The following is a 140,369-nucleotide window of genomic DNA, read 5'->3' on the forward strand; positions in this document are numbered from 1 at the left end:
CTTCGCCTATACCAAAAATTGATTAGTGTTTTGGTTTAATAATAAAGAGCTATCATTGGGAGTGGACGTCATAAGTTGGAACTCTAAAAAAAAAAAAATATTGCTCCAGCAATAAACTCTAGCATCAACCTCTAGTAGCAATATTGTGGATCTAACAATTAATATTTTTTTTCTCCTAAAATCATGGGTGAGCTTTGGCCATAAAATCTCATGAAGCACCTCCAAAATTTGGGACTCTGACTTCTGAGCGTTTAGTATGTAATTGATGAGGTATAGCAATATTGTCTTTCCCAATTCTTATGTTTTTTTTTTTTTTTTTTTTTGTGAAAATATTTTCTTATACTTATTTTACATCTTTCGTTATACACAATATCTACAATTGATAATTTGATACGTTGATGTAGACATTTTAAAAGGCTTAATTAAAATATCCACACTTAAAACATGAAAATAGACGTAAAAAAGTAGATGAGGGATTATTATTGACTGTGTAATTAAAAAAAATTATTTTCAAAATCCTGTTTTAATAATATTTTAAGTACCACTTATTCATGAATATATGCTCAGCAAAGCACCCCATATTCCTCAAAGTTAGCACCTCATAGGCTCCTCAAGAATAACCTACAGAGTGAAGCTGTGTAACTCCCTAAAATGGCACAATGCAAAGATGCAACCAAAATATATAGCAAATATCGCTGGTAGGCTTTAAGGAAACTTAAATTTGAGTAACATCTATAAAATGGTATAATATAATCATAATAGATAAATTATTATGATTAAGAAAGTGTGTTATGCATAATATAATTTACTCTACAATTTCTTAAAAATCACCATAACTTTTGAATGGATCAAAATCTTCAAGTGGGTACTTAGATTCGTGGACAGGAGATTCACGTTGTAGCATCTGCATAACTAAAAAATTTTGTGGACTCAAAGCTGCGTTGGATAACGTTATTAAATTTTAGTAGGAGTAGGACCATTCAATTATTGTAAAACTTTTTCAATGCACATTTTTCTACTCCTTTATAAATCTATGAATTTTTACTAAAATTAGACTACTTCTAATATGAATAAACTAGAAATAGTACTTTGATATTATATGGACCTATTTACAAGGTTATAAAATCCAATCTTAAGTTTATATATTATATTTTTAGACAAGTATATACATAAAAATATAATATTATATATTTAAATCAAGTCTCATATTCAAGAGTTTGTTCATGAATACATTACAATGTTCAAACTTGATTCATTTAATAATTGAGCCTAAATTTAGGCTTGAGCTTGGTTTTCTTGCCAAATAAACAAACATAGACAAGTATTTTCTTAAGTCATGCTCAAACTATTTATAAACAGTTTGGTTCATTTACAATATATTTTGGTCCATGTTTTGATTTTAAATCCAAAAACTTGAGTGATCCTCTTTCTAATAGTAAGTTCAATTTTTTTTTGGGGTTGATTTGTCAAGATTTTATATAAGCATTTTAAAATTTTGGGATATCAACATTAGAAATTGAAAATATTGAATCACCAGAATTAACTTCTAAATTTTTAAAATTTTTTTCTTTTTATTATCTCATTACTTGTTCAACATTCTTCTAATTAGAAAATAAATTATTGCTGCCAAGTTATTAAAAAAAAAAAAAAAAGTCTTTGTGGTTGCTCTCCTTCCTAGCACCAATTGAGGATCTTGAGTCCTTGAGATTGGTGATTAGTGGCTGACAAGCGAGTGAATGGCAATAGCGGCGGCTAGTGGCTACGCACTTCAGTATCAAACTTTCAGAATATATTTTTTTAGAGTTACACATGGCCTGAAAGTGAAAGGGAGAGGTTACATACCAGTTGAAGCAAGTAATCTTGTCCAATATCCTAAGTGAAAGGGCAGCCTAAAAGTAACATATAGTAAATCTATATTAAGGCTACTCTTAAGGCAAGCAGAGCCAGAAAAACAGGTTTTTTAAGGGAACTAGTGATCTTTATTTAAAAAGTGCTCAGCATACATTAATTTTTTTTTTTTTAATTATGAAAAATTGAAAAAACTGTCAAAAAAAAGTTAGTTTTTTATTTTATAAAAAAATTTAGTTACTGAGCTGTGTCTGTTTCCGTGATTTACGAGCTTGATCCGCATAATTTGGATCTAATTATTTGTTCAGTTAAGAGTGGTAGAGTGAGCTGTTGATCAGTTGTAATGTTAAGCAAGATATTTTTCTCATTCATAGAAATTTTCTCACTCTTTCTCTCTTGTGTTCTTCATTGATCTTTCTTCTTCTTACTTTCTCTGTGGCAATCTTGCTTCTGTTTTGAGATTTCATAATATCAAGAATTTCTTCACCTTATAAACAAAATAAAAAGAATACGAACTAAGTTAAATGGCTCCAACATAAACTTATTGAGAGAGAGAGAGAGAGATTAAAAGAAAGTCGCGTATATAACTTATTATGTTTATTGTTTTTCGTTTTTCTTTTTTCGGTAATAGATTTTCTGAAAGAAAAAACAAACACAAATATAGCTTCAATGCAGAATAAATGACATTACGTTAAAAAATAGCAAAGAATCAATTGATTTTATTATCTGTATTCCCTTTAGCATTGCCATTGGCAAAAGGCATCTAGTAAAGGGTATCTAGACTACGCCTAATTTTTATCTCCAAAAAAATAAAAGACTACACCCAATTAGTAATTAGCCGAACCTAATAAAGTTAAGTCTAAACCAATTAGGACATTTGTTAATAGACCATTTAAGAGAGTATTATTACTCTATTTTCATGAGAAATATAAAAAAGTTGTCATAAAAATTATTTGCCCTTTTCTTTTCTCTTAAAAGACTTCTAAAAATATTTTCTTAAATGCTCCATCAGTTAATTTTTCTCGTTAATTTATTATTATGTACCATTGAACCTCTCATTTAAAAAAAAAAAAAAAAAAATTCCAATTAACTTAACTAGCGTTTGAGATTTTTTAACTAGTAATCTCTTATCATCAATGTAAAGCTGATTCCTGGTGCTTCTTTCGCAGTACAAACACCACACTAAAAAAAATGAACATTTAAGAAGTCAGTTTCCAATTGAAGGTCAGTCATTGGAAACCTTAACTCACTCTGCTATGGGCATTTATCACAATTGGCATATCTGACTCCCAACCATACTTTTTCACACAACCACCAACATCAATGCGTTTTCAGATGTACATGTTTATGTTTGAAGAACAAGTATATAAGAATAGACAAACACTAAAATAAAACAATCCAGACCTTAAAACCAGGTTAATGTTCAACTCCACATAATGAATATTATCTACTCAGAAAAGAGAAAAAAAAAAAAAAACTGATAACCATATAGAATCCCCAACGATAGATTAAAGATAAACATAACAATTTTTCCTTTCATATCATCATCTCCTCCTCTGCTCTGCTCTCAAAATTGACACTGTCATTCACTCAAAGCCTAGAAAAATGACGCGACCGCATAGCCAACAAGTAGGGATCCAGCTGAAATAGTGAGCACAGAAGAACCTGAGCCTGAGCTCGCTGCCGGAGCCGGAGATGGTGCTTTTTCACTCTCTACTGCAGTAGCTATAGGGGCAGCAGCTGATGTTGTAGAAGGTTTAGGTGTGAGGTCTGAAACTACACACAATAATAAACATTTGTCCAGCAATGTCAGGTGTTGATTGTCAAGCAATTGAAAGATTATTATAGACACATCAAAGACAATTTTTTTAATTTCAATTCTTATATATTTGGAGGAGAGAACAAACTATTGATCAGATTTGCAAAAGAATTTATTAAAGTACACAAATATTTCAAACAAAATGAAGATTCCCTAATAATGATAGTAAGTGTATCAACTAAGAACAACCCAATATCATAGCTAGAAAAGTAATGCCACTAAAAGATTATACATATTTATCAACATGCACAGTGAAAATTAGATAAAATTATTTAATTGATAGTGGTTCTAATAATTGCCAATTACCTGTGGGTCCAAAAGTATGGGGGTAGGCACAGGTAATTCTCTCTTATTATTTTTATTTTTGTAACTGAAGGTAATTCTCTCTTTTAGGACTTATTATGAGGAAGCACATAGATTATATTGGCTTTATAAAGTCTTCTTTTTTTCACCAAACCCCCAGGTGGGTTCTCATAAAATACTGACCCTTTGAAGTTTTGACTTACCCTTAAACCCCTATGAAATTCTTTTCTTTGTGATCTTGTGATGACAGGTGCCAAAACCAAATCCAGAATGCAACAAGTCTAAATTGAATAATATCCTCTATGTAATTGTTTATTTTACAAAAGAGAAAGTATTCACCTTTAATTTTTAAATTTTTTTTATTTAAAAAAACATCTATATATATATATATATATAGAAGAAAAAAAAATTCTGGAGTATAGTAACAAGATTCAAAACATACCAGGACCAGGAGCACCTGCAGGAGTCAAAGACACTGCAAAACAACAAAACCCCCCACAAAAATTAGATACTAAAATTTTCCAAGAAAAAAGGTGTCAAAATCCAGTTGGAAAAAACTTTCCCAAAAAATGAATTCCATTCAAAACAGAGAAAAAAGGGAGAGATGTAAAAGTGACTTACATCCACAGTTGGAAGCAGAGGGGGCAGAGACTTTGCAAGCAGCAGGAAGGGCAGTGGCCTTGGTGACATTCAAGACAACACCCAAAGAAGCACTGCTCTTGAAGGCCTCACAGAGACACTCAGCATCAGCTTTCAACACAGTTTTGAGACCAGCACAGCAAGTCCCCTCTGGCTTTGTCACTGTGCTTCCGTTTGTCACATAGGACAGACAGTCAGCCATGTTCAAAATCAGGCTTGAACAGTCCACTGATGGTGCTGGTGCGTGGTGCGAGGACCCAGCTTGTGCATATCCAACCACCCAGATGGCTAGTACACACAGAATCACTGAAAGGTTTAGCTTTGCTGCCATTGTAGTTACTTTTCTTTTTCCTTTTCACACACAACACAAGAACAGAGTACAGAGTGAGAGAGAAGTAGAGAGAAAGTGGGGTTCAGTGCTGTGTTGTGTTGTGTTGTGTGTGTGAGGTGTTGGAGAATGTGGGGTGACTTTAAATAAGGGGATTGGAGAGTCTTAGGGGAAAAGAAGTTGTAGTTAAAGGAGGTTTTCTGATTCTCTGAGGACTCTAGCTGTGTGTTTAACTGTGCCTATGAGAGAGAGAGAGCTTTTTTCAAAAAGGTAGAAAGGGAATTGCAATTTGGGAATATAATAAATTCAGTATATTACTCTTTTTTGCTTCAACATATACTACTATTTGTTTTCATTTTAAATTTTAGTTATCTTTTCAGAATTTAAGCAAAAAAAAAAAAGTTATCTTATAAGAAAAAAAAAGTGATAAGTTTTTTTTACTTTTTAGTCCAATACTCCAATATAAAACACTAAAAAAAAAAAGTACTCAGTATGATACAACTAAAAAAAACACTCAGAATAGTACATAATTTTAGAGAAATAGTTAATGGTACCTTTAATTTTACAATTTGTTAACTTGTTTTCTTAACCTGCATGGCTATGGGTGATAAAAATTTCCTACTCACTATTTGCTTATGCCCATTGCCCACTCACAATTACTCAAATAACTAAATTGTGAAATTTTTAAGTTTCTGTTGTTTCCTTGTAAAATATTAAACAAATTGTGAAATTTAAGCTCCAACTGTATCGCTATAAAATATTATTAGGTATTTGATATGACATAAAAAAATTTCCATGCACAAATTACAAAAACTGGTGGCTTAACCGTCGGAGTCACTGGTCCACCGTTGGTTCCAACAACAAAATCGCTGATATCAGCCACCTCATTATTGACTTAGCCACCGGATTGGAAGAAGCGATATTGTGTATTTTGTAAAAATTTTTATCAAAATTTTAAAAGTAAAACTTTTTATCACATTTTAAAAAATAATAATGATCAATAAAAAATGTATTTTATTTTAACTAAAATTTTCAATGAAACAAATACAATAAAATAATTAAAATATTTTTCATAAAACACAAATTACAGCAAAAGAAACGTAACTAATGAAATTGGTTGCGTTCACGGACGGCTCAAATTACAGCCCAAAAAGTAGAGGTAGAGCATAAAATGGTAAACAGATTTATTAGGATATTGACACGTGTACGATATAGTCGGTGTAATGACGACATGATGTACACGTGTTAATATTACATGCACCGAGATATATGATGACACATGCTATGCCACAATTAAAGTTATATAATTTGAACACTCAGCCAAAAAATAAAAAAAAAAGTTAAATTTGAGTTTGAAGTACACAATGCGCCAACCAGATTTGATTTTTTATTTTTGATTTTAAGTTGCCAATATTTTCAAAACCCACTTTATGTGGAAGGTTGCAATCAATGCATTTATTTGGTTAAAAGGGTGAAAAAGTAGAAAGATAAATTTTTTTTTTTTTTTTGTTGGAAGTAAAAAAAGTAAAGGAAAAGAAAAAGTGAATTCGTATAAATTTATTTCTATACCTTTACTAAAAAATGATGTTCAATTAAAAAAAATGACAAAAAAAAAAAAAAGCAATCATTAAATTATGTCCTTATTAAATAAAACAAAAAAGTAACACATTTATTTAGCAGAAAAATGGTATATGTGCAAATGGATGAAGGAAAAAAAGAAGTAAAAATAACAATTGGACCAAAAAAAAAAGAGAAAGTAAAGGCTATTGACATAGACGAAGCCCATGTGCACTTGCACATAGGCATTTTCATCCATTAAGTAGCTTTATTTTCTCTTTTCAGTTTTCTCCTCATTTTAGGAAGAAAACGTTTTGGTGGGGCCAGGGAGAAAACATCCGGACCCCACCATTTATTTTCATTTCTCTTCACCCAACCAAACACACTTCAAAAAGTTTTCCTTCCCATTTTCTCTCCAAAGTTTTCTATCCACCCTATTTTACCTCCAAACAAACACACCCTAAGGAAAGGGACTACTATACCTATTTGAATTCCCTATCCGATTATATATTTGGAGTACCAAAATATCTCATTTTATTTACACAAAAAAGTGGAAATTTTTATGTAAATGTGTTTCTCTTTTTCTATTAAAATATTTTTCAATTTTAATATATAAATTCTTATAATTTTTAAATTTAGATATTGTAGGGACACGATTCTCAAACGGTCCAACAAGGACGTTGGGTTCGCACGTGAAGGATCCCTCACAATAAGATTTGTAGAGAGTGGGCTTAAAAGGCTAGCGTCTGGTCACGGGGCATTGGTCCAAACCGGGCTTTAGGGAAACTCAGGTAAGAAAAGGCTTTAGCTTGGATATCCAAGCCCTACAGCTTTGTAACTTGAGGGATTGGACTCCTCGGATCATGTCCGAGGAGCACTAATGTCTTTCTCCGGTTACCCGGCGGTGGGTTTTTCGTGGTGGTGTACATATATTGTCCGAGCATTCTCATCCCTGGAGTTTTTCCCAGGAAGTGAGATGGGGATCCCCCCTTTTCTGATTAGTTTACTTTTTCTTTTATACTCGCTTACGTTCGATGTCCCTCGTCCACGTGTAGGGTCAATTTTTCCAGGACTGATATTTGTCCCGTCAGTCTAATCCCGCAATTGTTGGGGATGGTTGATAAAGCTGAAGAATACTGCTACGTTAGGTGCAGAGCCTTATCTAGGAAGGGTAATAAGGGTAACTTTCCCAAGATATTTTAGATCTCCTTATGGATTTTTCTTATAGCTCTTTTTTACCCCTCTTCTTAAGGGAGCTTTGGGTCTGCCGAGGACTGAACTGTCCTCGGCTGCATCTCTGGGCCACCTACAGCTTTATATTTTCGAGCTTGGGCCATAATGCTTGGGCCATAATCTTTTTCGACTTGGGCCTGTGGACTTCCCATGAGCAAGCGGGTTTGGCCCATAAATTACTGGGCCCCACAATAGCCCCTCAAAACCCTGCTGTCCAACATCTTGGTTGGAAAGGTGGGTTTTGGTAATACCGAGCCCTTATTATGGCTCATTTATTTCAGCCCTTGACCGACGCTGGCGGCTCTTCACCTCCCCAAGGAATGTGCCGATCTACAAGACGTTTCCCTCAATTTGCGCACGACGCGGTTATGCCGTTTGGTTATCCGAAGCATGCCTTTAATATCTTTCTTTTACGAGACCTCCCCAATTCAACGGTTTTGATGGTGCGGGGGAATGAAACTGGTGTATTGATGTTTGCAGATCTCCTTGGAGATCTGCATACATTAAGTAATCTCCTCTTCGTCCCCTATATAAAGAGAAGAAACGAGAGTTGTTTCTCCCACAGATGAATCCCTTTAATCCCCACAAAATTTGAAACCCTTAGATTCCTTCCGAAGTTTATTCCTGCTCTCCGGTTACATCTTAGCCTGAAATACACTCACCGTAGTGTTAAGCAATGAAGGAACCATTCCCTTCCCAGAAACACTATGTTCTAGCGAAGCTCAAAATGGCCCGGTCAGGGCAAAGATGGCGGAGACTCAAGATTCGTCCCGCCGTCCTTTTAGCCAAAATCCGAAGCAGGGACTCGTCACGTCACACTTTCGGCGTGACTGAGCCGAGGAAGCACATCATCATTACCACCCGCTCTTTCACGAGCATATCTAATATGGCGCCAGCGTGTTAGGAGTCAGGAATGGGGCAGGGACTAAGTGCCCCTGCTTCTTCCTCTCTTCGTTCACTGGCGCCCCCCTTTGCCTCTCTCTCTTCTTCTCCTCCTTCCTACTCATGTCCTCCATCTTCTTCATTCATCTCCTCCATCTTCTGCTCATGTCCTCCATCTTCTTTTTCCTTTGCGCTCCTTGATGACAAGAGCTTGCTGAAGTGCTTCCATGTGTTCCAATTCTTCTTCCTTCTCCTTCATCTTTTTCTAAAGAAGGTTCTTCTCCTGATATGAGCAGTACTGAGGCAGAGATTGGAGAGACTTTGAAGGCGAGTTTAAAAGACACCTGACTGTTTACTGATTTGTATTGCGGATGCTATTGTTGCTTTAGCAATTCATTTTTTGTATAGGCTTGTTTAAGCCCTTCTTTGTACGTTGTAATAATTTTTCATATTAATAAAAGTTATCGTTATTCTACTTCGCATGCTCTGTTTATATGTTTTAATAAATTTGCAAACACTGCTCGGCACAATAGTATAGCATTCGAATCAACGACAACTAAGGACAAAATACTTGTTAATAAAAAGATGTCACCATAACTTTAACAGAATTACTTGACATAGCAATGCCGACCAGGGAGGGATGACACTTACCTCAAAATTAGCCAAGATGAAGACTGAGTATTCGATACGGTGTAAGAAGTAACTACCCGAGGACATGTCATCCGCAAAACGAACAGTTTCCTTAGGCTATTGAATAGGGGGTCATTTTGCCATCTTAATATACTGGCCTTAACATTTTACAGTATTTGAGCCAAGGACTTTCCCGTCCGAGTAGTTGGCGTTCCCATAGGCTTGAGTCCGAGAACCATGCAAGGCCCAGGTTCTGTCCAAAACTTTTTCCAGTACTTGGTTTCCCCGTAGGCTTGGGTCCGAGGACCATGCAATGCCTTGGTTCTGTCCAAAACTTTTTAGAGTACTTGGTTTCCCCATAGGCTTGAGTCCGAGGACCATGCAATGCCTTGGTTCTGTCCAAAACTTTTTTAGAGTACTTGGTTTCCCCATAGGCTTGAGTCCGAGGACCATGCAATGCCTTGGTTCTGTCCAAAACATTTTAAGAGTACTTGGTTTCCCCATAGGCTTGAGTCCGAGGACCACGCAATGCCTTGGTTCTGTCCAAAACTTTTTAGAGTACTTGGTTTCCTCATAGGCTTGAGTCTGAGGACCATGCAATGCCTTGGTTCTGTCTAAAACCTTTAGAGTTCAATTTCTCCCTTTCTTCAGGTATATCACGAGGCGTCGAGCAGGAGGTTGCCCTCGACAGCGGCTATTCCTCGACGTGGGTCATAGTCCCTGGGCCCTTACGCAGAACGGGTCTGGGCCGCGAATTCACTAGGCCCACGAATTAAGAGGTATTTATGCAGTCTTTGGCCACGCGGTACTTTCTGATGTCCCAGTGTTCGAGGTGCGCCTTTACGAGGCTCCTTTAATCTTGTGGTTGCAGTTGACGTTGGAAGTTGGGCCAGAGCCATTTTGTCTGTAGCGTTCCTTAGGACGCTGCGTGAGTTGACTGCCACCACCTTGTCTTTTCAAATAAATAGGAGGGAGAGAGAGTTGCTTTATATACACTCAGCTCCTTCAGTTTCCTCCCAAATCACAACTCCTATATTCAGTGCTGTCTTCCCTTAACATAACATGTTTGAGGCGAAGGTTGGGAAGAAAGAACTCTCTCTGCCACAGAAGCGCCGTGTCCTCATGAGACTCAAAATAGTAAGGTATGGGCACAGGAAGCATAAGTTCAAGAGAATACTCCATTTCAATCGAGGGGAGAGGGTGTCTCTCCCTCTTTTAGTCAAAATCCGAAGCAGGTTCTGTTCATGCCAGAGTTTTGGTGTGTCAGAAGAAAGATTCTCCGCCGTCAGCGCCTCTGCCTTGTGGCGGGAAAATATTTAGAGAAAGCCCCTCAACTTCCAACTCCCTGCACCTTTCCTTCAGCGGTGTAAGGCTCAAGTTGGGTTTCTTTTGCTGCCTGAGTCATGGGTATGTAAAAGCATTGAGGAAGAACAAGGTCTTGGAGCAGTAGCCAACCTCTCCTCTGATCCACTTCCTCGGCTTTGTTTTATTTTCTTGTATCTTTCCTTTTGATTATGTGGTTAGCTTTAGTAGCCAACCTCTCGTCTGTACTGCTCCTCGGCTTTGTTTTATTCTCTGCATCTTCCTACTCAATTATGTAGTGAGCTCTGACATAAGCTGATTCCAGCTTTTCATTGTACGCTGTACTACTTCTTTGTTTTAGTAAAAATAGAAATTTATTTACATGTTTTGAGTACTGATCCTTTGGGCAACATTACTTTGTGAATGAGTGTGCTCCATGTGTGTGTTGCTTCAAGAATATTTAGGGCAAGATACCTTGAAACATAATCTAACTAATTCTAATTTACCAGTACTACCAGGCGTTATATCGATAATTCATAGTAAATCAAATTTAGGAAACTAACCGGGGTAACAGTTGAATATTCTGTGATAAACGCGCGAATACCGTCCAAGACTGATAATCCCTAAATAATCCATCCGAGCGGTCGACTGGGAAGTAGGGAACTTCGATTGTGCTTTTGTGTACTTGGTTTCCCCATAGGCTTGAGTCCGAGGACCATGCAAGTCCTAGGTTCTGTCCAAAACTTATGGTTTTTCTTTTACGTACTTGGTTTCCCCATAGGCTTGAGTCCGAGGACCATGCAAGGTCTTGGTTCTGTCCAAAACTTATGGTTTTTCTTTTTTGTACTTGGTTTCCCCATAGGCTTGAGTCCGAGGACCATGCAAGACCTTGGTTCTGTCCAAAACTTGTAAGATTTCTTTTTTGTACTTGGTTTCCCCATAGGCTTGGGTCCGAGGACCATACAAGGCCTTGGTTCTGTCCAAAACTTGTAAGATTTCTTTTTTGTACTTGGTTTCCCCATAGGCTTGGGTCCGAGGACCATACAAGGCCTTGGTTCTGTTCAAAACTTGTAAGATTTCTTTTTTGTACTTGGTTTCCCCATAGGCTTGGGTCCGAGGACCATACAAGGCCTTGGTTCTGTCCAAAACTTGTAAGATTTCTTTTTTGTACTTGGTTTCCCCATAGGCTTGGGTTCGAGGACCATACAAGGCCTTGGTTCTGTCCAAAACTTGTAAGATTTCTTTTTTGTACTTGGTTTCCCCATTGGCTTGGGTCCGAGGACCATACAAGGCCTTGGTTCTGTCCAAAACTTGTAAGATTTCTTTTTGAGTAATTTTTTCTCTATACTTATTTATTTTTCGAAGGTTAACCCCTAGGCCAGGGAGGGGAGAGTTGGCTTGAGGCCGGAAGCCCCTAGAGCTGCCCGCGCCGTTAGCAGTGCAAGGCGTAGCCCCTAGCAGAAGCTTATGTCAGAGCAACAATTGCCCGTCGTCGGAGATGGGAAAAACTCGCGAATCTCTGCTTGCTAGAGAGTTGACTCATGCGCCACCCGTGCCAACGCGCAAGCCTCCCCACAGACGGCGCCAATTGTAGGGACACGATTCTCAAACGGTCCAACAAGGACGTTGGGCTCGCACGTGAAGGATCCCTCACAATAAGATTTGTAGAGAGTGGGCTTAAAAGGCTAGCGTCTGGTCACGGGGCGTTGGTCCAAACCGGGCTTTAGGGAAACTCAGATAAGAAAAGGCTTTAGCTTGGATATCCAAGCCCTACAGCTTTGTAACTTGAGGGATTAGACTCCTCGGATCATGTCCAAGGAGCACTAATGTCTTTCTCCGATTACCCGGCGGTGGGTTTTTCGTGGTGGTGTACATATATTGTCTGGGCATTCTCATCCCTGGAGTTTTTCCCAGGAAGTGAGATGGGGATCCACCCTTTTCTGATTAGTTTACTTTTTCTTTTATACTCGCTTACGTTCGATGTCCCTCGTCCACGTGTAGGGTCAATTTTTCCAGGACTGATATTTGTCCCGTCAGTCTAATCCCGCAATTGTTGGGGATGGTTGATAAAGCTGAAGAATACTGCTACGTTAGGTGCAGAGCCTTATCTAGGAAGGGTAATAAGGGTAACTTTCCCAAGATATTTTAGATCTCCTCATGGATTTTTCTTATAGCTCTTTTTTACCCCTCTTCTTAAGGGAGCTTTGGGTCTGCCGAGGACTGAACTGTCCTCGGCTGCATCTCTGGGCCACCTACAGCTTTATATTTTCGAGCTTGGGCCATAATGCTTGGGCCATAATCTTTTTCGGCTTGGGCCTGTGGACTTCCCATGAGCAAGCGGGTTTGGCCCATAAATTACCGGGCCCCACAGATATATACTAGTATGTTAAAAAAAAAAAGAAAAAAAAAAGAGCATTTAGATAAAGGTTATCTCATATCTTTAATTTAACATTTAATAAAATCTTTCCCCAAATAAATAAATAATATAATCAACTTAATCTAACTGACTTAACTCGAGCCATAGTTAGACTAGTCTTTGAGCACACGTCCACGCGCATGTTTAGAGGATCTTCTATTGTTTGGGTGAGGGTTAATTTAGAGCATTTATTATAATTTGGGTTAATAACTTGGTACAGCCTCAAAGTCATTTGTCATTATAGTTGGATAGGTAGGAGGGAGACCTAAATTTAATATTATAAACATTAAGTTAGTATCTTTGTCTACATTGACATACAACTAACATGCCAAAAACTATGGGATTTTCTCAAAATAATAAGATTCCAAGCAATGAAGAATGTTTAAAGATACAAAACTTAATCTCACCACTGACTTCTTGCATAGCCCTATGCTCAACTGTTATATTGCATGCCAAGTTACGAATATGTGTAAGCCAGCAATTTCGTCCAAGCTCGTGATTAGGTGGTATTAGTGATCGGTTTGTTGATGTTGAATTAGAATGCACAACATCTTCTTCATTTAAATTTGTTGGGCTTCCCACTAAAATGATAAGAAGCTGTTAATGCTATTTAGAATGAGAACAATTTGGTAGTTTCTTCGAGGGAAACTAGGCCTCCAGAATTAGGGAAAGAGAATGGAAGAAAGGGAGGAAGAAGAACAAAGTTAGGAAAAGAAAGGGAAGTACAAGTTTATTCCTTAGATGCCTTATACAATCCACTCACTAATCTTATATGCAATTGGTTCCTCCAGACCTCTCACCAACTAACTAACTAACTCAGTAACTAATTCAGCAATTAATCTCAATAACTACACTAATTGACTCCAGCTCAACATAGCATAACTACCCTAACTGACTCCAACTCAGCATAGCTCAACATAACCACCAACTCAGCACAGCTCATAGCTCTAAAACTGCACCTCCTCAGCACTTGCCTCAACACTTACTCACCTATGCAACACTTGCACACCGCAACACCTTACACCCAACATAGCTCAGCACCTATCATAAAATGTGATCACCACCCAAAGTTTGTTGTCTTAGTCTTGAGTAATTGGCACGACGTCTTGCCAATCGAATATTTCTGCTTTCATTCTCTTCTCATTGTATTCTCAAGCAAGCATAATATTTTCATCGTTCTTGATGATGTTCTGTGTCATCGGTATTCACCATCGCTATATTTTGCAAACTCATTTCTACATAAAATTAAATTAAATTTATAGTGGTTGTTGCACATATATACACAACAATCAATAGATTTTTCCTTGTCACAAATAGGGTGTATTAAAACCACAATAAAGTGAACTAATTTTGAACAAATTAATCACATGTAAGAATTGTAATAATATGTGTAATTGTAATAAATTTTTAGTAAAATAGGAGATAAGTTTTTGAAATTTAGATATATACTAGTATGTAAAAAAAAGAACAATTAGATAAAGATTATCTCATATCTTTAATTTAACATTTAATAAACTTTTTCTCCAAATAAATAAATAATATAATCAACTTAATCTGACTGATTCAACTCGAGCCATGGTTAGATAAACAAGGGGAATAGGTTCTTATCACGTGGCTCACTAATTTTTTATTTAAACATATTTATTGATTTAAATCTAGTACTAAAATCACATTTTTTGTTCACTAATAACAACTCAAAATAATCTACCACATATTTTATTTTTGTATGGTGAATAATCTACCACTTATGATTTGTTGTGAAATTGTTATAAAAATATTGTGGACATAACATTTCTTTTATTAAAATAGTTTACTTTAGATGGAAATTTATTAACAGAATATCAAAGTAGCATATTTAGGGTAGTATACTCTATGTAATTACCTAATTTTTTTTATAAAAAATAAAATAAATATTACTCCATAAAAAATTCTAATACCCTAAATTTTAATAATTTTAAAATAAGATCTATAATATTTAAATTAATTATTGTCGTCATCTATCATAATTGTATGTTTTAATATGGTAAAACTTATATCCTTTTTATAGAGTGCTTACTTTAAGTGACTTACCATCTTTCGTGGGGAGAAGGAAGAAAGCTAGTTTTAACTTCATTAAGGAGAAGGTGTGGAGAAAGCTACAAGGTTGGGAGGAAAAACTGCTCTCTCAGGCTGGGAGAGAGATCTTGATTAAAGCAGTAGTGCAAGCAATTCCTACTTACACTATGAGCTGCTTCAAACTTCCCCTTGGCCTATGCAATGAGTTGGAGAGCTTTATTAGAAAGTTTTGGTGGGGTCAGAGGGGAGACAGACGCGAGATTCATTAGGTGAAATGTGGAAACCCTTACCCAATCTAAATCTGTAGGGGGTATGGGGTTTAAAGATTTGGCTCTGTTTAACGATGCTTTGTTGGCCAAACAAGCTTGGCGTCTTCTTCATAACAAAGATTCGCTTTTACATAGAGTCTTTAAAAGTAAATTCTTCCCTAATTGTTCTTTTATGGAAGCCCCAGATAATCCTAGTGGCTCACATGCTTGGCACAGTATTCTTAAGGGTAGGGAAGTTTTGTGGAGAGGAGCCCGTTGGAGAGTGGGTACGGGCGACACCATCAAAATTTGGGACTATCCTTGGCTGCCTAGCTTGGAGCATCCAAGAATTTTATCCCCAACAATTGATGGTTTACAGGAAGCTACAGTTGACTGTCTCATAAACCCAATTACAAGGAGCTGGGATAGGGAAGTTTTATATGGTTATTTCGCTCCTTTGGAAGCTGAATTAATTTTAAAAATACCCCTTAGCCCGACAAAGGTTGAAGATAAGCTCTTTTGGCCTCATGTACCTAATGGAGTCTATAGTGTGAAGTCTGGATACAGGTTTCTTGTTAAAGACAAATCCAGTCCACTTCCATCTCCCCCCTCCCAAAATGAAGCCACAAGTTTTTGGAGTCGTCTGTGGAAGCTCTCGGTGCCAAACAAAGTCAGAAATTTTCTGTGGAGGGCCTGCAGGGAAGCTCTACCAGTCAGAAAAAATTTGGTCCGCAGGAAGATCCTTGATGATGAAGTTTGCTGCCACTGTAACGTGAAGGCTGAGGATGGTTACCACGCTTTGTGGGACTGTTCTGCACTCTCAGCCATCTGGGAAACTGACTTAATTTGGCTGTTTTGCAGGTCTAAGAAATTCTCTAACTTTTTCGAGCTTTCCAGGTTCGTGTTGGAACAAGACAAGAATCCTGAGATGTTTGCGTCGATTACATGGACCATTTGGACTCGTCGGAACCAGCTTTGCACCAGCAACAGACCTTTCCCGTTAGCCCAGGTCGTCCCTTCAGCTAGGCAAATGCTCCACGAGTATACAGAGGCAAACCAAACAGCAACGCTGCAGTCTCTCCCTCCTCAACGTTCTCAGCCCAAATGGGAGCCTCCGCCTCCACCGCTCATCAAAATCAACTTTGACGGTGCGCTATTCAAAGATACAGAGGAAGCAGGATTGGGAGTTGCCATACGTGACTCTCATGGAAAAGTTCTCGCCTCCTTGGCAGAAAAGATCAAAATGCCATCATCATCCGACGAAGTAAAAGCTCTTGCAGCTGTTCCAGCTATCACCCTTGCTATGGACCTCAATCTACCCTCTTTTATTGTCGAGGGAGACTCCGAGGTGGTTATTTCAGCCTTAAGGAAAAAAGAGGACTCTTTTTCTTCTTTTGGCCATTTGATTTATTCCATTAAGCAATTTTTAGTTTACTGTAATTGCATTTCATTTTCTCATACCCGTAGATCAGGGAACTCAGTTGCTCATTCTTTAGCCAAATTCGCAAAAACTATTGATGGTGTGTTAGTGTGGATGGAGGATGTTCCACCACCCGTTTTAGATGTACTTTTAGCCGACTTTGGCTGATTTTTTTTCTAATAAGATGAAGATGAATTCTCAAAAAAAAAAAAAAAAAAAAAAGTGACTTAGCATATGTATTACATGTCCTAAATTTAATGTGCTTTTGCCTCGGTCTTCATGAATTTTTAAGATAGTTCTGATAAATTAGTTAGTGACCCATGCAATGTATGCAAAAGTTCAATTAAATATGATATTTTCTCTATTTTTTTATTTTCTAAATATCAAAGTTGATCGTTATGGTAGTTGTAAGGACACGGTTTATAGCCCAAGCCCAAGATGAATGGGATCTTGGCCAATGAGCCTAGTACAATAAATTTGTAGAGAGTGGGTTAAAGAACTAGACCCTAATGAGTTGGACAACGGCTAGTATTGAATTAAATGACAATCAAACGTAAATAAGAGGTTCTGATATCAATGAACTTTCAATCCGATGTGGTCACACTTTTATAAATTGATCACAATTGGATACAAGGGCAATTTAGATTGCTACAGTGTTCTTTCTCTCCTTTGCCGATCCCTTCTTCATGGAAGGTCTCTTACATTATATAGTTCCCTTCAGATCATCTTGATCCTACACTTGTTGGTAATCTGAACCCCTACTTGAGTATAAGTCCCATCAGACACCCTCTCTGGTTTTATGTGAGTTATGGTGGTTAAGGCAGTACTGTTCAAGGGTCTTCTCCACATAAATGCGGCAAAAAAAGTAGCTGCAGTGCATTCAATGCGGTGGTAGCAACTTTCTCTTAGATATTTTTGGATTCTCCTCCTTTTCGTTTGTTCATGATGCATGTCCCTATCAATGGAGTTTCTTGGAAGGTCACCTCGATTGTTGGAGTACATATTTGAATTGTACTTATTGTATCCGAGGAGTTATTCCTTCTTAGACCAACTTCCCATTTGTAACTTACTCACTAAACCTAGAGCCTGAATCATTCATTACCATTTGCTCATTCTCGGATTGCTCATGCTCTCGGCCTAGGCTCAAGGCCCAATATATGATTTGGACCCTTATCTCTACAGTAGTGATTAATAGGAATTTATTATGATTGTTTTTGTATATGAAATTATCTATTAAACATTTGAAAAAGATATGATGTGATAAAATTTTAATATAGGATAATCATTGTTCTCTATAAAAAAATAATAATATAGAATAATAGAATATAAATATTGGAGGTGAAGTTTATGGTGTGTCTTTGTGTTAAAATTTCAATATAAAATATTTGGCAATAAACTTAAAAGTTATTATAGTTTTTTAGTAAAGTTTACGGTGTTTCTTTGTGTTAGAATTTCATTTTCTATTCCTTGTGAGTGTGTGTGTGTGTTTTTTTAAGTGTGAACCATTTAGCATATTTGGAAATTGCTTCAAAATTAAAACGATCATAACCTCTGGTGCCCAAAAAGAAAAAGAAAATGGTCATACCGTCTATCTCAAAACAAATATGTCACACCTAAAAATATAGTGTATATAAGATAACAGAATGATCAATTGATCATCGTCACCTTCATGTAAGATAAAATATAAACTACATTACCCCCATACAAATTACAATATTTGTATTTTGACTTTTGATAACACCACTGACCAGTAATAATGGAATGTTGGAAAAAGCTTGGGTCCATTATGGACCAGTGCTCTACACACTAAACTCGTCAAAATCATAAGATCATTGTCTTGACAAGTTTAATGCATAGGAGTAATAATGACTCGAACTACCAAATCTAATATTACATAGACAATAATTTTTATAATATTTTTTTTAATTAATATTTTGCCTTCTTGGTTCCTATTTCGATTTATTAATATTTTTGTTAGCTCCTCTGCGTTTATTTTATTGACCCGGGATGGGATTGGAAAGTTAAAAAGAAAACCCGTTTTCACTTTTTTACTTGTTTACCTTTAGAGAGAGAGAGAGAGAGAGAGAATTGATAACGAAAACAAAATCGGATCGAGAGAAAGGTAAAATCAAATCAGTGCGAATTAGGGGATTCCGAAGGACGTAATGCTTTGCTAAAATTGCGTAGATGGCAACTGTTGAAGTTTGTGGAAACGTGTTTGACTGGTGGTCATGACTCGTATCCAATCATATTATTATCTCTCTCACCACTTTGAGAAGTGGCAAATGGAGCAAACCGGGTCCACACCATGTGGACACCAATGTCCCACACCTACTCGGTGCACTTATCATTTTCTCCAAAAAAAAAAAAAAAAAAAAAGGTAATACTAGTACTAGTATCAAAATTAGACCCACATTTTGTGGCGTGAACGGTAGGGTTATTGCCTTTATAAACACGACACGTTTATTTCATCACTTGCGTGTTTTTACCGTTCCACTAAAATAAGTTACGACAAAAAATTCTATAAAAAAAAAAAGTTACCACAAAAATTGTGGTGGTAGGATTTTTGTTTTTTTTGGTCCATAGATTTTGATTGTTCTTGATAGGTTTTAGGTGATTTTTATAGTCCCTCTTTGCCGTGTTTGAGGCTTTGAGCCAAGTTTGAGTACTCACGCCCTGGCTTATTAAAGTAAAAATAATTTTGGAGAGATAACCAATCGCACATTAGTTTTATAATTTGACAACTTGCACAATTGAGTTGTTGACAATTTCTCATATATGTGACTAACCACTTTACGTTATCAACTCACAATTCGTAAGTTGTGAATTAGATATGAAAATTATTGTGCCCATAAGCAAAAATTAATTGAACACTAAAAAAAACAAAACATATTTTATACACACCAAAAAAAACTCTTTATGATAGTATATTTTATGAGAGTATAGGGAGGAGAGAGAATACAAGATTTAGATGGTTCGGTCTAACGACCTATGTCCACAAAGAGAAAGGCTTGACAATTATATCTTTACTATAATCTCAATTTACAGTTACAATGAACTCTAAGTAGAGTTTATATAGGAAAAGAGAGCTTAGGTTAGGCATACAAGGGATGGAGCTAGGGCCCGGCCCTAACCTTAAGAAATAAAAGGGTATATTCTCAACAATTTTATAATTGGCCCCATGCTTTACAGTTTTACATTGATTTCATTGTAAAAGTATTTGCATAAGTAGTTGTTGTAAAATAGCATAATGCCAATATTTGCCCAATTAACCCCAAAATGCACCTGCAGCAATCTACGTATCTTTTTGCAAAAATACATTTGTACTACGATAATTATATAAATTTACATAGTTACTGTAGCTATGCAAATAAATATTTTAGTAATTTTTTAAATTGATGGCAATGGCTTTTGGTTAAGGAAGAGAGAGATGTAATTTAGGATAATAATAAAAAATTGATAAGAAAATAGTATTTGTTTTAATAAAATGTAGTTTAAAATAAATAATCTAATGTAGGGTTTTTAAAAAAGTAAATATATATATATATTAAAAAAAAATCTTATGCTAAAATAAACAAGAATTTTGTGTAAGATAATGTGAATACTCTAATGTAGTAAAAAACAATAGTGTTTTGTGTCTTTATCTTTGTAGTAAATGATTGCATTATTATGTATTAAAAAATAATGATTTTATGTTTTTATTTTTGTTAATGCTGTATAAATGCTTATTTAGAATCTTAGAATTTTTATTTATTTATTACTTATCCTCCTCCCCTAACTCATAAATTTTGACTCCATTCTTAAAGGATACATAAGCTTACAAAATAATTAGGCTTTGTAAAATTTTTGATGCTTGAATAAAAGATTTAGAGTTCAATCATTGCCTATACCAAAAACTAACTAGTGTCTTCTGATAATAAATAGTTACTATCAAGAACAGATTCTTAGGTTAAAACTCTATTAAAAAAATAAAAGAAAATTAATACCTCTCTGATATGTTTCATTTTCTATTCATTATTCTCTTGGCACTCTCTCTTTAGAGCTCCACAACAGTCAACAGTTGTTTGCACGATGGGTTTCGAAGATAAAAGGCTGGCTCTAACGAAAAGTAGTGATTTAGCCACTTGTCATGGCGCGTGGTGTAGAGAGAGAGAGAGAGAGAGAGTGATGAAAAGTGAATGATGATAAATCCAAAATGGCTGTATGAAAGAAGATGTGGAGTGAGGCTCGAACAACATTGTTCAATGTCCTTAACCCAGTTGTGCGAGTTGCATTTGTTGCTTCTCCAATTGTTGTTTTTGCCAGCTGTCATGCCCATGACCAAATGTTTCTTCATTCATGATCAAATTTTGTTTTGGCAGTAGCATCGGGTTAGCTCAATTAGTAAAGTATTTGATAGTTGAATAAGAGATTTGGAGTTCAATTTCCATTATACCAAAAACTGATTAGTGTCTTAGTCTGATGATAAAGAATTATTATCAAAAGCAGACACCATAAATTGAAACTCTTTCAAAAAAAAAATTTTGTTTTGGTTAAAACTTTTAAAGGGTTGATTTGTGAATTTTTATTTTTTGGGGTCAAAAGTTGTGAATTCGTGAAGGGTATTAACCGGGGAGAAGAGAAGTTGTTGTCTTGTTGAGATTGAGATTGAGAAAGATGGATATGCATCGTAAAATTAACGTGTTTTTGAGGTTGTAATACTATTAAGGGTATTGATTCATGAACTATTTTAAGAAACTTTGTTATGGGAAAAGAAAAATGCAATTAATAATATTGACGACTTTTTATATTTTTCATGAAAGTGGTGTCAAAACTTTCACAAAATAGTTTATTAACAATTGCCCTAAGGGTCTGATAAAAAAAAATTGCTCTAAGGGTACTCATTAACATGACTCTTAATAATAGGATTCTATTAACGGATTGCCTTAGGGTAATTGTTAATAAACTATTTTAGAAAAATTTTGACATCACTCTCATGAAGAACATAAAAAAGCTACCAAAAAAATTAATTGCTTTTTTCTTTTCCCATAATTTTTTTAAAAAAAATATTTCATAAACTAATGCTCGTAGGGTATCCAATAACATTTCTTTATTATTATCAAAATAGCTAATTTATTCTAAATAAAACTCTAATAAAAATTCACCAATATTTACACAATTTTTTTTTATATATATTTAATATGTGCATTGAGCTGACATTCTACTCATTTTAATTAAGGGATTTTGTTAACAAATGGCCTAAATGAGAGCAATTATTTAAAGAATACTTTTAGAAATATTTTATGAAAAATGAAAAAAGTAATTGAATTATAATTTTTTATATTTCTCATAGAAGTAATATCAAAATTTTTCTAAAATAATTCATTTACAAAAGTCATAAGAGAACCTACCAACCAAACCCTTAATTAAGAATTGGTGGGATCCATCATTCATATGAGAGAAAGGACTATACATTTTTGGTACTTCGAGAGTATACAATAATTTTCCCCCTACCATGCGCTCTTAATGTAATAGACTAATAGTCACTTTACAAATATTAAGATGGAATAGAATTTATATTTTGTTTAAAAGGAAAAAAAAAAAAGTGATGCACATAAAAGACATGAATTAATTACCTCTTATTATGTTGGCATTAATAGATCTCGAAATGAACATGGGATGAACCCGGTTTATCTGTCGCTTCTGGCCGTACACATTCACACTTATCAACAAACTTTATGCAAGAGTTACGGCCCATTTGAAAAAAAAAAAAAGTTGGAATTAACAAATTCTATATCTTGAGGTTCATCAAATCATATGATATGATTGATTCGGCCGTTACTTGTTCCTAGGGCCACGCTAAGAAAGAAGCCTATATCCATGTGATTGGGGATATGCTTGTACTAATTCTTGTTTGAGTAAACAGATCTTATTTCAACACCGAAAGAGTGTTTACTGTTTACACACTTCCTGACTTCCTGTCCCCTTTTTTCATGTGGTGGATCCCATCGCATGAGAGTCGACCTAACCAAGTAAATATTTTTAGTGTATTTATCTTTTTTTTTCTTTTTTATTTTCTAAGAACATTAGCATCCGAGATGCTAAAAAAGTTATATCTTATACCATAAAAATTTACTTTATTTATTTTATCATTTTATTTTACAACTTACCTAACATCTCATTTTCTATTTTTATATATAACCCAATAAATTAATATTAGCATGAGGCTTTAAAAAAACAAAAAAAAAAACCTATGTTTTTATTCTATATATATAATTTTTTTTGAAAATTTAATTTATAAGTGGATGAAGAAATTTGAAAATCAACAGGAGAGTGACCCTATATCTTAGGCAATACTTTAGTGGGAGTTAGAGTTGTATTTTTACCTGATTGTCCTTTAATTTTGTCTCTACTTAAACATAGAGATGTAGGGGCATTTTTGAACCAAAAAAAGAGGATCCCAAACAGGGGAAGTCCCTTAAATAATAGTATAGATAGACTAATAAAATAATTTAAACTACTTCTCTCTTTCTCTCTTCACCTACAACCACAAATAAAATCAACCACCACACCCAAACCACAAAAATAACCAAACACCACACACCCACGATCAAAACTAGCCACCTCCGCATAATACCCATATATAATATCCATACCAGCAATTGCTGCCACCCCCCCCCCCCCACCCCCACAACACAAAAACAATCACAACCAACATCAACCACTATCACCACATAATACCTATACCAGAAAATCAGATAAAAAAGAAAAGAGAATAGCAACTCACTGGGTAAACTACAAATTATGTTTGAATTTTACACTCTGAAGTTTCAAAATTTGGAATTTACTATCTAAAATTTGGAGATGTTTGGATTTTACAATCTGACGTTTCAGAATTTAGATTTTGTCCCCTAAAGTTTGGGGGTATTTGGTTCTGAAACTTTATGGTGTAAAATCCAAACACCCCAAAACTTTAGAAAGTAAAATCCAAACACCTCTAAAATTTAGGAGGTAAAATCTAAATTCTGAAATGTTAGGATGTAAAATCTAAACATCCCAAAACTTTAGAAGATAAAATCCAAATTCTGAAATTTTAGAGTGTTAAATTAAAAAATTCTCAAACTTCAAAGGGTAAATTACTTCAGCTTTAGAACCCTCATCCTTAACTAATAGAATCATGCAATTATTGTCTAATTCATCTTTTTAGCATGATTGCATGGTTTGATACAACTTATTTTTCGTCTTTTTAAAAACATGCAATTTGAAAAAACAATGTTTTACAAAAAAATTTGTTACATGTGTTTAAACACATGTTTTCAGTTTTTAAATAACATTACACGTATTTCCACACATTTTTTCACCCACATGTATTTCCAAAAAATACAAATAATGTTACTAGAACAACATTACCAAACGGACTCTAAAACTTAAAAAATGTAGTTTAACAACATAGTGTTTCAAAGTTCTCTCCATGGTGTTTTAACTTTTATGCTATTTTCATTTTCAAAATTTACATCCAATTAAAAAAAAAAAGTTTGATAGGTTTCTCTCTAAATTAATCTAGATTTTTTTTTTTTTTTTTTTTTTTTTTTACATAATTATGTTTTTCATATTATCAATGAGAAAGAAGCTTCTGGTGGGGGAAGCGGTTTTGCTCTTATCTTAAGTCTTACCCTTAACAGTCTTTCACTTGAAAGGCAAGAAGAAGTATTGTCCCTCCCCCTCCAGATGTTTGACGAAAATAATAATTGTAATTGCCTCTTTCTCTACGAGGAATAATAAAAAGGCAAGTCAGATATCGGTTTGTTTCTTTAGACGATGACCATGTTTTTTATATAGGACAAATAAGTAAATAGGCTATTCTTATAGTATTTTCATATGTTAAAATGAAAGCATATAGAAACATTTTCAACGGTAATAATTAGCTACTATAGGATCTCTAAGAATTTTCAATGTTAGATTCTTACTAAACTAATAGTCGACATTATTACATTCCTTTAGAATTTATATGCTAAAAGCACATATTGATTTCCTTAATATTTATTCAAAAAAAATAAAAAATAAAAATCCTTAATATCCAAAAGGCACCTAAAGACGCAATCACATCTGATTATGTAAAAAAAGACTTATTTTATAATTTCAAACATTACTTTATCTATTTTATTAACCCGTTTAACAATGCACCCAACATCTTAGTTCTTATTATTACACACAACCTAATAAAATAGTATAATATAAACTACGCAATCAAATTATATAAAAAAATTGTTTCTCTCTCTTCTATTCCATCTCTTTCCTCTCTTCCTCTTTGTCTCTCTCTCTCCAATAATATATATATATATATATATATTTATGTTTACAATACATAAATAGTAAGTTGTATATTTGAGAACTTACTATTCATGATTGCTAATATTTTTGGAGTGTTGGTTCGTAAAATAGCAACCGAGGTTTTACACCCCAATGCTAACCCAAGGACCACAAATTGAATTCCCTTAGCTAAAACCTAAAACATATATGCTACACATAATTAATGTTAGAGAATAGAGAGTGACTGACACCACAAATATGGGCAGAAAGATTTTTTAGCAAATCTGAGAGTGACAGAAATATTAAATTCTTTTTATTTGCAAGAGACTTATCAAAGCTGGAAGGAGCTTCATGAGTGTTGAGACTTTAAAAGTTCTCCAAATTTAAAATTCAAAAGGGGGAATTGGACCATGCAATGATTATACTAACTTTGCTTCTCTCCAAATGATTAAGACACTTTCGTCTGTGACCCATGCACGCAGCAATGCACCATTCTCTCTCTCCTACTCACTATGTTATTATATATTACTCCTATGTTTATTTCTTTTGGCTAGGCATGGCTAATCGTCATAATTGTGATTGCTTGGCCCCGTGAAGTCCCATATGTGATTTCAAGTGAGTGGACCCAAAAAAATAATTATGTGCTCCCTTCCATAGTATATTATTATTAGGTCAAAGTGTCAAAAAGAACTGCCAAGTTACCCTTCGGCTTTGGCATCCGGATCCCAAAATTGCCGATGCCATGTGAATTCTCTTACCCGAAAAAACCGATTTTGATTCTTACACATCTACTATTTTAAATTTGTTTTTACATTCATTTTTATGCGTAAAATATGAATTTTTTAAAATGTGATGCATTCTATCACATCGAGTATAAATATATGCATGAAATAGTGTGTGAACGATTCAGCAAAAAAAAAAAAAAAAAATAGTGTGTGAACGAGTGTGAAATAAATATTTTTGTAAGAAAACATGCTTCTCTCTCTCTCTCTCTCTCTCTCGTTTGTCAATGATGTGGACTCCTTCACGAATTGAAGCAATTGCCCTGTGTCTCTGGCATTGCAACATGATAATGATTCCATTAGACAGTGGAGCATGTTATGTTATGTCAAGGGGCCCAAACCAATTAAATTAAAGACACTGTACTCTTTCACTTAAATTATCTCTAAAACATAAGAACCACTTGCTTTTCGCAATAAAAGTGCTATTTGTTTGATGCCGTGGTTAGAAATTATATAATACTGTGCATCACGTTATTTGTTCATTGTACTACTAAAAAACTCTCATTTATTTAAAATTACTAATCAGTAATTAGTTTCTGTTAATTTTTTTTTAACTCAGCAATTTTAAACAAGTAGAAGTCTTTTAGTAGAATGGTGAATCACGTCATTTGTCCAGAAAGACCTTATAATTTCTTTGCTGTTAGAGCCTGAACAACTGCCTTCAGTTAATTATAAATTGGAAAGAGTTTTGAATTGGTACATCTTTACATTTTATTATTCTATTTTGCATTTATCCTTGTATATATTTTTTATGTTAACTTTCTAACAGTTGATAACTTTGATCGATTTAAAATTTATTGATTACTTCAATTTTATGAAAATGAAATAAAAAATGAAATACCAAAATGAAAAATTTGAAACATAAAGGGCCAAAATTAAAATAACTCTAAATTTTAGGAGCCAAATATGTATTTTTAATTTTTGTATTTACATATATATTATTACATTTCTAATCATTTTCAATAGCTCAAGTAAATCTATAAAATGAATACCAAACTAACAGATCAGTCGAACAAAAGTCCTATTAATAATGCTTGCAATTGAGTCATCAAACTTTCTGCATTTTCAAAGTGGGATTTCATTCTCTCCACAAAATCCACAACAACCATAAAGGGAATAAATTATGAATATTTAAAGAATGATTCCCAAACCAATTCCACCAACCAAACAAGAGATCAATGACTGTCTTCAATAACACCCACTAAATCCTGAAAGATCTAAAAACGTAACTCCACAAATTACTAGCTACAAAGCAATGTACCAAGAGATGATCTACTGTCTCACTGCTGCACTGCACTAGCACACAAAACACAATATTACACTAAAGTAAAACCACTCTTCTTGAGAATGTCACAAGTAAGGGTTTTATTCCAAGTTGTTCTCCATACAAAAATTTAAAAAAAAGAAAAAAGGAAAAAGAAAAAAAAAGAAACCCTCTTTCGAACCTTTTTTTTTTCTTGAGAAACAAATACACACACAAGAGAGAGGGAAAAAGGTTCTAAATACTCTTCCAAGGAAAAGAAGTTGCACTAATACCATGAAGGACGATATAGAATGAACAAGAATCAAACTAGCTGCTCCTGTTCAATCTCCAACACAGCCTATCACAATCCTCTCTCCAAGGTATATTTGAGTAAAGAAAGTTTAGAAAAGAAGTTGTTTACTTTTATTCCCAATCATTAAAGTCTCAATAAAATTAAAGATCCCCGCTCCATGACTTCCCATTTATCTGATCGACCAACCAAATGGTATTTGAAGTTTTGAACCCATCCCACAAAATATTTCTCTATTTTATCTTCAACCTGATCATTTGTGTGATGCCTTTCTCCTAAATTAAAAGGCCAAAAAGATAATTAAAAAAGTAAAATTTATTGAGAAAGCAGGGCAACAACCTAATTATCCACACATCAAACGTTTACAAGCATATACATGAATGTTATTATCAAATATTAAGATCAAAGGAAATTGTGGGGGTGAAAAAACCAGGGAACCCATACCTATGTGTGGGGGTGAAAGACCAAGAAACCCATACCTATGTATATGTTGGGCCAAGGGCCCAGTCCGAGGAAGAACTCCTCCTTGGACTTTCAAGGCTGAGGACAAAGGAAATGGTTTGCCATTGAGAGCGACACTCCGGACCATTCCATGGAATAGAATAAGTATTAAGAAAGAACAGGACAAAGGAAGATATGAAAATATCTAAGAGAAAACTGCTACTATTGCATTAAATGCTCTGCAACTAACTGAACCATGCTTTTCAGCCTTTACAATCACTCCCAAAGACTTTGGGAAGGGGCTGATGGGACAAGTATCAGTACTATCAATCTAAATCTACACGTGGACGGTGGAAATGAGAGGAAGATAGTATAAACTAGAGAAGAAGGGAAGAAAGAAGCCCCAGAGCAAATCTAGAGACCAGACTTGTAACAAAGTATTAAAAAACAATATTTAAGAATTAACCTCCTTGAGTAAAATCTGAGGACGTCTTTCCCTAGTAAACTTGTGTCACCTTTCTTTCTTTATCATCAAAACCTATTGGTCGATCATCTGATTCGTTAAGGTCTAAGTTTTAACCCATTCTCTACAAATTCATTGTATTGGGCTCATTGGACTAAGACTCCATACATTTTGGGCTTGGGTCTCAAATTGTGACCTTACAGAAATTAATAACAAAAATGACACAACAAGGAGGCAGCACACCAGCTTATTAACAAAAAACTGTTACTGACCCGATCATTGAAGAAATTTTGCATTTGCCAAAGAGCTAAATTTCATATGGAACCCTATATTATGAAGTAAGTTATTGACCAACTTGCAATTGGCAGTCAATGAGCACCTTGCTTTAAGGAATGGCTAGTATCCTCACAAACTCACTTTCATGGTCTTAAGTATTAGAAACACACTAACCCAACAGAAATGGATGTAATCAAACTGTACTTAACCAGAAATGATAGAGAAAGATCATCAAGATTCTCTTTTGCAAATATAACAAATTAGAAAATATGAATACAAATGCGTTGCACAACAGGATATAAAACCTCAGCCATCCCTTAAACCTCATCTTCTGGTGTACAGCAGAAATCTAAGCCTCTTATACCATAATTAGAGACCTTATTACTAGCTCAACTAACTGATAAGTGTACTCAACAACAATATTTTTGATAGAATTTTATTCAACTTTGGACTGCATTATAGACGTCAGATCAAGTGTGCTTCAGTTCCTTGTGTATCAATTACAAAAGAAAGGCCAAATATAGAACTCCTAATATTAATTACAAGAATCAGAGGAAAGAGAAAAATCCATGATCATACTTGACCAAACATCTGAGGACAATGTTAGCTATATGCGAGGTGATTTGATTAGTTGTCAAGCTAATGGGCGTTGATAACAAATTCAGCCTTAACTGGGTTAGGAGACTGGGAAAGGTTCCAGCTTTTGCCAAAATTTTAGCATTGTGGTCATCCCTGCAGTGCATTGTTCTGCACAGTTTCATTTCTATTTGGTGTGTCAAAAGTATTTAAGAGAGAAAGAGAGAGTGTTCTGTCAGGCTTATTTGCCTTTGGTAACGGTTGGTTTAAGAATTCAGTGTCAGATGTAACACACAAAATTAGATTTGAAGGGAACAAAAGTTAAAAAGATATCTGATTTGATGTGAAGTACAATGTCTGTAACGCAACACATTTTCTACACTGTTTCTTGAATTTTCATGGCCAGAGTACTTGAATGTTAACATGTAAACCAAGAGAACACCCTCTTAAATGGGGATAAGAGCCTTGGACACCGTAAAAAGATCTATGGAATACAAAATGCCATGCAAGCACATTGTGCTTCCAGCCAACTATGGTGCCATGTATAGACCTTTGATTTTAAAGAAATCTAAGCCTCAATAATTACTTCCATTATAGGTGTCCAGAGCAATAAAGCTTAAAATCAAAGAGCAAAATATGACCTTACTAGCATTCATCCAATAATTAAGAATGAATATCACCATATATTACATTCCACAAAAATAAAAAGATTGGAATTTCGGTATTTACAAATGGAAAAATGATATCAAGAAGGTCAAACTTACTGTGAGTTAGAGCTGGATCTCTTTTGTATGAATGACACAATGACAGTTACATCATCGAGCTTGCCACCAGTATATCCCACATACCCCGCTGCCTGGGCTGCATCTGCAAATGGAGTTCTTCCACATGCTGACCGCCCTACTTCTTGAGCTCTCATGGCCAAGTACTCTGCTATATCCTGAGCCACAAAAATAGGCATCTTAGAAACTGCTGCAAGGTTGTTAATAATTAAGGCCTAAAATATCTTCAGGTTAGCTGAAGATTAGTTCCCACTTAAGAGATAATTTTGTATGGCCAACGGTCAAGGAGGGTGCTGTTTGACATCTATAAAATGAAATTGCTGCAAATAGGGACGCATCCAGTATAAGAACCAAAAAGGGAACAGCAATGGTGTGCTTCCATTCATATTTGATTGCTATATGCACCACAGGCCTTTTGCAATAACATGTTATCTATGGCTTGATGAAATTAATGTCAATCAGTTCTCTCTCTTTTTAAAAGCATTGGATATTGTTGAAAATGCAGACCTGAGGTTTCAAACTGGCTTGCAATGAGTTCGATACAGCTGAAGCTATCTCTTTCTCATATAAGTTGTCAAAAAGGCCGTCAGTTGCAGCGACAATTACATCTCCTTCATCCAGATCTATTTTGTAACCCTGAAACAGACATGTTTATGCTAAAACTCCTTCATAAAAATCAACTGTGTTTCCCTGAAACATAAACATATAATTTAGGAGAATTCTGTGTTTATTCTTCTCTCATAACTTTTGTGCCCTTCACCTTGTGCTTGAACATGGACAAGTTCAACAGACCAATTTTCAAGAAGAGTTGGGATATAAAGTGAAGAAATAGTGTTCTTATCGTTTTAACTAGTAACAGATTTCTAAAAATATTGTGCCTATACAATTTAGAAGACTTGGTTGGAAAACTAATGACTTTGATCCAATGTACCTCTATGAATTCTGTGGGATCGTCACCTCTCTCAATCTGTAATGGAAAATTGAATCCGTGAACCATTGCAGATGATCTGTTAAAGACAGCACCATTTCTTATTGCTATAAATCCTGAGTCTCCAATATTGGCCACGTGGAGAACCTATAAATTGAAATTGTAATAGTTGATGTACAGCCTTGCAAGAAAATGTTCGTGAAGCATCATATTGTAAGAGTTTATAACTGTCCAGCACTGAAAGAAGGAAAGAAATGCCCAGTATCTGTTAGATAAATTTACTTTCTCAACAACCCACAGCTTTCCATACTCATACCGACAAACAAACCACTACCTTGATGGCTAGACAGACAAAACAATGACACCCTATTTAGATTTGTTTGTGTTAACTAATTTTGGTACAATCACCTTTGATTAAAAAAATAGAAAAAGAAAAAGAAAACTCAGCTTCGAGATCCATGGACTTCTTTGATATAGACCTGTTCCAACATGAACCTCCAGTCCACAACTTCAAAACTCCACTTGAAGGTATAGATCCAGTACATGAGATGACTGGTTTGCACAACTTCAATATTGCCGGTTCAGATTGTATGTAGAATGATCTCCAATAGTGACTTTTGTGAGCAAGAGGCACAAAACTTTCAGATAATAGAGCAGCTCCAAAAGTCTCTTGGATGTGTATTAGGGTTTGTTAAATACCTTTAGGCTGTTAACACAAAACCCTAATCACTTAATGGGTTGACGGGCTGAATTTTATGTTTCAATAATCATGATATTCGATTGGTCAAGATGTAGCTTGATCTGTTTAATCTTGACTTCTCAATCGGTTGAGCAGGTGTCGAGCAACATAGTTTAGCATAGTAACTTCCAGCACCAAGGCAGCAATCTTAATAGCACTTTGACATTCTAAAGTACTAACTAAAACAGTTTTGTTCATGGTTTGTCAATCTAAAATCTCAAAACCTAACCAAATCATTTTCTATAGAAAATGAACTAGTTAGGGAATTTATGTTATGTGGATGCATAAAATTCCTATAAAACTTCAATAATCATTTCGGTACTTTACCCTTCCATCTTCAACCTATTCCCTTCACTTCTCTCTAAACAAATATTCTTTATCTTATAGTTATTATAGGTTTGTGATATTAAAAGGTATTCAGCCATGGGTGCTTTTATAAAATTTTAAGGTGAATATAAAATAATGTTTTGTGATGTGATTTGTGACAAAAACAAGATAATTCCTGTTTTGTTTTGTTTTGCTTTTTTTTTTTTTTTTTGGGGGGGGGCGGGGGGTGGGGGGTGGTAAAATCATCCTATTCTTCTCATTCTTCTTTTTCTTTCAATTCTTCTTTTTGTGGTTAGGATATTTTATTCATTGTTCCCCTTTATTTTTTTGAATGAACTCATTTAAACCCTGTAAGTCGTCCAAGTCAAATTGCCTCAGAATCAAATCTGACAACACAAGGTGCTACTTTACACCTACTGATATTAGCAGCTGTTAACATGTTTACAATAACATCTGCAGAATTTGATTTTTAGCATCTAGTTTGTCTCTCATAAAGCTTATAGTGATTTCTTAAAAGCTGCATTCTGTACAAGTCAAGGCCATCTGGTAGGGTTTAAACCCATAACATGCAGCATGCATGATCCTTATTAGGTTTCAATCTGCTAAAGCAGCCAAGAGTTTGTGACTGATACGTAAATAGCATCTCAAGAGAATGAATTTCTTTATGGGTTTCAACTACACTTTTCAAAGCTGCATTTTGCATGTGATTAGAGGTCATCTGCTATATTTTAAACTGATAAAAACCAAACTAGAGGTCACAAGAATTTTTCCTGTTAGGGTAATACAAACATTTCCCAAAATCAGAATCTTGACTCTAGAGGTATTGGAAAGCAGTTTCTTTGGTTAGGGTGGGCGTAACAATGCAAAAGCTTATGCCCTTTTTTTTTTGTTTTATTATTATTATTATTATTATTTTTTTTTTTGGCACTAATTTTCAAGTAGTCTGATCTGGTTATGGTCTTGGGTAGTTCAAAACCTTCTGTCACCTACCTTGCCAATGCCATTTGATTTTATTGGAATGTAATTTTACAATATGTTGGAAATTTTTGTAATGTTTGACAGAGAGTTCTTTAGTTTGGACCTTGGGGTACCATAATTTCGGTCATTTGCTCAGCTATTTACATGCAAGTCCATTTTCAAACAACTTGACCTTTTGAGTTGATGGTTCCTAAAAATAACATTTTGCTCTAGAAGCAGAACCATTTCTTCCTAGAGATGTAAAAGCATTACTAGGTGAGAGGGCTTGTAGGAAGCATAAAACTTCTCCCGAGTTTTGTCAGCCAACTTTTCTGAACTTTTGTTAATAATCACTCTTTCAAGTTTTGCACCTGTTTGTGTTTCTTTTAATAAATTTTTATTAGTTATAAAGAAAAAAGGTTGTAATACTGAATTCAATTCCATTTAAGTTGATAATCAAACTTATTATTTTCTCAACCTAAGGAGAGGATCACTAATGAGATTTAATGAGCATATTTGTGTTTAGATCCTCAAACAGGTAAAAAATACCAAAAAACCATCTAAATTTATTGATACTAACCACAAATGGGAATATATTGAAGTCTTAAGTATGGGGAAATATATACCTGACCATCAAAGTAAGCAACCAAAACAGTAGATGATCCAGGAGATTGTGATTCTGCAGCACTTCTTATAAGAACTTCTTCTGGTTTGGTCATTGGAACACTTTTGGAGTCTAACACTATCTTTTCACAGTTCTCCAAGAGCTCTTGGGCATACTGCCCGGCATTCATCCCTGAGGTATAAGGTGGAAGCATAATATAAATAAGTCAACTCTGATATTGCATGATTTGATATAATAGATGCTTTATGCAAAACGTACATATCATGAAAATGATACCTTCCAGTGACCACTGACCAACTCCATCAGCCACACCTAGCCAGTTCTGGCCAGCTACAAAATAAGCATCCTCTCCACCTGTCAATGCCTGGTCATTATTATTTTTCGAATTACTGATCCTTAATATTCAAATTCAAGCCAAACATCACATAAAAAAAAATATTAAAGTAATCCAAAATCTATTTTGACTCTTAAATGGAAGGACACTAGCACTCAAATTCAAGAATATTAACTTCAATATTTAGGCAAAATGAGCTTTTCTAAAAGTCACATCAACCCAAAAGCTCAACTATAATGCCCACATGTAAAACCTTCAAAACATTTAATTACTCGGTTCGAGTATTTCACTGTAACATCTAGCTTGACTAAAACAATGTTTGATAGAAGGGACAGAAAGTACGAGGGATGGAGGGGGAAGGGAAATGAGGAAGAAGGAAGAGGAGTCCAAAAGGGAGGAAGGGAAGGAGAGCCACCTCTTGTTGTCAACTTGCTTATAGCATCCTGTGTTCTACATAAGAATACAGGGAAAAATTGTAAAGTTGTGGAAGGAATGAAAGAAGAGTTTCAATCCATCTATTTTGGGTGGATTGGATATGGTGAGTTAGGAAGGGTTTTGGTCCTCCCTCTAAATCCTATCCCAAATGGATTTTATTTCTCCCTTGCCTATTCTGTCCTACCCATTTTTAAGTCTTTCCATCCCTCTACCCTGTCCTTATACAAAGTGTAAATGTCAAATGCACATGTCAAAAGTTTGTGGCCCCCAGGGGGGAGGGGAATGGGAGACTTGTTCGAGTGATCTCTGCGTAATGTAAAACATGTCTATCTATCCATCTATACTATACTATACTATACCATACTATACCACAATTTCTAAATATTATATAACATTTACTGAAGGAACAAGTCATAATACAAGGAAATTAAGAACATACCTTAGAGGGATGTGGCAATAGAGCAGCACCAGAATATAGGACAAGTCCTGCTGTGGAAATTTGCTCCCTGAGTGTATATACAATGAACAAACATGAGGAACAGAATAGTACATAACTCTTTCTGAGTAAATTTTCCAGAACTCCGGATACTTGCTCACCATGGTCTTCTCTTCAAAGATCTCAGCTTTTTCTATAGAAGGTGAGCAATACTACTATGTCTTATGAGCAAGTACTTCGTGTATACATATATCATTATTACATATACAAACAGCTTGTGATTTTAAATGTGACATAGTACCCACATGTGCCATCTGTTACTTTATTTTGTTAAATTTCAAGGACTTGTAAAACAGAAAATTCAAGAAAAATAATCCAGAAAACAAAGGGGAAAATTAATTGGAAGAAAGTGAGGAAAAAGAAAAGATTGGGGTGGGGAAGAAGGTGCTAGTATGGTTTAACAAGTCCTCCTTTAAAATTCTATTTTCTTTTGATTTTTGATTTTGATTTTTTTGATTTTACTCACCTCTCAATCTTATAAGAAATTTAGAGATTGAAAGGCAAAGAGAGGAAATCATTTTTGGCTTATGACAATCACACACACACACACACACATAGAGGGTTTGGTTGGGGGTTGGAAAGAATTCATATTTTGGTCTCCTTGGGTGAAGCAATGGTGGTTGGATTCAGTGACTTGCAAGAGTTGCAGACTGGCTTAAACAACACCCAAGGCAAGCCCTTCATTTCAACTTCTTTCATGGCTGTTTCCTTGGGTGGTCAAGCAATTGCGAAGCATCAATAAATTTTCAAATATAAGGTTTTATTTATTTATTTTTAAAATTTTTCCTATAATTCAGTGCATGGCCATAGAGAAAATGTGGGAAAGGAAAGAATGTAAAATGAATAATTACAATTTCAGTCTTTGTCATGTGAAAATTGAGTAGATATCTGTAAAACCAATTAGCCTATTTTGATGGAAAATGATGGAAACATTTCAAGGATATTTTTTCGTCCCTTTCATTGATGGGCAATTTTTATACGTTTTTTCAGTTTTTCCTTCACTTCTTCACTTTATTTATTTATTCATTTAAAAATTATACATTTTTTCATAAATGGAGTGCGAATAGTATATGGAATGGTGTAAAAACTAGGGGCAAAATTTTCTGCTATAGTTAACTCTATCAAACTCCAGATGTCCTGTAGTAAATAAAGTCATCCAGAACACCAAAATGTAGAAAATTACATGTGGGAAGGGAAGAAAGAGTCAAAAAGTAGCATACCCATTAGGAGTACTCTCAATTGAAATCAATTCTACAGCTTTCGGATTTGTTAATTGAGCAACATTGCTTTCATGTGCATCACATACAGTTAATTCTTCCTTCGAATACAAGGAATGCACACTGTCATTTAACTACATATGACAAAATACAGAATTGCTTGAGTTTGCAAATCACCGAATAAGAAAATTGGCAATCACAGCAAAACATTGTATGAAGCAAACATTCAGATAATATATGCTCAAAGCCAGATGCAGAACTAAATGAAATACCAAATAATAATAAAAAAAACCATTGTAGAAAGAATCGTGCAATTAGGAGGAAATGGAAATCTTATTGAATATGGATACGGATACAATACAACTCTAATACATCAATACATCTTTTGGAAACGAATATGATACTTCATGATATTTAAAGATATTATATTTTTATAAAAAAAGTATTAAGATATTTAAAAGGGAAAAAAAAGTATATAAAAGAGCATGATTGAATGCCTTTGGAGAAGAGGTGAAAGAAGACTAGCATGAGCAGCTAAGTCTGGAAAAGAACTGTTTTTGACATCGTTTGATAAAAATCATCTCTTTCTTTGTTTTTTCCTATTGATTTTTTTTCAAAAGACTTTATTAATTTAATTTAAACACCTATGGTCATAAATTTTCATTATTTTTTTAAAATTTTTTTTAATTTTTTATAACAGTCCTTTTTTTTTGGCATGAATAATAAAATTTAATCTCAAATAAATCCTAAACGTATCTATGGTGTATCTGGCAAGTATCTAAATCATGTATCCTAAACTAAATTGAAACTTTTTATTCAAGGATAAATTTGAGTTGTATCAAATACAAAATCAAGAATACTGTAGCATCATATCTGATGCAGATACAATGTTGCCTCCCCAAATGATAGATATTTCTATTCTACCTTTGTTTTGTACTGAAATTTTCAATATATAAAACCTCTACAAACCCAAAATGAAATTTCTCGTTTGGCAGCAGGGGGAGACTACTCAAGAATTTCTTAAAGTTCTTTGTCCTTAAATTTACAAGCATATCAGTTGATATATGGTCATGATACTATCTAACTCTTTATAATTTCACTATCTATCACCTTCTACAAGCATAATAACAAGAATAATCAACACCAAACAAACCAAGAATAAAGCTCACTACTCTACATATAAGAAAAGTGAAGGACTTACCACTGTTGAGCTTCCAATTTCATCTGCATTAACAGATTCGTCCTCTGGATTATGGCTTATCTCTTCATTGAGAACTGGTTCGGCCTCTAATGAAGTGGCTACAGGCATCATCACCTGCAGGTAAATACTTCTAATTTAACAAGAATAAATTTACTGATGCTTCACTTGACAAGTTTGTCAACTAATCATAAATATTTTTTATTTATAATGGCTGATAGAAGGCACACTCATTTTTCTCTTTCTTAATAAATAATGGAGGCCACATGTTATTATCTGCATATGTAAACTGTTATACTCATATTTTTCATAGTCATCAGAATTTTGGTTCCTTTTGCTCCATTTACAAAATCTTTAACGGCTATTAATCCTTTTCACCTTCCTAGTTGGACCTAAGTTTTTATTTGATCCCTTGTCTTAAAATTGCAACTTTGTCTTCTAACTGTTGCAAAAGTTAACAAGCCATATATTACCCATACTTTATGCTATATTATAAGAATTATGACATTTTCTTAATACAACAGAAAAAGGAGAATTTTGGGTCAAACTGAAAGGGTTAAAACTTAAAAGTACAATTATTTTCTTCTAATCACTATTAACTCACATTTAATGTTATCTCCTCTGCTTCAGATCAGAAAACAATATGCTACAGAGCCCAATAACTAAAAAACCATATCTAGTAATGCAGTCAAAATACATACAAACAGAGTAAACAATATAAAGCATAACTAGATGGACTAGTTTGTAGTGCTAAGCTCCAAGTACTAAGGGGGAATATTGACAGCTTAAGAGACACTGGAAAGTGCTATCGCTTCTTCACTTAGAAGTGACAGTGAAAGGAGGAAAGGATTATTGAGATATCACAAAGTTTCACTTGCTAGATTTTTTCATTAAACCTTTATCAATGGCCCCCCAATTTTTTTTAATTTCCCCTTAGAACCCACAATCTATAAGAACATATCTAAGAAAGTATATAAATTAAACGAACCCCTAAGATTGCACAATTTTTTCAATATGTTCCCAATTTTTCAATAATATATAACAACTCTACAAATCCCAAATGAAATTTCTGGTTCTGCCACTGGAGGAGAGGAACACTATGTACTAACTACTCAAATTTATAAGCATATCAGTTAATTGATGGTCATAATACTATTTACCCCATTTGAATATCTATCATCTTCTTCAAGCATAATAGCAAGAATAAGAATGTATTGAGCTGCTAATAATCAACTAGACACAAACCAAGACTAATGGCTGCTCACTACTTATAAGAAAAGTATATAGGGACTTACCACTGTTGAGCTTTCAATTTCATCTGCATTAACAGATTCATCCTCTGGATTATGGCTTATCTCCTTATCGAGAATTGGTTTGGCCTCTAATGAAGAGGACACATCCATCATCTCTTGAGTGACATTGCCTTCATTACTTTTTTCATCAGTCATGTAAGTCACCATTGTATTTGTATCCACACTATGATCCTTATCAGCGTTCACCATGTTACTGGTTTCAAGAGCATAACTACTGGATACTTGATCAACCGTGGACTCGGATTCAGAAGATTTCGCTTGGATTCTATTTTCACCAGAAATCTTCTCACCTGAAACTTCCTCACAAGGAGTACTAACCTTTCCAAAATCTGAAACCACATCCAGAACCAAAGAAATACTGGATGCATCAACTTCATTCTTAGAACTCATAATGACATATTTACCATCTTCAATAGAATCCTTCTGTATATGCACATCGGTTCCTAAATCCTGAATAACACTGGCAGAGGAATCAGTTATTTTGTTATGTAATACGGCTGCTGCTTTTACCACACTGCTATCAGTATCAGTATCAGTATCAGTATTAGTAATCTCTCTGCTTATAGAAATTTGATCATCCACTTCAGTTGGGTTACTTATTTGTTCTCTGTCAGAATACAAATTATGTTGAAAGTCCTTGTAATTGTAACCAGTTTCTTCTTCTTCTTCTTCTTCAATTTTTTTGAGCTCACTCGCATTGGCAAACCGGAACAGCACACTGCCATCAGAACATTCTGCCAAAGCCCACCAAATCAAAAAGAAAAGAAAGAAAACAAGAACTGGGTTATTAGTATATATTGTAAAAGTGTTAGCTTTAAAAAGAGAAATTCAATACAATTACCGGTTGTTGAAACAAGGTGGAGATCTTCAATAGAATCCTTCTGTATATGCACATTGGTTCCTAAATCCTGAATAACACTGGCAGAGGAATCAGTTATGTTGGTATGTAATACGGCTGCTGCTTTTACCACACTGCTATCAGTATCAGTATTAGTAATCTCTCTGCTTATAGACGTTTGATCATCCACTTCAGATGGGTTACTTGTTTGTTCTCTGTCAGAATACAAATTATGTTGAAAGTCCTTGTAATTGTAACCAGCTTCTTCTTCTTCTTCTTCAATTTTTTCGAGCTCACTCGCATTGGCAAACCGGAACAACACACTGCCATCAGAACATTCTGCCAAAGCCCACCAAATCAAATAGAAAAGAAAGAAAACAAGAACTGGGTTGTTAGTATATATTGTAAAAGTGTTAGCTTTAAAAAGAGAATTTCCATACAATTACCGGTTGTTGAAACAAGGTGGAGATCTTCTGTGGATGAACAACTAGGCCTTGAGCTTGAAGGTGAGATGGGTTTGGAAAGAAACGGGTGGTGGGTTGGACTTAGCTTCAGTTTCGAAGAAGAAGATATTGGAAGTGGATGGTGATGATGATGCTGAAGTATTTGTAAAGGTAAAAAGTTGAAGCAAGAGAAGGTAAGGGAGCGAGGTGTGGCAGTGGCCGTGGGAGAGTGTGAGAAGAAGAATAGTAGATGAGACATTTTTCTTCAGAGTTAATAATTTATTTATTATGCATTTCTTTCTCTTGGGTTTATGGGCTGCTTGGTTATTTACTAGTAGCAACTAGCAAGCTTTTCTCTCAGTGCTTTCTGGGATCTCGTGCATTATTTCTTTCTTTTGTCTTGACTTCTGTCTTTTCCTTGAAAGAGAGAGAGAGTGGGGTCAAGGCATCATAAATGTACGACTAAGAGCACTCTCGAGTTTTCGATATGGATAAGGCTTGAGTGTTTTTTTTTTTTTTTTTTTTTTTTTCTATTACAAAATAGAATTTTTACTTTATCTTAATCTAAACCTAATCTAAACGTATATGTTCGTAAAACTCTTTCTTAGAGATTTGAATTTCAACTTTTGTTCTTCATACTTCACAAATATTTATACTTGTGGAGTGATCACTGCACCAAAAGCATGTAGTGGCTATACATAACTTTTTTAATAATTCAAAGTGATCACTGCACCAAGAGTATGTAGTGGCTATACACAACTTTTTTAATAATTCAATTGCCAGGAGATAGAAATTTGTTTTAATTATGCTCCACTAATTAGATATCACATGTATTTGAATTTATTATTATTATTTTAAATTGAGTATTTTATAAGGAAAAATTATTAAAAACTTTCAAATTATTGTGATGTGAAGTTTTATTTTTTATATTTATGATAAGCTATATAATTAAGAGAATCCATAATTAATGTGAGAAAAATAGAATGGAACAGTACCTAAGGAAAGTAAAATAAATATGTGACAAGTTATAATTAGTGAAGTATGCAATAGATACAATCTTCTCAAAAAAAAAAGTGGATACAAAAAGTGACACTAAGCTAAGATTCTTGTAGTGCAATTGGTATTTCAAGTTGCAAAGTTAACAACATATTATAATTGAAAAAAAAAAAAAAAAAGTGGATACAAAAAGTGACACTGCTAAATTAGAAGCTTCCTGGCAAGGCTTGAACTCTTTAAGGCCTTTTTGGTTGGGAAAAATATACCCTGTTAGGGGTATATGTATCCTCTCCTTCACAGCTAAGTATCAATTGAGTATCAGCTGTGAGAGAGTAAATACATATACCCTTAACATGGTACTTCATTCTTTAGTTGGACTTATTTTCATGCTTGGGGGGAAGGAAAAGGGGGGAGTGGGTGATTTTGCTGGAGTTTGGGTGTTTTCTCCCCAAGTTGAAAAAATTGGGGAGAAAGTGAGGCTTAGATGAGAATTTGCCCATTTACCCCTATACGCCCTCCACATTTTTTTTTTCAAACCTTCATTTTTTTTTGCTTATAAACTATTTTTATTTATTTAATAAGGGTATGGGAGTAAACTTATGTAACACACCACTTTCTACCTCTCATTTTTTTTTCTTAACTAAACAAAAAAGTTTTTCATCTTTTCACTTTTCTACCTTAAACCAAACAAAAGGGAAAATGAAATATTTTCTATCATTTCACTTTTCCATCTCCCACCATTTTTTTTTATCTCACAACTAACAAAACTGAAAGACTAATCTTACTCTTTGAAGTTATGTATTTGCCAAGTTTTACTAAAAAAAAATAGGTTAAATTACAAATTACACCCTTTAACTTTGTTTAAAATTTTTCTTTATCTAAGTTCAATTTTTTTAATTAAGTTATCTAAATTTCAATTTTATTCAATTTAGTCATTATGTTAGTGTCGTTAGAGTTGCACCATTAATAACCCTCCAAAACGACGTAATTTTGATTTAAAAAAAGTTTTTTAATTAAAAAACATGGAAAATTAATATAAAAAAATTTCAAAAAGAATTAAAATAGAAATAGAAATTTAAATGAAACCCACTATTTTTTGGGCAATAAGAGGATCAAGATCCAAGAAGAGATTAAGGTTGAGGTCCATGAGGAAGAATATGAAAATGGGTCAGAGAGAGAGAGAGAGAGAGAGAGAGAGAGAGAGAGAGATGTTCCCCTTAATCCATGACAAAATCAAGATTCTAGATAACCATAGATGATTAGAGCACTAGTATTAAGTCAGATGTGCTAGATGTTAAAATTTTTTAGCATTTGGTATAGTACATTTCTACCAAGTGTACCATATGCTATTATCTTTTTATTATTATTTTTTTTCATTTTCTCTCTTCTCTCAAGTTATTCTTTTTATTTTTTATTTTTTTTTATCTCTCCTCTCACATGCCAGGTTTCTCATTTTGTTGTTGAGTTTTTATTTCAAATTTAAGGTCAAGTCTTTTACTTAGTGGATGAGTTTTTTTTTTTTTTTTTTTTTTTTTTTTTTTTTTTTTTTTAATAAAAGTTTGATTTTAGGCTATTTTAATGGTGATATGTTAAAAGTAAGAGATAAAATGTGAAGGGTACTATTAAATGCTATGTTAAAATAGATAAAATAATTTTTTTTAAACAACTGATACTAATGCTCTTAATAACTGTGGGGCCCAATAATTTATGGGCCCGGCCCGCTTGCTCATGGGGAGTCCACAGGCCCAAGCCGAAAGAAGGCCATGGCCCCAGCTCAAAATAAGAAGCACAAAATGGCCCGGAGATACAGCCGAGGACGGCTTAGTCCTCGGCAGGCCCAAAGTCTCATTGATGAAAGTGGTATACGAGCAAACTTTAAAGATCAGAAAATATCTCAGGGAAGTTGTCCTTAATACCCTTCACTGATAAGACTTTACACCTAACAGAACCTGATTCGTAGGCTTTATTAATCATCCCCAACAATTCCGGGATTAGACTGACGGGACAAATATCAGTCCTGGAAAAGTTGACTCTACACGTGGACAAGGGATAGCGAACTTAGGCCAGTATAAAAGAAAAGGTAAACTAATCAGGAAAGGGAGCCCCATCTCATTTCCTGGGAAAAACTCCAGGGATGAGAATGCCCGGACAATATATGTACACCACCACGAAAAACCCACCGCCGGGTAACCGGAGAAAGACATTAGTGCTCCTCGGACATGATCCGAGGAGTCCAATCCCTCAAGTTACAAAGCTGTATAGCTTGGATATCCAGGCTGAAGCCTTTTCTTATCTGAGTTTCCCTAAAGTCCGGTTTGGACCAACGCCTTGTGACCAAACGCTAGCCTTTCAAGCCCACTCTCTACAAATCTTATTGTGAGGGATCCTTCACGTGCGAGCCCAACGTCATTGTTGGGCCGTTTGAGAATCGTGTCCTTACAATTGGCGCCGTCTGTGGGAAGGCTTGCGCGTTGGCACAGGTGGCGTTTGAGCCAACTCTCTAGCAAGCAGAGATTCGTGGGTTTTCCCCCATCTCCGGTGATATGCAACTATGGTTCCGACATAAACTTATGCCAGGGGCTACGTCCTGCAGTGCCAATGGCACGAGCAGCTCTAGGGGCTTCCGGCCTCAAGCCAACTCTCCCCGCCATGGTCAAGGGGCTAACCTGCAAAAAAAAAAAAAAAGCAGATAAGTACAAACAAGTACTCAAAAAAGTTTTGGACAGAACCAAGGCATTGCATGGTCCTCGGATTCAAGCCTATGGGGAAACCAAGTACTCAAAAGTTTTGGACAGAACCAAGGCATTGCATGGTCCTCGTACTCAAGCCTATGGGGAAACCAAGTACTCAAAAAAGTTTTGGACAGAACCAAGGCATTGCATGGTCCTCGGACTCAAGCCTATGGGGAAACCAAGTACTCAAAAAAAGTTTTGGACAGAACCAAGGCATTGCATGGTCCTCGGACTCAAGCCTATGGGGAAACCAAGTACTCAAAAGTTTTGGACAGAACCAAGGCATTGCATGATCCTCGGACTCAAGCCTATGGGGAAACCAAGTACTCAAAAAAGTTTTGGACAGAACCAAGGCCTTGCATGGTCCTCGGACTCAAGCCTATGGGGAAACCAAGTACTCAAAAAAAGTTTTGGACAGAATCAAGACCTTGCATGATCCTCGGACTCAAGCCTATGGGGAAACCAAGTACTCAAAAAAAGTTTTGGACAGAACCAAGGCCTTGCATGGTCCTCGGACTCAAGCCTATGGGGAAACCAAGTACTCAGAAAAACATAAGTTTTGGACAGAACCTAGGACTTGCATGGTCCTCGGACTCAAGCCTATGGGAAAACCAAGTACTAAAAAAGTTTTGGACAGAACCAAGGCCTTGCATGGTCCTCGGACTCAAGCCTATGGGGAAACCAAGTACTCAAAAAAAGTTTTGGACAGAACCAAGGCCTTGCATGGTCTTCGGACTCAAGCCTATGGAGAAACCAAGTACTCAGAAAAACATAAGTTTTGGACAGAACCTAGGACTTGCATGGTCCTCGGACTCAAGCCTATGGGGAAACCAAGTACTCAAAAAAGTTTTGGACAGAATCAAGGCATTGCATGGTCCTCGGACTCAAGCCTATGGGGAAACCAAGTACTCAAAAGAAAAAAAAAAAAGTTTTGGACAGAACCTAGGACTTGCATGGTCCTCGGACTCAAGCCTATGGGGAAACCAAGTACACAAAAAAAAAAAAACAAAAGTTTTGGACAGAACCAAGGCATATCATGGTCCTCGGACTCAAGCCTATGGGGAAACCAAGTACTCAAAAGTTTTGGACAGAACCTAAGGCATTGCATGGTCCTCGGACTCAAGCTTATGGGGAAACCAAGTACTCAAAAGTTTTGGACAGAACCTAAGGCATTGCATGGTCCTCGGACTCAAGCCTATGGGGAAACCAAGTACTCAAAAGTTTTGGACAGAACCAAGGCATTGCATGATCCTCGGACTCAAGCCTATGGGGAAACCAAGTACTCAAAAGTTTTGGACAGAACTTAAGGCATTGCATGGTCCTCGGACTCAAGCCTATGGGGAAACCAAGTACTCAAAAGTTTTGGACAGAACCAAGGCCTTGCATGGTCCTCGGACTCAAGCCTATGGGGAAACCAAGTACTCAAAAAAGTTTTGGACAGAACCTAGGACTTGCATGGTCCTCGGACTCAAGCCTATGGGGAAACCAAGTACTCAAAAGTTTTGGACAGAACCAAGGCATTGCATGGTCCTCGGACTCAAGCCTATGGGGAAACCAAGTACTCAAAAGTTTTGGACAGAACCAAGGCCTTGCATGGTCCTCGGACTCAAGCCTATGGGGAAACCAAGTACTCAAAAAAGTTTTGGACAGAACTTAGGACTTGCATGGTCCTCGGATTCAAGCCTATGGGGAAACCAAGTACTCAAAAAAGTTTTGGACAGAACCTAGGACTTGCATGGTCCTCGGACTCAAGCCTATGGGGAAACCAAGTACTCAAAAAAGTTTTGGACAGAACCTGAGACTTGCATGGTCCTCGGACTCAAGCCTATGGGGAAACCAAGTACATAAAGGAAAAAAAAAAGTTTTGGACAGAACTTAGGACTTGCATGGTCCTCGGACTCAAGCTTATGGGGAAACCAACTACTCGGATGGGGAAGGTTCTTAAGCTAATGAACATTGGGTCATTTCGCCATCTAACGGTTTTGTTCCCCCACGCCATCAATAACCGTTAGATCTGGGAAGTCTCGTAAAGGGAAAATATTAAAGACGCGCTCCGGATAACCAAACGGCATAAGGGCATCGTGCGCAAATTAAGGGGAACATCTCGTGGACCGGTACACTCCTTGGGCAGGTGAAGAGTCGCCAGCGTCAGTCAAGGGTTGAAATAAATGAGCCACAATTAGGGCTCGGTATTACCAAAACCCACCTTTCCAACTAGGATGTTGGACAGCAGGGTTTTGAGGGGCTATTGTGGGGCCCAATAATTTATGGGTCCGGCCCGCTTGCTCATGGGGAGTCCACAGGCCCAAGCCGAAAGAAGGCCATGGCCCCAGCTCAAAATAAGAAGCACAAAATGGCCCGGAGATACAGCCGAGGACAGCTTAGTCCTCGGCAGGCCCAAAGTCTTATTGATGAAAGTGGTATACGAGCAAACTTTAAAGATCAGAAAATATCTCAGGGAAGTTGTCCTTAATACCCTTCACTGATAAGACTTTACACCTAACAGAACCTGATTCGTAGGCTTTATTAATCATCCCCAACAATTCCGGGATTAGACTGACGGGACAAATATCAGTCCTGGAAAAGTTGACCCTACACGTGGACGAGGGACAGCGAACTTAGGCCAGTATAAAAGAAAAGGTAAACTAATCAGGAAAGGGAGCCCCATCTCATTTCCTGGGAAAAACTCCAGGGATGAGAATGCCCGGACAATATATGTACACCATCACGAAAAACCCACCGCCGGGTAACCGGAGAAAGACATTAGTGCTCCTCGGACATGATCCGAGGAGTCCAATCCCTCAAGTTACAAAGCTGTATAGCTTGGATATCCAGGCTGAAGCCTTTTCTTATCTAAGTTTCCCTAAAGTCCGATTTGGACTAATGCCCTGTGACCAAACGCTAGCCTTTCAAGCCCACTCTCTACAAATCTTATTGTGAGGGATCCTTCACGTGCGAGCCCAACGTCATTGTTGGGCCATTTGAGAATCGTGTCCTTACAATAACCTTTTACAAGAGGACCCAAACATTTTAGAGGTCTTGGGTAAGTAAATTTTTTAAGTAAGAAGGAATTTAACTAGAAAACTCTACCTTGAATTACTCTTTGAGGTGATTTTGGCATGTTTTGAAAAATGTGTCTAAAGGGGATTTTTATAATCAAAAGGGGGTGCAAGGCTATTCTTAGGCATTGTGGGATCGGTCTTGCTTCGTTTTTCATAAGAAGTTTTCCTTTTAAGGCTCTTCCAACTCTGGCCTATGTACGCAAGTTTAATATAATGTGCATGCAATCTTGATACTATGGGTCCATTTGGATACAGCTGAAAACTGAAAACTGAAACTGAAAACTGAAAAACACTGTAGCAAAATAATTTTTAAATGTGTAAATAGTACCGTGGGACCCATTTTTAATATTTTTTTCTGAATAAAGTGATTGTGGGTCCCATGAACAGTGTACAAACAGTATATGCACAGTAAAATTTGTCTCCCGCACAGTACATAAACAGTACTTTTACTGTTCATTCGCTGAAAAAAAAAAAAAAAAAAAAATCTTGAAACGCAGACGTGCGTTTGGGAAGCGCAAAACACGCTACCCAAACGCACTCTATGTACTTGAGAATCTAAATTTTTTTTGAGAAAGACTTTTAATTTATGGGGTCCATTCCTAATGATAGCTCTTTATCATCAGATTAAGACATCAACCGGTTTTTAATGTAAGTGGGGATTGAACTTCAAATCTTCTATTTAACCATAAAAAACTTTACTAGTTGAGCTAACTGGAATCCATTGAGAATCTAAATTTGCATGTGCAAAACTAGAGTTTCCATGGTTTTTTTCTATCCATTTTTTAAATCTCCGAGTTAAATAATTTTCTTGAGCATGAACTCTAAGTAATAGTTGCTGAAAAATCTTATCATTAGGTAGTGGGGTCATTTAAGATAGTTTCTTTGTGCTATTTGAATTGAGCATAGTCTCAACTTCTGCTGGATTTCAAAATGTCATTGTTTATGAGAAAAAAAAAAAATCTTCTAGATTACTTTTCAAAAAGAGTCGTTCCTTCATAATTAAGAATGGATTTTCTTTCATTCAGAATTCAAAGTTCTCATCTCAATTTTTTTTTTTTTTGATTGAACAAGGAAGATTCTTTTTATTTTTTATTTGTTTTGTGCAAATCATGTCCCACCAATCAATTTGCACCAAGAATGGATTAATCTCATTTGTCAAAATCTATATCATTTGGAAATCTCATCTCAGAAATTCATCTGTCATAAATATTTAATCTTTTACATCTTATTATAATTTATCTTGTTCTTACATTCTCTATTTCCTTTAAAATCCCATCTCAAAAAAAAAAAAAAAAATTGTCACAATATCAGGTCATTTCTTTACAAAATTACGTACGTTGTTGTTGATGTTGTTTTTTTTTTTTTTTTTTGGTTAAGAGAAATTTATTAAGAGACCTTGAGTCTTTGTTTGAAAAAGCAAGAATTACTAGGAATAGCAAGTCATCTTTGATAAAGAACGAAATTTGACAATAAACTTTGTTGTAACTTAAAACTACAACTTCACTCAATATTTTTTTTATTGAATGTGAGTTTTGATAAATCTACCATTAGATTACATTTTCTTCTTATATTTTATATACCTGCAAAATTTTCAAAAAATTAAAGATTTATAGCAATGTCATCAATCAAAAATTTAAATTTTAAATTTTTGTAGTCTAAAATTATTCATAAAAAATAAGTTTATATATTGAATAGTAAATAATATCCGATTGGCATGAAATTTGACATGTGTATTAAAAACATAAAAAACATGTAGTTTAACAGTTAGATTTTCAAAATATATAGTAATTTCATTTATTTTTAGTGAGAGTTGTAGTGTTAAGCTACAACCAAGTTTGTAGCCAAACTTTGTTCTTGATTAAATTGCATTATTTAATGGATAAATTTTAGCTACAAAATTGGTTATAGTCTAAGATTACAACCTTACTCAATATCTTTTTATTTGAGGTGAATTTTAACAAATCCACTACTAGAATACATCTTTTTCTTATATATTCTATACTTACAAAATTTCTAGAAAATTAAAGATAAATACTGTGTCATTAATAAATTGTTTAAATTGCAAGTTTTTGTAGTTTAAAATTATGTATAAAATATAATTTTATAGATCATATAGTAAATAATATCCAATTAAAACAAAATTTGACATGTGTATTAAAAGCGTAAAAAACATATCATTCAACAATTAAAATTTTAAAATATGTAATAATGTTTATTTTATTAAGTTAGGTTGTAACTAAACTATGTTCTTATTTAATTATCCATTGCTAGTCATGTAGAGCCTTCAAACAGTTTTGCTTTCCTTTTTAGGAACCCGCAAAAAAACCTAAACTTGGAATAAGAAAAATTATGTTCTTTTTTAATTACCGATTGCTAGTCACGTAGAGCCTTCAAACAGTTGTGCTTTCCTTTTTAGGAACCCGGAAAAAACCTAAACTTGGAATGGGAAAAGTTACGTGCATGTACTCGAACCTTGCTCCGAGGCAGAGTCGAATCTGAAGTTTTATTACTCATCCACCAAGTCTTCAAAAAAGAAGATTTTCCTTCATTTACTTTTTTTTTTTTTTTCCTATGTATAAAAGTAAAATTAAGTTTTAAATATATCCATTCATTTCTTTTGTTTAGAAACTAACTAAACAAACAAAAAAAAAAAAAAAATACCATAATCTTCTCCCATTGCTCTATGCCTTCTTTCTTGGCCAAAATGGGCAAATGCCCTTTTCGCGCAAAATATACTGCGTTTTGCTCCATTTCTCAAACTAATTAGGGAAATGTCCCTCTTTTGTAACTCGATTTTCTCAAAATCGAGTTTCAATGTAAAACTCGATTTGTAGAAAATCGAGTATGGGGTGATCAAACTTAAAAAAAAAAAAAAAAATGCATGGAACTGGAGTTCATGGAGCTTGAGTTCCATAAAAAACGCCACTATAGGGCTCCCTATAGAGCAACTTGCATGTTTTAAAATGCTACTATAGGATTCCCTATGCAGCGATCAAACTTAAAAAAACTTGCATGTTTTAAAACGCCACTATAGGGCTTTAAAAAATTGCATGGAACTCAAGTTCATAAAGCTCGAGTTCAAGTAATTTTTTTTTTAGTTTATTATAACTCGATTGTTCAAAAATCGAGTTTCAAAAAAGGGCATTTTCCTAATTAGTTTGGGAAAGGGGGGCAAAACGCTGTATATTTTGCGCAAAAAGGGCATTTGCCCATTTTGGCCCTTCTTTCTTACATTCAAACACATAGAATGGAATATTTTATCTCTTCCATCTCTTTCCTTTTCCTTTTATTTACTCTTTTTCCTACCCTCTCCTTTCTAGGTGATGCCAAATAGAATGTGCCAAGGATTCATAAACCAAAGATTCCCTTTCCCTAAATTGTGCCAAATAGGATTTTAGGGATTTCCACACAAAAAGGTCCCTAGGCCTTGCCTAAACTGTAGTATTTTTTTTAAACTTAATTTATTTGGATTGCTAGGGAAGCAAAAATTAAAAAAAAAAAATATATATATATATATATATATATATATATTCAATAGACTTACAATGTTTGTACAAGTGAAGACAAGGATGAGTTCAATAATTAAAGAAGTGTCTGTTCTTTTACTTTCCTAGGGGTTATTTTCCATTAAATAATCTTTTACATTTTATTATGCACAATTGCCTTATAGGTTTCTCCTCCAAAAAAACAAAAAGACTTTTTTTTTGTTGGAAAAAAAAAAAAAAGACTTATAGTTTGGTATAAGGCCGGTCCTAATAATTTATAAACTTTAAAGCATATAATAATGAAGTCACTATAAATACTTGCTATTGCCATGTTTCTTTGCCTTGAATGAGATTAAACATTATTAGGTCTCCCAAATTTGTTTATTGCTCTTTCATTTTTTTCATCTTCATCCTTATTGTAATACCAGGTGAGTGCTTTCACATCTTCACCACAATATAAACTCCTATATATATTGTTGTTTGATGTGAGTGCATGCCTCTGATTGTTTGAAATTAAATTTCTATATTCAAATTTTCTACTCGTATTATGTCTCTTTAAGGAAGTTTAATTTGTTCACTTTACCTCTTTGATAGGTTTTTCTTCTCAACCGATAAATTGCTCAATAGAAAAGTCAAGCTGCAATGTAAACTAATAAGAGTAATTCTAAAAATTTGATAAACTTGCTCACATGAGACAAAATTGATGGTCCTGATGAACCCGACGACCTTACTTGTGCATTCATACACGACAACACCATAAAGCCGACAGTTCCATCTCAAGGCCGACGGGTACAACATCACTTGAATAAGACGACTAGAATGCATAGACGAGATAAGAAGCTGACGGAAGGAGCCTGAAAGGGATAAGTAAACCTTTGACGGATCTGACATGGCCTTGCTTGGCCTCCATGCATGAATATATAAGGAATCATCTTGTGTTCCACGACTAACCCTAATCGAGAAGATTCTTACAAGGAAAAGATCCCGCAAGATACGCGTAATAATGAAAATCTTCCCTACAAAGAAAAGCCCTCTATGCCAAGGAACGAATGTCAACCCTATTTACTATAAAAACCCCCCAAAACCCTCATAAACCAAAGTACGCATAATTTCTCCCATCTTTGGCACTCTAGAGTTGTGAAAGTTCTCTAACTTAACATTCGGAGGGTATTGGGCCGGTACCACACCGGTACTCTCTTAAGGTCTTCTTTTTCTGTGTTGCGTAGGTGTTGTCTCGAGCACGGGATGACCATGTGACTTACTAACGATTTTCAGCATCATTAGTTGGCGGTGTTTGTGGGACATAAAACGACTTGTAAGCCATACTATCGCTTCCCAAACAAAGAGTTGCATAGTGCTTACTCGCTCGATAGCGACCACCAACAATGTTCAAGGAGACGAGCCATGCGTCACCACCCTCGAGAGATAGGTTCAAACTCTCACCTCTGTCGTAGAACACCTCACCAAGCAAAATCATGATTTAGAGGAGCAGCTGCGCCAAAAGAACGTAGGACTTAACACTCAGGAGGAGGACCAAGAAGGCACTAGCATTGAGAGAAGGGACCAAGAAGGGCCGAAATGTAGCAACGCCCCAAGCAGACCAAAGTGACAGGATATGAGCCGCCCATCTGCCGCAGATATGGCTCCACCTCACATGGTCGCGGAAATTCAGATGATGAAGGAACGGATGGATTTCATGATGAACGCCTCAGAGGACGGGTGTCTAGTGACCTTGATGACTTGGTCCATCGAACTGACTCACCATTCACTACATCTGTCACTTTGTTCCCCCTTCCACTGAAGTTCTGCATGTCGCAGGTGGAGACCTACGATGGATCTAAGGATCCCCTAGATCACTTAGAGTCTTTCAAGACCCTGATGCACTTGTAAGGAGTGGCAGACAAGATTATGTGCAGGGCCTTCCCCACTACGTTGAAGGGCCCCGCAAGGATTTGGTTCAGCGAATTGATGCCCAGCTCCATTAGTACCTTTAAGGAGTTAAGCGCCTAGTTTGCCTCACACTTTATCGAGGGACACAAGTATAAGAAGTCCACTACATGCTTGATGAATATTAAGCAACGAGAGGATGAGATGCTGAGGTCTTACATAACCTGTTTTAATAAAGAGGCCCTCTTAATCGATGAAGCTGAGGACAAGATACTCATGGCCACATCCACGAATAGGCTACAGAAGGGTAAGTTTTTATTTTCTTTATATAAGAACGACCCAAAAATCATGTCGGATGTGCTTTACATGGCTATTAAGTACATGAACGCAAAAGACGCACTATTGGCTCTAGAAGAGAAGCTCAAGAAAAGGGAAAGACAAGAAGACATACGGCAAGAAAGGGGTGGAAGATGGCTAGGACTAGAGAATGGCGGGAGGACAGGTGCTCCAAGCCCCCCACAGGGAGGTTCACAAACTTCACCCCGTTGACTGCCCCGATCGACCGAGTCCTAATGCAGATCAAAGACGAAGGAGCCCTAACATTCCCTGACAAGCTGAAGGGAGATCCTATTGCTTTCACCGTGACCATGATCATGGCACATCTGACTGCTACGATTTGAAGCAACAAATAGAAGCTCTTATCAGGCAAGGAAAGTTGCAGAGGTTAGTCAATAAGGAAAGAGAGGACCTACCACAAAATTAGGTTCCCCGATGAGAGAATGAATGTCCTAGGCCGCCCATAGGAGACATAAGGATGATTGTGGGAGGCACAATGGCCTCTGGCTCGTCAAAAAAGGCCCGTAAGACTTACCTCAAGATGGTCCAGAATGTCTAGTTGATAGGCTTTGTACTGAAGATGGTGCGGATCGACAACCCCATCATTGAATTCTCAGAGGAAGATGCTCGACGTCTCCACCACCCACATGATGATGCATTCATCGTCAGCATATGGGTAGGAGACTATAACACATACCGGGTTGACAATGGAAGCTCTGCTGACAACCTCTACTACATGACATTCCAGCAAATGAGGATTAACAGAGAACGGCTAGTCTCGACCAATGCCTCCCTCGTTGGGTTCGGAGGGACAAAAGTATACCCCCTCGGCGCAGTCACGTTGCTCATAACGGTTGGTGATTATCCTCAGCAAATCACTAAGGATGTTATATTCCTTGTTATCGACTACTCATCCGCATACAATGCCATCCTAAGATAACCTACTCTCAACTTGTGGAAGGCTACCTACCACCTAATGATCAAATTCCCCATCGAGTATGGAGTAGAAGAAGTACATGGAGATCAAGTGGCTGTATGTGAGTGCTGCATGGCAATGTTGGAGATAGATGATCGTCTAAAGAAAATGAACATAGAAGAGCAATGGACGGTGGCAGAACTTGTTGAAGGACTTGAAGAGATACTTCTCGACAACTTTAGACCAGATTGAATGACTAGGATCGGCACCCTTGCCAGCCCACTGGTCCGCCAAGTACTTAAGACTTTTCTCAAAAAGAACCAGGATGTATTTGCCTGGAGCAATGAAGACATGCCCGAGATTGACCCTTTAGTCATTGCACACAGGTTAAATGTGTCACCCAGCTTTCCTCCTAACGAGACCAAGCTATAGCGGAAGAAGTTCACAAATTGCAAGAGGCAAGCTTCATCAGAGAAGTTTACTGCCCCGTCTGGCTAGTGAATGTGGTGATGGTTAAGAAAGCCAATGGGAAGTGGAGAATGTGCGTGGACTTTACAGACCTAAACAAAGCAAGCCCCAAAGATAGCTACCCCCTCCCACGGGTTGACATCTTGGTAGACTCTACGGCTTAGCACCAGTTACTGAGCTTCATGGATGCTTTTTCTAATTATATCCAAATCAAAATGGATAGGGCAGATCAGGAGAAGACTTCGTTCATCACCAGCTAAGGCCTCTTTTGCTACAAAGTGATGTTGTTCGGCCTCAAGAACGTAGGCGCGACATATCAGAGGCTCATGAACAAGATGTTCGCACATCATATTGGAAGAAGTGTCCAAGTCTACGTTGACAACATGTTGGTAAAAAGTAGAAAGGAGGATGATCATCTGGATGATCTTAGGGAAACCTTCGACGCCCTTCGCACTTATAACATGAAGCTCAATTCGGGCAAGTGTACATTCGGGGTGACGACTAAGAATTTTCTAGGATCCATGGTGTCTCAAAGAGGTATTGAAGTCAACCCAGACAAGATCTAGGCCATAATAGAGATGACACCCCCAAAAAACATGAAAGAAGTACAAAGCCTCAACAACAAGGCAGCTACGATGGATAGGTTCTTGTCAGGGCAACGGACAAGTGCTTACCTTTCTTCCGCATGCTGAAGAAGTCTTTTGAATGGGCAGCAGAGTGTCAACAAGCATTCAAAGATCTGAAGGCCTACCTCTCCTTTCCACCGTTGCTAAGTCCCTCCAAACCAAGGGAGAAATTGTTCCTCTACTTAGCTGTATCCCTAGTTGCTGTTAGTGCGGCCTTGGTCAAAAAAGAAGACAAGGTACAGAAGCCCGTGTACTACACCAGTCGAGCACTCCATGGTACTGAGGAGAGGTACCCATCGATGGAAAAACTCGCCTTCGCTTTGGTTATAGTAGCTCGCAAGCTCAAGCCATACCTCCAGGCCCACACATTGGTCGTCTTGACTGACAAACCCCTATGACGAGCAATGAGCAATCTTGAAGCCGCCGGGCGAATGGCACTATGGGTAATAGATTTGAGCGAATTCGATGTACAATATTGCCTGCGTACCGACATTAAAGGACAAGTGGTCGCTGACTTCATTGTGAAATTCACTGACATGGAGGGCCAGGGGGCAAAAGAGCATCCTCATTGGAGTATCCATATAGACGGATCATCCAACAAACAGGCCGGGGGAGCGGGTATTATACTTCGTTCTCCAGAAGGGGACGAGATTGAATGCATGGTTCGACTTGACTTCCCTACGACCAACGACGAAGTAGAGTATGAAGCTCTAGTTGTAGGACTAGATCTCGCTAAAGCAGTAGAGGCCATGAGTGTGGTTGTTCATTGCGACTCCCAGGTCGTTGCAAACCAAGTGAATGGCAATTACGAATGTAAGGGTGAGAGGAAGAAGAAGTACCTGGAGCAAGTAAAGAAAAGGGTGGACGACCTACAGGCCAAGATTGTTCAGATCCCAAAAGGAGAGAACGATCGGGCCAATCGTCTTGCCAAGGCCGCATCAACAGAACACATGATCATCCCTGGCAAGGTACTTTCCTTTATTCAATTTTCACCATTAATAGATCCCATCGATGAGCAGGAGATAGGTTTTGAAAGCAACTGGACCACACCTTTAGTCTCCTATTTGAAAAATGGCACACTACCCTACAGTAAGGAGGTTGCAAGGAAGCTGAAGGTCCAAGCAACGCGATTCGTCTTAATAAAGGACATTTGATACAAGAGAGGCTTCTCCCGCTTGTTCCTAAGGTGCTTATGCCCCGAAGAAGTGGACTATATCATGAGAGAAATCCATGAAGGGATTTGCGGGAACCACTCAGGGTTGCGGTTGTTAGTACACAAATTAATTCTAGCAGGATATTATTGGCCTATTATGCAGAAGGATGCCTAGGCATATGTCAAAACTTACGACAGATGTCAAAGATTCAGCAACGTTATCAGACAACCGACAAAAAAGCTCACCCCAATAACGGCCCTATGACCTTTTGCTCAATGGAGACTAGACATCATGGGCCCATTCCCAATAGTAATACGACAGCTGAAGTTTCTTATAGTCGCCATAGACTATTTCACCAAATGGGTAGAAGCTGAAGTCTTAGCTGCCATCACAGAGAAGAACGTGAGGAGCTTTGTCTGGAGAAACATCGTCTGCAGGTATGGGATCCCTAGAGTCTTGGTCTCAGATAACGGGAAACAGTTCGACAACGACTCCTTCAGGGATTTTTGCTCACAGTTGGGAATCAAGAACTATTACTCCTCCCCCGCCCAGCCTTAAGCCAACGGACAGGTTGAGGTCACGAACCGATCTTTGCTTAAAATCATCAAGTCTCGGCTCGAAGGGACAAAGGGTATATGGCTAGAAGAGCTGCCAAGCGTGCTATGGGCATATAGAACGATAGCCAAAACACCTACGGGGGAGACACCGTTTTGACTAGCATACAGGAGTGAGGCAGTTATCCCAGTTGAGGTTAGACTCACAAGTTACAGGGTGGACAATCGTGATGAAAGAAGGAACGATGAGGTCATGCTTCTATAGCTCGATCTAGTGGACGAGGTTAAGGCGACAGCTGAATATAGGCTTACACGATAACAGGACCTCATGGTCAAGCATTACAATTTCAGAGTCAGATGCAGAGACTTCATGGTTGGGGACCTCATCTTGAGGAAGGTAATGGGCGCCACTAGAGATCTTACGTAAGGAAAGCTCGGTCCTAACTGAAGGGACCTTACAGAATCACTTCATGGCAGAGGAAATACACCTATCACCTAGAGACGCTAGACGGATAGAAATTGCACCATCCATGGAACACTGAGTATCTTAGGAAATACTACTAGTAGATGACAGTAGGAAGAGTGACACTCCTCATTTCTTGTTTATTATTTTTAGTTGAATTTTGCTTACAGTACTTTCTAAGCCCAAAGGGTAGGTTTTTTTTTTATCCTTTTTAGGAACAATTTTTTACTTATGCACGCATTTATCATAATAAAAGGAGTTATTCAAATATTACCTGTGTATATATTTGTCTCTACAAAACTACTTTTGTGAGTCCATAAGGGGATGAGTTCTTTATTAAGTCCTTAAGTGGACGAGTTCATTATTAAAGTCCACAAGTGGACAAGTTCGTCCCATTGGGATGCCTTGAAACTATTAAGTCCACAAGTGGACGAGTTCATTATTAAGTCCACAAGTGGATGAGTTCATTATTAAGTCCTTAAGTGAATGAGTTCATAATTAAAGTCCACAAGTGGATAGGTTCGTCCCATTGGGATGCCTTGAAATTATTAAGTCCACAAGTGGACGAGTTCATTATTAAGTCCACAAGTAAATGAGTTCATTATTAAGTCCTTAAGTAGACGAGTTCATTATTAAAGTCCACAAGTGCACAGGTTCATCCCATTGGGATGCCTTGAAATTATAGTTTACAAGTGGACGAGTTCATTATTAAGTCCATAAGTGGATGAATTCATCCCATGAGGATGCCTTAAAATTTCTTAAGTCCACAAGTGGAAGAGTTCATCCCATAAGGATGCCTTGAAATCACTAAGTCTATAAGTGGACGAGTTTATTACAAAGTCCACAAGTGGACGGGCTCATCCCATGAGGATGCCTTAAAGTTATCAAGTCCAAAAGTGGAAGAGTTTATTAGTAAATCCACCAAAGCAGATGGGTTCATCCTAGTTATTTACCAAGTTCTTTAAAGGACAAATACGTCTTAACACATAGGCACAAGAATGGATGGACATACACATAATTTCAACACACACATGCTAAAGAGCGAAGAATATAAAAGTAATATCATAAATAAAGTAAAATCCTTACAAAAAAAAAAAAAAAAGCCCAAAACACAGAAGGGCACTTAATATTGTCTGAAAATTGGACGAAATACATAAATTATCATTAAAAATAATAAAAAAAAGCTAAACTAAGGAGGCCTAGACGCCTTGGGGGTTCTCATCGTCTTTGGAAGGAAGATCCTGGGCATCCTAAGGAGGGTTTTCAGCGTCTTGAGCTTTAGTGGATGGGATCAGAGGAGTGATGGGCTTCTCCACAACCGGCTGAGCAAGAATAACACCACCATTTTTTGGATCCCACTCTGACTGGGTGGAGTTGTCGGTCTCCTCGAAGATGGTGTCGCCAGCAGGAGTTGACGGCAGGGGGTCGTCTATGGTGACCTTGGATAAATCCAAGTGGGGGTAGATGGACTTAACCTGCTTCAGGCAGTCCTCAAACTCGTCACCATAGTAGACGGCACAAGAGTCAATGAAAGGCTATGAAGCCTTGAACTCTATCATAGCATTAGCCCTGCCCGTCTCTACTTGCCTGAGGAAAGCCGTTAGCTCCTTTTCCAAGGTTGCCTTCGCCTCTTGCTCCTTCTCCCGTTGATAGGTCTCCTCTTTCAACTTCTCATTTAACTCCGTCACCTCTTTGTTGAGAGTATGAAGGGCATCCTTGTATTAATCCTGTTCATTAGTCAACATTTCATTGCACTTCTTGAGACGACTGATTACCCCCTCCTTAGCAACGCACTTGTCTTGGAGCGCCTTCATGCTCACCAGTGCCTGAAAATGGAACGCAACTGTTAGCTGACGAATAATCAAAAAAGTAAAATTGTCTAGGAAAAGAACATACCTTGGAGAGATAAAAAAGACTCGATGCTTCTAGGTCCTCTGTCTCCTGCTCGGCACAAGGATCCACGTCCGTCTCCTTGATGATTGATTCAACCATCTCGACGGCGTATCCTTTGTGCGTAAGAAGACAACGGGTTCCCTGGGTGACGGGGCTTGATGACATCATTAAGCCTTTGCCAGTTCCATGGCTCGGCTTAGGAGGCGATGGCTTCTTAGGTTGCTTTTCCCTTTCTCCTTCTTCTCCTCCTCCTTCTTACACGCCGCAATTGATGTCCTGACCGATGCCCTCAACTTGGTTGCCTCCATTTCTGCAAAGTACAAATGATGGAGTTAGACATATAGACGATAAGGAAACGACTAAATGAAATAGGTAATGAAGAAAGAACTTATGTCGACTAGAGTAAGTGTTCAATCTACATGCAGCAGACGTTAGCTTTGGACCACTACAATAGGCGTGCAGAGTATCAAGAGTAATGAGGTCCCTGCACTTCTGTTCCTTAAACAGAATCTCAAGAACTCGACGTATGAAAACCTCCTGCTCGTCAATTATGCGCGGATGAACACTGGTTGAAAAAGAGGAATGACGACGTTAAAAACTTAACAAATAAACATAGAGAGAAGTAAAAAGTAAAAACTGACGGCACTAAACCTGAATCTTTGACTATACCCCAAGTGTTGTTGAAACCATGGGACATTGTGACCCACTCCTCTGGACGGCATACCCAATCCGTCCCCTGAACAAAGAAATATCTGCCCTTCCAATTTCTATTGGAATCAGGCAAGTTCAACACGAGCCTAAACTCTTTTTTTCGAGCAGCAAAGTGGTATATCCCTTGGGATGAGATGATGTGCTGGGGTCTATAGCACCAAAAGAACTCATCCAGTGAAAGCTGATGGTTCCCATCACTTAGACGACCCCATAAGATCTTAGCTCCAATGAATATCTTTAATGCATTGAGAGCAACTTGGCTGACGGATAATCCAAGAAAGTTGATCAACTGGCGGTGCAATGATGTTAGTGGCAACCTCAACCCTGCCCTGAACATGGCATCGTACATGTCGACGTTTGCAGTCTTCCTCGAGTAGCACTTCTTGAACTTCCCAGGAAGACGGATTAGGATATGGTCAGGAATTTGATAACTATCCCGTAAATTCTTAAAGATATTGGCCGTCATCGTTGGTTTAAAGTCATTGACGGTCCACATTTTGGGGAGAATAAATGGACGAGTACAGCTATCCTCAGGGCTTCCTAAACTTCCTTCCTCAGAGGCTCTCCCGTTAACTTCACCCTCATCCTTACCCTCTTCTCTTTCCTCCTCCTCACCTTCCCCTCCATCATAACTTTCTACTTCCACGTCAGGTGTATGGGCGGACATTTCCCTCTCTGACAACTAGGAAAAGCCTTCCTCGGGCTTATAGCCTGACTAGAAGACTTCGTCGTAGCCCGTTTCTTCACAGACTGACGACTGTTCACTCGTCGTTTCTTTAAACATCTATTTACCTTCAAGCGATGGAGGTATTCTAAGAACCTAAGTTGATGGCCTCTCTAAAGAATTAACGACCAACCAAAAAAACAAAATGAAAAAAGAAAAGGAATTACAAAATTAGTAGACAGTTCCTTGAAAGATGACGGCCTCAACAAGATGACGGCAGCAAAGGTGACGAGATCAACAAGATTGACGAAAGCAAAGTTTACAAAATGACGAGCTCTCTCTCTTAAGATCAGCAGCAATGAAACAAGAGAAATGAAGGGAGGAGGTTATATATATATATATATATATAGGATGAAAAATGCACCAGAGACGAAGTGACGTTCTTGTCCAAAAACAAGGCCAACTAGCTTGTGCCACGTGTTTAAGCATTTAATAATGGTTGCTTGAGGAATCATCAATAAATGCCCCTTTCTTTTTTCTTTTTTCTGAATAAACAAAAAATGATAAAAAAGTTACAAGTCAAACTCCATAATCCGTTAGCTAGGGCCGATGAAACTATGGAGTAGGGGGCAGCTGATAAAAGTTATTCTAAAAATTTGATAAACTCGTTCACATGAGGCAAAGCTGACGGTCCTGATGAACTCGACGACCTTGGTTGTGCATTCATAAATGACGACACCATAAAGCCGACGGTTCCATCTCAAGGCTGACGAGTATGACAACACTTGAATGAGACAACCAGAATGCATAGATGGGACAAGAAGCTGACAGAAGAAAGCTGAAGGGGATAAGTAAACCTTTGACGGATCAGACATAGCCTTGCTTGGCCTCCACGCATGAATATATAAGGAAAGATCTTGTGCTCCACGACTAACCCTAATCGAGGGGATTCCTACAAGGAAAGGATCTTGTAAGATACGCATGTTAATGAAGATCTTCCCTATAAAGAAAAGCCCTCTATGCCAAGGAACGAATTTCAACCCTACTTACTATAAAAACCTCCAAAACTCTCACAAACTAAGGTACCCATAATTTCTCCTAGTTCTAGTACTCTAGAGTTGTGAAAGTTCTCTAACTTGACCTTCAGAGGGTATTGGGCTGGTACTACACCAGTACTTTTTTAAGGTCTTTTTTTTTTTTCTGTGTTGCGCAGGTGTTATCTTGAGTACGTGAGGACCGTATAATTTACTGACGATTTTCAACATCATCATAAACCTAGCTAAGATATGCAAGCACACTTATAGTCAACGTAAAAGTCAAACATGGAGCAAATGGTGCAGCCATTACCATTTAGGTCATTGTAATAATCAACCTATAAAATAGGAGGGGGCAATTTGTGGATTCTGTTATGGAGCGAACCATAGATTTCTTATTGGTGCATGTTATTGCATCTTTCCAAATGCTTGAAAATTTTGATTAAAAATAAAGTATAAATTATTAGAATTATGAGTTACAATGCATTGATCCTTGCTTATGAGGGGATACGCACTCAAATCTCCCACCCCACCAACACTTGCATCAGCCCATGCGAAATGGGTTAAATGCAAAATTTTGGCCAACAAAATAAAAAAAAACGCCCATATAAGATTATTTAAAATTATGTATTTCCTTCTACTGTTATAGTATCCATCTAAATATTATTCATGTGTAAAAAGATTATTTTATTCATTTCTAAGTTTTCACTTTTTCGATTAGTGTTTTTGTGAGTGATGTGGGTGTTTTTTATATATAAAAAGTGATTATGTAAAATAATATTAATAGAAAATGAATAAAAAATGCATATTCTATTGACATAACTTTTAAAATAAATAACCGGTGAGTGTTTTGAAAATGTTTTTTGCTAAATAGACAAATTTCTTAATTTTTACATAAACTGATACAAATACTTTAAAAATAAATTATGGAGAAAATATTCATGAGTTGCGCTTAAAAAAGAAAAAAGAAAAAAAAGGTTAACATGATTACTTGATTATGTCAATCGTACGTACAGTGGAGCTTGTCAATTTCGCCAGTCTTTTCAATAGGAAGTTTAGAAAATCAAACAGTTTGTTTTCTAGTAAAAACATGACATTTGAATATAATTTCATAAGTTTTTTAAGGGTAAATTGTATTAGGAACTTGTTGCATTGACCCGATTTAATTCAAGTTTCTTCTTTTTTTCTTGTAATACTTAAACTTCAAAATCACGTGCTTATCAAAAAATGTTCATGGTGATTTCTAAACTAAATTGAAATTTTTTATCTAAGGAAAAATATGAGTTGTATCTAATACATAATCAAGAATACTGTAGTGAGTATCATATCTGGCTGGAATACAATATGGATAAATAAGGGTGCATGAAGCATTCATGCTTCATTGAATCCCTGAAGAAAAAACATAAGGGGGAATCGCATTAGTAGCTCATAAAATTATCTAAATAGAAGAGAGCTTTTGAAGATAGATAATCATGTTCAACTAAGACAAATAAAAGATAAATCTAAGGAAGCTCAAATTAAAGGGATTCAGGAACACATGGTAAATTGTCAAAACTGCTTCCTACCCCGTGCGAACATGACAAATCCAAACCATTACTTCAAGCCTTTACTTCTTTGAGACTACTAGACAAACCAACTGCTCCCAATTTCCAATCTTCAACAGGTCTGATGAATCTTGAATCCCAATAAACACACATGGGAGGAGGGTGTGGAATTGTTTCAATTAAGGCCAATGAGAGACTCGTACATGAAAAAGGCTAGAGAAAGGGCTCCAAAAATTGCCAAAGCCTTTCTTCACACAACTAATGCTACTACAACAAGGAACATTTAATACATTTATAAGTTTACATAAAATGTGGGGACCTAAAAGTCCAAGAGACTTCTTCACTAGGTGAGGTGAAAGGGAACCAGGTCTTGACTAAGTCCCATATTACTTAGACAGAGAGAGTTGATGCGCTTTATATGTAGAGTCTTTTAGCTAAATATTACGTTAATTAGAGTTTATTTGTGATATAAGTACTATTCAAAATTATTTAGGGAAATAAGAAGAGATGTGAATTTCAGAAATGGTATTGCCGCAATTCAGTTTTTTTTTTTCCCTCTCCTCTCTCCTCCTATTTTAGCAATAATATTGCCATAATTTATTTATTTGTTTTTTTCGTTAGTTGGTCTCTCTCTCTCTCTCTCTCTCTGCAATACCATTGCTGAAATTTACATTTCTCCTCATTTTCCTAAATAACTTTAAATGGTATCTATATCACAAATAAACTCCAATTTACACAATATTTAGTCAAAAGACTCTTATATGTAGCCTTGGACCATAATTGGTATGATATGTTTTAATGCGTAAGTCTTCATACCTAACCAAATAGACATAGGTGACCAATCACACCTTAAAGAAACCCAATAATTGGCGGTGAATCACAAACCCAATGAACAGACATCTTGCCAAGAATGTCAATAGAGTTTTGGACATTAACTGTACAATTATATTTATATATAAATATATATATATATATATATTAATTTTATTTTTTTTATTTTTATTTTTAATGTAAGCAAGTTTTAGAAAAACAAAACTATGTCGTTTTTGGGCACTTATGATGATACAATCATTTGTGAATTTTTTATTGTGTAAACTGAATATTTATATATTATTTAACTTTTGAACTTTAGTAATTTTTTTGTTCATTATTATTATTATTTTACATGTGAAATAATTTGAGCCAACGTGTAACCCACTCACTTGCAATCTGTTTTTTTTTTTTTTTTTTAAATTTTTTTATTCGATTCCCATTAACTTGACCCAACTCGTTTGCCCGGTGTACATGTGTTTTATTGAATTTAGGTGGTGTTGAAGACAGAAGTTACAAAGTATAAATTTTTTTACGAATACCCTTTTTTTATTTTGTATTTTTTTTTTCTCAAACAACAAGTAAGCATTTGTTTTCCTTTTCAAAAAAAAAAAAAAAAAAAAATGTAAGTAAAATGAATTCGAGCCGAATCTCACGTGGGTCATCAGTAATTATTCATTTTCTCAATTGGATAGGGGTTGATATTAATATATTATTATGACATTAAAAAAAAAAGTTGGGAATTTTTAAAAATGCAGAAAAGACTTAAAACTAGAGGCAAAAACATGGTCCACGTGGTTGCAGGCAAAATTGGAATGCGGATGGAGGTCTTGTTCCCATTGGTCCGAAATCTATCCACGACAGGTATACTAGATTGCCTCTCCAGATTTCATGATCCTACATGGCTCCTTCAAAACCCACTTCTTAGATTCTCTCCCACAGACTCAAAGACTCACAGTTGATAAAACCAGCCTCCCAGTTTATCCATTTTCTGCTAGAGAAGCTTTTAAGCACCAACCAACCTAAGAGAGATGGCTACTACCTCTGGTGCAGTTCTAAATGGGTTAGGATCTTCTTTCTTGCGTGGAGGGAACAGAAGCCAGACATTGTTGTCTGCAGCTGGTGTTGGAGCCAGAGCTACTGTGCCTAAGAGGTTCATTGTGGTGGCTGCTGCTAAACCAAAGCTGTCTTGGATCCCTGCTGTTAAAGGTGGTGGCAACTTTCTTGACCCCGAGTGGCTCGATGGCTCGTAAGTTATCAGTTCTCAGCTTATAAATCTTGTGAAATATTTATATAGATGTTAAATTACATTGGCAAAACTATTACACACAATTCTTCTATGATCACACCATTTGTCACGACTTGTTGAACTGTCTTTTGAATGAACTTTTTCTCTATTACTCACAGTCGACCATGTCATACTTATGGCCATTGTGACACTGACACAGCTAGACTTTCTTTATTACACATGGTCTCAACTCAACATATTGAATTGCAGGCTCCCAGGTGACTATGGTTTTGATCCACTAGGACTAGGCAAGGACCCAGCATTCCTGAAATGGTACAGAGAAGCGGAGCTCATCCACGGCAGGTGGGCAATGGCTGCAGTGGTTGGGATCTTTGTAGGCCAGGCATGGAGTGGTATCCCATGGTTTGAGGCTGGAGCTGCCCCTGGTGCAATAGCTCCCTTCTCTTTTGGCTCTCTTCTAGGCACTCAGCTCATCCTCATGGGCTGGGTTGAGAGCAAGAGATGGGTGGACTTCTTCAACCCAGACTCACAGTCTGTGGAATGGGCTACACCGTGGTCGAGGACGGCTGAGAACTTTGCCAATGCAACCGGGGAGCAGGGTTACCCTGGTGGCAAATTCTTTGATCCCTTGGGTCTTGCTGGCACTCTCAAGGATGGTGTTTACATTCCAGATTTTGAGAAGTTAGAGAGACTGAAGTTAGCTGAGATCAAGCATGCTAGGCTTGCCATGGTTGCAATGCTAATTTTCTACTTTGAGGCTGGACAAGGGAAGACTCCTCTTGGTGCTCTAGGCTTGTAAACCCAAATACCCAAAAAAAAAGAAAAGTTTCAAACTTGGAATGTAGATAACTGAATTAGAGACAGTAGATTCAAGACCCTTGGTTTATTGTTCTCTGAGTTCCTCCATCAAGCTTCGAATTCTGAATACTTTCTCTTCTTGGATTAATTATGTGTGTTTGTAAGATAAATGAATGTTGCTAGTTTATTATTACTCTAATCCCCTATCTTCTTTGTAATTTTGTTAGGGAAGGGATCCTCTCTAAATGGAACGAAAATTGGATTTTACAAAAAATTGGTCTTGAATCTATTGAATTTCAGAGTCTGTTTTATTAGGTGTAAATGCAAGTGTAGCCATGGATACATGTGACCATGGGAGCCACAATGTGATATTTGTAGTCCTAACTCCTTAAGGCCGCTCAAATATAATATTTATGGTCACACTCCCTTCAAACTATGGACAAAAAAAATAACGCTCATTTTTATTTTTTATTTTTTTATATATATATTAAAATCAGTAATATATTATTAATATGACAATATTACAACACAAGTTCATAAAACACAGCCGGCATAAACTGATCTGGCAAATCCTCCATCCAAATACCAACATCCAAAGAGTACTCAAAATAAGATACCAGTTGAGAAGCCACATTATGTGAAGTGCAATTGAAACACACACACACACGAAATGAAAATAACTTCTTAAAGGATTTGAAGTTAAATGGATTGAATATTAAAGACCCCCGTTCTAATTGTTGAGGTTGTGAGGCAGCCACAACTTTTGGGATCACTACTTGAGAGGGAACAAATTTAGGAACAAGAAGTTGTGTGGATAGGGAAGGATCCTGGGAATCAACTCCCAGCATCTGCATGGTGACATTAGATAATGACATTTGTTCTGAAGAATCTGGAGTGATCCCCAACTTATCAGGAAGAGAGAATTTGAGAGGCTAGCCGCAGAGATAGACACTCCACATGTAAACCATCCTGAGTATTAACGGATCATGCCATATCAGGATGGCAATTAGAATTGTCTCCATATTCCATGGGTTCCAAGAAAATGACTCATTCATGTTCTGGATCAATACCGGAATATCATTTTTTTGGGGCTATGAATTATCAGTTAGCCAGTCACTATAGAACCTTCATCAAGCACAATAGATTAAGTGCTCACCATGACCAATAATGTCTCACACGAGTACTGTTGACTAGATTTTGAAAAGAACAGGATAACACAGAAAAGAGGATAAAGATAAATGGAAAAAGAACTAGGACAAGTAGCATATGGTTAACATGGAACAACACGAAGAGAGAATGTTTTTTAATGTAATATCTGCATGAGGAAATAACATAGAGGGAAAAGGAATACCGAAAAGGTAAATGTTACGGAAAGAAATAATAAAAAAAAAACTAAGAGAGTTGGTGAAGAAATGATATAATTGAACATACCGCAATAAGACCAGCCTGTTAAAAAAAATTTTCCGAGAAAGAGAACGAATTAATTGAACACACAATAAAAAAGATTACCATTAACCGAGTATAGAAACCAAAAATTAAGAGAGATTACAGACAATGATATGAATATCACGTAGCAGACTGACACACAGGAAAACAAGAAAAAAAAATTAGAAAGTCGACAAAACTGTGGGAAACAGAAACAAGGAACAATGGTATGGAAACTAACCCAAAGATCAAATACTAGAAGCCTGAGAAAACAAAACGAATAAAGGAGGATTGAAAATGATAAGAAAATCTTTACTGGCAAGAGGAACTAAAAGGAAAAGATTTGGACAAGAGGGAGAAAGACCCTGAACAAGGGTATGAGGTATACCGACCAGTGTGCTTTTTGTATACTCTCACGGACTCCATACTATCTAAATATTCTTTTACAGTTTAGTTAGATAAAAAGAGATGCAATATCTTTTTTTGATAAGTGAGATGCAACATGTGCTAGAAATATTTTAGATAAAAACAAGTTTGATTCAACAATAGAAACCCTAAAAATTAGCAAGAATAGAAAGTAAAAAGAGTTTAGAAAGATCTCATAAAGCTATAGAATCACGTGAATAGCATTGTACTTTAAGGTTGACTCATGCCACTCAAATCAAAGAAGGAGAGAGCAAATGGGTATGAGAAGCCCAATTCTATAGTAGCCCCTACCATCTTAAGATATCTCTTAAGGCAACCAATGGATTATAAACACACGGCTCACTTCAAACCAGTGGGACAAACAATAATAGGCATAGTGTTTGGAACACAGACCCGCACCACCAACATGTTCATGTTAAAGATATCAAACTCAAACCCAGAAAATCTTTAAAATACAGTTCTCATTGTATTCAGACATGCAAGATAAATGATGACATATTTTAAGAAACAACAACCTTTTTCATCATCTTTGCTAGGTAAGAGCCCAATCCTACCCCCTTGATCAATTTAACCAAAATTGGGGGCATTAAAAATGATACAAACCATTATTAAGAAGTTGTAGCTTTGTGAACTATGATGGACTTGCCAGCGAAACTGATATTCTCATAAGTAACATCTAGTTGCATTAAAACACTAACTTTTTTGTTTAAGGGAACAAATAAAATCAACCTGAACCAGTGGTGAAAAAGGGCGCAAATTATTCACTGCCTGTAGCCATCAAAAACTCACCCTCGCATACAACCTCACCTCCAACATATGCCTTCCCTTCCATCTTTGCAATTCCAAAGCGTTTCTGCAACTTGATAAGTGTCATTCTCATAACTAGGGTGTCACCGGCAACCACTGGTTTCCGGAATCGCACTTTGTCAATACCAGCAAAGAAGAAATTTTTACGGGAACCTCCAACTTCTGGTTGCAACATAACCAAGCCACCAACCTGTGCCATTGCCTAAATCCAAGAAACATTGCCATTAGTCGCTAATTATCTGATTTACTGACACTAAAACCAAATAATGGAGACAGCTTTTACTAAATATTGATTCTAACATGAAAGGATGGATAAGATATGTACTTCTAGTCTAGAATAGATGATGGTAATGCTAACTGTTTGTCTAGTAAGAGACTAAGATGATGAAGAAATCATCTTCTTGTGCCTTTCCATGCCAAAATATTGATAAAATAAAGGGACGACATCAGACCCCCACCCATTGAATCCCCCAATTTCTTCCAAATTTTATTTAGATGTAAGACATGTAGCATTTTAAAACCGAATAAATATCACGTGTCTCGCATCTGGCTAAAAATTGGAGAGAATTGGAGGATTCAATGGAAGGAGATCCTTGAAAATAGTTAAGTATGTAAATATAAGACTTTATAGATAAATATAGTCAATGAAACAAGAAAGAAGTAAAGAGGAGACAAACATGACATGATTTATGACTAAAAGTACCTCACACCTTGAATTTCCAATGATGTTGTAGCAAAAGTATCTTTTGAACAGTTTCAACACTAGTCATAAAGTTAAACACACATAAGTCCTCATCTACAGGAGTATGGATTACTCACAGCTCCAAAATAAGAATCATTGTATCTCCAATCGGACTCAATTGATCTCTAATATTCATCTCTGGTGTAACATCATAATTCATCTTAATTACTTGCGAAATGAGACCAGGCATGTGTGTCATAAAAATGACTCTAAACAAATAATAACCACCATCAGAGACTAGGTAATTAAAAGTTCTAATATTAGGAATAAAAATGAATTTCATGAAAACAGAAATGAATCTTTTGTTTGATCTTGTTCCTTTATAGGCAGCTTAACATAAAAAAAGAAAAAAAGAGAAAAAAAAAGGAAAAAAAAAGAAAGAAAGAGCTATATCAAAAGAAATCTAATGAAATAAAATAAACTGACAAGTTACTGAGGTCAAAATATAACCCAATTCACCCCTTCATGTGCTGAAGGTTCTCCCTCCCTTAATCTGTGGTTTTAGGGAATGGACAGCCCTCTAATCTGTGGACTGGCTATTTTAGAGTGAATTCTTGCAGAATCCATGATTTTGACCAAGACAAACCATCAATGGTGGATTCATATTTTCTACAATAAAACTAGGCACTGTAGACGCAAGGGTATGAACCAAAAGGCACATAACTCATGTCCTTAACCCATCAGCCACTGACCAAGACTTCTATGCTTATAATATGCTGCAAACTTTACTTATTTGTTCCTGATCACATAAACCATACCTTATACTGTTTATACTTAAGAAATTGGACATGCTATGAACCATAGAATTCCTTAAAAGTTTCTACTTTGGCTCCTAGTATCCCAGTCAATTTAACTAATCTGTATCACAGGAGAAAATGGAACCACATGTAAATTCTTGTAACTATCAATAAACTTTTGATTCTTTAATTTTTAATATTTAAACTTCACAAATTTAGAACCTTTATCACAAAATCAATTATCTTTCAAGATTCATATGGTTTTCACATCATTTTCTGAAAATTGCAAAGTACAAATCAAATTCTGAAAACAACCAGGAAGAGAGCATTCTACATACACTCGAATAAAACTGTTAAACCTAGTTGTAAATTCAAAATGGCTCTTTGAAAACTGAGGCAATGCATCAAGAACTACAAATCCACAATAATACTACAAATAGATGTCATGCTTTCTAGGTAAGATACATTTGAGAGGACGCCCAGAGGAAACTAGAAGGCCTATAAAATCAATGGCCGAACAAAAAGTGAGACTGAAAAATCTATCCTGTTTTAATCCTTGTATAACAGTGCAGCTATGGAGACCTAAATGCTCTTATGCTCCTCGCATTTGCATATGCCTGTATATCAGTGATGCAGAGCACCCAAGAAGTGATCCAAGGCACAGAGGTGGACCAATTAACTACGATCAGCCACTAGCCACGAGTAGTTGATTCTTTATTTTATTGTAGTCTTTGTCAGTGTCCTTGCCTGGTCATCTTTTATTGTTATTTTTTACAAACTAGTATTGTTATACTCCTGTTCTTTTGAAAATTCATGTGAAAAGCAAGTGACTTTTAATGAGCTTAGATAGCTAAGATTAGAAAGGTGCATGAATAATAAAGGCTGGTCCAAGAATTTTTACCAAAGTATCCAAAACCAGACCTGCTGTCTTATTGAATTCTCTTGAACCTAGACTTGGGTTCAAACTTCATTTCCAGGGGTGCATTCTAGCTAATTTCAATTGCTTTATTTCTGGATCTCTTCTTCATGCCTACTTTTAACATGTCTATAAGCTAGAAAGGTGGTGCCCTTATCTCAAGTCTGTACCAGAGCAGATATAAGCTTTTTTTTGCTGCATAAGTTTGGCACCTCTGTAAACGAGGTATGGCAATTAATATAAAAGAAAATGAAAGAGGAAAGAAACTATGACAACCTAAAATCTGTCAGCACATGACTTCAATGTTTGGAATAAAATTCCAACTAAGTCCCTACACCTCTAGTTCTAGCAATTAAATAATTAGATTTTCCCAATTAGCAATCAAGTCCATTCAAAATTCTCCATTAATCAGGTTCACAATTTCTATTGACGTGGCTTTGAAGAAGGATTCTTTTGATAGACAACATAGACATTAGCAATGAATTTAACCTAAATTACTTTAATTGATTCACCCTAATTTTTTATGAACAATATGATACTTTCAAACTCCTTAACAACTAAGTTGGCTTACTAAAGCTCGGTTACAATATCCCTACTAAACATTGGGTCCCATTTTTATTTTTCAATGACATAAAAGTCCTTCTCTATGAACATTGTCAGGTCAAGGAGCTTGAGCGGTGGCCCAAAATGTTGGCAGAGTAAGCTTCTAGAGCCCTTTAGAAAAGGCCAAGTCCAGAAAGAAAAAACTCAGCCAAAAGGAGTTCATAGACTCCATGAAATGGGCAATGTCGAGGACCAAATTCAGATATATGGAATCTTATTCCTTTATGCTTGATGTGGACTATATAGAGGGAACAAAATCGGCGTACTTTTGAAGATGTGGAGTGCACATCATCTCTATTGCAACCATCCTTCATTAATTCTGTTTATGAGTGGTCTTTTGCTTTGGGTCTTACTGATGGTAACTCTATTCACTCCTTCATAGAATCAATTCATGTGTAGATATTTCTCTCATTGTATGCTTTAGGCTACTTCGTGCTTATCATCACTAAGTAGTCTCGTTTCAATAATATTATTTAAACCTATCAAAAATAAACTCCATGAAATGCATTTTGCTCCTTTGACGCAATTACCCATTGAAGCACTATTGGTAAACTAAATCTGTCATAGACACCTCAACTTACTCTAGTACTTGTGAGAACCTGTGCTAGTCCAAGTAAAACGCTTAAAATCATTAACACCACTCTCTATATATGTAAAGTCGGAAATGGTAAAGAAAAATGGATCAACCAGCGTACTGATGAAAGACAATTAACTAGCTTGCTAAGCTCATCAATAAATTAATACCAAGAGGCATCTTCTTAGATCACACAACTTATGAATACATTCAATAATTATTCAAAGTTTACTTCAGTATAGATTCAGGATTTATTTCCTTTGGGAAACAAGCAATCCCTTCTTAGGCACTGCATTTCCAGTTCTAAGAGAAAACTTCAATGAGGCAGGTCTTTAATGCTTTATTACTATCCCAGTTTTCTTAAAACCTTTAATTTTCTGTGGCATTTCACAAGCACCCACAATTTCGCCAACATTCACTAAGTAAAACTTTGCTACTCTACAACCCCTGAGAGCAACATGAAACCCACTTGAATATAACAAAACCATGTAAACTTCTAATCTATCCCCTTCTGTGGAGAGGGAGGGGGCAGCTTAACTAGAAAACTTCAAATCCCAAAGGATCCTTGTTGAACTTTTAATAATGGAAAGCATTATCAACATCAAGCTCATGAACTAACCAATATAGCTCTAGCACCTGGTTAAGCAATTAAGAATACTTCTATTGTGACAAAATAAACAATCCATAAATTTATCTAAAAGAACTTTATCCTAAGGATTTTCAATTTAAACTGCCATCTGAAACGGCTCCCATAGGTTCAACTTTCTCTTTAAAATTCTTTGAAGAACAAAAATCATCATCTTTTTAACACGTGATGCACTTAAGAGTATGAAACATTCAACATCATCTAATATGTCTCAATTTTGACAATCATGTACAAACAAGTGCAACATTTTAACAATATTCTAGTTGGATGATCAATTAAAACCAGCAAACTTCTATCAACTAATTCAAGAAGAAATCACTGCTTGGCTCAATTACCAAACGTCAAATCTAATCTGAATTATTGAATTGTAATTCAGACTCTAACAATTAATTTGAGCACATGGTATGAAATTGCCTGACATTTTCCCATAAGACATCAAGCAGTAACTCCAAAGGGTACTGTTGGACCACATCTACCATTGACCGAATCGATTTGGGCATTACAATTGCTCATAACACTGTCAATGCAAATTCCTCCAGAAGTTCACATGCAAAAATGACTGTAACACCAACTAGCTGTGGTAAATGGACCAACGACAACTCCCAAGTGAAATGTTATCCTGAAGACTAAGGATCTTGATACCCATAACGCCCTAGGTTTGAAAGCTCAGGATAGGATGCTCAAACACAAAGTTCAATCAAGGGTCATTAGAAACAAATAAAAATCTCCTCAACCGTTTTACAACCTCATCATGAACATAGAACACATCATAACACTTGAAACTCTTAATTTAAATGCACAATCTTACCATTGCACAATAGCATGATTGTTAATAAACCTATTAATATTTAGTAATGCATAAACAAACCCTCTAACATAAACAAATGAATTTAGGAAAAAAAAAGGGGGAAAGGAACGAAAGTGCGAAACAAGCAAATACCTCAACCATGAGAACACCAGGCATTATCGGTCTTTCAGGAAAATGACCAGGAAAGAAGTTGTCGTTAATTGTGACATTCTTGATAGCAACAGCTGAAACTCCAGGATTGTGTTCAATTACTCTATCCACTAGAAGAAACGGGAACCTAACAAAATCCAAAACAAAAAGAAAGCAAAAACGTTGAAAATTGCTTACAAAAACTTAAAACAACTACTAGACTTCTTTTGGCTCCTCCTAAAAGAAGCTACCTATGTTTCATTGTTTGGCAATTCAAAAACCACAAAAAAGAACACCTCAATATATGTATTGCAATTTGCAACATGGGGTTTCCTCAATCAGTTTTTTGAAGTGCACAGAACAGAGAATTTTAGAAAAATGATACAGAAAAAGCAAATTGCAAAATGGGTTTTTCTCAAACAGTGATTTAAAGTGAACAGAAAAGAGAATTTAGAAAAATGATGCAGAAAAAACAGTGGAACTGACCGGTGAGGCAGAATTTCACGAATCTGGTTGATATCCATCACTGTAGGAAATGCAGCATATCCTGTAAAAAAATTGAAAACAACCCAATTAAGAGAAAGAGAAAGAGAAAAAGAAAGAGAAAAAAGAGAGATTTTTGAAGCAAAGTACGTACTTAATTCAATAGGGGTGTCTTGCTTGGTATCATTTGCAGCGTCCAGAGAAGAACGGGTGGTGAAAAGGGTTGGATACGATCTGAAAGCAGTACTACGAAGATTGACTTGTGATCGTGATGGAGACCAAGCAAAGGTGGGTCTATGAGGAGGAGGAGGAGGAGAAGGAGATGATAGAAGTGAATTGGAGAAAGCTGAGGCTGCCATTGCCATTGGTTTTGGTTTTGTTGAGAAAATGCTAGCGAGTGTGTGCGTGAGAATGTGTTACTGTTTGTTATTATTATTTGCATTCCTCTTCTAATATACTAGAAGTTAAGAAAGAGGTTAGACAAGGCGAGAGTTACGAGGTAAAGTCGTTTGACTTTTGAAGCTGGTCGATTGTAGTTGGGAGAGTTTTGACAACTGAGTACCCAAGCAAAAGGGACGGAGATTCCAATGTTTGTGTTCATGGTGGATGTTCTACATCTCATGGTACTACAAGTTCCTCACACATGGTTATGGACCTTATGGTTTGAAATTGAATCAATGTTCTAAATGGTTTTTGATAATTCTGGTACTAATTCTTCTCATACAAATCAAATTCATATTTTGAGATAGACGAAGTGCTCGACCACTAAACTCTCATTTTAACGTCTTAATCTAACAGTAAGTATGACACATCCAATCAAGTTGGCCTATATAAATGATATTAACTTGACTCTTGTAAAATATAAGTTACATGATTAGGACATAATGTGGGTGTAAACACCATCGTGCTAGTGTAACTAATAAAAAGCTTAAGAATGAAATCTCTTCTCCTCTACTTTTCTCTCAAGCTCTTGGAATCTCTTTGGCATGGTTTTTTGGGTGTAGATTTTATGTGCCTTGCTTTAGAAGCAACCACCAACATCAGCGACAAGCCAACATCTCTTTAGGTCATGACGGCATAGTTTACAATGTATAATAGTTGCATAAGTACTCATTTTCTTTGATTGGTATCAAAGCATAAGACCAAAAATCATTTCCCATTTCGATTGGAACTTGCAAGTAGGATTTTTCTAAGTTGAATATCCATCTCAAATAAGCATTATTTTGTTAGATTTAAGGCAATTAATTTAAGTAAGATTTTTTTATATTAACATATTATTTTAAGACAAAAGACATAAAGCTGGTCTCACAGCCTATGTTAATATTTATTTCTTCTTATAAAACTGGCCCCATAGCCTATAAGGCTTCTAAAAAAATGACATAAAGCTGCTGTTAACGGGCACTTTACAGTGCCTGTTAACACAACCCTTATTTAAATAATAATATAATTTTATCAATACTATAATATACCTCGTGGAAAATTGATTTACAAAAATTGAAATCCCTAGTTGTTAAGGGAAATTAATTGTTGATGATTATTCGGCATATAACAATTTTTAAACATATTTAGGGTTTAAATTAGGTTGGATTTCTACTAGATCTATATTTTAGAGGTATTTTTGGAGATGGAAGAAAGAATGCAAAACCAACTTATAATTTTTTTTTCTTTAAAAAAGTATAATCATCTGAGGATTTTTTTTTTTTTTTTTTTTTTTAAATTTGGGGACTCTTTTTTTGGGGGGGGGGGGGGTAATGGAGCACCTTAGGTCCTTTTTGTAAATTTTAGCACACATAATAAGCTTTCCAAGGAATCAAAAAGCGCCCAATTCTGGAGGTTTACGGACAGACACACAAAGCCAGAATTAGAATCATAGACTTACACTTACCAGTGCAATTCCATTGGTCCACTGTTTGTAATTGGCGTCTCTGTTGTTTCTCCTCTAGGCAAATACCAATCTATATTTCCTGATAAGAACTTTTTATTGGAGGGTACTTAAAATGTATTTCTAAAGTTCTATTGATTATCTCAGCTTTGAATAGATATTTTATCTATTTCTCTCTTGTAATTTACTTCTTGTTCAGGTCTGACACTTCAGTAGTCCAAAGAATAGTATGTAGGTCCAATAGGGAGAACAGAGGCTTGAGGATGTTACTGCCTTTTCCATAGTTCGGTATTTTCTTGATACCTCCTCCTTATCTATATCATACAGCCCAGACCTGTATAAGTTCAAGCAAAGCAATCATCCGAATTCTATGTATCTCTGATTTGTTTGTTTGAAATTATGCTTTTGCGCAACCTTGCTTCTGTACAGCCTTTTCAATCTCATTGCCATATAACCAAGTTTACTCAACGAATTTCCACTTTTTGTTCTTTTCTTTTTCTTTTCCTCTATTCACCCCCCCCCCCCCCCCCCCCACCCCCTCTCATGTGCAGCTACTAGCAGGCAGGACAACAGTCAAGAGATGTTGGGATCATGATGGACAATCCTCTTGCCATGACCACAGCTGAAGCAGTTGCACCAAATGGCATTCCTCCTTGGATTTGGAGAGAAACTCTAGGAAATGGTTACTTTGCAGTTAAATCTCACTGTATTGTGAACTTAGCTTCAAGTGGTGCTCTGTGGATCAGTGGATGAGGACCATTTTGTTAATAGTAAGCACTTTTCATCTATGACCTGCCTAAGCAAGTGAGATCAAGGCCTCTACTAGAGATCATGAGCCTTTGGCTCATTTTATTGCCACCAAGGAAGCAATAAGATGTGCTTTCAGGTTGAGAACCAAGTGCATATTTTGGTTCGAGGATGAGGATCAGATAATTGGAAGTCTTGACTGGGATATGACTTTGGGGAATTCTATACTTCATCTTGATGGGAATTCTATATGATAGTTGAAAGGTAGCAGCTTTTATTGATGGGATCAATTATCACAATTGTGAAATTGGATCTTTCGAATCAAGTATGTTCCTATAGCCGAATAGCCTTACCTAGCATTATAACTCTTAACGGGTTGACAATAACTTGGAAGAATCGATATACCAGCAGTGCATACCAGCAGTGCATACCATCTCCATATGCTTATTTGCGTAAAATGGAAGTATTATGGTAGCACATGCAAAAGCCCATTGCTCAAATTCTGATCTCTACGTATAGCGGCCTGAACATCTTGTTTCTGCAAATATGTATTTCCAATGACAACAAAGTAATTTACTAAAACCATGTTTTACTTTTACCACCAAACAGTAATGTAGCACTTGAAATTCCCTGCAGCTTACATTGGATACAGACAGCTAGGCATGTTCCTAGTTGTAAAATTAAAAGGAAAATAGAACAAAATGGGGCAATTGAATGCAGTGGCGGAGCTAGGAATTTACTTTTGGGGAGTAAAAAAATGAGCTAATCATTTTTTTTTTCTTTGTATATATTATATCCATACTATTTATACTAATCTAAGCTAGTATTATAAACAAAACTTACAATACAAGCCGAGTACTTTATAACTCATAGTCTTTAACTTGTTCGTAAACCCAGGTTTTCAAATTAAATTGCAACCTATTAAGATAAAAAATTACTAAAGACTACTTAAAATTAGATATACAATCATTGAAGGCATAAAAATTAGATATACAAGAATCTATACTTGTCAACTTTATAAAAAAATATTTGGGGGGGCCATGGCCCCTCCAAATCCTAGCATGGCTCCACCACTGATTGAATGGATTGAAAATACACTCCAAATTCTGTACGTCCAATCTTTTCATGAACCATTCTTGTTCTACAGTTCTACTTATTCTAATACCAAACACAGCTCAAATTCCCTTAACACAAAAATATTATAATGGAATTCAAAGCAGATTTACTGACATGGGAGATTGCAAATTAAACAAACAGAGCACGCACCTCATATTTCTTTTCTCCATGTTTTCATTAGCCACACAACAAATGGACATTTCTTACAAACTGTGAATAGAAGATTCACAATAACCACTCAAGCGAAGAAGGAACCACAAAGAGGTAACACAAACAAATGGCGAATGGCGAGTAGCCTCTCTCTCTTCTGCTTATCCCTTTCGTTGCTCTCTACTGCTCATCCCACTCGTCATTCTTGTAAGATACAAGAGTATCAACCTTGTGAATCTGCATAACCCAAGCAAACGTATTAACCATAGCCAACCAGAGTTTGTCATTTCCAACCACATCAAAATTATCATCGCAGACTCACCTTGGTATCAAAGGAGTGCAATTTGACCATTTGTGGATTAGCAATAAGTTTGGGGTCACTCTCAATCCAAGTGAATGGGACTGCAACATCTTTATCAGTGTAGGCCAACACATCAAAAACACCTAAAATAAAGTAGACGAAAAAAGGGTTGATTAGAATAAACACCAACCACAATTGAAATAATTGGGGAATGAAATATGGTTCTTACAGGCTTCGTCAAGGCACGGCAAGTAGGTAATGCTTGAAGCAATCTGTCGCATGATTGCTTGTATCTCTCTCATGATTTCCTTGTCACTCTTTTCCCTCGAGACACTGAAACCAGAATGGATTAAAACAACGAGTTCTTACCCACACTTAGAGCAATCAGTAACTTCTTAAAAATCATACTACTAAACACAAGCAATAACTAAAGAAATCAAGTTTTAGTTAAATTACCCCTTCTCAACAACCTCACTATCAGTCTCAATGCTGAAGTTCCACCTCTCTAGGACCTCATTGGTGGCCTTACTCATTATTACAAGAACAATCCTTTGTAACTTCCCAGCTTCCAGCCATTCTTTACAAGAAAAACCAAATATTTTAGTCACCAACATTGTACCAACGCATCAAACATAGACTCTCAGTATGGTTGCTCAGAAATTGGAAGAGAAAAAAAACAAAATTAATTATTAAATAAATCCGAGTTTCTCTTGTTTTTTATACTCAGAAAATGAAAACACATAAATAAAACCGACAAACAAATTTGTGTCCCATGACTTCTATTGATATTTTTTATACTAACCCCCAAAAGAGCCATGAAACGGTTCTTTGCCCACTAAGGTTTCCTGATTCTTTGTTCTTTTTAATCTTTCCTAAAACATTTTCTTAGTATCCAAACAGAACAGAAAAATATTTAATACTTTTAAGGCATAACTTACCAGAAAGTTGAGCGGTTACGTTGGCAATGAAGGATTTAACACTTTCATCCTGAGTAAGCAACATTGGAAGCCCATATTTCTTCACCTTCACAAAACTTTCCTCCGGATAAAGTCCGCGATTGTAGAGTATACTAAACATTTTTCAATCAACATTAGTTTTCAAAACCCAACAATTACATTCCAATAAAACAAAAAACACAAAGAAAAAAAAAAGTAACATATAGTTTTACCTATTTGCAGCATACCCTGAAAGAGGAATTGCAAAGAAATACAAAGATCAGCCAAGATTTTCTACAAAACCCAATAAAGAAAGTCGAACACTGAATTTGAAAAGTGGGTTTTTATCTAAGAGGTCTACAAGACACAATAACATACCAAAAAACTCTCACCCTTTTTTTTTGCCAAGAAAAATGAAGATTCAATCAAAGAAAGATGAAACAAATGCAGAGAATATGGGGTTTTTGAAATGGATGGAGAAGAAAAAGGGAAAAAGTTGAATTTATAGGACAATAGGGAAAAGGTTTTTGTTTGAAAAGAAAAAAGGCAAAAAGGGTGAGAATTGCTATTTATTTCTTGAATTAAAGAGAAGGGTTTTGTTCAATTACCGAAAAGGAGAAATGGGTTTGGGATATTTAACTTAATTTTTTTTTTTAAAATTAGGGTTTCACAATGGATTAGGGGAAAGTCGAAGAAATGGAAGGAAAAGTTGTAACGGCTAGTTTTTCGATTGGATGGGAACTTGGGAGTGGAGGCCAACTTTTGGAGTTTAAATTCAATACCGATTGGGTGTCCAATCCTCGTATGCCATGTCAGCTAACTATAAATTTTTCTATATATATATAATTAAGCAATTTTTCGAAAAACTTGGGGATAGTTCAACTATATTTGAGCAAAATTTTTTAATTCTAACTCAACAAAGTTGTGTCTTACCTGTTTCTTTCATTGTACTAACCACTAATTAATTATATTTCTTTTATCAGACTAATTAATTATACTTGATTTTGAACTAACTTTTTTTAATAATCTTTTTTTTTTTTTTTTTTAATGTCCATTGTTAAAGAATCACTTAACAAGTTTTGCTAATCTTGAGTTTTGTATTGATATGATACAATTTCAAGAATCACTAAACGGATTTCATCACATTGATTAACATGATACTATTATATGAGTAATATTTATTTGTTTAGATTCATTTTTTGGAGCCATTCTAAGGATTCAATGTCTAATTTTTTAGCAATTTGGAATAGTGGTTTGAATAGCAGTCTCCAAATTTTGAACATTTTTTCTCTTAAAATATACATCAATTATGGATGGTTTCTTCATAAATTACTCATATATTAAAATCTCAATATATATTGAATTTTATAAGCTAGTTATACAAAGCAATTAGATAAAATCAAATAATTAAACAATTATTTATATTTATCTATAAAAAAATTCTACTATTATAATATACAAATATATAATATAATATACAAATATATAATATGCAAGAAAATAATTCAACAATACAATTTGAAAGCTCGAATTTGTGTGAAAATACAATAGCTGTTTAGACCCCCAAATTAAAATTACGGCTCGGTTGATTTTACTTTAACTTAAACTAAGTGTGGAAAAGAGTAAATGCGAGCGGATAAACAATATAACTACTCTAAACCATATTCATCAAATCACAGTAGTAAAATGAAAGCTAAAAGAGTAGAGAAGAAAAATGCAAATACAAGATAATACGCTGATGTATTATCGAAGAGGAAACTAAAGAACTTGGCGAAAAACCTCTCCGTTACCCTCCAAGTGGTAAATCGATCCACTAGAGAATAAGTTGGAGTACACGAATAACAAAAGACCCTCCAAGCCTACTCTACCCCATGTACTTGAGCCCTCTAAGCTCCTGTTACCAACTGACTTCGCCAAGCCTTGTTTTCTCTAGCTCTCCGAATCATGCAATTTAGCCCGATCGCATCCACCAAACAAATGATTTCTTCCAATACTTCCCAGCAGCACCAAAACCTCACTTTATACTCAAGATGTGTGTGGTAAGTGTTTGGTCTATCAACCTCTCAAGGATTTGGAAATGGAGAAGTAGGAGTTAAAGAAAACCACAATGAATTGTGTAGAGAATTGTGGGTATAACAATCTCTAACTCTCAAAGGTTGTGGTTAGGGTTTTTTCTCTGAAAGTGCTCCTTAATATATGTGAGTAATGTGGGTATATATAGTGCGGGTAGAGACATGATGTATTAGATATGACAAATTGGCAAAACAGAATATTTCGCGGATATCTTGCGGGAAGGCCTTCCCTACGAGACACTAGTGAAAACCAGCTGTCATCATCTGTCATGACTCTACGTATTCTAGTTATGTGCTGAGCACATGCTTCACTTTACGGGAAGGCTTCTCGCGAGCTACTCGCAAAAACTTCTTTAGTCTTCAATTCACACTCTTTCTCACACACAACCCTTACAATGAAATCCCACATAAAATATAAGATACAAAAGACTGAACATAATTACAATCAAATTTGGCACGAAATTAAAGCCAACACAAAATAGTTGTAAATGACAACTTTACACAATTTGTTACTATCGTATATAAATACATAAAAATATATTTTTGCTTTTATTAACAATACTATTATTCTATATATAATATAAAACCAACAAAACTACTATTTATTATAAAAAAAAAAAAAAGATAAAAACAAATAAATATATTCTATTTCATAAGAAATGCTATACAACTATTCAATTACCACTGCATTTTTAGCCCAAATCTATTTGGCCATCTGAACTGCTTTACAGTACCGCAATAGGAAAGGGAGGGAGAGAGAGAGAGAGTACCACAAGTTAGACTAGAGTAGGAGTGGAGCTGAGTGGAAGATTGGCATACTGACATGACAATGCAAGGGATGGGGGTAGTATACATATTAATCGTCCATTTGAATTCAGGGGGAGTAGAGTAGAATTGACTAGAAATTAGTCTATTATCCGGCCAATTCTACTCTATTCCCCCCTCCCTCCCTCTTCAATCCAAACAAGTCATAATTTTGAAAATTTCAAAGGAAATTTGAGGTTTTGTTGGTATTTGGAGGGCCATGAGCTAAGTAATGGCCATATGGGTTTTTTTTTTTTATTTTTTATTATTTTTTTACCAAATTTATTTTTTTAGGGTTTTTTTTTACTGATTTAATATACTTTTTATTGGATTAATTCTAAATTTTGAGAGAAAAAATTCAAAATTTGAAGGATAGTGAGATTCTGTTTATTTTTTTATTATCATTGAATATAGAGAAAATCTATCTATATACATCTAAAAGTTGGAGTGTAACATTTATTATTGCTATACTCTTGTTGAGCTATTTCATCCGTCACATCATTATTTTTTTCTTATTTATTTTTTACCTTTAATTTTTTGACAATATTAAATATATAAATATATTAGCTTTACAATATTAACAAATTATCATCAAATTGTTATGTTTTTGCTATATGATGTTCCTAGATACTTGAGTACTTTTTTTAAGCATTTATGAATATTTTATATTGCTCTTCATATTCCTTATCTCATTAGTGTATTTTTGAGATTTTTAAGAAAATAAATTCAATTTTGTGTTTAAAAGTATTTATTTATCTATTCATTATTCATGTGTTGGATTAGATTATGACAATATTTACAAAATATTTCATCTTCTTTTGTCAAAAAGTTTCCTCTACTTTTCCCCTCCCTTTGGAATTGTACTCTTGGTTTTCTATTTATTTATTTTCATATTATTAAGGGAAAAGAGTTACAATCATCATGTATATAATCAACACTTTGCTTGGGATCAACCACTTATTTCTATTGTCTGACTTCAAAGCCTTATTAAAAATTTGAATTTGATTATGCATTGGATATTTGGCTTGATTGCATCACATTTAATATGTTTTACATATTCAGAAGGAGTTTGATTTTGGTGTGAGTTTGATTTTACCCTTTCTCTTTTATTTTTGAATTGTAGATTTTTTTAGTTTTATTAATTTTTGAATTACATTTTTGGGTGTTTTGGATTGTAGGGTAGAAAAAACTGGGTTTGAGAAAGTTTGTTTAAAATTAAAAGAAAATTTCTAAATCTACATACTTTTTAATGATACACAAAATGTTATAAATAACTTTTATTAAAAAATGAATATTTTCATTAATTTACTTTTTGAATTCCAGTAAAAAATTTCGTTATTTTCATTTTGGTACAATAAAAGTTATATATATTACATTTGTGATTGTTTCTATAACAACTGAAAATATGATTACGAAATATATTACTCTTTGTTAAATTAGTCCAATTTGCAAAATATAAATTTAATGAAATCACCCTTAAAAAATTATGGCGAAAACACTATTTTAGTCCCTATATTTTGGGGTCATGGTCAATTTGGTCCCTACATTTTAGTAGTAGTTAATTTGGTCCTTGTTATTTTTAAGTTGTAGTCAATTTGGTCCCTACTGTTAACTTACTAACAGAAAATGCTTACATGGCAAATGGTTTGTCTTGTTGGTGCACACGTGGCTAATATAATAATATATAATTATATATTTAAATATTTAAAAAGCCACCTAAGAATTTTAATTTTTAAAAAATCCATGTAAAAAAAAAAAAAACGAAAAAGATTAATTGAAAGAAAAAAAATTATTTTATATAACAATCCTCAATTTCTTTTATTTTCTTTTCTATTCTTAAAAACTTTTCTTAGCTTCCAAACACTATTCCCAGCAACTCAACAATCTAAAACTAAACAAATTATTTAACCCAAAAAAAAAAAATCGCACCATAGAACGGACGGTGAGGTAAAAGTAAAATGGCAAAAACCAAAAGGCAGGCTTACCGTGAAAAAGTAGGGTAACCCTTCATTGGCCCTTACCATTGGCGGCAACATTTGAGTAATTCAAAAATGTAAAAAAACACTGTCCAATCAAACATGGCCAACTCATATATAGATTTTTTCGATCCCTTTTTTGTTTTGTGAGTTGCCGATATATATAGGATGATAGGGAATATTTTCACTAGTTAGAAAATTTTTCCTAACACCCTAGAGTCTTCGGTCACCAAAAGCATCATGAGCTTACCAAAAGAATTTTCAGTAACCAAAAGTATTGTCGGTCATGAAGGGAGCGTGACACCGCGCGACATGCTCTGCCCTAATGGTCGTCAGGTACCAAGGGGTTGTCAAGTACCTTCCCTGACACCATGCGACACGCTCCACCCTAGGGGTCATCAGGTACCTAGCGGTCGTCAGGTACCTTCCCTGACACCGCACAACATGCTTCGCCCTGATAGTCGTCATGTATCAAGGGGGCGTGACACCGCACGACACGCTCTGCCCTGATGGTCGTCAGGTACCAAGGGGTCGTCAGGTACCTTCCCTGACACCATGCGACATGCTCCACCCTAGGGGTCGTTGTCACGCCCCAAACCCGGTACTTGGATTTGTGACCATGAACGGCATGCTAATATCAAGCCTAAACCTGATATTAACAAGAACCAACTTAACTTTTACAAAACTTTTACCAAAAGCTTCCCTCTTACTTTTCATCCTTATTTCCTTACTTAAATGATATAACTTTTCACTTGATATTCAGAGCATCTGCATTGTACTCAAAGATTGACATAATCCACCAATTGTTCAAATTCAGAATTTCACATAATACATCTCTTAATACTTTAAGGTATACATTTTCATTAGATCCTAAAATACACAATGCTACAAATCTAAACATCATATTGCTAATTTAGGATCTATACATATAAAACTAAAACCAGCTCCTTCCAAACTCGACTAAGGCTCCCTCTGCTCCAAAATAAAACCTGCTAACTGAAAGAGTGGCAGGGGTGAACTACATAGCTCAGTAAAGGTAAGATATATGAGAATTCAATAAGGATGCATGTAAATCAAATTATTTCATTCTATGAATATTTGAACAGGAGAACATCTTTTCATGCATAGCATTTTATACTATTCATAATAATAGCTTATACGTTCATCATAGAAAATAATTGTTCTCCTTTTTCTTATCAAGTCAATATTACCAAAACTTTTCGGATTAAACTTCTTTCATTTCCTACAAAGTCGCCATTTATATATTCTCATTACAAAATAATTATTTTAACTTAAATCAGATAATCGACAACTTTGTATTCAACTAGAAACATCTTGACTAATAAGAAGAATTTTCTTTATAAACTTCTTCTCATAAAATACTATAACTTTCATGATCATAAAACTTAACGTTTCATAAAAGCAGATATCTGATAACTTTTAAACATAAACTTGTACTCTCATCAGAAACTTTATCTTTATAGCACAACAGAATTTCAGAAACTTTTATCTTTAATGAACAACTTTCTTTTCATTAGAAACTTCTTATTTTCATGAGAGTTTTTAACTTTTCACAATGCATTTAACAAAATCATTCTCTCATGATTAATAACATAATATAGCTGTTCATAAATAACTTATTAGTTAGCCCATATCTGATAAGTCTGTACTTATTTGGGAGGCTTTTAGCACCACGGTGCTAGGCATCCAGCATTCCTCACAATGCCAGGTATTCTCGGGATCACATCATAATACATATCTTCCAACCATGGGGGTAGGTTGACTTCCCCCACAAGTTGGCCGTAACCAACAAGCGGCGGGTACAACAGAGCTAGTCCCACTTAATGGCCAATCATATAACATTTTCTATGGAAAGCCAGTAATTAACCCCTACTGGTAGAATTCAGATCACCAGAGGACATAACCCGAAAACATTTCATACTTTACATCATACTGAAATTTATTATTTTGCATAACATTTCATAATAATAGCATTTCCATTCTTTTCTTTAAACTTCATGTTCGTGGAAATTAGTAATGGCATCAATATGCTTAAATCATATACATAGAATTTCGAAAGCTCACGAATATATCTTTGTTAGAATAATGATTATATGCCATATTTCTAATCAAAAACATTTTAATGCATAATATACTTTAAAATAATCTCATGACTTACCAAATACCCATATAACTTATCCCTTACCTGAAAGCAGAGGAACCGAGAGCCTAAAGTCGAAGGAGCTTTGACTTGGATACTGGTAACACCTAAACCAAATATCAAAGCTTATTACTATCTATAATTCCTTACCATAAACTTCACATTCATCTCAAAGCCTATCTCTTAGAATCAAGGAAGTCCTAATCCCACCTCAAAGAGGTTCCCACAAATACAAAATACATTCATTAGACAACATGATGTACTAAATCATAGAGAAACCAATTCATAAAATTTATATATGATTCTAACATACCAAAGGATGAGCATATTAAATTATATCTCAAAACATTCAACCTAACTTTACAATTAAATCCTCAAAGTTAGGCATGTCCCTTACTGTTCACTGTTCTATTCCAGCAGCATATGCCCCATTTGTAAAATACAAACTGGCTGTCCAAACACATCCAATTGTCATGAAATTTTACATAACTACTCCCCTGTATGTTAATTATAAGCCATAAAAATTTAGGAGTCAAAGAATAAACCCATGATTTACTAAAAATCACACAAGACAGCATACTCAAATCTGTTCTGACAGAATTTCTTACAACTTAAAAATTAAACCATTATTTTTATATTAATCCAAATTCTGTGAGACCAATTCAATAACAACCACTAGTGTCTTAGGTTTCATAGGAATTATCCCTAGCATCCAAATTCACTATATGAAATTTAATACATAATTTATCATGCATAAACACAGAATCTGTCACAGTGACAACTTTGCAACGTTTTATTGTAAATCCACAAAAAATTATCAAACGATGGTATTTTCATATGGGGATTTTTATACACTCATAAGACATGTTATAAAACACTTACATCAGTCATTTAACCATTTAGAGCAAAATAAACACAACCAAAAATCCCAGCAGCAGCATCAAAATACTCATCCTAACTTTTTCTTACTTCCTTAATCCTACAAAATCAATAATTAGTAAAAACCCTAACCTACCTTCAACAAATCACCAACACAACTTCAAAGCTTCTTAAAAAAGCATATATTTATATATATATATATATAGACTTACAAATACCATTACTAAAATTATTTAAAGGAAAACATGGATTCTAAGAGAAGAGTAGCTAGAACCCTTACCAAGTTTATGGTTCTTGTGGGGAAAAATAGACATAGAACCACTCATGAAAGAATGGTAGAGAGCTTGAGAGAGTTTTCTGGTTCCTTTGAGAGAATATGAAGAAGAAATGAGTTTTCTTTTGGTGTGTGAACCCATGGACTTGAGGGAAGACTCAAGAGAGCTTCCTAGCACTTTCCTTGAGAGAAAAAGAGAGCAAAGTGAGCTGAAATTTCAGATTTGTGTGTTTACCCGTAGGAACTAGAGAGGGAGATGGCTTCTTGGATGTTCTATTTTTTTTTTTTTTAAGAAAGTCAAGGAAGAGGTGAGGTGGAGCTTGGTGATTGCATGGCCAAGTCTTGGTCTATGGGGTTTGTCATCATGCATGGTTCTTTGGCTTTACATGTGTGGAATTTCAATTGATTGCATGTGGGTGGAATTTCCACTATAATATCTCATGCATCATACATGGTTAAAACACCACAACTATATATATATATATATATGTATGTATGTATATATATATCTCATAACTTAACCACTTAATATAGTTTTGTACATAATTAGTGTGTGTGTATATATATATAATAGAAATGGCCATTCAATTATTTATAATCTTTACAATTCTCATTCAATGGCATTATCAAATAATATGCTTATTAAATACTCTTATATTAATTTTTGTAAGTAAGTGGCTTAAAATATTAATAATACTTAACCACTTAGACACATAGTTTAATTATAAAAATTGGGTCGGGGTGTTACAGTCGTCAGGAACCAAGGGGTCATCAGGTACCTAGCGGTCGTCAGGTACCTTCCCTGACACCACGCAACACGCTTCGCCTTGATAGTTGTCATGTATCAAGGGGTCGTTAGGTACCTTCCCTGACATCGTGCGACACGCTCCGCCTTAGGGGTCGTTAGGTACCAAGGGGTTGTCAGGTACCTAGCGGTCGTCAGGTACCTTCCCTAACACTGCATAACACGCTCCGCCTTGATGGTCATCATGTATCAAGGGGTCTTTAGGTACCAAGGGGTCGTCAAGTACCTTCCCTGACACTGCACGACACGCTTTGCCCTAGAGGTCGTCAGGTATCAAGTGGTTGTCAAGTACCTAGCAGTCGTTAGGTACCTTCCCTGACATCGCGCAACATGCTCCGCCCTGACGGTCGTCACGTATCAATGGGTCGTTAGTTACCCTACTCATCGCCCAGAACATGCAGATGACCCACTATACTCGTCTAATCAACAAACTAACTTGCACACTAATAAGGGTATTTTCGTCCAATAAAGTCCTTCGAGCACTTTGACTTATCAGGATGGAATACTCCGCCACTGACCCATTGATAGGGATAAATCCCAAAGCAGATGGATCCTATTGATAGAGTTAGTCATTGGCAGTGGTGTTGTCAAAAGAGACGGTCTAGTTAGCTTGCTAGTCAAAGAGCTGGTAGATGGAATCATGCCTCGGATGAAAAGGCAAAGAGGCGGGCAGACTCTTTAAGGTGGACAGATTGAAGGGAGATGGGTGTCAAAGTCACGTGGCACCTACATGGCCTAAGTGGTCTCCAATGATCCTAATATGGAAATGCCTTGCATTCTGCGTCCAACTATAATCAGAAGAATCCCAACAAGGAAAGAATCCCACAATATATGAGCATTAATGAAGATCTTTCCTATAAGGAAATACCCTCTCCACCAAGAAATTAAGGTTGGTTCTACACTACTATAAAAACCCCAAAGCCCTTAGAAATCAAGGTACACACAATTTCTTTAAAGCTCATACTCTCTAGCATTGTTAAAGCTCTCTTCTAACTTAACCTTCGGAGGATCTTTGGTCGATACCCCATTGGTGCCCTTTGATTGGTTCTTCTCTTTTGTTTTTCAGGTGCACCTATTGACATGTGTGTGGACAATCAACTCACTGACGATTTTTGTGCATCATCATAGGACACAAAAAAAAAAAAGGTTGAACCAAACCATCTCTTTTGTTTTCAGCACCTTTCCTTAACGGGATTGCGTCAAGATAAATGCTTTGCCTGCACTTTGCATTTGCATTACCTTACTTTACTTTACTATTTACACACATTCAATGGTTTGGATATTGATGGTGGTTGTAAATGGTTAAATCTGGGGTGTTGATAGTTGTGTGAAGTTGCTAGGAAAATAGATAAAAAGAGATGAATATGAAAGAAAATTGAGTCTATGTGATTATTGTTTAGTTTTAGATTGTTGAGTTGCTGGAAATAGTGTTTGGAAGCTAGGAAATGTTTTTAAGAATAGAAAAGAAAATAAAAGAAATTGAGGATTGTTATAATTTTTTTTTTCTTTCAATTAATCTTTTAGTTTTTTTTTTTTATTTGACATGGATTTTTTAAGAAATTAAAATACTTAGGTGGCTTTTTAAATATTCAAATATATAATTATATATTATTATATTAGCCACGTGTGCGCCAACAAGACAAACCATTTGTCACGTAGGCATTTTCCGTTAGTAACTTAACGGTAGGGACCAAATTGACTCTAACTTAAAAATATCAGGGACCAAATTGACTGCTACTAAAATGTAGAGACCAAATTAACCGTAACCCCAAAGTATAAGAACCAAAATGGTGTTTCCGTCAAAAATTATCACATGAAAAAAGTTATCACTTGCAATACACGGGTATACAATGAGTATAATGGAAAGTTTAAAAAGTCAGTGTCACCTAAGTCCCTCCCTGTGGTGCTTCCACAACCTCAGGCAGTGGTAGCTCTCCATCCAAGTACCTTACCACTTGCCTCATTGTGGGGCGTGCCTTAGGCTCATTGTTGGAACACATCAATCCTAGTTTGAGCAACACAACAGCTTCAATCTCATCAAACTCACCCTCCAATCTTGAATCCACAACTTCAAATATTGCTCCTAGTCTCCACTGCTCCCACACCCAATCCACCAACATAAGCTCCTCAGGCAATGCTTTAAGCTCAACAGGTCTTCTACCACATACCACTTCTAGCAACAAAGCGCCAAATGCAAAGACATCTGTGCTTTTTGTAGGCTTGCCTGTGCGTGTGAGCTCAGGAGCTAGATAACCCAATGTGCCCGCAACCCTTGTAGTGCTTGGATTGGTGCCACGCTCGTATAGTTTAGCAAGACCAAAGTCACTAAGCCGAGGATTTAGCTCAGAATCTAATAAAACATTCCCTGCCTTGATGTCCCTGTGAATCACAGTTTGTTCCCACTCTTCATGTAAATATAAAAGCCCTGAAGCCACACCTTTGATGATATTAAACCTCTGCTCCCAGCTCAGAATTGTTTTAGGCTCATCAAATATGTACTTGTCCAAGCTTCCATTAGGCATAAAGTCATAAACAAGTAACAAATCTGCTTTTCGCCGACACCATCCAAATAATTGAACCAAATTTCTATGTCGAAGCCGACCAATACTAGCAATCTCGGATATGAATTCTTGCAAACCCTGTTTTGATTCATGCGAAATTCTCTTAACTGCAACTTGGCTGTGTGAATTTGACAGCGTCCCTTTATAAACTCGACCAGACCCACCAAACCCAAGTAGCTCCTTGTCTCTAAAACCCCTTGTTGCTTTCTTCAGCTCCTTGTAAGAAAATCTGTGTGGACCAATATCAAGCTCCCAGGCCTCAATCACATCAGCTTTCTTGATTTTCCTGATGAGGTTAAAAGCCAAACCACTCACCAAAATTATCACCAAAGCAGCTGAAACAGAAACACCGACAATTACGCCTGTGTTATTGTTTCTTTTAGACACTGCTGGGAGTGAAGGGAGTTGATCCAAAGACAAAGATTTAGCTTCTCCATTCATCTTAAAGCTCCAACCCATGATATAGTGAGAGCTAGAGAGCAAACCAGTTGAAGAAGAAAACCCAACATACATAAATTCTTGAAGAATTAGTGAGAGGTCTACGTGAAAAGACAAAAGTGTAGACCTTGGTTTAGTAGATGAAGGCGAAAGTTTCACATCTATTTGATTACTTTGAGAATCATATTCTATCCAAGCTTGAATTACCTGACCACTCTTCAAATTGAGAACTTGGTTCGAATTTTTAGCACCATCAAAATAAGTAGCCGGGGCAGATTTGTTGGATACTATGCTATTGATATCAATGCCAACATGATTGTCATTGATGTCCCCGAATCCAAGGTCTTGGACGGTGTCAAATTCGACCGCAAATATGTGGTTGGTGAAGTTGCCAAGATCGGAGTTGTTGAGCAGACCAAGATACTGACTTGGTAGAGCCCCTGGAAGCTCTTTGGTAGGAGAGATTGTGAAAGCAAGGCCATGGCCTCCAAGCTCAGCATACTCGGGGTCTATAGCGAAAGCAAAGGAAGTTGAAAAGGAAAAAGCTTTGCCATCCGTGGAGTTCTTGAATTGGATTGGATTTGAGTAAAAAGCATGGCCTAGTAGTCTCTGCGTTTTGTTTGTTAGCTGAAGTACACCATTGTCTTGGATCTGTGCAGCACCATTTAAGCTCAAGTTGTTGGCTACACCTACACCTTTGAACCCATTGAAGAAAAGCTCATCAAGCTGAGATTTTGCTGGGTTTGAGAGAAGAACAAAGAATACCCAGAAGAAAAGTTTGAGTCTTTCTGCCATGGCTGGGTATAGAATTGAGCTGTGTGAAGTGTGAACAAGAGGGTGTCCAGGTGTTAAGGTATGGCAGTAGGTGACGTAGGGTTTGTTTAGATATTGTTTATTGTTGAAAAGTGAAAATTGAAAATACGGTAGTAAAATAATTTTAAAATGTATGAATAGTGCCATAGAACTCATTTTTAATAAAAATTTTGTTTAAAAATAGGTTTGTGGGTCCCATGAATACTGCATGAGACCCAGGTTTGGACGCAAATGCCAAACACGTTTGCCATCTAAATGCACACTTAAACGTGTAAAAATATTTGGAATTTTTTGCTTGGGCACATTTTGTTCTTTGGGATTTTGAGAGAGAGAGAGAGAGAGAGAGTTTGGTATATTGGAGACCACCCCTCAAGTGAGAGGAGGGAGCATTGTTCCCGGAGCATGTAAGAATTACCTATCTGGTTATATACAAATGGTTTCATAGTAGGACGGACTCAAAATTTTAAGATAGCTGGACTGAGTATAAAGACGAATTTTTTTTTTTTTTTTTTTTTTCTAAATAGTCATCCATATACTATTAAAAAAATTATAAATATACAAAATTTTTGTTTCTAAATATATTAAAATGCAATTATTTACCAATAAAGACAAAAACAAAAAACAAAATAATGTTTTTTTTTATAAAAAAAATACTAGGCTGGCTAGGATTTTTGTTTTTTGGTTGAAGTTAGAGTATTCATAGTGGCATTGCTAAAATTTTCAGCTTTTAGCACCTTAAAAAACTATTTTATCTATTTTATCACCTAACTTTACAATATATCCAATATCAAATGTTCTATTTTTTTATTACTTTATTTAAAATAATATAAACAACTCATATAAATAATAAAGGAAGAGACAGAATTTGAGTTTTTTAATTGAAGGAATAATCTTAATAAAATATTGTATTTTATTTTTAATAACTTGTTATAGTAAACTGGTATTTATTGAGATTGCAAAAAATTTAGTTTTAGTTTCTCCAATAATACATGATTTTTTGATTTTTTGGTAATAAAATAGTTTTTTTTTTTTTTCTTCTAAAATACAATCACCATTGTGAATGTTTTTATTGTTTTTGTTAAAATTTTGAGTTGGATGGTTACTATTTGGGTGGGGCTAACTAGGTGTATTTTGAAAATTAATAATTTTAATCTGGGGTGGGCCACCTTGGGCCCCCACCTTCTCCGTCAATTCACAAGGAATTTCAGATTGTGGTTGAAACTGTTTGAAGGCGATCCACATTACTTCAGGCCATTTAAATTTAAGCCCCACCCACTAGATTTGAAACTGAGCTAGGACAAACTTGTTATTATAAGCATTTAAAATGCTTATAAAAAAAAAAAGCATTTAAAATGAAGTGTTGGACCAAAGTTTACCATTTTTTCATCTTTATTCTGTCGGCCATTTCAGAGCTCTGGTCAAACTCAATTTATTCGCCGGATTTCTAATTAGTGAGGTCCACCGTCCACCTAATATCACAAACCAGTATTGCATCAAGATTGATGGTTGAAATACCATATAATCTGATAGAGATGGAACTAACCATGTGCTCACCGCTCAACTTAGGATTTCTGCTTGGTTTTCAACTCAATCCTATTATATTAGAGCATTCTTATTAAGAATGTTAAATATTTTAGCATTTATCACTTCAAAATCCTATTTTATCAATTTTAACATACCATCTTACAAACCTCCAACCATCAAACATTCTATTTTTTTTTACAACTTCATTTAAATAATATTATTTTTATTTTACCACTTTCTCTCTTTTTCCACCACTTTCTTCTCAATGGCTAGCCACTGTCAGCCAACACCACAATAAACCATCAGCATTCAATAGCAAACCCAGACTTAGATCCATGGCCAACCCACTACCACCACAATCAACATCCATCCAAAAGTCAACCCCATAAGCCAAAAAAAAAAAACAAAAACAACAACAACAACAATAAAAAACTAAACTAAACTTGAGAGAGAGAAGCCTCACCATGAGAGGAAGAGAGGGAGGCGGAGGATAGAGTGGCGAACAAAACCCACAAGCCCAAGACCCACGGCGCCCACGGCAAGCAAAACCCATCAAACCCAAGACCCACGCCTCAGCCACAACAACACACCTTAGTCACCACCCACCCACCTCGTTCTTAACCCTAACCAAAACCCACCACCTGAATCTCAACCCTAGCCAAAACCCACCACCCCGAATCTATGCTAGGAATCACGGTGAATAGTCTTGGAATTGTCGTGAACATTCGCAATTGCGAGGCGATAGCTAGCGAAGTAGTCCCATTTCGACGAAGAAGTGCCTCTCGGGTCCATGATTTGGAGGTAGATTGAGATGTACCCTGGCAAAGCTTGCAAGTCTCCTTTTGGATACATGAGGAGCCTGTAATTGTAGCCGCCAACCTCGAAGTACTTGCTCCATAGAACGCAGACCCACGAACCTAGACCCATGAACTCAGACCCATAAACCCAGACCCATAAAATCGTCGGAGCACATCAGACTACGACCCATAACCATTGGTGCAGCACAATCATCAGCATAGCACACTTATCGGTGAACCACATCAGCGAAGCATAGAGAGAGAAGAGAGAAGAAAGAAGTGGAGAGAGGAAAGAGAAAGATAGAAGAGAGACAGCCTAAGGTGAATAAAAAATAATTTTTATTTTACAATTGTAGCTACAATGCGGTCTCAAATATGAGATTGCATTGTAGCATGGATCTTAAAAATTTAAGATTTAGCCGGTTTGATGGAGTGGTGTTTTTATCTTAGAAATGCTAAAAATAGGATTTTTAGCATTTGAGAGGTTTAATGTGAATGCCCTTAGTAAAGCATTAGTATATGCTCTCTTCAAGTTATTTTATTTTACCATCTAAAAAACTACTTTATCTATTATATCATACTATTTTAGAATACATCAAATATTCAAACTTTTATTTTACCATACTACACATTAAAATAATATAATATAAAATAAAAATAATATGAAAAAATATTTCTCACTTCTCTCTAATCTCTTTTTCTCTTGCTTTGCCTCATCCACCCACTACCCACTACCCACCACCACCACCACCACCACCGTCGAGCTTCCTAGTCACAACAAATCATTCAATGATGACGAGAATCATTTTAAATCAAACCAACACAGTGAACAAAGAAGAACATAATAAGAACAGACCCACCAGGACCAACGATGACCAAACAGACCCACCATAGTGACCAACGACAACCAAACAAAGTGACACATGACAACCAAACACGACCCACCACAGTCGCCACCACCCAACCACCATGCCCACCACGCCAACCCAAACCAATCAATCTGAATCCAACCCAAATCCCATTGGAATCCAAAGTCCAACCAATCGGAATCCAAAATCCAACCATCCAAATCCAAAAAACAAAAATCCATAGCAAAAAATCAAAATAAAAACCCCATCAGAATTGGAATCCAACCCAAACCCCTTCAAAACCCAATAAGTAAATCCTTTTAAACACACTTTGTTACACACAATTGTACACACATTTCAATTTTTTTTACGTTTGTGTGTAACAAGGTATGGGTAATGAATCCAATTGTGCAAGTGAAGAAAAACAAGATTTTGTGTCAATTCATGTATCATGTGACAATTGAGTTGATCGAACTGTCAACTGAAGCTCTGAGAGGTGATCATGATTTTTTTATTTTATTTTGCCAAGTCTTTAGCTCGATAAATAAACCAAGTCATGATTTGTTATTTAGCCCAATAACTACCAAGCATTGCTGCAGTAAGCACATTTGCATAGCCACTTCTTTTTTTTTCATTTTCTTTTTTTAAAGAAGCTTTATTTGTCTATAAAAACTAAAAATATAACATTTATTTTTGAAGCCAATTAAAATAAAAGATCTGAACACAAAGAATTACTTCTTGATGAAAAATTTCAAAAAGCCAATTGACATATCACATTAATCTATCAGCCAATAAAAAAATTAGTTGTAAACCTGGGCAAATCCATGTGATGCATAGGAATAGATAATTACTTTGTAATTGTGATATAATGTATAACTTGCTTTCTAAAATTTGTTAAAGATAATTTGTTCTCCCTATAGAATAAAAAATTTATAAAATTATTTAACATATTTTTATCTCTACCAATATATCATTCTATTACTAATTTTTTTTTTTTTTTTTGGTGTGTGTGTGTGTTTGATTGATATTTTTCCTTTACGAGGTGTTCTATATAGTTCAAAATCATGTTATAAAGTACTATGTTTTCTAATTTTTTTCTATACAACTAAACTTTTTAAGTTTCAAATAAATTATTCAAATTTCTCATTCTCTTACAGGAAATTATAATGATAATCAAAACTTATAACAAATTACACTTGATATTACTCAAATAATTGATAGGAAAATTAAATGTATAGCCAAAATTGTGTTTTGATATAAGTTAAAATACTCACTTCTAAAATAACTAAGTATTAACTCAAACCAAAATCAAACTAAAGCTGTAAGAGAGAGAGAGGCTACTTGTGATGAGGAACTTAAAAACACAACACCAAAACATATTAACCCAAAATAGAATTATATAGTCCATAGCCAGACTAAAATGCTTTTAAAAATAAAAGATAATATTTTCTAGAGTGTATATTACTTAACAATAATATAATATTTATAAAAGAGACCATATATAAATAAGTAAACAGTCAAACTTTGATGTATACTCCCAAATCAAAATAGAGTGCCAACCGCAATACATTTTAAAATTAAAGGATTGTGGCAAAATGGTGTTGAATCAAAAACTATCAGAACTTATATTGAACTTCTAAGAATTAAACTTTTGCCATTTTGCATTCACAACCACAGTGCATTTAAAATAATGATATTATTTTTCAAGATTTTAAATTTTTATATGTTTTTGTTCTTTGTCAAATTAGCTATCCAATTAGGTATTTGTAATTTTGTTTTATATTTTGGGATGTTGATATTGTGTAATAGTGAAACTTGTGTGTTTGTTTTAATTAGATTTTCAAATGATAAACTAGACTTTGTACTATTTTTTTTTATTAACAATGTTGGGATTTATATAATTTTATAATTATTGAACAAATATCAATTTGTTGAATTGAATTCTTTCTAGATATGAGTGGTGAATTCAAAGTAATGAATTTTACACCAAATAATTTTGCTATATGACTTACTAACTGACAAATACATGTTAAAAAAAAAAAAATTCAAATGAAAAATACGAGCCGACTAGCCCAACCCAACCCTATTTGTTTCTAACTCGTTCAAAATGACATTTTTTATTTGAATCCGTTTTCAACCCGAACCCAATTGACCTCACCCAAACCTAACCCAAGTCACCTGATTTCCCACGTCTCTCTCTCTCTCTATATAAAAGGTAAAATTATTAGGTATTCCCACAATACCATAAATGCGTAGTCTCCCCTTTCACATGAATGGTGGGTCTTACCATGAATTTAATTAGTAGGACCCACCATTTATATGAGATGAGGGAGTATGCATTTATGGTACTTCCAGAATACACAATAATTTTCCATATAAAAGTACCCAACTCATTTATGACTCGCTCACACCCTCAATTGCAACCCCTACTTTAAAATTAACAAGTGACAAGTTGACTATAGGGTTTAATTTATTACATTAAAAAAAGTGGAGGTATAATTTATTATTTTATAAAGTTTAGATCTTGATTTCTTACCACCCAAAAATATAGGGTTTAAAATGAAAATTTTCCCAAATGATAGAATAGCTATGATAGTATGGTAAAGATAGAAATCCAAAGAAAGTCAATCAGAAAGACAGAGAGAGAAACGTGCTGCTACTGGCAGAGAGAGAAAGACAGAGAGAGAAACACGTCTACAACCTTCTTTTTAAAAGGCTAGTGGCAGTTTTATGATTTCATACCAGAAATCCTTATATTAAATTCTAAAGTGCTGCTACTGCATTCCTCATGGTTAAACGAGTTTTGATTAATGCAAGGGTGTATTATTGATTAGAATACCATTGGTTAGAGAAACGTTAATTTAGTGTTGAAAGTGTTATTAGTTCAGCAAAGTATTTTCTTAGTGAGTTAGTTTGTATAATTTGATAAGTTTTATATTTTGTGGAGGATATTTAGTAATTTCCATGATTGATTATAGGTCCTATTTAAAAGTGTTTTGAGGCTTTTTGGAGGTTGTTTCGGCTGGACTTTCAGAGTGATTTAAGTGTAGTAAGTAATTATGCATAATATGCACAAGTTTTGTCCATTAGGTTCTTAGAAGTTAAAAGTTTTCAAAAGTTTTGTATTTCAAACTTGTATTTTCTAAAGTTTGTCAAAGGTATTTTTGTATCATTGAAAGAGAAATTTTGACTATTAAATAAAGAGATACTATCAAAACTAACTTCTTCATTTATTAACATAGGCTCCCCTGACAATATTTACTCCTCATCGAACGACCCCTCGTCCTCTATTTGGGCCTTAGGCTCAATATACACATAGAAAATGAGCTCTTAGACCCAATACCCCTACACTTTTAAACACACTTCATTACATACAATCGTACACACATTTCTTCTTCTTCTTCTTCTTCCTTTTTTATTTTATTTTATTTTATTTTATTTTATTTTTTGTTGGGTAACAAGTAGTGTGTAACGAATCCAATTGTGCAAGTGAAGAAAAGCAAAATGTTGCGTTAATTCATGTATCATGTGAAAATTGAGTTGATCAAACTGTCAACTGAAGCTCAGAAAGGTGATCATGATTTTTTTATTTTGCTAAGTATTTAGCCCGATAAATAAACCAAGTCATGATTTGTTATTTAGCCCGATAACTACCGAGCATTGTTGTAGTAAGCACATTTGCATAGCCACTTCTTTTTCTTTTTTTCTTTTTTTTTTAAAGGAGGATTTATTTGTCTAGAAAAATTAAAAATATAACATTTATTTTTGAAGTCAATTAAAATAAAAGACCTGAACACAAAGAATTACTTCTTGATGGAAAATTTTCAAAAAGCCAATTGACATATCACATTAATCTATCAAGCAATAAAAAAACTAGTTGTAAACCTGTGCAAATCCACGTGATGCATAGGAATAGATAATTATTTTGTAATTGTGATATAATGTATAATTTTCTTTCTAAAACTTGTTAAAGATAATTTGTTCTCCCTACAGAATAAAAAATTTCAAAAATTATTTAACATATTTTTATCTCTACCAATACATCATTCTATTATTATTATTATTATTATTTTTTTGTGTGTGTGTTTGATTGATATTTTTTCTTTACGAGGTGTTCTATATACTTCAAAATCATGTTATAATGTACTATGTTTTTCTAATTTTTTTCTATACAACTAAACTTTTTAAGTTTCAAATAAATTATTCAAGTTTCCCATTCTCTTACTGGAAATTATAATGATAATCAAAACTTATAACAAATTACACTTAATATTACTCAAATAATTGATAGGAAAATTCAAATTTATAGCCAAAATTGTGTTTTGATATTAGTTAAAATTCTAACTTCTAAAATAGTTAAGTATTAACTCAAACCAAAGCTATAAGAGGGAGAGAGACTACTTGTGATGGGAACTTCAAAACACAACTCCAGAACATATTGGGTCCGTTTGGATTGAGCTTATTTTTGCTGAAACTGAAAACTGAAACTGAAAACACTGTAGCAAAATAATTTTTAAATGTGTGAATAGTGCTGTGGGACCCATTTTTAATGAAAAAGTTGATAAAAAGTGGAGTTTGTGGGACCCGTGAACAGTGCACAAGTGCACTGTTCATAACTGACCGGGTCAAAAGTTGCGGCTGGGGAGAAAAAAAAAAAAAAAAAAAAAAAAGAAGGAAACGCATGAAGAAAACGCAGACGGGCTATCCAAACCCAGCCATTAACCCAAAATAGAATTATATAGTCCATAGCCAAAATAAAGGGCTTTTAAAAATAAAAGATAAGATTTTCTAGAGTATATGTTACTTAAAAATAACATAATATTTATAAAAGAAACCATGTATAAATAAGTAAACAATCAAACTTTGATATATATTCCCAAATCGAAATAGAGTGCCAACTACAATACATCTAAAAATTAAAGGATTGTGGCAAACTAATGTTGAATCTAAAACTATCAGAACTTATATTGAACTTCTAAGAATTAAACTTCTGCCGTTTCGCATTCACAAACACAGTGCAATTTAAAATAATGATATTATTTTTCAAGATTTTAAATGTTTATATGTTTTTATTCTTTGTCAAATTAGTTATCCAATTAGGCATTTGTAATTTTGTTTTTATATTTTGGGATGTTGATATTGTGTGGTAGTGAAACTTTTGTATTTGTTTTAATTAGATTTTCAAATGATAAACTAGACTTTGTGCTATTTATTTTGATTAACAATGTAGGGATTTGTATAATTTTATAATTATTGAATAGATATCAATTTGTTGAACTGAACTCTTTCTTGATATGAGTGGTGGATATAAAATAATAAATTTCACACCAAGTAATTTTGCTACATAACTTACTAAGTGACAAATACATGTTAAAAAAAAAAATTCATGTGAAAAATATGAGCCAACCAACCCAACCCAATCCTATATGTTTCTAACTCATTTGAAATGACATTTTTTATTTGAACCTATTTTCAACCCGAACCCAATTGACCTGACCCAAACCCAACCCAACTCATCTTATTTCCCATGTCTCTGTCTCTCTATATAAAAGTACCCATCCCAATTGCAACCCCTATTTGAATATTAACAATAACAAGTGACAAGTTGGGTTTAATTTATTACATTAAAAAAAGTGGAGGTATAATTTATTATTTTATAAAGTTTAGATCTTGATTTCTTACCACCCAAAAATATAGGGTTTAAAATGAAAATTTTCCCAAATGATAGAATAGCTATGATAGTCTGGTAAAGATAGAAATCCAAAGAAAGTTCAATCAGAAATACAGAGAGAGAGAGGTAGGTAGATTGAGAAAAGCATCATCCTCCTTGTTCCCCTCTCTCCTCTCCGTTGAGAAGAATCCTAGTAAAGCACGTGAAACTATCGAATTCTTTATTAACACTTAGGGTTCGTTTGGATACAGTTGAAAATTGAAAACTGAAAACATCATAGTAAAATAATTTTTAAATATGTAAATAGTACCATGAGACCCATTTTTAATGAAAAAGTTACTGAAAAGTGAGATTTGTGGGTCCTGTAAATAGTGCATGGCCTCATTGATGTGCTAAAAAATGATTGAAAAGTCAAATATTACGACTACTGTTCATAAATAGTACCATCACAGTAAAATTTGTCTCCAGAAACACATATAAAAAAAAGAAAAAAAAAAGAAAAGAAAAAGTAAAACGTTGAAAACACAAACGTCGGTAGAAATAATTTCTACCCAAATGCACACTTATAATTACTGTTACAAAAGTAACAAAACTACTTTACGAATCCCTCAATTACGCTGACTTCACTCTGCCTCTCTCGTCTTTTTTGTGGGGGAGGCCAATCTGTTTCTGCTGCTGCATCATATCCATTTGCATAGGAAATGTGTCCCCATTCAGATCTTATCTCACAAATCACAGCAATGGTGGGCCCATTTTCATTCATGGTATAAGATTTTTTTTTTTTTTTTTTTCTGAATTGTTTTTGAATCTGATTAGTTTTTGCTTTCTGGGTATGTTATATCTCTAAGAGTTTTCTGGTTTTGAAGAGATTTTGTAAGTCTTCACTACATGTTTGGTGAAATGGTTAGTACAAATACAATTGAAGTCAAGTATGTTTACAGGCTGATTAGATGGAAAGCACATTTGGGCAAATAACTAAGATTTAGTATTGTGATTGATAAATTAGGAAAAACCCCATTAATAATAGAGAGAGAGAGAGAAAAAATAAAAAAGATGTGATACTTGATACTGACAATTTGATCTTAGGTTGAGATGGGATTTGTAGCAATATGCAAGATTTTTAAATTTTAAATTTTTATTTTTATTTTTATTTTTATAATTTGATAGTTGAGGTTGTGGGAGATTTGAACCCTAAATGTTTCCATTGGAAATACGATGAGGTACCAATTGAGTTATAAGGCTCTTGACATATATGCAAGAGATACTTGGTAGTTGTATATTGAATCTTAATAAATGTAATTGCAGGAGGTACACAAGCAAGGACATGTAGTGAATCTAACTAAATTTGCTAGCATAGCATGTTTAATGATAGCCAAATTTTGTGAGGCTAGTGCTCAACCAGTATTATAACATTGATTTATTGTGCATTGAGTGTGCCTTTGCCAAGTAAGGAAATGTTAAAAGACTCTGTCTCATGAGAAAAGGCAGAGGGAGCTAGTTTCAGAATGTAATAAGCTGCTGCTAGCCTGCCACTGCTACAGTCTTGGATAGATGCATTCCCCTTCATGTTTTCCAAAAATTCCTAGTTTTTGTTGTGTGAGTGGATGGGATGGGAGAGGCAGTGAGGTTTGTATATATCCATTGGAATGGGAAGTCCTTTGTTAGGGTTGTACACTTGTTGATTTTGAAACTTTTCAATGTTGATCTACATATATCCTATAAATATAACTTTTCAATGTTTAATTTTTTATGAGGTGGCTTCTTCTCTATACAACCAATCTAGAAATTAGCCTATTATCCGATTAACTCTACTCTACTCCCCTTTCAATCCAAATAAGCCATAATTTTGAAAATTTTAAAGGAGATTTGAGGTTTTGTTGGTATTTGTAGGGCCACAGGCTAAGTAACGGCTAGATGGGTTTTTTTTTAATTTTTTTTTTAACAAATTTAATTTTTTAGGTTATTTTGCTAATTTAATATACTTTTTACTAGATTAATTCAAAATTTTGGCATCAATTCTAAATTTTGAGAGAACAAATTCAAAATTTGAAGGATAGTGAGATTTTGTTTATTTTTTATTATTATCAAATATAGTGAATATATATATATATATATGTAATAGCTAAAGCATAACATTTATTATTACTACACTCTTATTGAGTCACCTAATCCATCACATCATTATTTTTTTTACCTTTAATTTTTTGAAAATATTGAATATATAAATATATTGGCTTTACAATATTAACAAATTAGCATCAAATTGTTATGTCCTTGTTATATGATGTTCCTATATACTTGAGTAATTTTTAAAAGTATTTACGAATATTTATATTGCTCTTTATCTTTCTTATCTCATTAGTGTATTTTTGAGATTTTTTAAGAAAATAAATTCAATTTTGTGTTTAAAATTATTTATTTATCTATTCATTATTCACATGTTGGATTAGATTTTGACAATATTTACACAATATTTCTTCTTCTTTTTGTCAAAAATTTTCCTTTACTTTTTCCCCCTTTGGAATTGTACTCTTGGTTTTCTATTTATTTATTTATTTATTTTTATATTATTAAGGAAAAAGAGCTACAATCATCATGTATATTATATAATTAGCACTTTTGCTTTGGATCAACCACCTATTTCTATTGTCTGACTTCAAAGCCTTATTAAAAATTTAAATTTGATTATGCATTTGATATTTGGCTTGATCGCATCACATTTAATATGTTTTACATATTCGGAAGGAGTTTTAGTTTGATGTGAGTTTTATTTTTCCCTTTTTCTTTTATTTTAAATTGTAGTTTTGTTGAGTTTTATTAATTTTTGAGATATGGTTTTTGGTGTTTTGGATTGTAGGGTAGAAAAAATTGGGTTTGAGAAAGTTTGTTTAAAATTAAAAGAATAATTTCTAAATTCTACATACTTTTTAATGATACACGAAATGTTATAAATAGCTGTGGGGCCCAATAATTTGTGGCCCTGGCCCACTTTTACATTGGGATCCAAGGCCCGAGCCGAGGAGGGATATAGTCGAGGATGACTTTGTCCTCGGCATCCCCGAGGCCCACCTGAAAGAAAGGGCAAGGACGGTATAGGAACGGTTTTGGGAAAAACCTAAAATATTTGCGTTGATAGAAAAAAGATCCTTGGACAGTATGGCGACAAAGGACAAAGGGAAAGCTGCCATTACTGCCATTGAATACTCTGCACCTGACATGACCATGCTCTTTAGCTTTTACAACCACCCCCAACCACTTTGGGTATGGGCTGATGGGACAAGTATCAGTCCTGGAAAGTCGAACCTGCACGTGGACGTTGAAGGGAGGGGTAAAGGTTAGTATAAAAGAAGAAGTAAGTAGTCCAAAAAAAGTGGCTGGGAAAAAAGGTCACGAACCAGAGCCTCCCAGACCGTATCGAGGAGATAGACTTCTCGAGCAAACATAGTTTATTTTCCGCATGAACACCACGACGAACCACCGTCCGGTGACCAAGGCCTAGCCTTTCAAACTCACGCTCTACAAATTATATTGTTTGGGCCTTTTTACGTGCGAACCCAATATCATTTTGTAGTCGTTACAAATTGAGTCCTTACAATAACTTTTATAAAAAAAATGAATATTCTCATTTATTTACCTTTTGAATTCTTGTAAAAAATTTAGTTGTTTTTATTTTGGTACAACAAAAATTATATATATTACATTTGTGACTGTTTCTATAATTAATGAAACTACAATGAATGAAAATATGATTATAAAATACATTACTCTTTATTAAATTAGTCCAATTTACAAAAGATAAACTTAATGAAACCAATCTAAAAAAATTATTACACTCAACGCGTGGGTCCATGAAGAGTTTAATGGAAAATTTAAAAAGCCGGTGTCACCTAGGTCCCTCCCTGTGGTGCTTCCACAACCTCAGGCAGTGGTAGCTCTCCATCCAAGTACCTTACCACTTGCCTCATTGTGGGGCGTGCCTTAGGCTCATTGTTGGAACACATCAAGCCTAGTTTGAGCAACACAACAGCTTCAAGCTCATCAAACTCACCCTCCAATCTTGAATCCACAACTTCAAATATTGCTCCCAGTCTCCACTGCTCCCACACCCAATCCACCAACATGAGCTCCTCTGGCAATGCTTTAAGCTCAATAGGTCTTCTACCACATACCACTTCTAGCAACAAAGCACCAAATGCAAACACATCTGTGCTTTTTGTAGGCTTGCCTGTGCGTGTGATCTCAGGGGCTAGATAACCCAATGTGCCCACAACCCTTGTTCCCAATCTTCATGTAAATATAAAAGCCCTGAAGCCACACCTTTGATGATATTAAACCTCTGCTCCCAGCTCAGAATTGTTTTAGGCTCATCAAATATGTACTTGTCCAAGCTTCCATTAGGCATAAAGTCATAAACAAGCAACAAATCTGCTCCTCGCCGACACCATCCAAATAATTGAACCAAATTTCAATGTTGAAGCCGACCAATACTAGCAATCTCTGATATGAATGCTTGCAAACCCTGCTTTGATTCATGCGAAATTCGCTTAACTGCAACTTGGGTGTTTGAATTTGACAGTGTCCCTTTATAAACTCGACCAAACCCACCAAACCCAAGCAGCTCGTTGTCTCTAAAACCCCTTGTTGCTTTCTCCAGCTCCTTGTAAGAAAATCTGTGTGGACCAATATCAAGCTCCCAGGCCTCAATCACATCAGCTTTCTTGATTTTCCTGATGAGGTAAAAAGCCAAACCACTCACCAAAATTATTACTAATGCAGCTGAAACAGAAACACCAACAATTACGCCTGTGTTATCGTTTCTTTTAGACTCTGCTGGGAGTGGAGGGAGTTGATCCAAAGACAAAGATTTAGCTTCTCCATTCATCTTAAAGCTCCAACCCGTGATATAGTGAGAGCTAGAGAGCAAACCAGTTGAAGAAGAAAAACCAACATACATAGATTCTTGAAGAATTAGTGAGAGGTCTACGTGAAAAGACAGAAGTGTAGACCTTGGTTTAGTAGATGAAGGTGAAAGTTTTACATCTAATTGATTACTTTGAGAATCATATTCTATCCAAGCTTGAATTACCTGACCACTCTTCAAATTGAGAACTTGGATCGAACTATTAGTAACATCAAAATAAGCAGCCGGGGCAGATTTGTTGGATACTAAGCTATTGATATCAATGCCAACGTGGTTGTCATTGATGTCCCTGAACCCAAAGTCTTGGACAGTGTCAAATTCAACGGCAAATATGTGGTTGGTGAAGTTGCCAAGATCGGTGTTGTTGAGCAGACCAAGATACTGACTTGGCAGAGCCCCTGGAATCTCTTTGGTCGGAGAGATTGTGAAAGCAAGGCCATGGCCTCCAAGTTTAGCATACTCGGGGACCATAGCGAAAGCGAAGGAAGTTGAAAAGGAAAAAGCTTTGCCATCCGTGGAGTTCTTGAACTGGATTGGATTTGAGTAAAAGGCATGGCCTAATAGTGTCTGCGTTTTGTTTGTTAGCTGAAGTACACCATTGTCTTGGATCTGTGCAGCACCATTTAAGCTCAAGTTGCTAGCTACATCTACACCTTTGAACCCATTGAAGAATAGCTCATCAAGTTGAGATTTTCCTGGGTTTGGGAGAAGAACAAAGAAAACCCAGAAGAAAAGTTTGAGTCTTTCTGCCATGGTGGTGAACAGGATTAAGCTGTGTGAACTAGAGGGTCTCCAGGTGTTACGTTATACTTTATAGGCAGTGGGTGAGTTAAAGGTGTGAAAATATTAGAAACTTTTTGCATGGTCACATTTTGTTCTTTAGTTGGTTGAAGAATGGAAAGAAAAAGAGAGAAAGAGAGATTTTGGTTAGTTTGGTATGTTGGGTTGTGAAAAAGGAATCTGGTTATATATATGGTTTCACACGGAATTACAAATTGCGGTTAAAATTGTTTGAAGGCAACCCACACCACTCCACGCCCGCTAGGACAAACTTGTTTTTATAAGCATTTAAAATGATTCTGCTATGGTTTACTTTAGAGTGTTGGATAAAAGTTTTCCATATTTCATCTTTATTCTGTCCGCGATTACCGAGCTCTGGTCGATTTATTATCCAAATTTCTAATTAGTGAAATCCACCTAATATCACAAACCAGTATTGCATCAAGATTGATTGTTGAAATACCATATAATCTGATAGAGATGGAAGTAACCATGTGCTCACTGCTCAACTTAGGATTTCTGCTTGGTTTTCAACTCAATCCTACTTAGATATGTAAGTCTCTGGAATGGTATATTTATCAGAATATACATAGATTGTAAAATCAGAAGTTCGATTGATCAAGAATCCAATGAGTAAATCCTTTTACACCGATTTTGTTGTGCACGAATGTACACAGATTTCATTTTTTTACGTTTTTGTATAACACGGTGTGTAATGAATACAATTGTGAAATTGAAGAAAAACAAGATACACACAAGGTGTGCATAATGAATACAATTGTGAAATTGAAGAAAAACAAGATGTTGGGGCAATTCAAGAATCATGTGACAATTGAGTTGACTGAATTGTCAACTGAGACTCTAAGCGATGACTTTGTTGAAGGTCACATTTTCTTAACCCAAGTCTAGTCATGATTTTTTTTTTATTTAGCCAAGTCTTTAACCCGATAATTAAACCAAGTCTTGGTACTTGCTATAAGTATTCAAGCCATTGAGATACTACAAGAGCCGGTGATAATAAATAAACCAAGTCATGATTTGTTATTTAACCCGATAACTGCCAAGCAGTCAAGCACATAAGATTTTTTATTTTTTTTTGAAGTCAATTAAAATATAAGATTTGAACACAAAGAATTACTTCTTGTTGGAAAATCTTCAAAAAGTCAACTGACATATCACATAAATCTATACAAATCTATTCATTAAAATATAAGACATGAATATAAAGAATTATTTCTTGTTGATGCATACACAATAATAATTGAAATAATACAAAGAGAAATTGAATAAATACCCTGAATATTATTTATTTGAGATAAAAATATACAATACTATTTGGATTAAGGCGCGACACTCATTCTCTTTGAGAAAATTCAAGCCCTCGGTTGGCTAATTGTAGGGACTGAAATTGTATTGATCCCAAAACCGGATTGGGCTCAAATGTTAACGACCCAAACAATAAATTTGTAGAGCGTGGATAGAAGAACTAGATTTATCCTAGAAGAAAAACAATTAAACTTCACGATTCAAGATGATATGACACAGACTAGATTATCGAATTTGTCCTCGGAACCAACTATGTTATTTAGTTTCATATGGTTTTTTTCAAGAAGTCTATTGTATCAAAGTTCCCATCTCGCTTTCAGTGCATTCTTCCAGGTTATATACTGCAATCTTTGTGTCATTCTTACCACACACGTGTATGCTGGATTAGGGGGATTCCTTCCTGTCCCGTCCAACATTTCCTGGAACCATAAACCAGTAGCTGTAAGATTGCTTGATCACTGTTCAGGCATCACTTCCACATTAATGCGGCCAGAGAATTGGTTGAGAGGCAATTAATGCGAAGGTCGCAGCCTTTGTTGATATTTGTCTGTCTTTTTATCCTTATCCCTAGTCCAATGTCCTACCCTCAGCTGTGACGTAGCCTCGAAGTAAGTTCGTGATGATAAGGTACTCAGATTCATCTCGGACACATGTTGCTGAGGATACTTTTATCCTCGGACACTTATTGGACCCATCTCACATTGCCTCTACTCCTCTCTTAACTTCATTCTATGCATAGCCTTATTTGGGCCTTCTCGGAGGGTCCAACATCCTCGGATAGGGCCATAGACTTAGTTAATACCGCTTTTAACAATACTTCCTGAGTAACTGACCCCCACACTAATTTTTGTAACCGATCAATGACGAAGCCAGGAATTTAATTGAGAGAAGCAAAATTAAAGTAAATATATTTTTAATTTTTTTTAAAATCGATATAAACCTTTCCGAGCAACTATAATTTTCTTAAAAAATTATACTAACAAATAACAACCAATGCAGGAGATTAATTTAAATACATAAGACATTAAAATCAGTTTGTCCAACATTACTAAATGTAAATATTAAAGCATCTTGGTTTTATGTTGTACTTTTATTATCATTTAGACTTCTAAGAGAATTAGTATTAGTGGTAGTAAAAAGTCATATTGCTAAATTTAACAACTGACACACCTTCTTTCTTCTTCACCGAACCCAAACCTAGCACTTCTCCTCTCTTTCATTTTTTTTTTCTTCCTCCAATCATTTTTTCTTTCTACTTCACCTTTCTTCTCAAACAGTGATTTAAAGTGAACAGAAAAGAGAATTTAGAAAAATGACAGTGGAACTGACCGGTGAGGCAGAATTTCACGAATCTGGTTGATATCCATCACTGTAGGAAATGCAGCATATCCTGTAAAAAAAATTGAAACCAACCCAATTAAGAGAAAGAGAGAGAAAAAAGAGAGATTTTTGAAGCAAAGTACATACTTAATTCAATAGGGGTATCTTGCTTGGTATCATTTGCAGCGTCCAGAGAGGAACGGGTGGTGAAAAGGGTTGGATACGATCTGAAAGCAGTACTACGAAGATTGACTTGTGATCGTGATGGAGACCAAGCAAAGGTGGGTCTATGAGGAGGAGGAGAAGGAGATGAGAGAAGTGAATTGGAGAAAGCTGAGGCTGCCATTGCCATTGGTTTTGGTTTTGTTGAGAAAATGCTAGCGAGTGCGTGCGTGAGAATGTGTTACTGTTTGTTGTTATTATTTGCATTCCTCTTCTAATATACTACTAGTTAAGAAAAAGGTTGGACAAGGTGAGAGTTACGAGGTAAAGTGGTTTGACTTTTGAAGCTGGTCGATTGTAGTTGGGAGAGTTTTGACAATTGAGTACCAAACCAAAGGGGACGGAGATTCCAATGTTTGTGTTCATGGTGGATGTTCTACATCTCATGGTACCACAAGTTCCTCACACATTGGTTATGGACCTTATGGTTAGAAATTGAATCAATGTTCTAAATGGTCTTTGACAACTCCAATACTAATTCATCTCATACAAATCAAATTCATGTTCTGAGATGAACGAAGTGCTTGACTACTAGACTCTTACTTTAACTCTTAATCCAACAATAAGTATGGCTCATCCAATCAAGCTAGCCTATATAAATGATATTAGCTTGACTCTTGTAAAATATAAATTACATGATTAGGATATAACGTGGGTGTAAACACCCTCGTGTTAGTGTAACTAATAAAAAGCTTAAGAATGAAATCTCTCCTCCTCTACTTTTCTCTCAAGCTCTTGGAATCTCTTTGGCATGGTTTTTTGGGTGTAGATTTTATGTGCCTTGCTTTAGAAGCAACCACCAACATTAGCGACAAGCCAACATCTCTTTAGGTCATGACGGCATAGTTTACAATGTATAATAGTTGCATAAGTACTCATTTTCTTTGATTGGTATCAAAGCATAAGACCAAAAATCATTTCCCATTTCGATTGGAACTTGCAAGTAGGATTTTTCTAAGTTGAATATCCATCTCAAATAAGCAATATTTTGTTAGATTTAAGGCAATTAATTTAAGTAAGATTTTTTTTATATTTACATATTATTTAAAGACAAAAGACATAAAGCTGGTCCCACAGCCTATGTTAATATTTATTTTTTCTTATAAAGCTGGCCCCACAACCTATAAGGCTTCTAAAAAAATGACATAAAGCTGTTGTTAACGGGCACTTTACGGTGCCTGTTAACACAACCCTTATTTAAATAATAATATAATTTTATCAGTACTATAATATACCTCGCGGAAAATTGATTTACAAAAATTGAAATCCCTAGTTGTTAAGGGAAATTAATTGTTGATGATTATTCGGCATATAACAATTTTTAAACATATATAGGGTTTAAATTAGGTTGGATTTCTACTAGATCTATATTTTAGAGGTATTTTTGGAGATGGAAGAAAGAATGCAAAACCAACTTATAATTTTTTTTTCTTTAAAAAAGTAAGTATAATCATCTGGGGATTTTTTAAAAAAATTTGGGGTTTTTTTTTTTTTTTTTTTTTTTTTTTGGGGTAATGGAGCACCTTAGGTCCTTTTTGTAAATTTTAGCACACATAATGAGCTTTCCAAGGAATCAAAAAGCGCCCAATTCTGGAGGTTTACGGACAGACACACAAAGCCAGAATTAGAATCATAGACTTACACTTACCAGTGCAATTCCATTGGTCCACTGTTTGTAATTGGCGTCTCTGTTGTTTCTCCTCTAGGCAAATACCAATCTATATTTCCTGATAATAACTTTTTATTGGAGGGTACTTAAAATGTATGTCTAAAGTTCTATTGATTATCTCAGCTTTGAGTAGATATTTTATCTATTTCTCTCTTGTAATTTACTTGTTGTTCAGGTCTGACAGTTCAATAGTCCAAAGAATAGTATGTAGGTCCAATAGAGAGGACAGAGGCTTGAGGATGTCACTGCCTTTTCCATAGTTCGGTATTTTCTTGATACCTCCTTATCTATATCATACAGCTCAGACCTGTATAAGTTTAAGCAAAGCAATCATCCGAATTCTATGTATCTCTGATTTGTTTGTTTGAAATTATACTTTTGCGCAACCTTGCTCCTGTACGGCCTTTTCAATCTCATTGCCTAATAACCAAGTTTACTCGACGAATTTGCACTTTTTGTTCTTTTCTTTTTCTTTTCCTCTATTCAACCCCCACACCCCCCCCCCCCCCCCCCCCTTCTCATGTGCAGCTACTAGCACGCAGGACAACAGTCGAGATGTTGGGATCATGATGGACAATCCTCTTGCCATGACCACAGCTGAAGCAGTGGCATTCCTCCTTGGATTTGGAGAGAAACTCTAGGAAATGGTTACTTTGCAGTTAAATCTCACTGTATTGTGAGATTAGCTTCAAGTGGTGCTCTGTGGATCAGTGGATGAGTACCATTTTGTTAATAGTAAGCACTTTTCATCTATAACCTGCCTAAGCAAGTGAGATCAAGGCCTCTACTAGAGATCATGAGCCTTTGGCTCATTTTATTGCCACCAAGGAAGCAATAAGATGTGCTTTCAGGTTGAGAACCAAGTGCATATTTTGGTTCGAGGATGAGGATCAGATAATTGGAAGTCTTGACTGGGACATGACTTTGGGGAATTCTATACTTCATCTTGATGGGAATTCTATAAAATAGTTGAAAGGTAGCAGCTTTTATTGATGGGATCAATTATCACAATTGTGAAATTGGATCTTTTGAATCAAGTATGTTCCTATAGCCGAATAGCCTTACCTAGCATTATAACTCTTAACGGGTTGACAATAACTTGGAAGAATCGATATAAATATTTTTCCCCCTCTTAACAGCAGGATTGGCCAAGAAAGTGTCTTTATGATGAGTCCAATCACATACTAGCAGTGCATACCATCTCCATATGCTTATTTGCGTAAAATTGAAGTATTATGGTAGCACATGCAAAAGCCCATTGCACAAATTCTGATCTCTACGTATAGTGGCCTGAACATCTTGTTTCTGTAAATATGTATTTCCAATGACAACAAAGTAATTTACTAAAATCATGTTTTACTTTTACCACCAAAAACCAGGTTGCGTATAGTGGCCTGAGCGTGCACAAGTATTAATTGGCATACAGTTAGCATTAAACAGTAATGTAGTACTTGAAATTTCCTGCAGCTTACATTGGATACAGACAGCTAGGCATGTTCCTAGTTGTAAAATTAAAAGGAAAATAGAACAAAATGGGGCAACTGAATGCAGTGGTGGAGCTAGGAATTTTTTCTTTGTATATATTATATCCATACTATTTATACTAATCTAAACTAGTATTACAAACAAAACTTACAATACTAGTCGAGTACTTTATAACTCACAGTCTTTAACTTGCTCGTAAACCCAGATTTTCAAATTAAATTGCAACCTATTAAGATATAAAATTACTAACGACTACTTAAAATTAGATATACAATCATTGAAGCCATAAAAATTAGATATACATTCCCTTAACACAGAAATAGATAATGGAATTCAAAGCAGATTTACTGACATGGGAGATTACAAATTAAACAAACAGAGCGCGCACCTCATATTTCTTTTCTCCATGTTTTCATTAGCCACACCACAAATGGACATTTCTTACAAAATGTGAATAAAAGATTCACAATAACCACTCAAGCGAAGAAGGAACCACAAAGAGGTAACACACAAACAAATGGCGAGTGGCCTCTCTCTACCGCTCATCCCTTTCGTTGCTCTCTACTGCTCGTCCCACTCGTCATTCTTGTAAGATACAAGAGTATCAACCTTGTGAATCTGCATAACCCAAGCAAACGTATTAACAATAGCCAACCAGAGTTTGTCATTTCCAACCACATCAAAATTATCATCGCAGACTCACCTTGGTATCAAAGGAGTGCAATTTGACCATTTGTGGATTAGCAATAAGTTTGGGGTCACTCTCAATCCAAGTGAATGGGACTGAAACATCTTTATCAGTATAGGCCAACACATCAAAAACACCTAAAATAAAGTAGACGAAAAAAAGGGGTTGATTAGAATAAACACCAACCACAATTGAAATAATTGGGGAATGACATATGGTTCTTACAGGCTTCGTCAAGGCATGGCAAGTAGGTAATGCTTGAAGCAATCTGTCGCATGATTGCTTGTATCTCTCTCATGATTTCCTTGTCACTCTTTTCCCTCGAGACACTGAAACCAGAACAGATTAAAACAACGAGTTCTTACCCACACTTAGAGCAATCAGTAACTTCTTAAAAAGCATACTACTAAACACAAGCAATAACTTAAGAAATCAAGTTTTAGTTAAATTACCCCTTCTCAACAACCTCACTATCAGTCTCAATGCTGAAGTTCCACCTCTCTAGGACCTCATTGGTGGCCTTACTCATTATTACAAGAACAATCCTTTGTAACTTCCCAGCTTCCAGCCATTCTTTACAAGAAAAACCAAATATTTTAGTCACCAACATTGTACCAACGCATCAAACATAGACTCTCAGTATGGTTGCTCAGAAATTGGAAGAGAAAAAAAACAAAATTAATTATTAAATAAATCCGAGTTTCTCTTGTTTTTTATACTCAGAAAATGAAAACACATAAAACCGACAAACAAATTTGTGTCCCATGACTTCTATTGATATTTTTTATACTAACCCCCAAAAGAGCCATGAAACGGTTCTTTGCCCACTAAGGTTTCCTGATTCTTTGTTCTTTTTAATCTTTCCTAAAACATTTTCCTAGTATCCAAACAGAACAGAAAAATACTTAATACTTTTAAGGCATAACTTACCAGAAAGTTGAGCGGTTACGTTGGCAATGAAGGATTTAACACTTTCATCCTGAGTAAGCAACATTGGAAGCCCATATTTCTTCACCTTCACAAAACTTTCTTCCGGATAAAGTCCGCGATTGTAGAGTATACTAAACATTTTTCAATCAAAATTAGTTTTCAACACCCAACAATTACATTCCAATAAAACAAAAAACACAAAGAAAAAAAAAAGTCACATATAGTTTTACCTATTTGCAGCATACCCTGAAAGAGGAATTGCAAAGAAATACAAAGATCAGCCAAGATTTTCTACAAAACTCAATAAAGAAAATCGAACACTGAATTTGAAAAGTGGGTTTTTATCTAAGAGGTCTATAAGACACAATAACATACCAAAAAACTCGCTGACAATTGCCGCTGAACCACGAAGGGTGATAATATCTTTAGTCACTGTTCTTGAAGCCATAAATCTCTCACCCTTTTTTTTTTTTTTTTTTTTCTAGTTTAAGCCAAGAAAATGAAGATTCAATCAAAGAAAGATGAAACAAACGCAGAGAATATAGGGGTTTTTGAAATGGATGGAGAAGAAAAAGGGAAAAAGTTGAATTTATAGGACAATAGGGAAAAGGTTTTTGTTTGAAAAGAAAAAAGGCAAAAAGGGTGAGAATTGCTATTTAATTCTTGAATTAAAGAGAAGGGTTTTGTTCAATTACCGAAAAGGAGAAATGGGTTTGGGATATTTAATTTAATTTAATTTATTTTTAAATTAGGGTTTCACAATGGATTAGGGGAAAGTCGAAGAAATGGAAGGAAAAGTTGTAACGGCTAGTTTTTCGTTTGGATGGGAACTTGGGAGTGGAGGCCAACTTTTAGAGTTTAAATTCCATACCGACTGGGTGTCCAATCCTCGTATGCCATGTCAGCTTATTGCTACTACAAAGAACTACAACTGGGCCAAAAGGCCCAAAACACACATTTTGGGGGCAAATTATAAATTTTTCTATATATATATATATAATTAATTAAGCAATTTTTCGAAAAACTTGGGGATAGTCCAACTAGCCGTAGCAGACAGGAAAATTTTCTTGTGGGAACCAAATCAAATATAGCAAAATTTTTTAATTCTAACTCAACAAAGTTGTGTCTTACCTGTTTTTTTCACTGTACTAACTACTAATTAATTATATTTTTTTTATCAGACTAATTAATTATACTTGATTTTGAACTAACTTTTTTTAATAATCCTTTTTTTAATGTCCATAGTTAAAGAATCACTTAATAAGTTTTGATAATCTTGAGTTTTTTATTGATATGATACGATTTTAAGAATCACTAAACGAATTTCATCGCATTGATTAACATGCTACTATTATATGAGTAATATTTATTTGTTTAGATTCACATTTTGGAGCCATTCCAAGGATTCAACGTCTAATTTTTCAGCAGTTTGGAATAGTGGTTTGAATAGCAGTCTCCAAATTTTGAACATTTTTTCTCTTAAAATATACATCAATTATGGATGGTTTCTTCATAATTTACTCATATATTAAAATCTCAATATATATTGAATTTTATAAACTAGTTATAAAAAGCAATTAGATAAAATCAAATAATTAAACAATTATTTATATTTATCTTGAAAACATTCTACTGTTATAATATACAGATATATAATATGCAAGATAACAATTCAAGAATACAATTTGAAAGCTCGAATTTGTGTGAAAACACAAGAGCTGTTTAGATCCCCAAATTAAAATTACGGCTTGGTTGATTTTACTTTAACTTAAACTAAGTACGGAATAGAGTAAACGCGAGCGGATAAACAATATAACTACTCTAAACCATATTCATCAAATTACAACAGTAAAATGAAAGCTAAAAGAGTATGGAAGAAAAATGTAAACACAAGATAATACGCCGATGTGTTATTGAAGAGGAAACTGAAGAACTTGGTGAAAAACCTCTCCGCTGCCCTCCAAGCGGTAAATCAATCCACTAAAGAATAAGTTGGAGTACACGAATAACAAAATACCCTCCAAGCCTAGTCTACCCCATGTACTCGAGCCCTCCAAACTCCTGCTACCAACTGACTTCGCCAATCCTTATCTTCTCTAGCTCTCTGGATCACACAATTCAGCCTGATTGCATCCACTAAACAAATGGCTTCTTACAATACTTCCTAGCAACACCAAAATCTCACTTTATACTTAGGATGTGTGTGGTAAGTGTTTGAACTATTAACCTCTCAAGAATTTGAAAATGGAGAAGTAGGAGTTAAGGAAAACCACAACGAATTGTGTAGAGAATTATGGGTATAACAATCTCTAACTCTTAAAGGTTGTGGCTAGGGATTTCTCTTTGAAAGCACTCCTTAACATATGTGGGTAATGTAGGTATATATAGTGTGGGTAAAGATAGGGTGTATTAGATATGACAAATTGGCAAAACAGAATATTTCGCGGGTATCTTGCGGGAAGGCCTTACTTGCGAGACACTCGGGAAAACCACTTGTCATCATCTGTCATGACTCTTCGCATTCCAGTCATGTGCTGAACACATGCTTCATTTCACGCAAGCTACCCGCAAAAACTTCTTAGTTTTCAATTGCTTTGAGTCTTCACACTCTCTATCACACACAACCCTTATAATGAAATCTCACATAAAATACAGGGTACAAAAGACTGAACATAATTACAATCAAATTTGACACAGAATTAAAGCCAACACAAAATAGTTGTAAATCACACAACTTTACAAAATTTGTTACTACCATATATAAATACATAACAATATATTTTTGTTTTTATTAACAATACTATTATTCTATATATAATATAAAACTAACAAAACTACTATTTATTAAAAAAAAAAATATAAAAACAAATAAATATATTCTATTTCATAAGAAATGCTAAACAACTATTCAACTAAAGCCCATCTATTCGGCCATCTGAACTGCTTTACACTACTGCAATGGGAAGGAGAGAGAGAGAGAGAGAGAGAGAGAGAGAGAGAGAGAGAGAGAGAGAGAGAGAGAGAGAGAGAGAGAGAGAGAGAGAGAGAGAGAGAGAGAGAGAGAGAGAGAGAGAGAGAGAGAGAGAGTACCACTGGTTGGACTAGAGTAGGAGTGGAGCTGGGGGTAGTATACATAATAATTGTCTGTTTGAATTCAAGAGGAGTAGAGTAGAATTGACTAGAAATTAGTCTATTATCCGGCCAACTCTACTCTATTTCCTCCTCCTTCCCTCTTCAATCCAAACAAGCCATAATTTTGAAAATTTCAAAGGAAATTTGAGGTTTTGTTGGTATTTGGAGGGCCACAGGCTAAGTAATGGCTAAATGGGTTTTTTTTTTACTAATTTAATTTACATTTTATTGGATTAATTCTAAATTTTGAGAGAACAAATTCAAATTTTGAAGGATAGTAAGATTTTGTTTATTTTTTATTATTATTGAATATAGTGAAAATCTATCTATATGCATCTAAAAGTTGGAGCGTAACATTTATTATTGCTATACTCTTATTGAGCCACATCATCCGCCACATCATTATTTTTTTCTTATTTATTTTTTACCTTTAATTTTTTGACAATATTAAATACATAAATATATTGGCTTTACAATATTAACAAATTATCATCAAATTGTTATGTTTTTGCTATATGATGTTCCTAGATACTTGAGTAATTTTTTTAAGCATTTATGAATATTTTATATTGCTCTTCATATTCCTTATCTCATTAGTGTATTTTTTGAGATTTTTAAGAAAATAAATTCAATTTTGTGTTTAAAAGTATTTATTTATCTATTCATTATTCATGTGTTGGATTAGATTATGACAATATTTACACAATATTTCTTCTTCTTTTGTCAAAAAGTTTCCTCTACTTTTTCCCCCTTTGGAATTGTACTCTTGGTTTTCTATTTATTTATTTTCATATTATTAAGGAAAAAGAGTTACAATCATCATGTATATAATCAACACTTTTGCTTGGGATCAACCACTTATTTCTATTGTTTGACTTCAAAGCCTTATTAAAAATTTGAATTTGATTATGCGTTGGATATTTGGCTTGATCGCATCACATTTAATATGTTTTACATATTTAGAAGGAGTTTGATTTTGGTGTGAGTTTGATTTTTCCCTTTCTCTTTTATTTTTGAATTGTAGATTTTTTGAGTTTTTATTAATTTTTGAATTACATTTTCAGTGTTTAGGATTGTAGGGTAGAAAAAACTGGATTTAAGAAAGTTTGTTTAAAATTAAAAGAAAATTTCTAAATCTACATACTTTTTAATGATACGCAAAATGTTATAAATAACTTTTATTAAAAAAATGAATATTTTCATTAATTTACTTTTTGAATTCCTGTAAAAAATTTCATTATTTTCATTTTGGTACAATTAAAGTTATATATATTATATTTGTGATTGTTCTATAACAACTGAAAATATGATTACGAAATATATTACTCTTTGTTAAATTAGTCCAATTTGCAAAATATAAATTTAATGAAATGACCCTAAAAAATTTATCACGTAAAAAAAATTATCGCTTGCAATACGCAGGTGTACAATGAGTACAATGGAAAGTTTAAAAAGTCAGTGTCACCTAAGCCCCTCCATGCGGTGCTTCCACAGCCTCAGGCAGTGGTAGCTCTCCATCCAAGTACCTTACCACTTGCCTCATTGTGGGGCGTGCCTTAGGCTCATTGTTGGAACACATCAAGCCTAGTTTGAGCAACACAACAGCTTCAAGCTCATCAAACTCACCCTCCAATCTTGAATCCACAACTTCAAATATTGCTCCTAGTCTCCACTGCTCCCACACCCAATCCACCAACATGAGCTCATCAGGCAATGCTTTAAGCTCAATAGGTCTTCTACCACATACCACTTCTAGCAACAAAGCGCCAAATGCAAAGACATCTGTGCTTTTTGTAGGCTTGCCTGTGCGTGTGAGCTCAGGAGCTAGATAACCCAATGTTCCCACAACCCTTGTAGTGCTTGGATTGGTGCCACGCTCGTATAGTTTAGCAAGACCAAAGTCACTAAGCCGAGCATTTAGCTCAGAATCTAATAAAACATTCCCTGCCTTGATGTCCCTGTGAATCACAGTTTGTTCCCAATCTTCATGTAAATATAAAAGCCCTGAAGCCACACCTTTGATGATATTAAACCTCTGCTCCCAGCTCAGAATTGTTTTAGGCTCATCAAATATGTACTTGTCCAAGCTTCCATTAGGCATAAAGTCATAAACAAGTAACAAATCTGCTCTTCGCCGACACCATCCAAGTAATTGAACCAAATTTCTATGTCGAAGCCGACCAATACTAGCAATCTCGGATATGAATTCTTGCAAACCCTGTTTTGATTCATGCGAAATTCTCTTAACTGCAACTTGGGTGTTTGAATTTGACAGTGTCCCTTTATAAACTCGACCAGACCCACCAAACCCAAGTAGCTCCTTGTCACTAAAACCCCTTGTTGCTTTCTTCAGCTTCTTGTAAGAAAATCTGTGTGGACCAATATCAAGCTCCCAGGCCTCAATCACTTCAGCTTTCTTGATTTTCCTGATGAGGTTAAAAGCCAAACCACTCACCAAAATTATCACCAAAGCAGCTGAAACAGAAACACCAACAATTACGCCTGTGTTATTGTTTCTTTTAGACTCTGCTGGGAGTGTAGGGAGTTGATCCAACGACAAAGATTTAGCTTCTCCATTCATCTTAAAGCTCCAACCCATGATACAGTGAGAGCTAGAGAGCAAACCAGTTGAAGAAGAAAAACCAACATACATAGATTCTTGAAGAATTAGTGAGAGGTCTACGTGAAAAGACAGAAGTGTAGACCTTGGTTTAGTAAATGAAGGCGAAAGTTTCACATCTAATTGATTACTTTGAGAATCATATTCTATCCAAGCTTGAATTACCTGACCACTCTTCAAATTGAGAACTTGGTTCGAATTATTAGCACCATCAAAATAAGTAGCCGGGGCAGATTTGTTGGATACTAAGCTATTGATATCAATGCCAACATGATTGTCATTGATGTCCCTGAACTCATCGTTTTTGACTGTGTCAAATTCGACTGCAAATATGTGGTTGGTGAAGTTGCCAGGATCGGTGTTGTTGGGCAGACCAAGATACCGACTTGATTGAGCTCCTGGAATCTCTTTGGTAGGAGAGATTGTGAAAGCAAGGCCATGGCCTCCAAGCTTAGGATACTCAGGGAACATAGCGAAAGCAAATGAAGTTGAAAAGGAAAAAGCTTTGCCATCCGTGGAGTTCTTGAATTGGATCGGATTTGAGTAAAAGGCATGGCCTAGTAGTCTCTGCGTTTTGTTTGTTAGCTGAAGTACACCATTGTCTTGGATCTGTGCAGCACCATTTAAGCTCAAGTTGTTGGCTACACCTACACCTTTGAACCCATTGAAGAAAAACTCATCAAGCTGAGATTTTGCTGGGTTTGAGAGAAGAACAAAGAATACCCAGAAGAAAAGTTTGAATCTTTCTGCCATGGCTGTGAACAGAATTAAGCTGTGTGAACTAGAGGGTGTCCACTTGTTAAGGTACGGGCAATAGGTGACTTTAAACGTGGAAAATATTTGGAATTTTTTGCTTGGGCACATTTTGATCTTTTGTTGTTTGAAACTTCGAAGAATGGAAAGAAAAAGAGAGAGACATTGGCATATTGGGTTGTTTACTGTTTAGGGCGGCCGTAGTAAAAAAAAGTATTAAAAAAATTAAAAATACACAAAATTTATAATAAAAAAAATAATAAATACACCAAATTATTATTTCTAAATAACTAGAGGGTGTTCATGTGTTAAGTCATGGGCAGTAGGTGACTTTAAACGTGTGAAAATATTTGAAATTTTTTGCCTGGGCACATTTTGTTCTTTTGTTGTTTGAAACTTTGAAGAATGGAAAGAAAAAGAGAAAGAGACTTTGGCATATTGGGTTGTTAGGGTTGGAGTAAAAAAAAAAAAAAAAAAAAAAAGTATTAAAAAATTATAAATACATAAAATTTATTAAAATAATTATAAATACATAAAATTATTGTTTCTAAATACATTAAAATGAAATTATTTACTAATAAAGATAAAAAAAAATAATGTTTTTTTTAATATTAGACTGGCTAATATATATATATATATATATTTTGGTTGAAGTTAGAGATATTGCTAAAATATTTTACTTTTAGTACCTCAAAAAATTATTTTGTCTATTTTATCACCTCACTTTACAATAAACTCAATCATGGTTCTTAGATTTAGATTGGACCATACGGTTTGACCCGATTAACCATGAACCTATTATCATTACTGTTTTTTTAACTCTAAGAACCTTTTTATACAAAAAAAAAAAAACACAAAACTGCTCAAATTGCGGCCGAACCATACAGTTTTATAAATTGTGGCCAGTTTTTGCAGTTCGTACGGTTCTCTTTTTTTCAGATCTAGAACCAAATGATTTCTTAGAAGAGAGAGAGAGAGAGAGAGTGTGTGTGTAACGTCCCAATCAGCACTCAAAAAAAGAAAAAGTCAAGATCAAATATTTTTTGGGTTCCCACGTGCCAAGCAGCACCTAACCCTACTACCCACCTCACAATCACTCTATTTTTTCATTCCTTTGGCTGGCTCATTCCCTCACTTCTCTTTTCTTTCATTTTCTTCTTTTTCATTTTCGGTAGAACATTCTCTTCACTCCTTCAAACTCTCCACCAGCACTTCCACACCACCATCATCACCATTTCCACCATCGTTTTTCCGGCAAGATCACCGGAAAATTCTTAGGAACCCATAAACACCTTCACATTTTTTTTTGAGGTAAAAATTTATCATCTTTTTGGTGGGTTTTGCACTTTTGCTCGAGTTTATTTTTATCTAAACTTTAATAATGATACCCATGTGATTTATGAGCATTGGAAGTGATATTTATGTGTTTTTATGTATGAGTTTGTTAGGTTCTAAAGACTTAGGTATTTATGTATTTAGAACTCTAATGTGTATTGTTGGCAAACTATGATTAAAACAATGTGTTTAGAAGTGTTTTAGTCTTGCTCAAAATTGTACATTTTATGTAAAGTTGGAATCGAGTTAATGTAGAAAGCATTATACATTTTGGCCTGGCTCAATTGATCAAAACTCGGGCAGAATGTTTTTTTTAGCAGATTTCCAACTCAGCCCTAGTTGTTTAAAACGTTTTAGGGTTTTCTAATTTGTCCTAAGTATAAAAGGTAAACCCTAACCACGTTTTAGTGTTGCTCATATTGCGGTTTGTGTAAATCTCTTGTGAGATCTAGAGGAGCTTTTCTTTACACAAACTTAGGGTTTTCAAGGAGAAAATTTTATCTACACCTTGATGATCAACTCGGTTGTTGCCATTAAAACTTAAAGAAAACACAAGCGGGTGTACTTGTATTTGGTGGTGAATCCAAGAAAGAAGAAGTCCGTGGATTCAGAGCTTGCACGTGGTCGTGTCAGTAAGTTCTACTAGTTGGTAGCAATAAGAAGTCGAGCGTGGGGGCTTGTAAGTCTTATTGTATGAACTTCGATTCTTTCAAGATAGTGGATTCAAGTTTACCTTGAGGATAGTTAGGTAAAATCCTTCCCAGGTTTTTACTAGTTTGGTTTCTTGGTGATCATATCTTGTGTTATTTATCTTTCCGCTGCTTTGCATAATATGATCTTTGTGATTGTGATAACCTAAATTTGTTAAATTGGACTAAGTAACAACTTGGCTAATTACCTAGGTTAAATCAATTGTGTTTTAAAGGGGTCTAAAAACCATCAGTTTTGTATTGGTGGAATTATTTGATGAGTGGGTATATATTTTGTGCTATTAATGACTACTTAAGGTTTATGTATGGTGGAAAAATTTAGGGGTTTTAAATTATAACATGTGATGGTTGGTGAATTCAATTTTTCCATTGCCATTGGGTTTATTTGGAGTTAGTTGAAGTTCTAAATTTCTTGTCTCGGAGGATATTTTGATTTTGCTTTCATGGGTCTTTTAATGATGTAGTGTAAATTTTATGGAAGCTAGTCATAATGTTGGAGATGATATTAAATGGGTTAATTTTATAAAATGAAGTTTATGCCTTGTGAATCAATTTGTTGAGAAACTATGGAAGTGGAATATATTATTATTGATGAGGTTAAATACTAGGCTTGCCTAATTAAGTGATTATTTGGCAATTCCTAAATTGTGACTAGATGCAATTTCAAGCTCTATACTTATTGTGATAGGTTTGTAAGAGACAAAATTTTAAGCCAATTATAAAATGCCACATCAAAGTTTAGTGGCAAATTCTAAATTAATGTCATTAAATTAATTAAATTAGATAATGACATGTGGCATCACATTGGCATATCAAAATTTTCCATGTGTCATTTAGCCCACAAGATAAAGATAAATTTCCTATTCAAAATTTATAGGTAATTATCTTTATTAAAATAAATAAATAAATAAAATAAAGATAAATTTTCTATTCAAAATTGGTAGATAATTATCTTTATTAAATAAATTAAATAGAGATTGTAAGGACTCAATTTGTAGCGACCTAAACTGATATTGGGTTCGCACGTAAAAAGGCCCAAACAATATCATTTGTAGAGCGTGGGTTTGAAAGGCTAGGCCTTGTTCACCGGACAGTAGTTTGGGCTAGCTCCGGTCAGTGAATCTCGTCCGAGGAGTATGGGGAGCTCTATGCTCTTCTTATTCTCCTTGTTTCTAGGACACCATGGCTGGGAGGATGGATTGTCCCCCCCCTTTCTCACACTGCCTCTCTTATCCTTTTATACGGGTCTTTACCCTCTTACCAGCGTCCACGTATAAGCTCAGTTTCCTAGGACTTAAGACTTGTCCCGTCAGCCCATACCTAGAGTAGTTGGGGGTAGGTCGCAAAAGCTGAAGAGTATGGTCTTATTAGGTGCAGAATGCTTTATTGCAGTACTGGCAGCCTTTTACTTGTGCTGTTTCCGCACTGTGGTCTCTCTTCCTTTTAGAGGCGTTTATGGCATGCCGAGTAGGAGCTCGTCCTCGGCCATTTCCTTAGACCGTCATTGACTCTTATGGTAAGTCCTCGGCCCTGTATCTCCTCGGCGCAGGCCTTGGGCCTTAATGTGAAATGGGCTGGGGTCATAAACTCTCTGGTCCCACAATTGCCCCTCAAAATCCTGCTATCCGACCTCTTGGTCGGAGAGGAGAGTTTTGGTGATGCCACGTCTTTATTGCGGTCTGCTTAACTCTGCCCTTCATCAATGCGGGTGTCTCTTCATCTAGTTAGGAAACACGCCGGACTACAAAACATTCCTCTGAATTCATTCACGATGCGCTCTTGCCGTTTCAGTGTTCGAGACGCGTTTTTAATGATTTCCCTTTACGAGACCATTTAAATTCGACGGTTATTGACGGTGTGGGGAAGTGGAGTGAGTATATTCTCGTTTACAGATTTTCTTGGACATTTGGATAAATTAAATGCCTCCCGTTTTGCCCTTCATATAAGAAGAAAGGCAAGGGGTTACTTCTCTTACACAGAGACCTTTTAATCCTTTTAAAGTACGAAACCCTTAGCCTTCCACAAAGTTTCCCTCATCCGCTCGCTTACACCTTGAATTGTGATATGTCTGAGATAGGAGCGGGAATGAAGAGACCATATCCTTCCCAGAAACGCCATGCTCTTCCAAAACTCAAAATGGCTCGGTCAAGGCAGGGATGGCAAAGACTCAAGATACTTCTTATCCTTCCTTTAGCCAAAATCCGAAGCAGTGGCTCGTTGTGTCAAATTTTTGATGCGACTGAGCTGGGGTCACCTATTATCAGTATCAGCCGCTCTCTTATGAGCATAGCTAATATGACACCAGCGTGTTAAGAGTCAGGGCTGGGGCAGGGATTAAGTATCCCTGCTTCCTCCTCTCTTCCTTTACTGATGCCTTCTTTTACCTCCCCTTCTTCTTCTTTCCCATCACCAAATCCATCCTGGTACTTTTCCTTCTTCCTCTTCTTCTCCTCATCCATAAAAAGAGGTCCTCCTCTCAATATGGTAGTTACTAGAGCAGAATTTAGCAAGACTTCTTATTTATGTTGTTGTTGTTGTTGTTGTTGTTGTTTTTTTTTTTTTTTTTTTTTTTTTTTTTTTTTTTTTTTTTTTTTTTTTTTTTTTTTTTTTTTACTTTAGTTCTTGTAATTTGTTCCCTATATAGGCTTGTTTAAGCCCTTCATTGTACGTTGTACTACTTCTTTATGTTAATAAAAGTTGCCATTTGTTTTATTCTATGTATTCTTTCTTTCCTGTAATGGTTATGCCGAGAATGGACATACTACTGTATGATTTGTGTTTGTTTTTTTTTTTAATACTCCGAACGATGCTTAGGGTCGAAATCCCTGTTAATAAAAAGACCTTGCTCTGTGCTTATTGAAACTATTCGGCATAATAATGCCGATTTGAACAAATGATACTTAGGGCAGAAACCCTTACTAAGAAAAAAGAAAAAGATCTTATGATGAGCTTATTAGAATTGTCTGGCATAATAACGCCAACCTGAGAAAACAATACTAAGAGCCGAAATCCCTTACCAAGATAAAATATGTTATTATGAACTTATTGGAGCTATCGTGTACAATAAGACTAACTTGAAAATGGGTTGTGTAACCCAAATTTAAACGAGATGATGGCTGAAAGCTTGGTGCCGTGTAGAAAATAATCATCCGAGGACATATAACCCAAAATGAACAGCCCTTGGGGGTCGCTGAGTAATAAGGCGTCTCGCCATCTTCCTAATGACCTTCATTGCCTTAGCCTTTTCTGGTATTTGGTCCGAGAACTGTGCGACTTAGAATTTTCCTTAAGTAGTTGAATTTTCCATAGGTTTGAGTCCGAGGACCATACAATACCTTGGTTCTGTCCAAAACTTGATTTTTTAAGTAGTTGGTTTCCCCATAGGTTTGAGTCCAAGGACCATGCAATACCTTGGTTTTGTCCAAAATTTGATTTCTTTAAGTAGTTGGTTTCCCCATAGGTTTGAGTCCGAGGACCATGCAATACCTTGGTTCTGTCCAAAACTTGATTTTTTAAGTAGTTGGTTTCCCCATAGGTTTGAGTCCGAGGACCATGCAATACCTTGGTTCTGTCCAAAACTTGATTTTTTAAGTAGTTGGTTTCCCCATAGGTTTGAGTCTGAGGACCATGCAATACCTTGGTTCTGTCCAAAACTTGATTTTTTAAGTAGTTGGTTTCCCCATAGGTTTGAGTTTGAGGACCATGCAATATCTTGGTTCTGTCCAAAACTTGATTTTTTAAGTAGTTGGTTTCCCTATAGGTTTGAGTCCGAGGACCATGCAATACCTTGGTTCTGTCCAAAACTTGATTTTTTAAAGTAGTTGGTTTTCCCATAGGTTTGAGTCCGAGGACCATGCGATACCTTGGTTCTGTCCAAAACTTGATTTTTTTAAGTAGTTCGTTTCCCTATAGGTTTGAGTCGAAGGACCATGCAATACCTTGGTTCTGTCCAAAACTTGATTTCGTTAAGTAGTTGGTTTCCCCATATGTTTGAGTCCGAAGACCATGCAATACCTTGACTCTGTCTAAAACTTGATTTTTTTAAGTAGTTAGTTTCCCCATAGGTTTGAGTCGGAGGACCATGCAATACCTGGGTTCTGTCCAAAACTTAATTTCGTTAAGTAGTTGGTTTCCCCATATGTTTGAGTCCAAGGACCATGCAATACCTTGGTTCTGTCAAAAACTTGATTTTTTTAATTAGTTAGTTTCCCCATAGGTTTGAGTCTGAGGACCATGCAATACCTTGGTTCTGTCCAAAACTTGATTTCGTTAAGTAGTTGGTTTCCCCATAGGTTTGAGTCCGAGGACCATGCAATACCTTAGTTCTGTCCAAAACTTGATTTTTTTTAAGTAATTGGTTTCCCCATATGTTTGAGTCCGAGGACTATGCAATACCTTGGTTCTATCCAAAACTTGGTTTTTTTAAGTAGTTGTTTTCCCCATAGGTTTAAGTCCGAGGACCATGCAATACCTTAGTTCTGTCCAAAACTTGATTTTTTTAAGTAGTTGGTTTCACCATAGGTTTGAGTTCGAGGACCATGCAATACCTTTGTTCTGTCCAAAACTTGATTTCATTAAGTAGTTGGTTTCCTCATAGGTTTGAGTCCGAGGACCATGCAATATCTTGGTTCTGTCCAAAACTTGATTTTTTTAAGTAGTTGGTTTCCCCATAGGTTTGAGTCTGAGGACCATGCAATACCTTGGTTCTGTCCAAAACTTGATTTCGTTAAGTAGTTGGTTTCCCCATAAGTTTGAGTTCGAGGATCATGCAATACCTTGATTCTGTCCAAAACTTGGTTTTTTTAAGTAGTTGGTTTCCCCATAGGTTTGAGTCCGAGGACCATGCAATACCTTGGTTTTGTCCAAAACTTGATTTTTTTAAGTAATTGGGGGACTTAACCCCTTGGCTATGGCGTGGGACCTTGGTTTAGGGGGATTACCTCCTCGGCCAAGCCCCTAGAACCATCCGTGTTGCTGACGCTACGAAGCGCAACCCCTAGCGAAGAAACGTAGCCCCTAGTGAAACTTTACGCTAGAACACTACAATCGGCTGTTGGAAACGACAAGGGGACTGTCTCATCCTACTGCCTGTGCCAACACACAAGCCTTTCTCACAGACGGCACCAATTGTAAGGACTCAATTTGTAGCGACCTAAACTGATATTGGGTTCGCACGTAAAAAGGCCCAAACAATATTATTTGTAGAGTGTGGGTTTGAAAGGCTAGGCCTTGTTCACCGGACGGTAGTTTGGGCTAGCTCCGATTAGTGAATCTCGTCCGAGGAGTATGGGGAGCTCTATGCTCTTCTTATTCTCCTTATTTCTAGGACACCATGGCTGGGAGGACGGATTGTCCCCCCCCTTTCTCACACTGCCTCTCTTATCCTTTTATACGGGCCTTTACCCTCTTACCAGCGTCCATGTATAAACTCAGTTTCCTAGGACTTAAGACTTGTCCCGTCAGCCCATACCTAGAGTAGTTGGGGGTAGGTCGCAAAAGTTGAAGAGTATGGTCTTGTCAGGTGCAGAATGCTTTATTGCAGTACTGGCAGCCTTTTACTTGTGCTGTTTCCGCACTGTGATCACTCTTCCTTTTAGGGGTGTTTATGGCATGTCGAGCAGGAGCTCGTCCTCGGCCATTTTCTTAGATCGTCCCTGACTCTTATGGTGAGTCCTCGGTCCTGTATCTCCTCAGTGCAGGCCTTGGGCCTTAACATGAAATGGGCTGGGGTCATAAACTCTCTGGCCCCACAGAGATAATTATTTATCTTTGTTGATTATTATCTTTATCAAAATATGATCTTTATCAAAATAGATAAATAGAGATAATTATCTCTAAGAAGAATTTGGACCAATCAAAAGTCTGCTATACACTTTCAAGCATATCAATTCATAGTGGAGCTATCCTCTGAAATCACTATAAATAGAGGACATCCCCTCTCATTTTCAACACCAAGTTTTCAAGAGGTCCAAGCTCTGGAGAAATTCTGTCTCAAGAATCTTTGAAGAACTTAAAGCATCTTTCAAGAACTTGAAGAACATTCAAAGGGCTTGAAGAACTTGAAGAACAACAAATCTCTATCAAGCTCAAGGCTAGAGATTCATTAAGAAGACCATTCAATCCATCTTCCAACCAAATTCAAGAAGATCTATTGTTCGAGTTCTTTGAAGTTCTATTGGAATTAAGCTAAAAGTCTCCATAAACCTCAACAAACCCAAATCTTTGAAGCTCAATAGATCAAGCCTCTAAAGCCCCGAAGAACTTCAACCCTAGAGCCTTCACATTCGAATACTTGAAGAACAATAAATGTCTAATAAGCTCAAAGTTAGAGATTTGTTGTGAAGACTGTTCAATCCATCTTCCAATCAAAGTCAAGAAGATCTCTTGTTTGAGTCACGTTCAAAGAAGATAGAACCAGATGGTATTCTTTTGTAAAAGAATTGAAATAGAGATTGTACTCATTATTCATCAATACAAATTTATATTTGCAAACCACATTTTCTTTTCAATTGTTTGATTTTCTGTGATTGAGAAAAATTTGTGTTTACAAGGTTTACTTGACATTATTTAGATTCTAGCTAATCTCTTTAGAGCTTGGAGAATTAGGATTTTGCAGTTGCGAGGTAAGTAGCTTTTTAATGAGATTTTTGAAAAATAAACATTTTGCATAAATGTTGTTTGGGGTTGGACACGTTTTTGGAAACTACTTATGGAAACTATATTTTCCTAAAAAAACTATCGTGTTGTAACCTTAATATATATATATATATATATATATGAAAATGCATTATATTTGGTATTGCATTTGGGGAAATGCATGAATTGTTGATATGGAAAAATGAGCATCTTTTATTTAATCTTAGATAAGGAAATCTTAGATTTCATGGTATATTAGAAAATTTAAAGATGCTTATCTTGTCTTGTTATGTGGGAAATTGATAGAAAATCTCTTGATAAGAATGAAATTGAAAACCTTACAAACTTTGTAGAAGTTGGATTATTTAAGGTTTTTCTAAAACTACTTGTATATGAATTATGTGTTTCAAAGTAATGTAACCTGTGAGTTGTTTTAATATCATGCCATGTGTGATTTCCTAGTGATCACTGGATTTGGTTTCAGTAGTCTTTGTGACAACGGAATCAAATTCAGGTCAGTGCTTTTTCACTTTGGATGACGCGTTCTTCCCTGCTGTCCATGGGGGGAAGATGTTCCTTGATTATGTGTGGATAAGGCTGCTGCCCATGGGGCCAAGAGACCCCATGCAAGAGAGGTCCTATTTGATGCGCTCTCTTTGCTGCTCATGGGGGGAGAGAAAAAACTTGAGGGTATGGGTGAGGCTGCTGTCAATAGGGCCAAGAGTCTGCATACCAGAGAGGACAATATCATGCCAGTTGTGAATGGGTGGATCCCCTGACCGGTCTATGTGGTAGTGTGGTATATTTGTGACAATTTATCTTATGTTAGATATTATGGCTTTGGAAATTGTATTGTTGATGCTCACATATTATAGTATATAGTTTCAAGGTATTTACTTGAGAAACTTTGTGTTTTATTATTAAATTATTCTTGTCATATTATTATTATTGAAGATGAAACTTGTATTTCCTCCACCCCTATTAATTATGCTACTTACTAAGCTCTGTCTCATCCCATTATTTTATAAATTTTTCAGAGTAGGCAGCAATCTTTTGAGACAGCTTTTTGGTGGCTAACAGTAGTTAGACTAACAACTGATGAATGCTAAACTTTTATAATGGAGATATTAGATGTTGTATATCTTAGAATAGGCTTGACTCATTCTTTTATATATTATAGTGGTTGTGACTTTATTCCCACTAATGGGACAAGTTGTTAATATGTAATTATTTATTCATATCTCTATTATTTTGTGGCCAATAGTTATTGTAATTAATTTTTAGAGCTCTGATTTACTTTGAGAGTATATTCAATGGAATTATTATGATAATTCTTGATATTAGTACTTGATATAATTTTTGTGGATTAGATTTTCAAATGAAAGAAAAAAAAAATTACAGGTACTTTGAGACGTTTTTCTCATGCTTTGGACCTTTAGGGTTTGGAGAAGAGAGAGAGAGAGGAACAAGAAGACAATGAAGCAAGAGTGGCGCCACAAAGCAGTAGCTTCTTCTTCTTTCTTCTTTATATTCTTTTTTTGCTGTCCTACACCACTACTTTGTGATACTAATGACTAATCTTCTCTCTCTTTTTGCTAAACACTGCTATGTAACTTATGTGACATGCAATTTCTCTTTCTTTGGTTTGTTTTTCATTTGACTAATACTAATGCCACAACTTACCCATGTGGCGAGTTGTGGTTGGTGGAAGGATGATGGTGGGTCCATGTGGGGACCTACCAATCACAACTCGCCACATGGGCGAATTGTGATATAAGTTGTGCCATAAGTTATGGCACCAACATTGCTCTTTGTATTTCCTTCTTTTTGAAGTTTCCTCAACCTCCATGTGACTACTGACTAGCACTTGCATTGAAAGTGTTGAAAACTTTGAATTTTTGAATAAAAGATGAGATGAATGTTTCTGCCATAAGTTCTTTTCAGTATCGTTTGGATACGGATGAAAACTCATGCGTCTGTGTTTTTGCAATTTTTTTTTTTTACCAACGCCTCTTGCACTATTCATGAGATATGAACAATGCATTAAGGTAAATGTACAGTGTTTAGAGGAGTGAACAGTAACCCAAAAATTATTTTTTTATTATTTTCAGTAATAAGTTTTCAGGTTTCAGCAAAATAAGTGGTATCCAAATGTGTTGTGACGTAACTTGCCACAAGTTCTTATATTATAATGATTCAGCCACAAGTTCTTTTCAGCCATTAGTACTTTTTGAATAAAAGATGTTACTTGTATTGCCACAAGTTCTTATATTATAAAAATTGTTATACTACAAATAAAAAATAATTATTATACTATTTTTGTAAGGACCAGATTTGAGTCCTAAGCCCAAAAGTTAAAAGGATCTAGGCCTAAAGAGTCCAATACAATAAATTTATAGAGAGTGAGTTGAAAACCTAGGCTCTAATGAGTTAGGTAAAGATTATAGTGGGTTCAAACGACAATAAAGTAAATATAAACTGGTTGTATCTCATGAAAATCGTTCTCGACACAGTCCGAGGAGCTCAGCTCTTGTATATAATTCTTGAAGTTGGTTACAAGTACAGTTCTTATTACTACAGTAATTCTCTATTAATTCTTCGATCCTTTCCCTTTAAGGTCTTCTTTCTATTTTATACTATCTTTTTTCTTTCATCCCTACCTTCCACGTGTAAGGTAGATTGCTGGCATTAATCCTTGTCTCATCAGCACCTTTCTGAAGTCTATGGTATTAGTTATAAGACTGAAAATTACTGTTCAGGTATCACCTTTACATTAATGCGGCCAGTTGGTTAGGTGCAGAGCATTCAATGCGATGGTAGTAGCTTTCTCTTTAGATATTTTAGGACTTCCCTTTATCTGTGTCAATAGAATCTACTAAAATGTTGCCCTGGATGGTAGGCCACTCCTTCGGACATCAGCTTTGATCAGCCGAGGAGGCATTTGTCCTTAGACCACCCTTATGGACCCTTATGATCAAAACTAATTCTTCACTTACTAACATAGACTCCCCTAATGATGTTCACCCCTCCTCGAACTACTTCACGTCCTTAGATTGGGTCCTTGGCCCAATATATACATGGATATATATTGCTGGGCCTAACACCCCTACAATTATTATTATCATAGTTTTACTAATTAACATATAAATAAATAAAGAAATACTATATCTATATTTGCTTAGGTTTTGATATTTTTATTTATTTATTTTGTAATATTTATGATATTAAACACATATTTAAAATATGAAATTTTATTTTAATTGAACTATTTTAGTTAATTTTTATATTTATATTAATATAATATATTTATTTATATTTTAAATAATTATTAATTAATTATAACATTAGCACGGTTTGATCTCGGTTTAACTTCTATCTGACCTTAAAAATCTTGAACCTCTTATTTTTACGATTCATTGAACGGTCCAAGTTTGAAACCATGTACCCAATATCAAATTATATATATATTTTTTTATTACTTCATTTAAAATAATATAAATAACTCATAAAAATAATAAAGGAAGAGAGAGAATTTGAGTTTTTAATTGAAGAAAGAGATATAATTTTAATAAAATATTTTATTTTATTTTTAACAATTTGTTATAGTAAACTGGTATAAATATCAGTTTATTGTTTGCAAAAAAATTTAGCTTTAACTTCTTCAATAATATATGATTTTTTTTGATTCTTTGACAGTAAAATAGTTTTTTTTTTTTTGGTTAAAATACAATCATTATTGTGAATATTTTTATTAAGTTTTTGGGTTGAATAATTAACACTTAGGGTTCATTTGAATATAACTAAAAATTGAAAACTGAAAATACTGTAACAAAATAATTTTTAAATATGTGAATAGTAGAATGAGACTTATTTTTAATGAAAAAGTTGCTGAAAATTGAGATTTATGGGTCCTATAAACAGTACACAGGCCCCACTAATATGTTGAAAAGTGACTGAAAAGTCAAATATTACTGCTATTATTCATAAACAGTAATATTATAGTAAAATTTATCTCCTGAAACACTTGCGCTAAAAAAAAAAAAAAAAAAAAAGTAAAACGTTGGAAACGCAAAAGTTGGTAAAAATAATTTCTATTCAAACGCAATAATTATCGTTACAAAAGTAACAAAACTACTTTACGAATCCCTCAATTACGCTGACTTCACTCTCTGCCTCTCTCGTCTTTTTTGTGGGGGAGGCCAATCTGTTTCTGCTGCTGCATCATATCCATTTACATAGGAAATGCGTCCCCATTCAGATCTTATCTCAAAAATCACAGCAATGGTGGGCCCATTTTCATTCATTGTATAAGATTTTATTTTTTCTGAATTGAGTTTGTAAGTCTTCACTACATGTTTGGTGAAATGGTTTGTACAAATACAATTCAACTCAAGTATGTTTACAGGCTGATTAGATGGCAAGCACATTTGGGCAAATAACTAAGATTTAGTATTGTGATTGATAAATTAGGAAAAACCCCATTAATAAGAGAGAGAGAGAGATGTGACACTTGATACTGACAATTTGATCTTAGGTTGAGATGGGATTTGTAGCAATATGCAAGATTTTTTAATTTTTAATTTTATTTTTATTTTTATAATTTGATAGTTGAGACTGTGGGGGATTTGAACCCTAAATGTTTTTATTGGAAACACGAGGAGATACTAGTTGAGTTATAAGATTCTTGGTATATATGTAAGAGATACTTGGTAGTTGTATGTTGAATCTCAACAAATGTAATTATAGGAGCCACTCAAGCAAGGACATGTAGTGAATCTAACTAAATTTGCTAGCATAGCATGTTTAATGATTGGCAAATTTTGTGAGGCTAGTGCTCAACCAGTATTATAACATTTATTTTATTGTGCATTGAGTGTGCCTTTGCCAAGTAAGGAAATGTTAAAAGACTCTTCGTCTCATGAGAAAAGGGAGAGGGAGCTAGTTTCAGAATGTAATAAGCTGCTGCCAACCTGCCACTGCCACAGTCTTGGATAGACGCATTCCCCTTCATGTTTTCCAAAAATTCCTGGTTTTTGTTGTGTGAGTGGATGGGATGGGAGAGGCGGTGAGGTTTGTATTTATTCCTTGGAATGGGAAGTCCTTGGTTAGGGTTGTACACTGGTTGATTTTGAAACTTTTCAATGTTGATCTACATATATGATATATCCTATAAATATAACTTTTCAATGTTTAATTTTTTATGAGGTGGCTTCTTCTCTATACAACCAATCTAAAAATTAGCCTATTATCCGATCAACTCTACTCTACTCCCCCTTCAATCCAAATAAGCCATAATTTTGAAAATTTTAAAGGAGATTTGAGGATTTGTTGGTATTTGGAGGGCCACATGCTAAGTAATGGCTAGATGGGTTTTTTATTTTAATAAATTTTTTAGGTTATTTTACTAATTTAATATACTTTTTACTAGATTAATTCAAAATTTTGGCATCAATTCTAAATTTTGAGAGAACAAATTCAAAATTTGAAGGATAGTGAGATTGTGTTTATTTTTTATTATTATCGAATATAGTGAATATATATATATATATATCTCTATATGTATGTAATAGCTAAAGCATAACATTTATTATTACTACACTCTTGTTGAGTAACCTCATTCATCACATCATTACTTTTTATCTTTTATTTTTTGACAATATTAAATATATAAATATATTGGCTTTACAATATTAACAAATTAGCATCAAATTGTTATGTCCTTGTTATATGATGTTCTTAGATACTTGAGTAATTTTTAAAAGTATTTACGAATATTTATATTGCTCTTCATCTTTCTTATCTCATTAGTGTATTTTTGAGATTTTTTAAGAAAATAAATTCAATTTTGTGTTTAAAATTATTTATTTATCTATTCATTATTCACGTGTTGGATTAGACTATGAAAATATTTACACAATATTTCTTCTTCTTTTTGTCAAAAATTTTCCTCTACTTTTTTCCCCTTTGGAATTGTACTCTTGGTTTTCTATTTATTTATATATTATTAAGGAAAAAGAGCTACAATCATCATGTATATAATATAATTAGCACTTTTGCCTGGGATCAGCCACCTATTTCTATTGTCTGACTTCAAAGCCTTATTAAAAATTTGAATTTGATTATGTATTTGATATTTGGCTTGATCGCATCACATTTAATATGTTTTACATATTCGGATGGAGTTTTATTTTGATGTGGGTTTTATTTTTCCCTTTTTCTTTTATTTTAAATTGTAGTTTGGCTGAGTTTTATTAATTTTTGAGATACGGTTTTCGGTGTTTTGGATTGTAGGGTAGAAAAAATTGGGTTTGAGAAAGTTTGTTTAAAATTAAAAGAATAATTTCTAAATTCTACATACTTTTTAATGATACACAAAATGTTATGAATAACTTTTATTAAAAAATGAATATTTTCGTTGACTTACCTTTTGAATTCTTCTAAAAAATTTAGTTGTTTTTATATTAGTACAACAAAAATTATATATATTACATTTGTAATTGTTCCTATAATAAATGAAACTACAATAAATGAAAATATGATTATAAAATACATTACTCTTTATTAAATTAGTCCAATTTGCTAAAGATAAACTTAATGAAACCAATCTAAAAAAATTATTACACTCAATGCATGGGTCCATGATGAGTTTAATGGAAAATTTAAAAAGCCGCTGTCACCTAGGTCCCTTCCTGTGGTGCTTCCACAGCCTCAGGCAGTGGTAGCTCTCCATCCAAGTACCTTACCACTTGCCTCATTGTGGGGCGTGCCTTAGGCTCATTGTTGGAACACATCAAGCCTAGTTTGAGCAACACAACAGCTTCAAGCTCATCAAACTCACCCCCCAATCTTGAATCCACAACTTCAAATATTGCACCCAGTCTCCATTTCTCCCACACCCAATCCACCAACATGAGCTCCTCAGGCAATGCTTTAAGCTCAATAGGTCTTCTACCACATACCACTTCTAGCAACAAAGCACCAAATGCAAACACATCTGTGCTTTTTGTGGGCTTGCCTGTGCGTGTGAGCTCAGGGGCTAGATAACCCAATGTGCCCACAACCCTTGTAGTGCTTGGATTGGTGCCACGCTCGTATAGTTTAGCAAGACCAAAGTCACTAAGCCGTGCATTTAGCTCAGAATCTAATAAAACATTCCCTGCCTTGATGTCCCTGTGAATCACAGTTTGTTCCCACTCTTCATGTAAATATAAAAGCCCTGAAGCCACACCTTTGATGATACTAAACCTCTGCTTCCAGCTCAGAATTGTTTTAGGCTCATCAAATATGTACTTGTCCAAGCTTCCATTAGGCATAAAGTCATAAACAAGTAACAAATCTGCTCCTCGCCGACACCATCCAAATAATTGAACCAAATTTCTATGTTGAAGCCGACCAATACTAGCAATCTCTGATATGAATGCTTGCAAACCCTGCTTTGATTCATGCGAAATTCGCTTAACTGCAACTTGGGTGTTTGAATTTGACAGTGTCCCTTTATAAACTCGACCAAACCCACCAAACCCAAGCAGCTCGTTGTCTCTAAAACCCCTTGTTGCTTTCTCCAGCTCCTTGTAAGAAAATCTGTGTGGACCAATATCAAGCTCCCAGGCCTCAATCACATCAGCTTTCTTGATTTTCCTGATGAGGTAAAAAGCCAAACCACTCACCAAAATTATTACTAATGCAGCTGAAACAGAAACACCAACAATTACGCCTGTGTTATCGTTTCTTTTAGACTCTGCTGGGAGTGGAGGGAGTTGATCCAAAGACAAAGATTTAGCTTCTCCATTCATCTTAAAGCTCCAACCCGTGATATAGTGAGAGCTAGAGAGCAAACCAGTTGAAGAAGAAAAACCAACATACATAGATTCTTGAAGAATTAGTGAGAGGTCTACGTGAAAAGACAGAAGTGGAGACCTTGGTTTAGTAGATGAAGGTGAAAGTTTTACATCTAATTGATTACTTTGAGAATCATATTCTATCCAAGCTTGAATTACCTGACCACTCTTCAAATTGAGAACTTGGATCGAACTATTAGTGACATCAAAATAAGCAGCCGGGGCAGATTTGTTGGATACTAAGCTATTGATATCAATGCCAACGTGGTTGTCATTGATGTCCCTGAACCCAAAGTCTTGGACAGTGTCAAATTCAACGGCAAATATGTGGTTGGTGAAGTTGCCAAGATCGGTGTTGTTGAGCAGACCAAGATACTGACTTGGCAGAGCCCCTGGAATCTCTTTGGTCGGAGAGATTGTGAAAGCAAGGCCATGGCCTCCAAGCTTAGCATACTCGGGGACCATAGCGAAAGCGAAGGAAGTTGAAAAGGAAAAAGCTTTGCCATCCGTGGAGTTCTTGAACTGGATTGGATTTGAGTAAAAGGCATGGCCTAATAGTCTCTGCGTTTTGTTTGTTAGCTGAAGTACACCATTGTCTTGGATCTGTGCAGCACCATTTAAGCTCAAGTTGCTAGCTACATCTACACCTTTGAACCCATTGAAGAATAGCTCATCAAGTTGAGATTTTCCTGGGTTTGGGAGAAGAACAAAGAAAACCCAGAAGAAAAGTTTGAGTCTTTCTGCCATGGTGGTGAACAGGATTAAGCTGTGTGAACTAGAGGGTCTCCAGGTGTTACGTTATACTTTATAGGCAGTGGGTGAGTTAAAGGTGTGAAAATATTAGAAACTTTTTGCATGGTCACATTTTGTTCTTTAGTTGGTTGAAGAATGGAAAGAAAAAGAGAGAAAGAGAGATTTTGGTTAGTTTGGTATGTTGGGTTGTGAAAAAGGAATCTGGTTATATATATGGTTTCACACGGAATTACAAATTGCGGTTAAAATTGTTTGAAGGCAACCCACACCACTCCACGCCCGCTAGGACAAACTTGTTTTTATAAGCATTTAAAATGATTCTGCTATGGTTTACTTGAAGAGTGTTTGATAAAAGTTTTCCATTTTACATCTTTATTCTGTCCGCGATTACCGAGCTCTGGTCAATTTATTACCCAAATTTCTAATTAGTGAAATCCACCTAATATCACAAACCAGTATTGCATCAAGATTGATTGTCGAAATACCATATAATCTGATAGAGATGGAAGTAACCATGTGCTCACTGCTCAACTTAGGATTTCTGCTTGGTTTTCAACTCAATCCTACTAGATATGTAATTCTCTGGATTGGTATGTTTATCAGAATATACATAGATTGTAAAATCAGAAGTTTGATTGATCAAGAATCCAATGTATAAATCCTTTTACACACATTTTGTTATGCACGAATGTGTACACATTTCATTTTTTACGTTTTTGTGTTACAAGTGTGTAATGAATACAATTGTGAAATTGAAGAAAAACAAGATACACACAAGGTGTGTATAAGGAATACAATTGTGAAATTGAAGAAAAACAAGATGTTGGGGCAATTCAAGAATCATGTGACAATTGAGTTGACTGAATTGTCAACTGAGACTCTAGGCGATGACTTTGTTGAAGGTCACATTTTCTTAACCCAAGTCTAGTCATGATTTTTTTTATTTAGCCAAGTCTTTAACCCGATAAATAAACCAAGTCTTGGTCCTTGCTATAAGTATTCAAGCCATTGCGATACTACAAGAGCCGGTGACAATAAACAAAGCAAGTCATGATTTGTTATCTAACCCGATAACTGCCAAGCAGTCAAGCACATTTGCATTGCTATTTTTTTTTTCTTTTTTTTTAAAGAAGCTTTATTTGTCTAGGAAAATAAAAAATATAAGATTTTTTTTTGAAGTCAATTAAAATATAGGATCTGAACACAAAGAATTACTTCTTGTTGGAAAATCTTCAAAAAGTCAACTGACATATCACATAAATCTATACAAATCTATTCATTAAAATATAAGACCTGTATATAAAGAATTATTTCTTGTTAGTGCATACGCAATAATAATGGAAATAATGCAAAGAGAAATTGAATAAATACCCTGAATATTATTTATTTGAGATAAAAATATACAATACTATTTGGATTAAGGTGTGACACTCGTTTTCTTTGAGAAAATTCAAGCCCTCCGTTGGCTAATTTTTGTAACCAATCAGTGGCGAAGCCAAGATTTTAATTGAGAGGGGCAAAATTAAAGTAAATATATTTTTAATTTTTTTTATAAAAAAATTGATATAAACCTTTGTGAGCTACTGTAATTTTCTTAAAAAATTATACTAACAAATAACAACCAATGCAGGAGATAAATTTAAATACATAAGACATTAAAATCAATTTGTCCAACATTGCTAAATGTAAATATTGAAGCATCTTGGTTTTATGTTGTACTTTTATTATCATCTAGACTTCTAGGAGAATTGGTATTAGTGGTACTAAAAAGTCATATTGCTAAATTTAACAACTCACACACCAAAAATAGAGTTACAATGGTAGTACTATTGCTAAATTTTTTTAGCAATGAAGCTACAGTAAATTGGTATCAATACCAATTTACTATAGCTCCAAAGTAGGAAAAAAAAAAAAAAAAAATATATATATATATATATATATGTGGGGCCCGAAATCTGAGGTCTCAGCCCACTTTGTGTTAAGGGCCCAAAGCCCAGGCCGAGGAGCCCTACTGCCGAGGACGCGTAATGAAAACTCCTTGAAGGCCCAAGGATGTGGCCGAGGACGATCTCACGCTCAACACCTCATAAAAACGCATGAAGAAAATGACAAACTCAAGACAAGAGCAGTACACGGGAGAAAGCTGCCAACACCGTAATGTGGAGCCCAGCACCTGACAAGCCCATACTCCAGACCATGCTATCCAACTTTTCCCAACCACCCCCAACTACTCTGACGTATGGATTGATAAGACGAGTAATTACCAAAAAAAAAAGGAAAAACTGACACGTAGACGAAGAACGGGAAGTAAATACTAGTATAAAAGGGAAAGAGAGCTAAGGGGGGGGGGGGGAGGGCCAAAAAAGGAGGAAGAATGGTGAGAATGTGATGCTCCTCGGACTAAGTCCGAGGAGCCAAACCTTTCAAACTACATCGATGTAAGGCTTAGCTATACAGGCCAAACCTACCTTTGTATGAGCTCTCATGAAATCAGGACCGGACCATTACCCGACGATCAAAGCCAAACCTTTCAAACCCACTCTCTACAAATCATATTGTTCGGGCCCATTACATACGAACCAAATGTCATCCTTGGGTCGTTAAAAATCGTGTCCCTACAATTGGCGCCGTCTGTGGGAAGGCTTGCGCGTTGGCACAGGTGGCGGTGGAGTCAAGTCTCTATCAAGCAGAGGTTCGCGAAGTTTCCTCCATCTCCAGCGACATGCAGTTGTTGCTTCGACATAAACTTCTGCTAGGGGCTACGCCTTGTAGTGCCAATGGCACGGGCAGCTCTAGGGGCTTCCAACCTCAAGCTAACTCTCCCCACCTTGGTCTAGGGGCTAACCTTCGAAAAATAGATAAATAAATACAGAGAAAAACTACTTAAAGGAAAAACTACAAGTTTTGGACAGAATCAAGGCCTTGTATGGTCCTCGGACTCAAGCCTATGGAGAAACCAACTACTTAAAGGAAAAACTACAAGTTTTGGACAGAACCAAGGTCTTGTATGGTCCTCGGACTCAAGCTTATGGGGAAACCAACTACTTAAAGGAAAAATTACAAGTTTTGGACAGAACCAAGGCCTTGTATGGTCCTCGAACTCAAGCCTATGGGGAAACCAACTACT

At 35.4% G+C, this 140,369-nt stretch overlaps 9 protein-coding genes and 1 pseudogene across 21 annotated transcripts; 1 reads left to right on the forward strand and 9 right to left on the reverse strand.

Moving 5' to 3' along the window:
- Window positions 1-3,213: 3,213 nt before the first annotated feature.
- Window positions 3,214-5,193, reverse strand: LOC126705915 (non-specific lipid transfer protein GPI-anchored 31-like). Its single transcript, XM_050405138.1, has 3 exons — window positions 4,592-5,193; window positions 4,413-4,445; window positions 3,214-3,624 (listed from the first exon to the last, which is right to left on the reverse strand). The coding sequence occupies exons 1-3, from the start codon at window positions 4,938-4,940 to the stop codon at window positions 3,446-3,448; spliced, it is 561 nt and encodes a 186-aa protein (XP_050261095.1). The 5' UTR covers window positions 4,941-5,193; the 3' UTR covers window positions 3,214-3,445.
- Window positions 5,194-26,755: 21,562 nt separating this feature from the next.
- On the reverse strand, window positions 26,756-40,030 carry LOC126705432 (probable protein phosphatase 2C 62). Of its 10 annotated transcripts, none has more exons than XM_050404441.1 (12): window positions 39,696-40,022; window positions 39,253-39,588; window positions 38,394-39,145; window positions 37,102-37,215; window positions 35,904-36,034; window positions 34,627-34,693; window positions 33,695-33,782; window positions 33,420-33,589; window positions 30,774-30,917; window positions 30,350-30,478; window positions 29,825-30,000; window positions 26,756-27,042 (listed from the first exon to the last, which is right to left on the reverse strand). In XM_050404441.1, exons 1-12 carry the CDS (start codon window positions 39,949-39,951, stop codon window positions 27,024-27,026), a joined length of 2,382 nt encoding a protein of 793 aa, XP_050260398.1. In that variant the 5' UTR covers window positions 39,952-40,022; the 3' UTR covers window positions 26,756-27,023. The 10 variants fall into 10 exon arrangements, with proteins under 10 accessions (XP_050260398.1, XP_050260399.1, XP_050260397.1 ...); XM_050404442.1 differs by having other exon boundaries at window positions 26,756-27,047; XM_050404440.1 differs by lacking the exon at window positions 26,756-27,042 and adding an exon at window positions 27,068-27,579.
- Window positions 40,031-63,940: 23,910 nt separating this feature from the next.
- LOC126705508 (chlorophyll a-b binding protein CP24 10A, chloroplastic) lies at window positions 63,941-65,273 on the forward strand. The gene is made up of 2 exons (XM_050404562.1): window positions 63,941-64,276; window positions 64,526-65,273. Exons 1-2 carry the CDS (start codon window positions 64,059-64,061, stop codon window positions 65,073-65,075), a joined length of 768 nt encoding a protein of 255 aa, XP_050260519.1. The 5' UTR covers window positions 63,941-64,058; the 3' UTR covers window positions 65,076-65,273.
- A 2,096-nt stretch (window positions 65,274-67,369) lies between these two features.
- LOC126707527 (uncharacterized) lies at window positions 67,370-108,889 on the reverse strand. Of its 3 annotated transcripts, none has more exons than XM_050407216.1 (4): window positions 108,619-108,889; window positions 73,374-73,434; window positions 72,891-73,035; window positions 67,370-67,934 (listed from the first exon to the last, which is right to left on the reverse strand). In XM_050407216.1, exons 1-4 carry the CDS (start codon window positions 108,821-108,823, stop codon window positions 67,683-67,685), a joined length of 663 nt encoding a protein of 220 aa, XP_050263173.1. In that variant the 5' UTR covers window positions 108,824-108,889; the 3' UTR covers window positions 67,370-67,682. The 3 variants fall into 3 exon arrangements, with proteins under 3 accessions (XP_050263173.1, XP_050263174.1, XP_050263172.1); XM_050407217.1 differs by lacking the exon at window positions 73,374-73,434 and adding an exon at window positions 108,481-108,541; XM_050407215.1 differs by lacking the exon at window positions 108,619-108,889 and adding an exon at window positions 73,525-73,812.
- Window positions 76,934-114,215, reverse strand: LOC126707528 (mitotic spindle checkpoint protein MAD2-like). 2 transcript variants are annotated; one of them, XR_007648980.1, is made up of 8 exons: window positions 113,841-114,215; window positions 113,696-113,711; window positions 113,466-113,596; window positions 112,988-113,108; window positions 112,761-112,864; window positions 112,551-112,672; window positions 112,350-112,465; window positions 76,934-77,379 (listed from the first exon to the last, which is right to left on the reverse strand). XR_007648980.1 is itself a non-coding variant. In XM_050407219.1 (7 exons), exons 1-7 carry the CDS (start codon window positions 113,911-113,913, stop codon window positions 112,409-112,411), a joined length of 624 nt encoding a protein of 207 aa, XP_050263176.1. In that variant the 5' UTR covers window positions 113,914-114,212; the 3' UTR covers window positions 112,156-112,408. The 2 variants fall into 2 exon arrangements, 1 of the variants encoding a protein (XP_050263176.1); XM_050407219.1 differs by lacking the exon at window positions 76,934-77,379 and having other exon boundaries at window positions 112,156-112,465; window positions 113,841-114,212.
- On the reverse strand, window positions 77,180-78,750 carry LOC126707529 (mitotic spindle checkpoint protein MAD2). Its single transcript, XM_050407220.1, has 6 exons — window positions 78,735-78,750; window positions 78,505-78,635; window positions 78,023-78,143; window positions 77,796-77,899; window positions 77,588-77,709; window positions 77,180-77,502 (listed from the first exon to the last, which is right to left on the reverse strand). Exons 2-6 carry the CDS (start codon window positions 78,566-78,568, stop codon window positions 77,446-77,448), a joined length of 468 nt encoding a protein of 155 aa, XP_050263177.1. The 5' UTR covers window positions 78,569-78,635; window positions 78,735-78,750; the 3' UTR covers window positions 77,180-77,445.
- On the reverse strand, window positions 89,249-91,341 carry LOC126707524 (L-type lectin-domain containing receptor kinase S.4-like). The gene has a single exon (XM_050407214.1). The coding sequence runs from the start codon at window positions 91,264-91,266 to the stop codon at window positions 89,359-89,361; it is 1,908 nt and encodes a 635-aa protein (XP_050263171.1). The 5' UTR covers window positions 91,267-91,341; the 3' UTR covers window positions 89,249-89,358.
- LOC126707526 (L-type lectin-domain containing receptor kinase S.4-like) lies at window positions 103,961-106,359 on the reverse strand (annotated as a pseudogene).
- Window positions 114,216-117,990: 3,775 nt separating the features above from the next.
- LOC126707233 (L-type lectin-domain containing receptor kinase S.4-like) lies at window positions 117,991-120,088 on the reverse strand. The gene has a single exon (XM_050406822.1). It carries the CDS (start codon window positions 120,079-120,081, stop codon window positions 118,063-118,065), a length of 2,019 nt encoding a protein of 672 aa, XP_050262779.1. The 5' UTR covers window positions 120,082-120,088; the 3' UTR covers window positions 117,991-118,062.
- A 15,224-nt stretch (window positions 120,089-135,312) lies between these two features.
- On the reverse strand, window positions 135,313-137,499 carry LOC126707375 (L-type lectin-domain containing receptor kinase S.4-like). The gene has a single exon (XM_050406984.1). The coding sequence runs from the start codon at window positions 137,234-137,236 to the stop codon at window positions 135,329-135,331; it is 1,908 nt and encodes a 635-aa protein (XP_050262941.1). The 5' UTR covers window positions 137,237-137,499; the 3' UTR covers window positions 135,313-135,328.
- Window positions 137,500-140,369: the final 2,870 nt, after the last annotated feature.

The sequence above is a fragment of the Quercus robur genome, chromosome 11 (assembly GCF_932294415.1).
Source record: "Quercus robur chromosome 11, dhQueRobu3.1, whole genome shotgun sequence".
Classification (NCBI taxonomy): domain Eukaryota; kingdom Viridiplantae; phylum Streptophyta; class Magnoliopsida; order Fagales; family Fagaceae; genus Quercus; species Quercus robur.

Bases quoted from the DNA above. Each gene is read 5' to 3' on its own strand.
- LOC126707527 (XM_050407215.1), bottom strand. From the start codon at position 73,735: ATGGCAATGGCAGCCTCAGCTTTCTCCAATTCACTTCTATCATCTCCT. The intron at 73,036-73,373 runs GTCAGTTCCACT...GGATTTTGTTAG, and splicing joins CGTGAAATTCTGCCTCACCG to GTTCCCGTTTCTTCTAGTGG. The intron at 67,935-72,890 runs GTATTTGCTTGT...TCTTGGATTTAG, and splicing joins CTGGTGTTCTCATGGTTGAG to GCAATGGCACAGGTTGGTGG.
- LOC126707529 (XM_050407220.1), bottom strand. From the start codon at position 78,568: ATGTTGCTTACTCAGGATGAAAGTGTTAAATCCTTCATTGCCAACGTA. The intron at 78,144-78,504 runs GTAAGTTATGCC...TTTCTTGTAAAG, and splicing joins CGTAACCGCTCAACTTTCTG to AATGGCTGGAAGCTGGGAAG. The intron at 77,503-77,587 runs GTGAGTCTGCGA...TGGGTTATGCAG, and splicing joins TGCACTCCTTTGATACCAAG to ATTCACAAGGTTGATACTCT.
- LOC126707233 (XM_050406822.1), bottom strand. From the start codon at position 120,081: ATGTGCCCAAGCAAAAAATTCCAAATATTTTCCACGTTTAAAGTCACC.
- LOC126707375 (XM_050406984.1), bottom strand. From the start codon at position 137,236: ATGGCAGAAAGACTCAAACTTTTCTTCTGGGTTTTCTTTGTTCTTCTC.
- LOC126707528 (XM_050407219.1), bottom strand. From the start codon at position 113,913: ATGGCTTCAAGAACAGTGACTAAAGATATTATCACCCTTCGTGGTTCA. The intron at 112,865-112,987 runs GTAATTTAACTA...TTCTGGTTTCAG, and splicing joins AGTGAGGTTGTTGAGAAGGG to TGTCTCGAGGGAAAAGAGTG. The intron at 112,466-112,550 runs GTGAGTCTGCGA...TGGGTTATGCAG, and splicing joins TGCACTCCTTTGATACCAAG to ATTCACAAGGTTGATACTCT.
- LOC126705915 (XM_050405138.1), bottom strand. From the start codon at position 4,940: ATGGCAGCAAAGCTAAACCTTTCAGTGATTCTGTGTGTACTAGCCATC. The intron at 4,446-4,591 runs GTAAGTCACTTT...GTTGTTTTGCAG, and splicing joins CTCTGCTTCCAACTGTGGAT to TGTCTTTGACTCCTGCAGGT. The intron at 3,625-4,412 runs GTATGTTTTGAA...TATTGTGTGTAG, and splicing joins TGCAGGTGCTCCTGGTCCTG to TTTCAGACCTCACACCTAAA.
- LOC126705508 (XM_050404562.1), top strand. From the start codon at position 64,059: ATGGCTACTACCTCTGGTGCAGTTCTAAATGGGTTAGGATCTTCTTTC. The intron at 64,277-64,525 runs GTAAGTTATCAG...ATTGAATTGCAG, and splicing joins CCCGAGTGGCTCGATGGCTC to GCTCCCAGGTGACTATGGTT.
- LOC126705432 (XM_050404437.1), bottom strand. From the start codon at position 39,951: ATGTCTCATCTACTATTCTTCTTCTCACACTCTCCCACGGCCACTGCC. The intron at 37,216-38,393 runs GTAAGTCCCTAT...ATTTACCTGCAG, and splicing joins AAATTGAAAGCTCAACAGTG to GTGATGATGCCTGTAGCCAC. The intron at 33,783-34,626 runs GTATGTTCTTAA...AATAATGACCAG, and splicing joins TATTGCCACATCCCTCTAAG to GCATTGACAGGTGGAGAGGA.
- LOC126707524 (XM_050407214.1), bottom strand. From the start codon at position 91,266: ATGGCAGAAAGACTCAAACTTTTCTTCTGGGTATTCTTTGTTCTTCTC.